The sequence below is a fragment of the Aythya fuligula genome, chromosome 11, assembly GCF_009819795.1.
Source record: "Aythya fuligula isolate bAytFul2 chromosome 11, bAytFul2.pri, whole genome shotgun sequence".
In the NCBI taxonomy this organism is placed as follows: domain Eukaryota; kingdom Metazoa; phylum Chordata; class Aves; order Anseriformes; family Anatidae; genus Aythya; species Aythya fuligula.
In genome coordinates, this window is record NC_045569.1 from 5,856,608 (window position 1) to 6,000,786 (window position 144,179).

The 144,179-nt window shown below is 38.1% G+C and overlaps 1 protein-coding gene across 3 annotated transcripts; it reads right to left on the bottom strand.

The window, feature by feature from the left end:
• Window positions 1-7,176: 7,176 nt before the first annotated feature.
• On the bottom strand, window positions 7,177-120,294 carry OTUD7A (OTU deubiquitinase 7A). 3 transcript variants are annotated; one of them, XM_032194657.1, is made up of 16 exons: window positions 120,121-120,294; window positions 72,903-72,975; window positions 71,396-71,500; window positions 58,801-58,937; window positions 47,154-47,313; window positions 43,098-43,252; window positions 32,993-33,175; window positions 29,508-29,726; window positions 22,323-22,424; window positions 20,672-20,799; window positions 19,308-19,420; window positions 17,189-17,316; window positions 15,475-15,624; window positions 10,943-11,057; window positions 10,639-10,723; window positions 7,177-8,717 (listed from the first exon to the last, which is right to left on the bottom strand). In XM_032194657.1, the coding sequence occupies exons 6-16, from the start codon at window positions 43,246-43,248 to the stop codon at window positions 7,287-7,289; spliced, it is 2,805 nt and encodes a 934-aa protein (XP_032050548.1). In that variant the 5' UTR covers window positions 43,249-43,252; window positions 47,154-47,313; window positions 58,801-58,937; window positions 71,396-71,500; window positions 72,903-72,975; window positions 120,121-120,294; the 3' UTR covers window positions 7,177-7,286. The 3 variants fall into 3 exon arrangements, with proteins under 3 accessions (XP_032050548.1, XP_032050546.1, XP_032050547.1); XM_032194655.1 differs by having other exon boundaries at window positions 7,177-8,720; XM_032194656.1 differs by lacking the exons at window positions 71,396-71,500; window positions 72,903-72,975 and having other exon boundaries at window positions 7,177-8,720.
• Window positions 120,295-144,179: the final 23,885 nt, after the last annotated feature.

Genomic DNA, 144,179 nt, shown 5'->3' on the forward strand with positions numbered 1-144,179 from the left:
CTTTTCTCTTCCCTTTTTTGAATTTCCTGCTTTAAAAAAAAAAAATCATTTGAAAGGGGAAAAGGAAAAATTAAATACACAGCTCTCACAGAGAAGCATCTTAGGCACTAAGTCTAGTTCTAACAGTGGATCACACTTTTGCAATTTCAGATGCTCCTGCCATTACAATAGCATTCACTTAATGAGAGAAGCAAACCTGCCATTGTTCTCTCCATTCCTCCCCAGTAGTGAGCTTCTGCATCAAAGTAAGAGGCTAGAGTAGATGCAGAGATGAACAGCAACACGTTTCTGTGCTTTCCCAGAATACAGGAAGATGTACATAGCTTCCAGTCTTCACAGGAAATAGTTTTTTGATAAAACAACTGTTTTCCCTTGTTTAGTACTTTGGTGCCATGGTTACTACACTACCCACCATTCGACTATTTTTACCCTTGTTGCTTTTTTTGACCAAGGTTTTCTGACACACTGACGGTTATCAACAAATTGTAATTTTTTTAAAATAAAAATGTCTTCAAAAATGACAGGTTATTTAGATGAGTATGCAGACCCTTATGCAGACTACAGCAGGCTAAAGTGTTTTACTCTCTTGGCTAAATGAGGAAGTGGGACGGAGGCTGCATCCAGTTAAGTGACTCTCAGTCCCCAGAGAGTCATAATTTTAAGGCTGTTTGGAACCCAGTGGCTTTTACCCATATTGTGTTTTCCACAGTGCAAAATGTGCATCAGCCATTTCAATTCACTTGGTACAGTACATGCATTCAGGTAATGGGAGAAAAAACAGCAATCAGAATAGCATATCTACTTCAGAAGGAAAAAAAAAAAGTAATCATGATATCCAAGAAAAAAAGGTTTATATCCCTCCCCTGCCCCAAATCAGTGGAATACCCTAGGCCTGTTATGAATGCAGTAGTTAAACGTACAATGATATGGTGTTTTGGTAGAAAGCAAGTCTCTCCATATTCAAGCAATCACCTTAAGAACAAGCCCAATTATTTGTTCATACATGGAAAATCGCTGAAGATGAAATGTAATTTCCATTGAGTGAATGGAAGAGTAGAATATTAAAGAAAAGCCCTGAATGTGTGTTGGAGTGATGCCCACTTGATTTTCTGAAACCAAGAGCGAGCTTGTGCTCCCACAGAAATTGCTGTTCAGTAACATTAAAACCTGTATGTCTGTCTATTCATTAGGAGAAACCTAGATGCAGAATCCTAACATTAGGCATCCAGATTTGACATTTTTGGTTGCAGTACATACCTTAATAGGAAATTCTTAAAACAAACAAACACCACCCCACCCACCCACGCCCAACAAATCAAATCATAGAAGTTATGGAATTTTAAAAGCTATACCGACTCCCACCTTAACATATACATTAGTTTGCAAAGTCTTTTTTTGCACACTTCACCATTAATCAATATGTACAGTACAAAAAAATATTTAGGAATGAAATCTGAACACTTTAATCTGCAGGGAGACAACACATTTGATATATATCAAGACACGATGTATCTGCCAATTAGAGGATGATATTTATATGATCTAGAGTGATTTTCTCCCTACACATGCTAGATGATTGCACTGATTATTAATTCTTGATATTCATTTGGAAGGTATAATAAATCCACCGTTCTTTTTTTCAGAAAAGGAAAATAATCCTAATTCAGTGGATTCAGGGTGTGTTATGAACGTCCCAAGTCAATTAATATCTGCGCAGAAATGTTTCATTTGGTAAGAAAACTTTCCAGATGAATGTTTATTCAGAAGCTGCTTATAAAAGTGGCTACTTGTAGGGACTGGAAAGAAGAGTGGAAGGAGACAGGGAGCAATAGTGTTGTACCAAAATATATAAAGAAAAATTTAAAGCTTTTCAATTAAAAAAAATTGTATATTCAACTCTCATTAGACATAGATGTGCACAACAGACAGAGCAGTTAGAAACAAGTACATTTTTACAAAGCTTTCTTTTCATGGTTAATTTCTACCAGCACTTTGGAAGGTAACCTACTAAAATGATGACCCTGTTTATAATAAAGGCGCAAAATATTGCTCTGTAGCATATTTTGAAAATAATATAAAAATAATTTCTATATTACAATTTAAACTTGGCTTGTAAAATTCCAACATAATACAGCCTTAAGTCTACAAACAGAACATACTTAGAAACACCTTTGTGGTTTTTTCCTCTCATTTATAACAATATAGTATTTTTAGTCATATACACTGGAAATTAATGTGCAAATTAAAATCAATATTAGTGCCTGTTATTGAAATAATTTAAGTTCTATGCTGTATACCATTTGGTGATCCTCTATGTAAGCTGCCATACCTTAAAAGAAATATGCTTCAGGTACACTGACAGAGACTTAAAATACATTAAGCTGAAAAGCCATCTACAATCAGCATCAGTTATTTTGCTTTACTGGACCTACGTTTATTTGAGATTATTGTGGTTTCTATCAACATACGGGTTTCTAACTGTGCAAAAACATTCCCAGTGTTATGAAGACCTTACTCCCGTACTAGCTCATACTCTATTCTCACATCCAGCTTTCAAGCTGTGCGTCTGTGAAGCACCTGGTTTAAGGCCCCCACTGCTGACAGCATTCTGTTCACAGATTTCAAAGGACAGCAGATTTCATCCAAGAGGCCTAAGGCATCCCCCTACACCTCAGGCAAAATTCTCATCGATTCTCTCACTGGAAGAGCAACAACTGGCAGCCTGAGGGGAACAAACACTGGCTAAAGGGCTCAGGCCTTGATCCCACAAACATTTATGGTAAGTTTCTTAACAGTTATGTTAAGTTTCTGAAAATGTGCAGTCTCCTTGACATCAGGAAGACTATTCATATTGGTGAAGTTGAGCACCAGTGTAATTGCTTGCAGAATCAGAGTTGGAGGGCAGTATTTTGTCAGATCCATGCTGTGCATTTTTTGATATCTACACATTCATCATCACAAGAGAAGTAGATTACCCTGAATATGCCTGTATGTACAAGGACTAATATTGCCTCAGCAGACTGCTTCGATCTGCAGTCAAATGGTGCACAAATCCACGTTAAGCATCTCTCCTCAACGCTTTCTGTATCAAGTACCACTGCTCATCTCATGAGTTTTGCAGTTTTAGAAAAGACGACTCTGAAGACTTCACTTGGCCTAGTTAGACTTATTAAGAAGTAAGCAACACAAAACCTTCCAAATATAGCATCTTTCTTTAACTGATTCTTCTTATGCTATCTTTGACTTGGGAAGAAAGGACCAAGTGCTAAAGAAAGCTGGGTCACGCATTATATTCCATTGCACTTATAAGGCTCAATGAACTATATTAGCAAAAGATTAATCAATCATTTTAAAATCCAAAACATCTTAAGTTGGTTTTGATAATCTATGCCACCTTCTTCTGAATGAGCTGCTTGTTAGCCACTTGCAAGTGATACCCACATCTGAAAAAATACTTGTAAAGTCTGGCAATATATTTATTAACTCTTTATAAAGCATTTTAAACGAAACTTTAATATAAAGTGTGATTGAAATATATTACATACTAGAAGCCTCCTCTGTTATGAGCAGACCTTTGTATCCAAGTTTAAGAACAAAGTAAAAAAAAAAAAAAAAAGTTTGCATAATAGATTTAAAGACTTTTTTAAAGTAGAAAAATTGCACACACACACACATTTGAAAAATTCCAGCTTCTTCCAACCTAAATATCTCCTAGTGATTTTGTATCTATTCTGGGAAGGAATAGCCTACCCAGGATTTAGTCTGTATTTTGGAATCTGGTAGTGTGTCAAGGAGAAAAAAAAAAAAAAAGCACACACAATTGCAAAAAGAAGCATGTGCATTGCAGCCACTTGAGCTAACAGAAGACATGAACAGGGGCTCCAAAACCAAAAGTGACTTCTGTACAGCTTGGGCAAATTGGTAACTAACAAGCTCTGAAAGGTAGAGGGGGTAGATCAGGCATGGAGATGTACTCACTGATATGCTTTCAACATAAGAAAAATTGACACAAAAGAACAGTCAAAGGTTAGCTATTTAGTGCAAGAACAAAATACATTTGAAGATTATGCTTTCTCACAGCCAGATAAGGAATGGCATGATTTCTTTCGAGGCTGGTGAATACAACTCACAAAGTTGGGAATTCTCTCTGAAAAAAACAGGTAGGAAATAGCTTTTGTAACTATAGTCTGCTTTTAATGGGACACTCCCTTCAGAAGGAAACTGTTTCTGTGTATCTGGACTGTTTAATTCCAAATATGGTGTCCCTGGTAGAAAACTGACACAAATAGAGATGCATCTGCTCAGAATTTAAAATAACAATAATAATCATCATCATCATTATCATCACAATAACTCTTGGGGGGAGAGGGGAAGAGAGGAAACAACTGAGGAAAAGACAGGTAAGATTTTAACTGAAAGAAGTTCTCAAAGCAAGCAGGAATATTAAGCAAACTTTTTATAAAGAGTTATCAAGAAAAGGACTCTGAGGAAACTGGCACAACTAAAAAGTGTTCTATCATTACATCATGTAATTATTTTTTTTTAAATGAGCAAACAGTAGTGGTTAATACTTATGGGAATATTTGAGTGACTAAGGACGAGAGTAAACGCTATCCTTTATAGAAAAGCCTATTGTTATTTGGAGGACCAATTAATTTCTCAAAATAATCTAACACAGTCACAATCTCTATTCAGTAATTTAGATGCGAGTCATAATCTAAATATTAGCCTTCTGCATACTTATTTGTTTTGGGAATATTACATCTTTAAAACATACTATAGAAACAACCCCTTTGACAAATGGGAACCAGCAAATTCTCATGGTAATTTCTTGGTTTTACATATGTGCTGTTATTTTTCTCCTCATTCAGAAAAGGATACAACTGACTCAGATACATGGGCTGGTGGAGTTTGCTGCTAATGTAATACTTCTTAAGCACAACTTCACACAGAAGCATTTCTCTGAGTATCAAATGCTACTGCTACTCTGACGGTCTAAGAATTCCTAAATACCCGAATAGTTCTTCATTTGATGTTTTATCCTGTCAATTTTATCCATCTCAGCAGCAAATACAATCAAATACGATGTTTGATTTAACATAATGTGACTTGCTTTAACATAATCTGAAATCACAGATTTCTTTGGCAATGAAAATTTGCATGTAATCACAACAGTTAACCAAAAAAGGACACTGTTTACCAGTGTTTACAACCAGAGACATAGGATTTAGAATCTGCTTACCTTAAGCAAAGAAGTCACATTGAGTTTTAACTTTTCATTAACCTCACCAAAATTGCCCTTTTATGTATGACTGCAAATTTAGTGACATCCAGTGTATGCTCACTATACTACAAGAAATATGGAGTACAGGTCTGGATTCATGGAACAGCTTTTAGGACTTCTTAGAAGTGGCTAGCAGACTTATTTTTAAAGCATTCTTCAAATCTCCCATCCAGCAGAAAACCTAAACATATGGTCAATTTTAAGCATATGCTCAGTTTCACAAATTTCTGTGGTACATTACCAAACACCTATGAGCTTTTCCTGAAAGCAAGTGAGCATCAATATTAGATTGTGCATCATCTTTCACAGACTACTTCACGCTTAGCTTCAAGACTAACTCACATTAACTGGACACAAGTCAAATGGCATCACCCATGCAAAGAATAAAAATTAGGGTACAGAAGGAAAGAATGAGAAATGATTCCTGGGAAAGAATCTCTTTTGTGCAGGCCAGAGAAGTGCTATTCCATAATGTGTAAGGTAAAGCTCATGTTCTGCACCTTTACTTGGCAGAGCAAGTAGTCTTGAAGGCAACACTTCACTTATTTGTGGAAAATGAGATCTTTCTCAAAAAAAAACCATAGGTAGACAGTAGATGAACCATTGCTTTCAAGTGTAACTTCTTATTATATTCTGTCAGTAGGCAGTAGAGGGGTGTAAAAACTGCATATGCTGTTATCAGGAAGACTTGCTAATTTCATACATCTACTTTAACAGTATTTCTGGTGTGTTTTACAGAAATGTTTCTATGAACAAAGTTGTATTTTCAAAGGGACTCCAAAAACTTACATAAATATTTGGTTTCAGACTTGTGCAAATCTGCACTAGGAGGATCATACTTGGAGGTACTTTATAGCCATCTTGGAGCCTCCTGGCAGATAAAGAACTCACTGCAGGAGACGACTAAAAAAATAGGGAGAGTCAAGTGTTGTCAACAAATGCTCAGAAGTAATTATGTCTGCAACAACTAACAAACAACGATGTTGGAAAAGGAATAAATAATGATTAACCTCATATAATGGTTAAGGGAATCCACTGATGCGATACATTTTTGGACAAGCAGTTCATTCAGCACTAAACTAATCCTAAATTTCCTAGCTAGCCATCAAATTTTTCAAACCTCATTTTTCTTATTTTAATATTTCTTCCAATTTTAATAACAATGAAAATAGAACTGAGATTCCAGTGCCCGAAACCATACTACGTGTAGGGTTTTTTTTGTTTGTTTTTTTGTTTTTTAGGAAGTGAAGTCTTGCAGGTCATAATGTATCTTTTATAAAACTTGTTTAAAAAATCAGTAGAAATAAAATTGGCTCAAATCTACTTTTTCATGGAAACATAGAAATAACTGGTAAGAACTTAAAATTAGGAAAAGCTACAGCCTTCATGAATTCAGACCTTTCACTTCCAGTTTCCTAGAATCGTTCCAGACTAAAATTTCAGACTAAAGTACAAACATTAGTAATAATGTAATATGCTGCCATGTTAAAAATGTGCATTATGCAAAACCCACTACTCTCCTGAAGGAAAAAAAAAAAAAATATATTAAAAATTTAACTTTTACTGAGGAAAAAAAATACTCTCATAATCACTATAGAATTTCAAATGTTTACAAGGCAGATACTACCCTACTGCAACACCACATCTCCAGTATTATGACTTTCCCCTATCATACTACTACCTGAGTGATGTCAGTGTAAATTCAGGCACCATTAGTAAATTTTTGACCAAACATATACACAGCACTGACAAAGAAGTAAACAACCCTTCAGCTTACCATTATATGTAAAAAAGACACTGACAAAATGGAAAATAATATATATATTTTTTTTATGATAAATTAATCCTATTATTTCCTCATTGCCCCGGAAAAGCGAAAAGCTAGACACTAATTTACTCATCAATCCTTTATTCTTTTTGTAAGGATTCCTTTTACTGCAATTCAACACTGTTTACTTTGTAAGTAAGAAAATGATAAAACTAAATAGTCACAGAAGAATCCTCAATGCCTGTGTCCCTTGCTTTCTCTCTCCCTGCGCTTCAACTCTTCTTTGTAGCAGTATGAACAGTAATTTTCAGTCTCAGGACGACCATAAAAGGAACAGTTATCCTTCTTACAGCGGTTCTGCTGGATGGGATATATTGGGCAAACTGTGCTTCTGCCTTGGTTTTTATCATTGTTCAACCAGGTCTGAGGAGCATCCTCATCAGCATATTCTAAGCAGTCTCTAATATCGCCGGTATTGAATCCATTTGTGTATGTCTGAGACTTGTGTTCAGTAGGCATGGCATAGCTCAGCGATTCCACTGTGTTCACCGTACGGATTCCAGATATCCGGGCTGGGCTGTAGCTCTGAGAAGACAGGGATCTGTTCTGCTGGGGGTACGTGGCACAGGTTTTTAAGGTGCCGACAACTGGCTTGTAGGTATCATCTTGGAAGCTCGATGGCTTGGAGTTGACATCATGCAGATGGATGACGCTTTGCCTTTGAACAGGTGGTGTATGGCTATAGTGGGCAGAGACTGGGATGGGGCCGCTTCTCTTAGCACCGTTACTAGGTGAAGAAAATGACCCAGGTGTGGGACTAGTGCGATCTTTAAATTTTAAAACCAGTTGAGTTGTATGGCTTTGAGGCAAGACAGGTGATGCCCTATCCTGAGGAGATGCTTCTAACTTCTCTTTTGAATATGCTTCTGGCTCCAGTTTCTTGGTAGAGGACCCATTCAGTGCAGCCTTCTTCTCAGCATCCTTTCTTTTCTGTTCCTGCTCTGCATTGAAACGCTCCTGTGCGCTGGTCAGGTAATAACCTATCATCTCCTCGTGGAACTGATGCCTATGGCTGGTCAAAAGAAGGCCAGCAAAAATAAACTTCCGTTCACCCTGCATGGCAGCTCTCAAAATATTGAGGCTGAGTTTCACATCAGTGCTGTACTTCCATGGGTCAGACTGCTTGTCGGAGAAAGATTTAGTGTTCATCTTCTCAATGGGTGAGTTGCTAGCTCTGTCAGTAGGAGATGGAGTGGTCTTTTCAGATGGAGAAGTGCTTGCAGACTGTCCAGATTCCTCTTTGCTCCCTTTTCGAGACTTAGACTTCTTCTCTTTGACTTTCTCTACGGTGTCACCATTTTTCCCATTTCCTGAATTTGCCCTGCTCATTTTACCATGCACCAGGCCTCCGAGACCACCCATATTCTTTTTCAGTTTAATTCCCAGGCTTTTACTGAGGCTTCCTATTTTATTGGCAACTGAATCCGTCCTGTTTTTGTCTTTATCTTTCCTCTGTTTGTCCTTTTCTTTTTCTTTACTGTTTTTGCCATTATTGCCGTTGGAATTACTACAGATGGAATCTCGGTCCGAGTCCATTGAGTCAGCCAGAGACTGAACATCTTCCCCAGCTGAAGCTGTAGGGGATTCTGGTTGAGCCAAAGGGGCCTGCTATGGAAAATTAACTATAATTAGGTACAGCAAAATCAGTTTCATATAAGGAGTCCATGCAAAAAAGACAAATCTAATATAGACTTTGACATTGATTTTAAAAGCCTACTTTTTAATTTACACACTGACATTTTAGACTGTTTCTTCACTTATTGTCTGTGGCTATCTATCTTGCTTGATCCTACAATCCTGGCTCATTTCAAGCACATTTGTAGAGTAGAGGTCAGTCAGCCAGGTGTTCTGTGAAAATCAGTGTCTGAATAACAGAGAGAGGCAAGTTAGTGCTCCTGTCCAGGGGTCTGCAGCTCAGCTTCCCTGGTTGCGTTGACTAGCTGAGCGGCTGACCAGTGTATAGAGCTCAGCCACTGCACTGGAAGCATCCTCAACGCTTGCTGCCTCTCAGCCAGGCGGGAGACAGCCTAGAAAGAAACTGCTACCACTGATGGGAAGGAAGCGAGGTTCTGCTGAAAGCTGTGAGGGGGATGCAGCACACAAACCTGTCTGCAGTAATATTTCAAAATTCACAATGTTCACAAAACAACTTACATAAATTAATGTTCAGGTTCCTGTGCATGAAAACTGAAGTTACAATGCCCCAGAGCTAAACAACTTGCCTAACATGTTAAATATTAAACTTAAGCAAATGGACTGAAGAATACAATGAGATATCTATTAGTTCTTTATCTATTTGTTCTTACTGGAAATACAATGCAGGTAAAACTGATGTAAGGAGCATGAGTTCCAAGTTACGTTTTAGGTAAGGTGATAAAGCATCTTCTTGAAAATGCAGTTACAAGGATCCTAAGAACTTTAAAATTTGGCTGCATTTATTTAGTCCTGCAAAATTTAGTCTTGCATTCAAACATCATGAAGCTATAATCTGCTGAAGTTAAGTTCAAAACATGCATACAAAACATAATGAAGTAGAATAGCTCTGGAGATGTATTTATTTCCACTACAGAAATGCGTACCTCTTGTCCCCAAGTGCTTAGATGTTGTTTCTCTAGAATCCCTGAGCACCTCGTCAACCAGCTGGGAGCAGAGCTGTCACTTGGCAAAGGTGGAAATGAATGCTGAAGTGACTTGCCCATGCTCGCATGGCAAATCCAAAGCAGGGAGAGGCAACCCCAGTCCCACAGGTTTCAGGTTCACAGCTTACAATTACAGGATCATTTTGCTTCTCCTTTTTCTGATGTGGTGGCTACCACATTAGGGTGAAACTGTAGAAAAATGGATTTTTTTCCCCTCCTGCAGCTTGTTAAATCCTGTCTCCTTTTGTGTTGTGTTCCTCCTTTCAAATACCATCTGTGTAGGCTGTCTAAATCACCTCCATCCTCTCCTAGCAACCTTTTGCCTCTAGACTAACCTCTCAATCTATTCAATGTAATTTGCAGAGAAATTTGCAGCTGACAAGGTGCCAGCTGGGCACAGTTCTAAAGCAGTTTTCTGAAAGAACCAGGCTCCAGTTCAGTGCCAGTCTGCGGCCTTTTGTCAGCCACTCTACACTGGGAGCTGTCCAGGAGTCCAAATCTGTTCTCAAAAACAAAAAAGACGAGGGACTGGTGACATAACAGTGGCACCAGGAGAGCAAGCCAAAGTTCTGAGAAAACTGGTGAGAGAATGATTGTTTTAAGGTTTTTCTGAACTGAAATAAATAAAAGAAAGATAAAGCTAGAAAATACACTTCAGAACAGAAATACGAGTTGCAAAAATGTACAAGTAACTGTTTTAAAAACAAAAACCTAGAAAAGCTGCAAGCCAGATGGCAGTGACAGCGTGCCACAAGTGACTTGTCTCTGCTGCTAGGACACTAGGTGGTTCTAGGCAGCTGGCCAGTCCATGCAGCCTACTCCACACAACACCCTACTGTACCTCGTTATCACTGATTTGGTTTAAATTAAGGAAAAGTTTACCTTACCCGTGTCTCAGATGGTATGCGTATCCATGTTACATTCATATAGCTGTGCAGAAGATTAAGCTTTGCCTCGAGAGACAGAATCAAACTAAGGATGAAAACAGAAGGGAACAAACAGTCAAAAACACCCCAAAAGAGAAAGCAATACTTCACAGGGAGAGGCCGCACTGCTCAGCGTAACAGCAGCCTCCCACGCAACCAGAAGACATGAACAAAGCCCTCTCTGTTAGCAGTTCTCTCAATACTTAGATCAGGTATGGCTCAAGACATTTTACTGCTTAATACTGAAGTTACAGAAAGGTCTTACTTGGCCAGTCTGGTGTTATCATTGTCATCTTTTCCCCACTCCCAGTCTTTCCCAGGATCAACCGCAAAGTGCAAAGGCAGTAGCTTGTGTTCAGAGTCAGTCAGGGGGATCACCGCTGAAGTAGAGAAGAAACAAGGATTGGAGGGGAAGGAACAAACAAAAGACTTAGCTGTGAAAAGCACTTACAAATAAGAAGGGTAAAGAAAAAGGCCAGAAACCAAATGTGCTGCAGAATTGTCTCATCTGTATTTAGATGCTTGTGTGATAAAGAGGGGAGGGAGGGGGTAATGCACTGATCGCTGCTTGCATGAAGGATAGTCACCAGTGGAGGAGGGGAGACCTCTGGGAGAACAACATTGCCATTTTGTAATGCACAATAAACATTTCCTGGAGACAGAACATCAGAAGAACAGTACAAAGCAATAAAATGTTGAAATATTCCGCCCGTCCTGCCTCTCACACAAACGCTCACACATGGTAATTATTTTGCCTTTTCAGGTTAGTACCGTTTGGTTTTCCACTGTCAAAGAATAAAGATAGCAGCATTATGTGAAAAAGCAAAAAGTAGTTACAGGGCTTTGGGACTCAAACTGTGAATTAGTGTAATTGAAGAGCAAAGATCAGCATATAGATGGGCTAAGAGGTCAGGTTAAGTCTTGTCTTGCGTGCGGTGTTAGGACCATTACCGCTGTTATATCCCAGCATTACTGTCTGGGTGTTTTAGCGCTTCTGTTCTCTTGCCTCTGCTAGAGCTCTCTGCCTTTTGACATATCTTAATGACTCTGCTTTATACTCAGCATGCAGGGACTGCAGGCTGGTTTTACAGAATGTCTATCATTCATCACCAATAAACTAAGAGAAAAGCACCATCAGCTTTAATTAAAGCCAGCAATTTGCTTCCATTTCATTAGAAAACACACCTAAAGCTGTTGAGGGACTGGGGTGGATCCTCAGCACAATGCAGGTCACTGCTGTTCCTCTGACAACCAATGAAGGAATTTAATTTTCTATACCATAGGCCTTAAGGACTTTGCCTGGGTAGTCATTCCAGTCAAGCCAAGCAGCAAAGAATCAGGGAGAAATCACCCAACAGCATGGCAGTGATTACTGAAAGTTTATTGCACTTACTGGTTATGTGTTGCTTACAGTATTTCCTGCATTTCAGAAAATACATGTTGTCAAAAACAAAGGCACAGTATTTTTGGTTAAGCATTGCTCCTCCCCTAGAAACATGCAGGAAATATAATCTGCATTTTTGATTAGCATGGTGAAGTCAGTATTAGATTCAGGCAGCTTCACAACAACTGCAGAAAATATGCTTATTTTTCATCTTCTCTGCAGGTTGGATAACGAAGCCAAAAACTCTGCAAGTGTCGGGGAAACGTTGCCCCCTACTGTTTATTGTAAGTAATTTCTGAAATATTTTCCCCCTATTAACTAACTGCAAATACAGTATAGAACAGCTGGAGATTCATCAACTACAGCTGCCCACGTTCCTTTAAGATGCGAGCACAGAAGTGAATATTGTAAGGGAATTCAGCTCCAAAGGAAACTTAATGGGAATAACAGAGTCCAACTCTACACAGTGCAAAATACACTGTAAAGCTCGCTGTCGAAGCACAAGAGCATAAAGGTAGAGCAGGGGTGGGAACTGAATCATTTTTATTAACACTTATTAGTGTAAATTTGAGGGCTTACCCTACTGCATTCAGTGCAGTTTTTGCAGCAAAAGGGGGTGGAATAACTGAGAACACAATTAACTGATGGTGTTTCTAAAGGAAATCGGATATTCTGCCAATTAAGTTAATTATACAGAGAGCAGGTACTGACTGGATTTACCAGTGACCTCACGATGCAATATATCTACCACCTAAAGGAAGAAGGCAACTTAGGAAAGCGCTGCATGGTAAGCTTACAGCCTGGCAGGGCCCTTCTGCTAGCACCTGGCCACATGGCTACAACCCAGGAGAGAACCAGAAGAGTGATCCTGGGGCAGGCAGAGGGGGCAAGCTCGGACCTAAGAACTGCCACAGAGTGTATTTGCCTCTTTGAAACAAAAGCCTTAGAAAGTCAATTTGATTTTCTTTTCTGACAGCATAACGCTAATTAGTTTTCATGTAGTTCAATAATTAATAATTTGCAGAAACAAATTTTAAAGGAATCCTTTTTAAAGCTAACTATTTCGAATAGCTAAATGATGCTAAAAATACACCTTTTAAAATGCTTACTGATAATAAATTTTATTAAAACCTTAATTTCTAAGTACAAAACAAAGCTTAGATGTGATTGCCTATAAAGTGTCACTATTACCTTATTTGCATGCACTATTGTCTTCCTGCAAAAGGTATATTCTAAAGTAATTTTGGAGTTTCAAAATTCTAAAATTTATAATTTTAAAGTCCTAGTGCTAACAGATGGAATATGTCAAAAGTAACAACGATTATTTCCTCCATGTCAGTTTGAAGACACACACCAAGGATTTTCATGCTATTCTTAAGTTTGGTGCATTGCCTTCCATGCTGTGAAGTCACAGGGTTTCCTAGCACTCATTTTCATTGGCATGAAAATGGCATTGTTTCTCTTCTTCATAAAAGAACACTAAGCATTTCTCAAAACCCTATAAAAGCAAAATGCTGATGCAGATGGTGAAGTACTGCTGTTAAAAACCACCGTCAGGACTCTCACGCTTGTTATTGCAACCTGGCAGTGGGGAGCTGTTTCACTGCTGGCTGGCTGACAAAGGGTGGGAGTGTAGGAGGCTCTATGTTCAATGAAGCAGTCTTAGGGGAAGCTAAGAACCAGTCTTTATTTTCCATAATCAAAACTATAAAACACCTGAATAAGCAGCCTGAATATGAATATAAAAGTATTTACAGGTTTTTGATCAGATGTTAAGAGTATAAATATTGTGACCCTAAGTTATGAATGACCGGGTTATCAGAGATGTACTTCCATTTAAGAAGTCATAGCTCTACACTCTCAGCTGCATTCTGGCAGGTCAAAATCTGGCCATGCACTGTGGCACCTGTGCCATCCTATTCTGACCCCTACTGCTGTGGCTCTCCCTTCCTCTATGCCAGAGCTGCCAAAATCTCTATGTTGGCAAGATACAAGAAATGGGCATTATTAGAGCATCCTTGTGCCAATCTATTTCCTGTCAGAGCATTTGAAGAACAACAGTAATGCTGTGTTAGCTGTTAGCAGTCTCTAACAGCAACAAGCTTTGCAGCTGAAAGCTAAAGCATTCCCTTCATCCCAGATTTAATACCAACTGCTTTGCTGCTCCACAGAATTGAAGCCTGTGTATTCAAGGCCCTGAAGTAAAAATGTGTAAAATCTGATCATACAAAACAAATATATTTTGAATCAACAGACCTCGTAATTAACTGCAATGAACTTATACATAAACAAAGCCAATATTTGATGTTACTTATGCTGTACTGGATATTCGGGAGCTTTTTCTCTCCCAGCACCTTTCCTTTATGAATATGAGTGCAGGAAAAGCACATAAAAATTTCTAACCACAAGAAGAATATTTAAAAGTATTTACAATATTTACTGCTAGTATTTGTGGGAGAAATCAAATACGTGACCTTGTTATCAAAGATCTTATTGTGTATCATTAACAGGAATATGTGGCTTGTAATACTGAATGTACCGCTGAATGCACTGAGCAGTAGCCTTCTTCACTGTCTTTTGTCAATCGCATCACTTAGAAGATGCCACAATAGCAAAAGGTTACTAAAACAGAGTGTTATAGTATAATTACTGTTTAATTTATAGTATAATTACTATAAGTATATTACTATAATTACTATTATGCTAATAATTTATATGTAGTTTTCCTAAGGTGTACCTAGCTAAAAGAACTCCTACTGCTGATAAAGATTATTATGGTATACAAGCTTGAGAAAAATAATTTAACATGTAATTGAAGAACACAAAAAAGGTAAGCACTATGATGCCTCTGAGCAAAGAAGCCCCTGCTTACATCCAACGGTGACAACAGTTTGAGTAAGCACACCTAAGTTAGCCTTAACCTAAATAGCCTGCATGCTAGCAACAATAATAATAATAAAAGAAAAGCCATTAGAACATTAAAGCAATCTGTGAAAGCATAAATAGGCAGTAATTGAAATAACTATAGCATGACCATAATGTTCCACAAACCCTGGCAGAGATGAGTTTTTTCCTTTGTTGTTACTTTTTTAAACAAGGACGTTTCTTATTTTGCACCTACATCAGGCCTTCACTGACAACACCTGACAGCAGCATTCAGTGACCAAACGCTCTGACTAGAAAAGCCATTAATATGGCCCAAATTGACTGTAGGTCTACTTTCTTGTGGACTTCCTTGTAGACAGTGATAGTTCAAGAAGTGAAGAGTTCTTGGCTCCCAGTTTAAACCACTTAGATTTAGACTTCTAATGATGTATCAATAAAATCTGGTAGACATTGCTTCCTGTCTGATAGACAAATACACTTACAGGTTGACGAAAGTACTTTGTGCATTGTGTTCAATACAAGCATACCTTGTTCTCTCTGTTGATCTTTTTGTTCCATGGAAACAAGAGCAGAGAAATGTGCCTGATCGTAGGCTAGAACAAGGGGTGAGCAATGACATCTGTTAGGTAGAACTTCAAGTGGCAAATAAATTCCTCCAAATGGTATAGGTGCAAATGCTGCAAAGAAAAATTAGATTATTATTATTATTATTTTAAACTATGTCAAAGAACAAACACTTAGTTTAATTGTATTGTGTAACAGTTGTAACAGTTGTGCTACATCATTTTCAGAGCTCCAGGAGAACAGCAGAGAAGTGGAGAAATCAATTTGGGAAATGGTCATAACAACGGGTATATTTCCAGACAGTTTTATCATGAAAATTTACTAAGAACAATAATGAAACCATTCTGCCTTCACATATGTTTTCTTTAATGCAATTGTTCACTAGGAAAGACATTACGGTCTTTTAACAAAATCTTAATGATTCTTAAGTGTTTGCTGCATTTCTAAGGGCAGCAAACTCCTTTGAAAGATTCCACACTTTGTTTTATATAATTATGGGAAGAAACAGCACATTTGGGCAAAAAAAGTCTCTCAACATGCCTGTTTCTAACCAATTATTTTTCCTTTTGCTGTGAAAATACGAACCCATATTGCTGAAGTATTTCCAAAGGGATTTTTTTTTTTTTTTTAAAGAAAAAATAGATGCAAACAACACACTGCTTTTTGTAAAGACTTTTTCTTTGAACAGGTCTGCTGTGTTCAAGCTTTGGGATGGTGAATAGTATTGTCTTTTAAGTAGTAATCTACATTTTAGCGAGTCTCCAAATTTGATGAGGTTATTAGTCTTTTGGAAAACCTATACTTTATACATACAAGAGTTAAACTGGGATAATTTGATCACCTGGTCCATGAGGCCAGCAATGAGAAGAACGTTGGGATTATTGTGACAATCAGATTGGGTCAAGTAGAAAAAACTGAGCGAGTGGAGAAAACTGGGATAAGAAAAATTATGAGAAAGTTAAGTAATAGTGATTGACTCTGTTACAGCAGATAGCAATCATACAACCATTACTTGTAGTTCAAAAGCCGAAGGAATCTGGGATTACTCAGCATTTTTCCATACAAGTAAATTTCTGTAAACTGTGTTTCTCATTCCCTTTTACTTAGGCAACATACTATCATCAATTAGTTCATGGTAAAAAGTGAAAGAGATCATTGCTGCTCTGCTCAGACAGCTGACCAAGTGGTTCCACATATGAATCTAACATTTGAATGCTCACATGTGTAAACTGAATAAAACATTCTGAAATATTTGAATGAGAGGGTGGCAAAGTTAGTTAAAAAAAAAAAAAAAAAAGATATACACATTCAAAATTCAAATTTTCCATATCAAATTAGATTAATTTATGCAGTTTTATGTGGAACCAAAATAACACAGCAAAATTAGAACCTTGTTAGCCTAGCCCAGTAAGAAATGTATTGTGTTCTGTAATTCCTTGGTTATGATGTTAATAGGAAGTAACTAGGATAAATGGATTTTCTGTGAGACTTATATAATTACCTTGCATTTTCTACTTTGATCTAACAGGTCAAATATTTTGCTCTTTCAGAAAAAGGCAGCAGCTACCATATAAATACTCAGATATGTTACATCTAGGTCCTTTATTGTGTGTGAAAGCTTATGACTACTTCAATTTACATAGGTGTATAAAGTTACAATGAAAAAAAAAATCTTACCTTCTCCCCCCGAGTCTCGTAACATTGTGTCTGCTACTACAACAATAGGTCTTCTTAAAATATGGGCTAAGACAAAAACGTGGAACTCTTCTAAGCTCTCATATACTGGATCTTCTGAGTTATCAACTCTGGAAGACACAGAATTGAAACGTTAGTGAACCAACACACTGGAAAAGCTATTTCCTCTGCCTTGTAATTTATATTCCTACTCTTCTGAAGCACGCATTCCAATTATTGAAACAGGTAACAGAAGAAATTGGAAAAGAAAAATATATTTTTGGAAATATAATAATAGCAACAGAAATAATGTTTTCACTTGCAGACTCCATACTAGTTTAGTAGTCATCAGAATTCATTATCTTCTGATATTGTTTGGTAGCCCAGCAGGAATAATAATTAAAAAAAAAAAAAAAAAGGTAATTCTTAAGCAAACTCCTGGTGTAAAGCTATTACCACCACAAAAAAAAAAAAAAAAAAAAAAGAACAACATCATTTCTTGTGACACCCTTGGCAGAGAGACTTTAAAATGGAAAAATAAGTGTGTTTCTAATTCTTCTAAACAAATACAGGTGTGTCACCTTGGCAATGTAAGAAATACTGATGTCAACCTGAGTAGGAAGAATGTAACTTAGAAAGTTGTGAGCAAAACTTTTTTCCCTTTATATTATTAGCAAAATATAGTTTGTTTGTTTTTAAGATGGGGAAGGTTTCCTGTCTAAATAGCTTGTGATTCATTTTGCTGTCAGCCTTCCCAATGGGATGAATTACACTTACCTTTAGACATCTGAAATGAAAAGTCTAAGCACTTCACCTTGAATACCTCTATAAATAATTTAAGAGGGTAAGCACATCTGGAAGTAGGATCGTTCCTTCCACCTAAGCACTTGCCCGAAGATGAGATGAAAATTTTCATTTTTCTTTACAGATTACAGAAGTAATCTAGATCAGTATGTAGGGAAGTGAGACAAGGCCAAGTGTTTTCACCACTGGCACTTTGTATTTCAGAAAACTCACTGAAGAATCAATACAGGTATCTTATACGGCAGGACTGTAGGGCATGAAAGTAAAACAGTAAGACAGCACTACAGAGAACCCCTAATTTTTTCTTAAGTTCACCTTCTAACGGGTCTGATCCAACTACTGCTGAATTAATGAGTCTTTCCCATTCTCTTCATCTAGCTAGCGCAGATACAGAGTACTCAGAAAGTAGAGAGGTAATATTTCATTGCAGATTAAAATAAATACCTTACTCAGTAGTATTACAAGGGTCTAAACAGTATTAATACTCAAGCAGCTTCACAGCGATCAAGTAATTTAAAACAAAGAGAAAAAAAGTGCTATTCTTGGAAGGAATTAAAAAATTGTCGTAAAATCTAATGAGGACAATTTGAGCACTTGAAAAGTCTTCCACCTTTGTTGTTTTTCTTTTCAAAGTTTTTACATATGGCGAAGTTTTTACATGGCAAAATAATGGAAATGCCTTTCCAAACCTAGTTCTCCAAGATAAGGGTATTAACTGGTAATATTTTTTAACTGACAATATAGTGTTTGTGTCCAACCAGCATAAATAGTCCTAAATTTCCAAGGTAGCCAAAAGGAATAGTTACCTGCTAAAAGAATTTGATAAAGTACACAGTATTTAAGAAAAAAAAGACTGAGCAATCCCAATTCTATCTGAAGCATTCTACTTCCCCTATAAAAACATAATGCATCCTAACATTTAACCTTTAGCTTTAGTACCAAAAATACTTGCTTTTCTTTCTGTAATTTTCAGGGTTAAGAGCACGTTGAAAGTAGAAGTGTGAGGAGTTACTTGGTAACTTGTCCCTGAGAAAGATCTCTCTAAAGATTTTCCATGTTTGAACCACAAAGCAAAAGAAGGACTTCTGGATGCAAATTACCCTCACATTAGCATGGCAACTATATGAGAAAATATATGAGAAAACTGAATCAAATTGCAAAAAATTCTAATGGAAGGTTTCAATAATGGCATTCTACCATGCCAAAAAAGCCCCAACCAGTTGAAAACGTGGTTTGATGCTCCTATAAGCATTGTTCATTTGTACTTTTCTCCTACTGTGAAGAAAAACGAAAAGATTTTGTCATACTCCAAACTTACCCACCACCAGTGCCTCCATTTTTGCTGAAATGTGTGCGAGGCTCACTTGATGCCAGCTTAAGCAGTTCATTCCACTCCCGTTCCCATTCTTCTTCTGTATACACTAAACCTGACTATGGGAGAGAACGAACACCATTTTACTGTTATGCTGGTACAAAGTCTAAGCAGAATTCCATAGTGGCATTTGCAACCAACTTTTTCAAGCTTTATACAGGTTACAACTTATTATCTTGGGCCATTAATTGTTCAACAATTCTATTCAGGCAGAAAGAACATTAACTTACTAAAAAATATCTAAGACACCAACTGTATACTGGATTACTTTTCAAGATGTGGATCTGATCCAGCTAACACGCTGCTGGTGATCCACTATTTGAGATGCGGTTACTTGTACCCATGTGAATTCTTTGTGACCACAGTTAGCATGCTTTACTGCCCATTTCGGGAGCCTTGCTTTCTTCTCCAATACAGGGCACTGCTAGGAAAGCTCTCCTTGGCAGACCAAGAAGTGCTTCTGTGCCCTTTGCTTTCACGTAGCCTGAAGTAGCTGAGTCAATGACAGCTCAGCTCTATTCTCAGTGACAGCTGCCCACAACAAGCAGGTTACAAACAAGTCACAAACAACCTGGGAGGGTTGTGGAGAGCCAGTGCTGCTGTATTCAGAGATGCCTTTATTCATATTTCCACAGAATGTATTAATTATTTTGTATAAGCTTCACTGAAAACAGATGGTGGTCCTCCTCTCTGCTTTCCAGAGAGCAAAGCAGCCCAGTAGCTCTCCATTAACATCGCATATAAGAAGAAAACAAATGCATAACAACTTTAACCTTAAAAAAAACCTTAACCAAATAGCAGTTCCCAAAAAATACATGGTGAAGTACAGCTTTTAATCAACAGTTAAGCCAAATCTACAGATGATTTTAATGTTATTTTATATATATATATACACACACACACACACACACACAAAATGGTTCATCACAGCTCTAGGAATGCTAGCTCATCACTCTGGGGAAATCTTTCTTAAATGAGGTTTACTTTTTCTTTCTTTCGCAGATTCACCCACTCATTATATAAAGCTTATGATAGCTAATTTATACATTGTATTTTACAGACTAAAATTTTCTACAGGTTCCAAACACGTCCTAGACCTTTGTAGGAACAAAACAGTTCATATTTATGCCCACAAACCTACAAACACATTTGCATTCTGATGCTCAAATTCTAAGTACAAATACATCTCTCTTCCCCCATGCAAAATAGAAATGCAAGGAATTTGATGGCAACTGAAACTTTCACACCATATTTCTTTTGTTTGTTTTATAGTAAATGATGTTAACAAGTTTGATTTCGACAGTACAGACCTCCTTATTTTGCTGGGTCTGTTGCCATCTCCATCTTCTTTTCAGTGCTTCCCTTTCAGCTCCACTTCTCATCATAGTGTAGAGTGCTTTCCGTAAAACAAGGTCCCGGTCATGAAATCCCCACATCCCTAAAGCAGCACAAGAAGGCACTCAGTTTTATACGAGCTACAGTGAAATAGCAATAGTAAGTACTAATACAATGAATATTGCCCTGTACGCAAAAGCAGCAGAGATTATACATTATTCAAAATTCTCCTTAGCAAATCATTCATTACTTTTAAAGTTTCCTTAACAAACCAGTCATTATAGATAATACAAGGAACAATAAGAGAAAATTCTAACAAAGTTTAAGCTTTGCTTAAGGAATGACCAAGAATTTGACTTGTTTCAGTATATGCTTACATGCAACTTAAACTTTGCTGCAAGGAATGGAATATTCAACACACGGGTCTGTTCTAGCTGTAGTTGCCCACAGAGCTTGCAGACACAAGAATGCTAATGACAACTGCAGGCACTTTTGTGCATCTCAGATGATGATTGTGACACCCTCAAGCATCCACTCTTACACAGCATGATGGCAAATTTCCTTTGGCTTCAACATCCAAATAACGAGGCAAACACTCTAGATGATTGGAAGTCTAAAAATACAACTGGCCAAAGACTTTCAGTCTTGTTTTAAGATAGTTCACGTATCTTCACATAATTGAGAGTAGTAACCTTGACTAAATAGCAGAGCTCTCACCAACATAGACAGTCATGTTTCAATTACCGTATTATCAGCTGCTGGCATTGAATATGCTTATTTCAGACCTCGGAAGTCAAAACACTCCTAACATTTGCTGTAAATAGTATGCAATTCCTCCTAGCTAAAAAATGGAGTAGGCAAAGATAAAAGGATCCCTGGAAACAACAATAGCTATTTTCCTACTACTACTTTCCAAAAGATCAGTCTCTTCAAATGATCAAAAACCCAGTGTTTTTGAAAAAGTCACCTTTTGGAGTTCTGCTGGCACAAGGTTTTAGCAACAAAAAACGTTTCCTCATAATAGATATGATATGGAAGGCACATCAAAGGCTCTTGGCTTCATAGGTTTTTATTTATTTGATAAAATTTGAAGAAAGGCTTCAAAGATCTTGTATTAATATTTAATTAATCAACCGGAAATTATTTTTAATTCACTTCAAACTGTTTTTCACAGAGTTAAGATCTCCAAGGAATTAACAGGGATAACTAGATATTGCATCCTTGAAGATAGCAAAACAACAGTTTAACAAAGTCAGAGGAGAACAAATACAATTCCTTGCTCACAAGGAGGACAATCCTGCTTAAGCACCTGGATTTTTCTGTTTCAGTGGTGTTAGGTTGGGCTATGTAAGGAAAATGCACATCACTGGTGTTTATGATAACATGTTTTTGATGATGTTCTAATTATACTTCTGATACTACCTCACGAAATTTATACCTCTATCCCTCAAGCATGCCTACAACAAACAGTTCTGTAAGCAAAATTTGAAAATTTGAAATTTTGCTCAAAAACCAAGCTATTAATTAAAGTCTTTGCATTCCATTTGTTTCAGAGTTTTTGCTAGGGATACAAAAAAGTGGTAAATATTTTATGGCAAGAGGTTCCATGTGCAGACTTTCCCTTACCTAAAGAGGCAGCATGCAAGAGGCAGTTCCCATCACCTGTTGTCGCCAAGGGAAGAAGACGTTTACAGCTTGTACACACTGTGGACCACCAATTTAATCGCCCTGAAAAGAACGCATCTGTTAAAATGGTGTAGTGGGTACTAACCCAGGATGCGCACAGGCATACAGTGATGATGTGTAATGTTGAAGGTTAACCGTGAACAGCCTTTCTGCCAAGTAAAATTAAATCTAATGTTAGAAGTACAAACAGAAAGATTAGAAATAAGAAGCACCTAAACCATAACTATTATTTAAATGTACTTGAAATAAGAAGAGAAACCTTTAATTAATTTGTATCTTCTGTTCCCATATGCTGCATTCACGGGTGGACTTCTAAGTTCATTGCATAAATACCCTTATTTCCCAGAAGTAATGAACATTAGCATCCTATATATAGGCTGTATTGCTGTAATAACATCTCAGAAGACAAAACTAGTATGTATGCGCTAATCAAAAAAACCATTGCTGTTAGGTAAGTGTATTAAGTAGATTGTTTCAGTCAGGTGAATTGTTCAAACAGATGATTCTCCTCCTTATTTGTCATAGAGTAAATCATGATTAGGCCTACAATCAACAGCTGCACATTACCAGAAAATTAAAATGAAACCAAATCCATAACTCAGTGTTTAGGAGAGCATGTAGCTTTACCCTTTGAGAACATTTAGAGAACCCCTTATGGATCATTGCTGTATGTAGCAAGCTTCACAGATTATAAAATATTGCAAAACAGACTGACTGAGGTCAGATATTTGATGTATCTAGATGAAGCAAATCAAGCCATGGAGAATATCAATGTCAAAGCCAAAACTAGAAGTCCATCATTCTTGGCACACAGATTGCCATATGGTAGTTTATTGGGGTATTAATGTCTGGGTGAAACATTCACGTGAATGTTTTTAACATAAAGAGAATGTGACTAATTATATGGCAACTTTGGGGATAAGGAGGAACAGATGATTAACAATGATTAGCATAGCTGGTATACTTCATAAGACTTTTGGAAAGGCTATAGGAAAGGCTATAGGTAATGTGCAATTGATACAATGAATAATGCAATAGGCAGCCCATGGTGACTCATTTCTTGCTAATACTCTTTGCAGACTTGTGCCTCCCCAATTCCTTTCCTCACAAGATGAGGATAGATATATTTGTACAGTAAGTCTTGCTTTTGAGGTTAAACCCCCAAAATAGAAATTGTAAGTACAAAGAAATAAGAAAAGTTTCCTCTGTTAATGTATTTTCATTACAAAATTATACTGAGGGTTATTTGTTACAGGAGGTTAATACTCATTCTGAAAAAAAAAAAAAAAGCCTAATGATATTTAATATGTGATTTTAAAGTACTCATCCTGACTACTAAACAAGATCTATGTCATTAAATTTCAATTAGTCAGTATAGGTTGATGGTTACTACACCATAAAGGTAAAATGCATAGCAAATCAGTAAAATAAGCACATTTGATAATCCTCATATGATTTTGGCAGCTAGTTTCTAAATGCCTGGCATCTCAGACTAGGCTTATTAAATTCTAAATTAAATATGCCTTAAGAAGCTTATTTAAAGTGCTATTGACAGCCTTTGGGGAAGATAAATCTTAAATAACAAGTTATCGTTTTAGCAACTCCTGTGTCTGCGGGCTGTGCAATAACAACTTACCACCTGTTTCTTGCAGAATGCTTTGGTGATATATTCAGTATTAAGTTAAACCAAGGTGCTGCTTAAAGTATTGTTACAAGACCTAAAACAGACAGACCCGAGGAGTTAGGGGAGTAATAAGTGGCATTGCTTTGGAGATTAACTAGCAGCTATTGGCAATAAATGATACAGCCTCATGTTTATACATGATTTTAATAGCTGAGGAGGTTTCTATAAAAGTTTTATGATTTCAAGCAGATGACGCAAAACAAATTTGCGGGCTTGTTTAATATCAAGAAGCTGATGGCTGGCTAAAAAAACACCAGAAAGTACATTGGATTATAGAAAAGGTGGTGCATTTTCATTTTTTCAAATCTAGTGGTCATAGTAGATACCTTTAGGGAAACAACAGGAATGTGGAGCTTAAATCAAAACTGGAAACAGTGGTGCCTCAGGCTTATTTCTCAATGCTCTGGTAAGACGGTATCAATAGACGATTTCTCACTCTCCCTCCCTTGTTGGTCTCCTACTTGATTTTGCTTCTTACTTGTTCACAAAAGCTATTTAATCTTAAAAAACACAGTTTCAAGAAACATCTCTTGTTTTACAGTAAAAACGCCATGAGAATTAATACAGCCACATTCTATAGCACATGAAGATTTGATCTTAATTGTACTGCAAAATTAAAAGTCCTCTCCAGGTCTATTACCTAGCAATAAACAATTGGAGACACACAAAATCACGATATTGCCCTTTCTTTGCAAGGCACTTACGACTTAATGCCAACAGAATCTAGTATCCCTGTAGCCAAAAAGATTGCCAACTTGTATTCTGATATTATCCTAGTCCTGCACTATGTACATGTATTACACATCACACTTCACATAATGCAAAGCATGTATTGGCTCTCCCTGGAGAGGAAGAGCACCACTCCCTTATTTGCAGGGCCCAACAAGAATCAAACATGCTGATATAGAAGCAGCTACACAGCATGTATTATATGCAAAGAAGGTAAGCTGTACCTTAGAGGAAGTTTTTTAAGCTTTGGAAGAAAATCACTACCTTAAAATCTAGGATCTGATGACTTCCAGGACAAGTTGCAAACATGAAAAGCTGCCCTATCACAAACCCACCACATCTATAGTCATGAATATGAACTAGCTTTTTCGACAGGTTGAAAGAGCTATAACTAGAAGAAAAGGAAATAAGAAACATTTCTCTGCCAGCTATTATGAAACACAGCTTTTGCCCAGGATGTTCCATGCTGGAGTATTATTAATAGACACTAGAAGGGTTTATGTGTTATTTCCATAAGCCTGCATATTTTATTACAAGTCACAGGTATATTGCTTCTTGTTCCAGGATTTACAGGAAGAAAAGCACCAAAAAGATTCTAGGCAGTTATATGACGTGAATGGCTCAAAAAGAAGGCAGTGGAGAACAGCAAATGCATGTCAAGCGTTAATACGGGCCAGGCTTGCTTTTAATATCAGCCCCTGCTGCCTTACATACTGGCATAAGGTAAGAATGCATGACGTCCTCTAAGCAAAACTCCATTAACAGTGTAAGCAAGAAAATAAAAATATGCAACAGAAGTTATTCTGCTTTTTGATTACCCCATAAAAATGCTCATACTGTGCTCCTTTCCCATCTACTAGGGCCAATTAAAAGTATTCATTGCCCCAGACATGCACAAGGTTGTAAGAACACACAAAAAACAAATTCAAAACAAACATTAGCTTAACATTGAAAACCTCTATAGAAATTCTGCAGAAATCCTTTGCTCCCTCTTCACTTTCTCCAGTCCATATTCTTAAAAACCTACTGTTCAACTAAATGTCTATAGAGACATTATTTATTATTATTTATTTATTTTTTTAGAATTAAAAACCGAAAAGTTACAAAGACTTAGTAAACAGCAATTTAATAAATCTCTCTTGCACAGGAAAAGGAAATCTGACAAACAACGAGCCCTCTCTCAAGCTCTGTATGACTGGGCATTCTGTTGGTCTCTTCTCAGAAATTCTACATTTCTGTATTCTACAGAAATAAAGTAGAAATTTCACAGAAGTAAAACTGAGCAATTAAGTAAGTGCTTCGCTTTTGCTGATGTGCAAACAACACAAAAGCTGCTGACCGGAATGGGAATCAAGTCATAAAATCTGATGGCACAGAAACATGAAATAAGTGTAAGCAGCTATGGATACTGGAGCTCTGTCCAGTCTTACTAGCTTTCTCCATCTGTTTTTCTGTGACGTTACTGCATTTCATCCTACTCTGTGATACAGTATTTGTCATTCATATGAGAACTGAATTACGTAAGTGTGTATTTCAAGCCTAGAAAGGAAATGAATACAGTTCTCTTGTAATTATAGTGGTTGCTATTCTAGCACCCTGCATAGACTGTGTGAAAATCTGCTAAAAATTCTGGGACAGACAAATATTTTTACAGCCTGAAAATACACCTCTTTTTTTTTTTTTTCTTCCCTTTTCTTTTCTCTTTTAAATCAAAGCTTAATTTTTAACAGTTTGAAATTAAGCACTTCCAGAACTTTGAGGTATTTGTTTCTGGGGAAGTAAAACCCAGGCAATATATTACTGTTTATTTTGACCACAGCTGTATTACATGCTTAGTAAAAAATAGTTTTCAAGTTCATACAGTTTAATATTTATAGTTACATTTCAGCACAGCAACAGAACTTTTTTTTCTGTTCAGTACAAACCCTGTGTTAGACCACTTATTGTAGCCATCCTGCTGCCTACATTATGGATTTCTGAACTTATCAGTACAGCAGTTTTGTGCTTTATCAGTACCTCCCATCCACCCTAGCAGCTTTCATAATCTGTTAGGCTACACATCAGCTGCTCACGGTGAACACATGTATGTAAAGGAAACCAACTTCCTGCAGCAAAATATTTGGAATTATGTGATTCCTTTCATGCAGACCTCATTTAAGATTATCACCACCCGAGCCATCCTCCATGAAAGAACTACCCTGACTGCTGCAACAGCATCCAGATCAGCCTGTACACACCCTGCTGCCTGGCCTCATTCCAGGCAATAACGACCAGCTGAGTTTCTATGATGCACAAAAGCCCCAAATGCTCTTACAAGTGCACTGTGAATCCTAATATATAAGAGAAAAGAATCAGAAAGCAATCATGTAAATAGTAAAGCATACACTGCAGTAGCTGAGAGTAGGTAAAGCATTCTGCCTTTACTGGATCTTTCCTTGCTAATCTGACACAGCATTAATGAGTAGAACAGGAGTTTTGCTCTGTTTCTGTACAGGTAGGAAGCAACCTGAACATCCTTTTACATATAGATACAATGGCAGCAAGTGCCTGAGCATCTAAAAAGAGAATATTAAACTTTTTTTTTTTTTTTTTTTTTTAAAATAGACGCCCCAGACTCATCTGGACACTTCAGACAAAATGTGCTAGTCTATTATTTTTGCTATGTTTTGTGAATAGTAAGCTACTCTGTGTTCCAAACAAAGCTCCTCCTTCTCTTGCCTAATCAGCTTTTTTTCCTCCTATTGAAATTCATGCCCTTAAACCAGAACAGAAGCACACACATCTCTTTTCCTTTAACAGTTATCTCCAGCCTTAGCTACTGAAGCTTCAAGAGTTCAAGTCCCATTTTCTTTATCATCTTCATCTCTCTTTTTTTTTTTTTTTTTTTTTTTTTTAAATAGATTTTGGCCCTTTGCTGGGAATGCACCTTATTCACAAATATTTTGATGTAAATAACCAAAGCATAGTCAAACTGGGCCCTCTGTTGGTAGGAGACAAAATGTCTCATTCTGAATATCTCATTAATTCATGTTCTTCATTTCAGACAGTATGTCTATAATAGGCATGAAATTAAAGGAAAAAATATTTGCATGTCTTAAATACAGACAAGTCAGTTGTTTACGTGAAGTCTTAAACTTTTTTTTTTTTTTTTTTTTTTAATATTCAATTCCTGTTTAACTAACTTGAACTGAAGAACCGTGTCCCAGAAGTTCTAATTTACTTGAATGAAATGCTCACACAAGTAAATTAAGTCCACAGAGGTTACAACAATACCTGTGATCAAAACTGCAAGCACAACAGTCAAAACAGCCTCCTCTTCAGCTTTCCAGAGGCTCTCGGAAAAAGACACCTTCACAATACAAATAGTACTGGGGGGACTCTCAAGCTTCACTCAGTGTACTAACCAGCGTCAGGAGCAAAACACTTGCTGATTTTCCCACTTTCATAATATTTTATAAATAGCCAACAGAAGGACTTCTGTAGTGTGAATCATAGTACTGCCCCAATTAAAGCAATGTGAAGAAATTAATAATTCATTCTAATTGTCAGAGAGATTTGAGAGGAATGCTCAGAGGCAGGGAATTCTCAGTAGTTTTCAGTGGTGTAATCTTATAAATGTGCCTGCTTTTCACCTGTTGCAGTGGTTTCGGACACAGGATCAGGAGATAAGACTGCTGCTCCCCACTTCCTTACCTGTCTTTTCTACATTAAATGCCTGATCTGCTTATGAAGAAAATCCTGGACAGCTGCATTTCAGAGTCTGATGTTTTGAGGCAAACCATCACTGACTACTGGCTGCAGACCAAAAACCTAACCCTCTCCTTTCTATCTCCTTTTGTTCTGTATTTGTAAAGTTTGTCCATTGTCCCATCTCCTAGCGTGCAAGCACTGGGATCTCAGTCCTACCGCACTTGCCCACATGATTTTTTGGACCAATGCATCTGTCCCTGTATCATCCAGTCCCTAAATTATATCACAAATCTCCATCCTCTGATCTGTGGTCTCTCTGCAAGTTCCACTCTTACAGGCTTAGATGCATTTAGTTACACCATTTTAAAAAGAGTCAATATTTCAGTGAATACACTGAACGTTCACTATATAGATGTGTTCATTTCATGGTTTGTTAATAAATTTTGTATTTCCTGGGGCACAGATAATATTAATTTTAACTACATTTTCTTCAAATCTTTCAAAATTACTTAAAACTTTACACTACTAATAAATCTGAATTAAAATCAGAATTTCACTTCTTTCACAGCAATAATGAAGTATTACTTTCACGATCTTCAGTTCCTTCTTACGGAACCAATAATATATGAAATGTATATTGAAAAATGTTTCTCAAGCTACAATAGAACTTGAAGATGTTTCCTTTGTTAGTCACTGCAATATAATTTCCTCACGAGCACTAGAAGCACCATCCCCCTTGACCACTCGCCTTTTTCTATTGCCTGACCTCCCCATCAATCCCTCCTTTCCCTCCTCCAACACCATCTTTGTTTTATTAAGCAGATTTGACAGTTTTCTTTAAAAAGCTTTAAGAGAAATAGAGGATCAGGGTATTTGTCATTTTGCAGAGCAGACTGATTTCTTTTAGTCTCTGACATTTATTTCCCATGTGGAACGCACAAACTCCAGAAATGAGGCATCATTAGGAACATCAAAGCAAATGTCAGATTGCCCGGCTGCTGACATCTGAAGTCCTTACCCACCTGCTTGCTCCAAAGCAACCATTGTAGCCTGTTCAATTAAGTCACGTTCAATGAAGCTTCTGAAATCTTCACTGTACACGCTAAGGTCTGGTAGCTGGAATGTGTAGATGGGCATCTCCAAAGGGAACTGTTCATTGCTGCACTCATTTGCTACATGTGATCGAGCAAGAGAGACTATGGCTGAGCTGGCGTGAGAAATGCCTCTGGAAAGCCGCTTCTCTGTAAAGAAACCAGAAGGATGATACAGCCTGTGAGACTACACTGAAAACCATTCAGCACCAAAAGTCTGGTGAATGCCTATTCATTTCACTTGGGAATGTATTCTGCTTCTTGTTTGTTTCTGTTTTGGGGTTATTTCACTATGGCAAAGGATTACTTAGTCATGATTACAAATCCCTATGGCATGTCTTCTAGCAAAATAGACAAAACAGTAAAAGTAAGGACATGAAAGATGACCACTTCTATTAAAAAAAAAAAAAAAAAAAAAAAAAAAAAGCTGGAAAGTTTTTGTTTGTTTGTTTTTTGTTTCCAAAGATGTATCAGGAGAAACATTTACTGGCAGATGGACAAAAATTTTAGAGTTCTAAGCATTATCTGATTGACTTGTGAATGTAAAATATAGCACTCTACAATCACTTCATATCAAGTGCCACGCTGTTTTAATCTCAGGACAGTCTATCTGAACACAAATTTTCCATCATTATACTGAACTTAAGGCAAACTCAGTTTTTAGGCATGTGTTTTGTGGTTGTTTTTTTTGTTTTGTTTTGTTTTAAATCCTGATCCAAGGAAAAATACACAGTTCAAAAAGAACAATGAAAATAACAAGTCTAGTATACAGGAATGATATTTTATCTAAAACACTCAATCTAATGTCTTATGATTTATTGAACTTCTTTACTGACATATGCCACATATGGAACAGCCAGTAACGGGTTGATAATGCAAAATAAGCATTGTAATGTCAAAGGGACAAAATACAACTATTGTGTTATTTTAGTTTACTGCATGTCCTCAGTTCAGGTACCAGCAAATGGGTAACAGAAAAACTCACGTACTACATTAACACTCTGCAAGTGTTTAAACCACAAATCATTCAGTTAAAACTGAGAAATATTTTTGAACATAGGAAAACTACAAACTTGTGACAAACTACAGACACACTGTACAGTCACAACAAGTAAAAGGTTTCAGATAGCAGTTTTAAAGGAAATTAGTTAAACTTCAGAAAGCAATTTCATTTTTTAAATAGACAAATTGTAACATTGCTCGGTTTTTCTGACAAACTGCCTACTACAACAGGTGGGGGTGAACGAGATTATGGTTTGATTTGAATTGGTCATTTAATTCTTATTTTACAAGACAAGATTAGCTGTAACATGTAGAATATTCCTCTACAAAAAAGAGTATTTCCAATTCTGCAATCAAGTGAAAGCATCATATTTTGCAAAATATTATATTGGTACCTGAGAGCAACAACTTTTTTTGTTGTGTGTGGGGTAATGCCTTCAGCAGGTTGTGTTAGCCGATAAGCATAAACTGATGACAATTCATTAAGGAGGAATAGTTGCCTTTCTTCCTTTTGTATTGTAAAGCTTCCATGGAACAGCTCTAATTCCATGAAAGCAGTTTAACTTTTGGATTAAGAAGTTTATTTAACAGTTACAATAAAAGCGGCTTATAAACTGCAAGATGCAAGCCTTTTCCTTCTTTTGCTACATGTTTTGGCCAACACCATGAAGCAGCCTTATTAAAGGATATTTATATTACTCTGTGTTCTCTGCAGGGACTGAAGCATTTCTGTTGATTGAGTCCACGTGCTGTCCTTACGCCAGCACATTTCCTTCATCACACAAGAACTCCACCCAGTTGTTCTGGGGTATCATTTCACAGTGATGCAGAAACCACTGCTAGAGCATTTCCTCAGATGCCCAGAGGAAGTTTCCCTCTGTTTAGTTTCTGGCCTGTACTCCTGTTTATATCTTTTAAAACTGAAATGAACATTTTGTACCCGCTTGGGATTTATGTTCATCAAATGCTACTGGTCTTCTCTCTCAGAAGTTTAACATTGAGCATAAAGTTTCTTTCTGCACCTGAGGAGTGGCACTCCTTAGAACCACAGTCCTGTTGCCTTTCTGTGCTTCAAAGAGACTGACCTCAGGCCTGCCAACAACTTGTACTCATTCTATCCATCCTTAACAGTGGAGATTAACCTAAACTGGTCCATCACAAGACCCTCCTTTCCCTTCACTGCTCCTCCCAGAACATCCTCCTCGCTCCAATTTCGGAGCTTTAGTCAGAGATGGCTCAATGATCATGAAGAAGTCATGAAGGACTTCAGTTATGCACCAAGGTGGTAGCAAATTTACTGTTAGTCCAGATGTTTAAAGCCAAGCTTACACCACACTGCCTACTACTGACACAAAAATTTCAAATAGACATTTCTGTGTAAGACTTGACAGTTAGATCCTAATGAGGATGGAAGCAAACAGCTTTATCAACTACAGTGTGCTACTCTTCCTCCCTCTATCTGTATTAACTCACACTTTTAGGAGTCATAAGAAGCACTGCAGCTCCTTTTCTACTGGTGGAAGTTTTCTATTTAAAATAAAGCTTTGATGATACTTGTAATAACTGATGCCATTTCCTGTTTAATAGGAGGCAAGAGCTGGGAGAAAAATGGAAGACTTTCTCTTCCTTCTAACGCCTGCATAGAAAGCCCTACTGAAATCACCAAGGTAGTGCTATTATGTCCCTACATGAGAAGCTGTCAGGCCTTTAGATTTACCTTAGTGCAAACTACAGTTCCTTGATAAAGTAGTATGAAAAAGAAATGCTTTCCAACAGTCTGAGCAAAATAGGGGTCTGCAATAAAACCTATAAAGGAACTGCATGCAAGAAAGTAAATTCCAATGCTTATCATGCTGTACTGGAAATCAACTGCTTGAGGTAGCTGACTCACTTTTCTTCTTAAGGTTTAAATTTCCTATTGGTGGCTTGAGTAGGGCTGTTCTTTCTTCTGGAAAACCATAAAGAACAAGAATTTAGAGCTGAAATTCATAGATTTCATACAGACTACTCACAATACTATGAAAAAGAATGCAAAGGTTGAAATGCCAATTTAAAAAATTATTATTATTATTATTAACCTTTCTTGGTCTCATGAAGCACAGAAAACTACATCCAGTAGTGGTCTTTGATACCCTCTTATTAATTCCCTTTATGCATACCACAGGACTGCTTAGGAACAATTAATTTTTGTATGAATCGCTCATTAAAGACGTAATTTGCAGAGCTGAGGAAAAGCTCATGACAAGCAAAATGTGGAACACAGGGTCCAGTAGCAGCACTGCAAAGCCCATCACAGTGACACAGCTCACAGCCTGAAGGACGATGACTTCCAGCTCCGCACAGACAAGCACAACTCACCAGCAGACAAGCTAGAAAGCTGCTTGCCCCCAGAAGCCCCCAAGAAGAGCTCTTACCTTGAGCAATGTCATCCTGCCTCTGCAGGCAGGGCCGCTCAGCCTTTGTCACCTGAGGGGGCTGCTCTGGCTCTGGCTGCTTGCAGTGCTTGCCCTCGTTAAACACCTGTGGCAGGTTGGCGGTGTGCACCTGCCGGAGCTGCTCATAGTCACTCAAAGCAGCTGTCAGGTCCCAGTTTTTGCCTGCAAACAGCAAGAAGACATTCTGCTCATGTCTGTATGTGACCAGGCTTGGAACCTGGAAACATCTCCCCATGCACGTAAAACATCAACTTCAACAGAGAAATCGTTCCCACGTAAAGCATCAGCAGGGAAAGAGGTTTCCTTGCATAAAAAATTTTATACCTGCTCCTCCCCAAACAAAAATGCAGTTGATAAACACCTTGAAAGTACACAACAAATGGGCAAAGATGTGAACCTTTATTTTCTATTTTATTTTTCTTATATCTTATATCCCATTGTGTTTTGTTTTGTTGTTTTTTTTTTGTATGTGTTCTTGTTTTGTTTTTATTATTTACCTCTACAGAACCTGCAGCCTTCTGCAGCCATCCACTGCTGCACGTTTGCTTCAATTTTTTGCAATGCTTCAGCATTTCCATTTGCAGGGGCTGATCAGACCTTATGCTTTTCTCCAGCGCCCTGACCACACTCAGACATACTGACCGTCTCTCAGTTGTGTCACATCCTTTTACATTCTTTACTGTTATTAAAAATTTCACATTCCAGAATAGATTTGTCTAAATCACTGAACAAACTAATAAAACCTCTGTGGAAGAGAATGAATTGTGTACAGACAACTCAGAAATTTAATTAAGCAGGATTTTAAACATTACCTTTTGCACAGATTTTTGATAAAACAATCCAACTAAATAACAGGGGTTGGTGAGGTGTTTTGTTTGTTTTTAGTTTCAAAGCTCTCTTGGAAAAGTTTGAGTGACCTCCTGGCAAGGTCCTGATTTCTTTCTGTCAGAAAATTTATTTCCATCTTACTCTGCATTTCAACAAGCTGATCAGCTTGAAAACTGAGATCTGAAAGAAAAGCACTAGGAACCTTGGAATTTTGCATTGCATTGGCTCAAGAATATCACCTACTGATTTTTTATTTTTTTTTTAGAACTCTCCTTCATAAAGTTAATAGAACTAGCATGACCCAGGCTTTGCAAGAGTGTTCACGGTGCTTAGACATCTTTATTCACCCTTATTTTTCTGCAATTAAAACTGGCCCAGAAATCAGGAATGGAGAAAGAGTGTCCAGTATTTTTTTTTAATTATTTATTTTTTTTACCTAGTCTTTCTTTAGTCAAGTCTTCAGCTCCATTGTGCTGTAAGGACAAAGAGACCTCTTAATGCTTTACATGAGTAATCCTTGCTTGCTCCGAGTTAAGCACATGCTTCATCAGATCACACCTGACAGGCTTTACTAACAAGGATCAGGCCCCCATTCGGCAGCCTACACTTGTTGCACTGTTACTAGATCTTATGTTTTTCAGGTGATAACATTCAGGTGGCAAGACCTGAGTGACATGCTGTTACTTAGGCTTTTTTTTCTTTTCTAAAATAGCATCATTTAGTGGCATTGCAACAGTTAATAAATTCATTTTCTTTCAATTCTTAAAAACAGTCATCAGAGAAGGAGAGGACACTCATCATTAATTAGTAGGAATAGCAAGCATGCAATTACAAAGCCACACCCACAGCTTTCAAATATCCTCCTACTCCAATATGTTAAAAAGAACATTTGAAAGGTCACCAGCAATTCTTGGTACAATGATAAACAACGTGCCAGAAAGGATGCAATCTGAGAAGGAAAGATCTAAATAGGAAGGACCGCAGTGAAGGCCAACCTGCAACAACACCAACACACATGCAGGACTTCAGCAAAGGAAATTTTAAAAAGGGCAGGAAATGCAGCCTAAAGTTAAACAGGACCAAAAACATATAAGAAAAGGGATGCGGAAGGGGAAGGGAGAGGTTAGAGATAATTAAACAAATTGTGTTGACAGTTCAAGAACTGCTAGTGCCTGTATCTAAGAAGCAAAAGCAATAAAAGCATCCAGTAAGAATGAATGTGAAACTTTCACAAAACAATGAGAGAAAGTGACTTGAAAAATTACAGACATTGTTTTTATGAAAATAAAAATGAGGTCTGTAGAAGCACAAAAAGACAACACTGCTGAACTAAGCTCTGAGGAAGAGAGAGCATTGTTTTTCATAATAACAAATATAAGAAATCAAAATTAGTATTTTAGTAAAATGGCAGTAAAACTAAAGTGAACACACCTGGGATTTATAACCATTCTAATTAAATACAGTATTTGCCCATCTACTTTACATTCAATGCCAGTTTTTTGTTGTAGTTAATGAAAAATCACATGTAAATGCAAGAGCATTTAGCAAACAAGACGATGATGACTGGAGAAATGGTACCAATAATGTAACATTTTTGCCAGCATTTCTTAAACATTTTACTGTCACTGTGCATATAATTTACTCATGAAGTTGAAAAAAAAATCACAATCCCAGTAATACTAACACTAATGCAAAGCCTCCCTGCTTACAGAACAGGGTTGAAGGCTGTGAACTGCCTTGCTAGCAGACAAATCCTGTTTTCAATGGCATCCTGATCAATTCAAAACCTCCTGCAGAGTCACTACTTTGTACCTCTCATAATCCCAAACATGCCATACTACGGTATGCAGAGGTGTTCTTGGAACAGCAGCTGTCCCACAAATGGGAAGTATCAGCTGTCAGGTGGGAGCAACAGCATCTCTTTTAGTCCGTGATTCTCAACCAGCATTTCACACGAGGCTGTTCTGTGGCTTGGTAGTAAAGCAATTAACAGGCACGTGAGCTTTCAGCAGGAATGAATGATTCATGCCGTCCTTCCCCTTATGGGGATACAAATGACCTGCACAGTCTGAGATGTTTACAAATAACCAGACATAAATCCAGTGTTTGGCAGGCAGTATAAAGTAGTTTTAAGTACAAAATGAAGGTTCTTATTTCATCAGTGTTTCTGGGCCATCCTTCAGCTTAGACTTTGAGGCAGTTAAGCATGTAAAAAGTAAAACTATTAATTTCTAAGTCGTTGTCCTCGTTCCAAGAAGGCAGGCAAGAATTCTTAGCTGAAAGTGTTGACTGCAAGGCTGAGAGGAGAAATGAGAGAATTCTACCTTAAGAGCTCCTCATGAGCAACGATAACGCCCAACGATGGACCAATATGTGGTCAACTACAGCAAGAGAGCAGTTTTTGTTCCTCGAGTTACATGGGTATTCTATTTCACAGGCGAATTCAAAAAGGCTGGAAGGCTGTGAACTGACTGAGCTCTCTAAAACACAGGAAACTCTTTAAAATTCTTCCTTTCCCTATCTGTCTCAACTTTGTCCTGTCTAGGTTTGATGTTAATTTCTGTGCTTGTATTACCCTGCATATTAAGGAAATGGAAAATGTTCACTCCTTTGACACAATGGGAATTAAAAGCTGAGCACTGCTAGTGTATTTTGCCACAGACAGGACTTCTCCCTGAGTACTTGTATACCTGGCTGTTTTGTGAGATGCTGCTGGGAGACAGGATTCATAATTGCCAATAATTATGAGATCTTCTATCTTATTTAGGACCAAAAGGCAAAATTACAACATTTATATAACAGGCAAGACTCGGGAGCCCTTACTTAAATGTCTCAGCTGAACCATGACCAACTTCCATCTTTTTAATGCACCGTATGTTTCCAGCTGCATGTACTGGTGAAGTTACAAGAGCTACACTGAACTAGAAGAGTTCTGGCATTTTACCTTCACAGTTTTCTAGGATTTTTTTCATAGGACTCTCTCTAGATATTGTGACTTTGGATTATAGGTACAAGAGGCAAAGTTATAAGTGATATAAAAACAAACAAAATGTAATTCCAGGAACCAAGAAGTGGCTACAGAATACACTAATACACCTTTCAACTGCAAAAGTTTTTACCTCTTCAGTTATTCCTAGCTCCTAGGAGCTCTTTTACCGGATAATAACGATTATTTATTAAACCCACAAGTCAAAAAAAATAATAAAAAAAAAAGATGAATAGATGAAAAGATGAATAAGCTAGAAAGGGTCAGAGAAATAGTAACCAATTTCTGTCCTTCCAGACTATTAACTGATTGTTAGTTTTCATTAACATAAAATGATCTTCATTTTGTGCCACTACACCAGTGGGCAATGATTAAAACTTCCCCCAACTTGACAGCCATTTAAGATGCGAAGTCCACCATTGCCTTCTTTCCCCCGTAAGGAAGTCTGTTCTGCTAATAAAGCAACCCACAAGGTCAGTTCAAATCCCGTCATTTCTTCCTATTTGGCATGATGCAGGTTAGCAGAAATACTAACAGGCACACTGTAAGAGGAATTTTAGATTAGCTGTATTCCTTCTGAGAAGCTTATATGCAAAATTAGGTTAATATTAGACCATAGGATTTAAAATGAAATTTAGGTTTGGTTCTCAAATAAAATAGTGCAGCAAAGGACATTTTGTTAACATTTTTCTCTTTTTCGGCTAAAATGCAAACTCACTCAAAGCTGAGCAGACAGCTGGAAATAACCATTTTGATCTCTGTGTAACAAGACATTGATAGCTGCTCAGCTTCCTCTTCCCTTTGCCAAGCCTCCACAAGAGACTTATAAAAGGAACCGTCTGAGGGAGAGAGAATAGGAGGCTATTTTGGGGGAGTTGGTTTTGTACAACCACATGACAGTACTGTAAATTCCTCTCTCCGTTAATTACACGCTTTTCTTTGAATTCTGCTGATATACACTGTTCTCTGAGGGAGACCATCTATCTACTGCATCTCTCAATTTCCATGGGGTCAGTATCCTTTACCACAGACATTTCTTGACTAGGAAGCCAATCTCCTGATTTCTGTTAGCTGAACTACACATTCATTACTTCAATTAAGCTCTACATAAAGCTGGAAATAAACACCAATTACTTTTATATATCTCTGTTACACTTCACCATTAAACAGTCAAGCAGAAAAACAAAGGTATAATCATTTATACAAATAAATGCTGAAAGTGATAATTTATATAAATGAATGAAAATATTTCTACAAGTAAAAGCACAGCTTTTTAGCTAAATATACTATTTTCGATGCAGTTTGGTATCTTTCTTATTTTATATTTAAATTTCACAAATCCCTCAGTTCCTGATAGTTGTCTATACTGTTGGCATTTTAACATACTTCCTCCTATGCCTTTTCCCTTATCCCTTAAAGAGCCCTCCACATTATCAAGAGATTGTTGCTGTGCACCTGCTGCTTCTGGAAGCTAACAATATGATAACTGATTTATTTGTGATCTTCAAGTTCCTCCACACCTACACAGAAGGTCAAAATACAGAAGGTCAACATTAGAGTTTTAGATCAGACAGCCATGAAAAATTCTCCAATTATTTTTGTTTTCATACATGTAGCAGCAAAAGGCAAGTGCATGCTCCCGGCTCAGTGGAAGTAAAAGACTATTTCAGATCATTGATTTCTCTTCTTTTCAACTCGAATCAGAAAGGAAAACAGGAAGTATGATACGTTTTTTTCCACAGACTTCTTATGTTTTTAAAAATCCGTTCTTATACCTAAGGTAAATCTCCTCATAGATCATCCCTATGCTGCAGCAGACACATTAAGAGAAAAAGCCGGCTATTGAATTCAGCAGTGAGTATCATTATTCTCACAGAATGCAACTACTAGTGCTTAAGCAGAATCATTTACGCTGATGTACATCAGGGCACAAGGAGCATACCTCTGAATGAAGTTACAGGCTCAGTACATGCTTTCGGTGATCAATCACTAAGCACTGAAAAATACAGTGGCGGAAAGGCAAGTTAGTACCAAAACCAGAGACCTGAAATTGTGGCATTGGTGACCGGTACAACCAAACAGCAAGAGAGGCAGAGTTCCCAAGTGCTGAAGATTGAGGGGACAGATTATTAACTAATCTAATGAAGACAGTGTAGGTCTTAATTACACAGAACATTTTCAGGCAGGTTGGCTGAATAAATCAGTTTTTGTTTGTGACATCCCCCCCAACTCCTACAGTCTTTGAAAGAATAGAGACAAAACCTCAGGTTCCTAGGAGATGTTTTTGATACAGAGTGATCTGCTTCAAGCCTGAGTCCTGAACTATCTCAATGTCTAATATCAGATCCAGTTTCCATGTCCTCAGAGTCAAATGCTACTCAGAGAGCTGAGCAACTGTCACAGTCATTCTACCTACTCGGTAATTTGCTGACATACGTGGTGCTCATATATTCTCCTCAAGCCACAGTTATTTATTATCTGGTACAGTCAGCAAATATTTTTTGGTGTCCTTCTATTTCCATAGGGATACATTAATTATCCTTTACTAGTCTCTTAATTATTAACATAAAAACATCAGGATTAATGATGTCTTGGAAATGCCATGAATTTGAAGACGCTTATCTGTAGATGGCCAGGCTCTCAAAAGTTATTTCCCATTGGGTATTTACTTCAAAGTCTCTATAAGACTAGAGAAGAAGGTACTAATTGCTGTCAAGCAAGCATACCCCCCCAAAGTCCTAAACAACTAGGAGGAATACTGCAAAGTCTTGTAATCATAACCAAGCTGACGGAACAGTGCTTCCAATTTTAGTAACTCAGCCATAATAGTAGCTAAGAGTTTTACCAGTGTTGATAAAAAGCTGTTCTTGTAACTGAAAAGAATGATGAAAGTAACCTGGCTGGTCCAGAAAACATGCTGAAAACACTTTCTCTTGTTGCAAGCCTTACCCTCTGAAAAGAATGGCAGCAATGCAGATCTGCAGTGCTTGATGTAAAGGTTCCCGAGGCATAAGGACAACTAGTTAATGCAAACCAGGGAAAGTCTCAGAAAGTATTTGCCAGTCCAGTTTCCTTATTTTTAACCAGTATGCTGTGAGGTTCCTACAGATTTTTGGTTTGCAGGTGATAGCCACGTCTAATGACCTTTTACTGATCCCTCTCTACAGAACTCACCTGTTTGCAAGAAAGTTTTAAAAAACCAAAGTGTTTTGGAATAGTCAAGCTACAGCATTTACAAATGAATCAAGTCATAAACTTTGCCACTGTTATATTGAACTTGGAAAAAGGCCTTATTGTTTTCAACATTTATACACAATTGAATTTTAAAAAACACTGAATTAATAATAACATATAGCTCTGTGACCTGTTAGAGTTTCTTAGGCAGAACTATGAAAAACAAACCCATTTTTTAATTTTAATGCGGCTTTTTTAAAGCTATTTTCAGATGCACATGGCAAAGTTCTCATACTTCGATTTTTTGTCTGTGAAATGAGAACTCCATTAAAGTTAAGCAAGTACACAGAATTCTAGAATTGCTAACTTTAGAATGTCACGGTGGGCACAGACTGACCACAAGCTTCCCGTGCAATCCCAAGGCAAACTTAGCCAAAGATACAAACAACAGCATATGTAATGTAATTGCAAAAAGGCAAACTTTGCTCTCTATGTAACACTAGAAAGGTATATACCCACAAAGCCAAAGCATTTCTTTCTATATTGCTTTGCATGACAGAGAAAATACAGAAACAGAAAGTGAAACTTGGAAATCCATGTTTAGCTTATCAAAATTAGATAGAAAAGAAACTTAATTACACCTTTATTATTGTTTTATGATACTAATAGCTGGCAAAAAGAGCTAGACACAAATTAGAACCAAGTCAAAGTTTATAAAAATATGAAAGGATTGAAAATATCTTATTCATCTCTCTAAATCTTCATTTCAAATTAAGAATGGACACTTCATGGAGAGTGTGTCAAATCCAACAAGCAGAATGTTTTGGTCAGACAACAAACTGTGCTCAACGCAAAGCTCAACCAAAATAAACTGCAGGGATCATACCAGATTGTCTACACAATAATGGAATTCAAAAAAAAAAATCCACAAAAGTCAAAGAAAGGACATGTTATTAGAAATGGCTCTGAAAAAGAAGTGAACCTTCCATAAGAAGCACAATTTGAACATTCAGTCTGAGCACTTAGTAAGAAGAGAATTTGTGAGCAGATCAGGAAGAGGGAAGGGCTATGCGGTCCTACTAAAACTTGTGATTATATGGAAATGAAGGTCTATACAAATAATCTTTCTTCACTTAAAGTTCTCTATTACAGATGTCTGAGGAATACAAATTACAGGCAAATCTTGAAACTTCTCAAAAATGTGTACACCTGTTTTCAAATTCTTAATTGAAGTTAGTTTTCTGACATCATAATTCCAAGACCAGGCGTAGGACATTTGCAATAGCTTTGTGCACCATCACACTGGAGGTTGCCCTTCTGAATATTTTTCATCTTTACGAAGCTATTTCATGGCTTTCAGCACTGCTCAGAGAGTCCATAGCACAGAGAACACAGGTGTGCATTTCAGAGCTCTGGAAGGAAGGTCTACAACATTGCCTGGACATGACTTTGAAGTCCTCCTGACCCCAGATCAGATGCAAACCTAACAGCTCCATGAGCACTCCACAAACTGAGCTACACAAGGTTGTGACATTATCTGCATTTTATCTGGGGAAAATATATGATTCTAGCGAAATATATGATTCTGTGATTCTAATGATATCACAGTAGCCACAGTACAGCAGCATGCCAGCAAGAGGCTGTTAACTTCACACTGCAACACCTGCACACCAGGACAGCTACTTGGGACAGTAACAGTGGTGTCAGCATGGCAGTCTCTTGTGTGTCCTTTTTAGACAAGTGAGAAACCACTGGATAAATTATTGACCCACAGAATGAGACATAGCCAGCGTTAACAGCTGTTACACCAAATGCATCCATAACTACATGTGAGAAAATGTTCCTGTGAGCACATTCTTGTCCAGAACTAGCAGCAAAGCATTTTACCTTGATATATTCCTGTGTAGGAGGAAATAATTAGCACTAAATACATACGCCTATTAGCCTGTTCAGAAAATTAAATTGCTCATTCGCTATTTCTTTGTTAATATGTATGGTGTGAATTTATTAATCTCCACAAATTGAAAGTACAACACAGAAAAATACAACTATGTATTTATTTGGACTCATTGTCCTTTATAGCAAGGAAAAGTAACACTTCTGAATCACCTCTAATACATAGAAACGCTTTTCAAATTTTGGCAATTTTCTATCAGCCCAATAACTGACAATGTGTCGTGATACTGCTGAGAAAAACTTCATGGTGTTCCCCACAAAGAACTTCTAGCATAAATACTATAAAGTGCTTTTGCAAAAAGTAAATATATACCCAAATGTTTACCCCCAAAGTCTGCTGTGGTTGTTCAGTAATTACTTTGATTTAGCATAAAATTTCTTGAAATATACTAAGTTAAAAATCTTTCAGAGAAAAAGTCCAATGTGCATTTACCTAGCCCACAGAACTGCATGACACAGACACCACCAAATCATTTCTAACTTCCCATCCTCACAATTTTGGCTAGCTCACATCAAAAGAAATGGAAAAAAAAAAGAAAAAAAGAAAAAAAAATCATTTAAAAATGCCTCCAAAATCAAAGATATTTTTCCACATTTAGAATTATAAACTTATACCAACTACAATAACATTACTAAGAACACTCAGTTATTTTTCTGATACAGCTTTTTAGATGTTTTCCAACCTAGGCATTTGACTCCCACACCAGTTCCAAACAGGCATGCGTATTAATCTGGGCCCCAAAAACATTTCTGGTTCCTTTCTCACTCTACACTAAGACCATCTCAGACTCAACTTGGCTGCTTTGCCTGGTGTGCCAAAACATTTACTGTACTTTTAGGCAGTTGGAAATTACAAAATTAAGCTACAGCCGCATTCCCTGGGTAGGATATCTTCATTTAACACATTACCATTAATATTTTTAAATTCTGCAGTCTAACACTAAGAATTTATTTTGTTAAGGCTTTTGCTGAAAACGCCTACTCTGATAAAATCTATAGTCAACTTATTAGGAGAGTTGGCTTAACTAACCAAAATACTAAGAAACGTCTGTTTCTAGAGGCTCGAGTTCTCTTTTTATTACTGGTTCTTGCTTTAAGAAAGCTGTGAAGATAGGAAATATTTGTGTCCTGAAAGCTTACCTTCCAGTAAGTCTCTTGCCAGACCCGGTTCTGCCCCTGTGGACCGAACAAAGTCTGACAGGACTGCATCCATATCAAGAGTCATGTGATCATCCAGGGATGCTGCCAGGCACGCAGCAGCAGCAGGACTCGCCGGTTGGCTAGAAGGCATCCATCTGCCATGGAGAAAAAGAAACAGAATTCGGGAATATATGCCAAATTGATGTAAATGACATTTTTCTTCTCTGCACCAAACAAAACTAATAAAAATGCTAAAACATTCAAGTTACTACATTAAAATAAACAGTATTTGTCATTCATCTCTGCCTTAGCATAGGAGCTGTTGATCACTTGCACTGTCTGCATGTTCTTCTGTTTCTGAACATTTCATATTTTTATTTTTTCTCATGTGCAGCTTCTAAGTAATTCTGCAACTCAAAGACTCCAATCCGGCAAAGCATAGGCATGGTTCATTCAAAACACAGAGATCATATCATTGCCTGTAAGGACAGAACTGTTCATATACTGAAGTTCAGCAAGCATTTAAATGTTTGACTAGTCTAGAGCTCTTTTTTGCCTTACTTACTAACATACATACAACAGAGTTCATTATCAGTTCTTTTATTTGTCTTGTCAATACCACTTCCATAATGCATAGTTTCCCCATTGCACTGTGTCTGGCTTGGATGCAGTTAATTTTCTTTACTAACTTCCAAATTTGTGACTAACATGGTGCTGATAGCACAGCAATATTCTGGGCATTGCTGAACAGCTCTTACACGGCATCACAGCTGTCTCTGTTTCCCACCCTGCCCACCCCAAGGCTGGGGGTATGCAGCCAGGACAGGTGCCCCCAGCTGACCAGAGGGATATTCCATACCCCGTAAATGTCATGCTCAGCGATAAAAGTGGAGGAGACTCTTTCCAAAGTAGCTGTTGCTTGGAGACTGGCTAGGCATCGGTCTGCTCGTGGGAGGCTTCGAGTGACAGTCTTTCCATTACTTGCTTTCCCCCCACCTCCTCTTTCCTTCATTTTAATTAAATTGCCTTTATCTTGATCCATGACTTCTTCCTCACTATTGCTCTTCCAATTTTCTCCCCCATCCTGCTGTGGGGTTAGGGACTGAGCAGCTGGTGGGTGCTCTGTTGCTGGCCAGGCTTAAACTCCAGGGCTTAATGACTGTTTCCTGCTTCTCCTCTTTACTGCGTTCTTTTCCTTACCTAGGAGACTTATAATAAAAGCAGTGGCCTCAAGTCTAATCTGGTATTTGGCCCTTGTATTGCTGCCATCCCAGTACTCAGGGAACCATCTCACAGAGACAACTAACAATTACACCTTTCTGCTCTTCTCCACAAGCTATTCTGTGGGGAAGCTGCAAGTGGATGGCAACTCCCCCTTCTCCTCCAGGGTTTCCTGCCTTGTTGCAATGGCCCTGCAGTTTCTCAGACTTCCCTCTGTAACCAGAATGCTCATACTATGCAGAAACGTTACAGCTGTCATCCAGGTGAGGGAATTACCACTTGGCTGCTCTGACACTGGGATACCAAGGCCCAATCACGAATGACAGGGCCATTAACAGCCAGCATCCTATCTAAGGGCTGGGGAATCAGCAGTAGGACCAGAAAAGGGACAACAATCTTCAGTCTCTGCAGACAGCTCCTGATGAGTGTGAAGGCAAAGTCTCCTCTCAAGGAAGACCTTGCCAACTAGCAAGGCAGATGGACCACAGCAGAGGAAGGTATCCAGCGTCTGAGGCAACTGGCAGCGCTGGAGGTGCTTTACAGCAACTGGGGCAACAACCAGTCCTCCAAGGAACCATAGGAAGTCCATGTCACAGAAGTTTGTATGGAACACGCTGACACCATCGGCCAGCCCCTAGTGCAGACACTGAGGTTCCACCTTGGTGCACGAGGCTGGCCTGCCAGCGCCAGTCAAACAGAAAGCCTTCCTCCCTGAACCTGTGCGCCTGCACCTACCCACAGCCACAAGGCAGAGATTTTGGAGCACCACCCAAAGAGATGACTTATGCTGAAGAGGACTCACTGTACAATAAGTTGTCAGAAAAAAAGAAACAATATGCTCATAACCAATGGATCCTGTTGTATTGTGAGAAACCACACAGACCAAGCTGAAGCGTTTAGTTAGTGCTTAGCTGCTGGCTGGGTCAACCCACCACACCCACTTTGTACTTTTGGATAAGGAATTCACTTTTTCTCCTGTTTCTTCCGAAATAATGCTCTCTTTCTCACGTGGCATCAGAAAACATTTTTCAGCTTCTGCAGCAGCTTTCATTTCAGAGCACTTCTTAAAAACCTCTCTTAGAAAGCGCAGCAGCAGCGCCTTTTCCATATAATATAATGACAACCACAGTAAGAGAAAGCTGCTCCCAATCCAATGGCTATGTTCCTGTTCACCAGTGCAAGTCAAATGGTTCTGCCCAGACTGACAGATCGAAGTCCTCTCCAAAGGTACTATGAGACTGAGCTCCTGTCACTTTCTGGGAAAAACAACAGCGTGACTTTTTGCAGAATTCCTGAATCATCATAATCAACTCTGCACCAGGCTAAGACCCAGCCTGTACAAACCATGACCTGTCAGTACCTTTCCACTTTTGTGCTGGATTCCCCTTGGCCCTAGTAAATCTCAGCAAGACTCCCACAAAATAACTGTTTTGGAATATGCTGTACATTGCTTTTTAAAAAGAAAAGCTTAAGTGTACATGTATAAAGGTGCCAAGTACAAACTATGTGACTGTCATACATAGTCAATCACAGGTAAGCAGCCTTCCTCAAGTTAATAAAGCTCAGTCAGGTAATTTTCAGGCCAACAGTTCTACAGAGTACAGCGAACACCGCAGCTGAGGATCAGGTATACATCTAGCCTTCTCTAGTGCAGTATCTTTATAGCTGAATCTTCAATGGAGAAATCATCTCCACAAAGCAAATCCACAAAAAATAAAGCACTATAAACTCTTGGTCCAACAGAGGCTGTGCTAGGAGAGGCAGAAAGGAAAGGCCTGGCAGGATTTCACTCTTCTTCTCCTGATTGATGCAATTAGAGTGCTAGTTAATGCAGTTAGGGTACACAAAGGTCTTTACTGCTTTTACCCAATATTTCTACCTAATGCAAGCCCCGACCCACCCGTCTATCCAGGGCTCTCTGAAGTTCTGAAGCAGTTGCTGTGTAATACCAGCTCAATCACAAGAAAAAAAAAAACGTTTTCCTGCTTCCTTGTCCAAGCAACAAGCCCCAAGGCCAAGTGATGCACTGTTTTAGCAGCTCGCTGCAAAAACCAGCACAGCACCAGTGCATCACTGTGCCAGGGGGCTACAGGGGCTCTGTGAGGAGAGGGGGGCTGCCCTGGGCCACACATAGCCAGCTGGAGCCAGCGCAGTAGCGACCCAGGGCTGGGCACAGCCGAGCCCAGCAGCCACACCGTGGTGCCTGTCTGCAAACGCTTTCCATCCAGTTAGACGGTTGGTTTTGGAAGGAAGAGGAGAAAGAACGAGAGAACGAGGTGATGTTTCTGTAACTTAGTAATTTTGCTTTATTGACAACCAATACTGTAGTTACTGTGCAATTTTCTCCTATGTTTACAAACAGTCTGGCAGGGGCAATCTTACTTACCAGGGTGCTCAGAACCACCTTCAGACCCATCAGGAAGCAGATAACTTCTTGCCTCAAGTGAAACATAACACAATGTTGGCATGGGAGCCTTTGTTGCCAAATCCAGGGCTAACAGAAACATCTACCCTATTGGAACTTGTACTTGCCTTTTTTTTTTTTTTTTTTTCCTGAAAAAAAGGGAACTCTAGCCTTCTAGGCAATGTTCTCTCCAAATAACAAATAAAAATTAAAGTGGTTGCTTCAAGAGCAACTGGCGCTAGACATGCTAGTAACACAACTGACATTCAAAACCAAGTTATGCTAAAGGTATCTCTGTACTTCTGCTCTGCCTGCATTGCTGTGGAAATAGTGCAAAGCAAAGCAAACAGGATCAAGTTAAATGATACATACTTAGGCAAAAGCATGGGCCTTACTTCCAAGCTTGTTATTCATTATTGGTCAAAGTTTACCTTTAAACATGAATTAGATATTTCCTGTTGACTCCTCCTCACAGGATTCCTCCTCAGCTGCAACTTTGCCAGGTGCCAAGGGTACAGATGAGCATGGAGGTTTCCTACCAGGAACAGATGATACTGGCGCTTGCTTGTAACACAGCTACAGAGAAATAAACTGTGGGAGAAAAAAAGTAAGCAGTTGATTTCGCAGTTCCCCAGAAGTAATGCAGTCCTTTCCTAGTCCATTTCCTACCGTCCATATGAACACGAGGGGATGTACAACTCCTCAGAGAGCATCTCCCTACCAAAGCTGCTCCCCCAGCCCGTGCTGTAATGAAACGGCGCAAGGGATTTGTGCATGCACGTGCAAAACCAGACTCCTCCGATGTTTAGTTTTGGTGACATTGCTCAAAAACAGCAAGTAACAGGACTTCTTTAAAGTACATCATATCAGTCCAATAGACCTCAAAGTACTGCAATGAGGGGGATATAGTTACCATTAGAACACTAACCTAGAGTGTCTTACAAACTGACAGGTCAAACATGACTAAGTCCTGTGATTCCTCACTTTGACCAGGGTAACAGCTGGCATACTAGCCAGTGTCCCAGCTGATGGTTGTTAACTTCTTCAGACAAGTTAATTACCTGACTATGGTCAAACTTAGACATTGGATCCCTTAGCAATTGCTTCTTTCTGCAAGTACGTACCCAGAAAAATATCCTTCCATCTCAGGGGGAAGGGGTCCTCACCATCCTCAGCCACGAGGACTGTGAAGTCCAACTAATTCAAGATGTCTAGGAAATGGTTATGTTTTTCACTAGCAAATCAGATTATACTGCTGTCAACTCTACCTATTTCACAGCTGGCTCTTACATTGGTACCTCTGTATGTTTTATACTTCTACTTCACACTTCTACATTTATGTAATTTATACTTTTATGCTAATTATACCATCGCATCATTACATTGGGGCTGCACTAGGAATAGCAGGGAAGGTGATCCTTTCCCTCTCTTCAGCCCTGGTGAGCGGCATCTGGAGTGCAGTGTCAATTTCTGGCTCCCCAATACAGGAAAGCCATGGACAGACTGTACCAAGTCCAGTGAACAAACTACACATCTGGATCACCATGAGACAAGAGAGACATTTCTAATAGTTAACAAAGCCAAAGCAGTAACAGAAGGAAGTCTAGAAATACAGAAAAGGCTACTCAAAACACAATGCTGGCACTTGAGCAGAGAGTATTACCTTAGCAGATCATGGCCAAATTTGGCATCAAAGCTTTGTAGCAACTGAAGCCCTTTCTCTGTTTCGATACAAATGCAGGACAATAATGCTGCTATTATTTGATATACAGTCTCATGCAGAGATCCCCTGTACTAAACTGAACCTTACATCTATGCAAAAAGACCACGAGAAATATGATCCAATGAATTTCCTTCCCAACTACAAGATAAATCGTAACCAGCATGATGAAAACATATGGATCAAGCTAAAAGAACCTGCTGCAGGTGAATGATATAAAGCATTAGCTAATTTCAGATACCATTCAGAAGTGGGTCAGTAGTATAATGACTATTGATTTAAAATGCACCAGCTGGGCACTCAAGGACAGTCCCTATGTGTGGAGGCCAGACCGCTCATAAATTTTGAAAAGCGCACATCAGTCTTTAGTCAGTTCATGAGTTGCCTCAATATCGCTTTTATTTCAATATTTTTAACATTAGAATTGAAAAGACATCCCTTTAACAGCTGAAAAGAGGACTGAGCTCCACACATCTATGACATCGACCAGCACCTCAGAATTACCTCATGGTTACATGCCCGCCAGAAGCCAGGCAGTAACCAGGCTGACAGAAGCACATCACTCTTCACCCATCCCAGCAAAGGTCATGTAAACTGCCCACGAAGATCTTTCCTACAGATGAAGCTCCTTCTCGTAATGTATATAGAAAACTGATTATATCTGTGCATTTACAGCTGATGGGATTGTGTGTAACAAAGCCAGAGACAGCACTTGCTGTTTTATTGAGAAACAACAATAAAAAATGAAATATTATGCAAGTACTATGATATAATGATAAATAGCTTTGCACTTCAAAAAAATCTGCCTTGTGTTAGGTGCTAAGGAACCACACCCGATGGAGACCTCCCAAATCCATGACAGTGTTGAGGAACAGTTTCTAGCTGAACACTCCTGTGCCTGTGCACTAACACTGCATGTCTCTAGGCCCTGAGTCCTCCAGCTGTGCTTAGAGCACCTGCACAAAAATATCTATGCTATTTAATTACCCCTGCTACTCATCAAACCTAAATTAACAGCACAACACGATTTAATAGTGTTGATTCAGACAGATTTGTCTGTAAGACGGGAGGGGGAATGCAGAAACATGTTAATGAATGCCGAAAACTGAGAACTGACCCACTGCTGATTACCTGAGGTAACACTGGCTCATCGGTTTGGGCTACTTCACAATGAAATAGGACATGCAGGGCTGTGCTGACTGGAACTGGACTCCTGCACAGTTTCCTGGCAAATTCAAAATTTCAGCACTGCTGAATTAAGTACATAAGAGACAACTAAAATTTCTGCTACACGTACAACTGAGGAGCAACCTGCTGTGGAAGCTCATTCCTCGCACATGGGCAACACCTCCCAAAGTCTTTACAACATTATAAACTGGATGCGGAAACTGGAAACTACTAAACCCATAAACAGCTCTACTAAAAATCAAATTAATTAAAACAAAGTCTCTAAATGTCAAATACTAGGCCTCCTAACTACAGCAATATTTTGCTGTACTAACTATACATACAAACTGCTCCTCTTTTTTATTTCATTCATCAGATGTTACCATTTCTAGTCACAATTAGCACAGAGGCAGGTGATCTGGCTGTTACTTGAACTACCACACCATGAAAAAAAAACTTTTACAAAAATCCAAACTATGCGCGCTCTACACTGAAAACAACCTTCAGAGTTGGTAGGTTCCTCCCTTTATAAATTTGAACTAGCCCTATTTTTATTTTTTTCCCCACCGGGAAGAGCTGTTTTCTTAGCTCTCTGGGATTTAAAGGAGGGAAAAATAAAAGTCTTTCAAAAATTACTCTCTTTGCCAGAAAAGTACTATTAGCTGTGAAAACACATCCAGATGGAATAGATTGCTAAGCAAGAAAAGGAAAGAAATTCCGAGGAAGCAGGTAGGCAGTGACTCAGTGCGAGCTGGGAGCTCAGCACCAGATGGCGACCAGGCTGGCTGTTCTCACCACATGCACCACCTCTCACCTGCAAAAGCACCACACCACCACCTTTGCTGCTGGTGGCTAGTTGAAGCAGCAATGCAACTTACACCTGAAATCCAACACACCCTTGGAGCAGATCTAACACACTTCCATGTTACACCACCTGTCAACAAGCAGCACTCCTCTCCGAGTATGTATGCACAGAGGCATACGTCTATGTTTGCTGTTTTCCTTTCACATGAGCCACATATGATAAACGAAGAGCACTCCATACTGAATAGAGATGGAAACTATTTGACCCTCAAAGCACAATGGAGACCTTGGCTTTCTCTCACTCTGTAGCCTAATTTCTTCCCTAAATAATTCCATACTTACACAATGCAAATATGAGAAGTAACGAAAGGGAAACATCTGTTGCATACTGTAAGAAAGAGCATTTTGAAAGGCTTTAAAGAAGAGGGACAGGTAGATCCTAAATGTTAAGATGGGTGAATAGGACTTGAAATCAAGTTAATGGAGTCCCATGCACATCTGATCTCTTCTTCCTCTTGAAGTACCTGTCTCTTAAAACAGCCACTCTTGGAAGTTCAGCCTTCATCTGAATCTAACTTTGACCTCTTCAAAATCAAAGAGCTTTATGCAGGTATACAATATAAAAATACTTTTTTTTTCCAAACAGGTGCAAACAAATAGGGCTAATTAATGAAACAAAATCAAGTATGTTGAAACAAAACCCATGCCTAAGGAATACAAAGAGCTGTTGAAACAGAGGCAAAGAAGTGAAAGGAAAGAGTTCAAGAATCGACAAACATTCAGAAAGACAATCACTAAACTGCAACTAAAATCTTCAAAGGGCGAAACAGGCATCTCCAGCAATATGCCTGAACTCAAATCTCTAGGAAGCCAGCAGAAATACACAGACTGCTTTAAGCCCATTCTGTCTGTCCCCATCCCCACCTCCCCCTCCTTTTTTCCCCATTTTTATTTCCCTCCAGTGTGACGGAGCAAAATACCCCATTAACATTACTCACTCCTCTCAGCTGGTCTGGCAACATGCAGGCTAAGTGCAGACCCCTTGTGTTGAATGTTCATGCTCCTTTGATTTTCGGTAGTTAAGTCAGAAAGACCCCATTAGTGCACAGCTCCAGACTTTGCAAGTAATTTTTCCTGACATGATGTATTTGATGTAGAATGTCATAATTCTACCACCTTGACAACATCACTAAATTGAACCAATGCACCAAATGAAGTCATTTTTATTAGTGAAACATCTAAATTCTTTGAATTAAGGTTTTGCAATTTTTCATTCTTTTCTGCATGTAAAACGTATTTACTTACAGTTTCACATGGACTTCTTTTTTTTTTTTTTTTTTCAGTAAGCCAGAGATATTTATTAGGTTATTACATTTCTAAAGCTGCTCCACTTTTCATTAGGTAACATTTTGCCAAACGTTCATATACGAAATAAAAGTTATTGAGCAAAAAACTGTAATTAACCGAATCCATTAGAGATTTGTTTAGAAGCAGAACACCAGCTTTAAGAGGGCTGGTATTTAATGTCAAAATACGTCTCTTAAGATTGTCTGGTATGAATAGCATGTGTATGTGAAAATAAATTGTTCAAAGTGTTTTTCAACCAAGGAAAAAGTGATTAACTGTAAAGATACAGGACCTGTTTGAAATATAGAAAGAAAAAAATCTGCCAAGAGCATCTGAAAGGAATTACACTGATTTATTTATTTGATTTCTTTTTTCAGCAATCAAAACACAATTTTTAAAGTAACGAACAGTGCAGTATGCCTACAGGAACACTGACCACATCCCAAACATGAAACATCTCCCTGTCCTTTACGTGGGTTAGCTTCAACACTATTTTACACAGACTCACTTCAATTCAGTAAACTTCTTGTAAGCAGCATAACACTTCAATCAGGCTTTTTTTTTTTTCTCCAGTGTTTCCTGAATAGCTGGGGACATTTATCTCTAAGCACACCATGTGTATACAGATATACACATAGGTAGAGGTAAACGTCCCCAGCTATACACATACACATAATGTATATGTGTATTTTATTTTGATATAGTCAGGTCTGCATCCAAGATGTACTTGGAAAAAATAAAAAAAATAAATACATACAAGCATGTTTCCATTTGGCAGTATCCAAAATAGAACTAAAAGGTAAAAATGAAAGACAGATGTTGGCAAAGCCTCTTCTGGAACACTAGAAGCAAGTTCAGTAACTCAGAAATCACTTCAAACTAAAGCAGATGAAATAAAAGGCTGCAGAGCATCAGAAGTTAAGCATTTCATCATAGGACAAGTGACCCAAAGAGCCTAGCTTGCAGATCCTAAGAAAACACAGTAGAGAACTGGGTAACTGTTCCTCATAAATGCATCAAAACACAGGAAAATACAGTCCAGAAATAAAGGCAGGGTCCCCAGTGACAGAAGTACTGGGAAGAAAATACTGAATTATTTTGTAAAAATAGGGCTACAGAAGTGCACATAAAGTACAACATAACATTCTGCAGTAATATGAAACCAGTCTGAAGAACTGGACAGTTTTTTGCAATCCTGTGGCCTATTTTTTTTTTGACATTTCTGAATAAACTAAGTTTCTGGGTAACCCTTTTAGGGGTTATTCTCAGAGGACCATGGATTAAGATGGTCCACATTCCAACATTAAAACAATTTCCAAAGGAGAAAAGCCTGTATTGAACCTTTTCCCTTGCTCTGGATAACTTCCACCTGAAAAATTATATAAGCAAGTTGCACCCATGTAGGAATTCGCTTACTTCTGCAATAGGTTACATACATATGGAACAGATATAGGTGTATATATACAAAGAGAATATAAGATTACGAGTGCGATTCTTCCTGAAAGAATTTACACTGGTGCAAAACAATACCTTAAATTTACAGCAGTATTTTATATGCCCTTGTCAAAGGTGGCAATGATTACACATGAAGAACTGGTGTAAGAAAAAAGTCTTTTCCCTAGTTAGATTTTTCTAACTAGCAAATGTGTAGCTTATATTAAAATATGGACTATACTGTAAATGTTTGTCTTCTATGTTTAAAATAGAGTATGTAATACAACATATCAATAAAAAGATGTGTGATCACTTGAACAATTTCAACTTCGTTGACAGGATGTTTTTTTCCCTCTGTAAAAATTTTATTGTCCCTTTTTTTAAAACAAAACAAAACAAAAAACATGCCTCTAGTAAAATATGCAAACACTACCTGTATGAATTCAGACATCTTAACTATGATGATGGCGATTATATTTATACACATACGTGCATATATATATAGATATCAGTACATAACCACATAGCTAAATTGTAAGCCCATTTATTTTTTTGGTTTGAAACAAGCATGGTAAATGTATAGAGGTCTCAGAGTTACCAGCTGACATAACAGTAACGTTATTCTCTATGTCTGCAATTCTCTACCTTCAAGAGGAACTTAAGGCAAGTCGACCTTATTTTCCAGAATAGGTGTCTTGTTTTCTTCCTTGTCAACAAGACTTCTATTAATTTCTTATAAGAAATGAAGAATTAATACATTTTCCAGGGATAAGAATAACTGCTCAAATGTTAGACTCTAGAATTTTAATAGAGATATTGGTTCAAGAAACCAGTCACTGAAGGAAAACTGCAGAATTCCCCAGGAGCCAAGCAACGTGCACGCAACAATAAAAACCCAGTTTTATAAAACTGTAACATTATGGTATAAACTAAAAATGTAACTTGAGTCACATTCATCTATACAAATCACTGTAGTAGTGTTTCAATCAACCACATAACCATGTGTTTTGCCTTTTTTTTTTTTTCCTTCCCCCTTTGGTTAATTAGTATTTGGCACTTTCCTTGGTCTTTTATTCAGGACACTGTTATGAGTTAAACAGAATCTACTAGAATAATCTCGCTATTGAAATGATCACACTAATCCATCTGAAAACTTCTGTTTCTAAAAAAGTTAATGATTTTGAATTAGTGTCACATTTGACAATTGCTCCATTGTTTTTTTCTTGTTTATTTAATCTGGAAGGTTTGAATTTGGCACTGTAAGATCTGTATTTGTTTAAACAGTAGTGGATGAATACCTCTGTATGAAAGCCCTTCATAAATTCACAACAGGCCCCTTAGTTCTTCTCTTCTTCTTGTATATGTATACTTACAGTTAAATTAATTTTAATGCTTGCAGAAAGAACAAGTTATTTTTCTTGCTCCTTTGAATTCAAATGGGTCAGCAATTTGACAACTACATTTAACAGGAATTTGCTGTTATCTGGGACTTCAAAGGGGTTTTTAGCTGTCAGTAAGAATCTAGTATTCAGACTGTTGCAAGCCATGTGTCATTTGCAGATGCATGTATTACCTAACCAATGCACTAGAGTGATTATCAGTACTGATGTATTATTATTTCTATAAAATATATCCTTGGACGAATCTACCATACTGATTATGTTAATTCAAAACTCTAACACCACAATACCGATTTCTCAGGAGGAAACTTCAGCAGTACATACTTTCCCAGAAAAAAAAAAAAAAATCTTAAGAAGTGTATATTTTTCACATATATTTGTCAAAAAGACTAAGAAGAGTTGGAAGTATAAATATGTAGAATAAAATACACTCAATCAGGAAGCATGATTTTTTTTTTTAACCAACTAGAAAGCTACCAGAAAGAAGAACTCAACTTCAGAGAAATTCCAAAGCAGAAGCTAGATAATGGGAAGTCCTATAGATTTCCAGCCTGACTAGCAACAGCTGAGCACAACATACTGCAATTCCCAAAATATAAAAGGAGAAATTATCTGAAATGGTACTTAACAGCATATCTAGCTATATGAAGAAAGGTGTACAAATCTGTAGTTCTTTTTTATTTTATTTATTTATGACCATCCAGTAACTGGAAGGAGGAAAATAAGCACATGGATTTTGGGCAAAATTTGTGTCAAACAGAAGGTGGCAGAGGAAAACCCTAACATCACAGTCTAATAAAACACACAGAAATGAATTCAGACATGTGAAGTTAGGTAGCTAGTGCTACTCTACATATCACACAGTAACTTCTGGGTTTCATCTGCTGCTCCACTTTTACCTTCACAGAGTCTCCAGTTTTAGCACAGAGATTAAATGCAGCTTTTAAGCTTACATTTAGAACATATCCTAAAAAATTAAATGTGCATGTATTTACATACACACACTTCTCTTTTATTGGAGGTGAAGTAGTTCTAAACTTTGCAGTCTGTTTAGTATGACTGGACCTGTTCTGCTCACAGAACTCCAGTGAAAGATGGTGTTCAGGAAATGCCTCTGCACAAACTACTATTTAACTACCATTTAAGCTATTCAGTATTTCTCCAAAATATTTCTGAAGGCCTCTGTACTGAGCTTGGAGGACCAGCTCCTCACCCGCAGACATGGTAGAAGAAACTATACCTGTTACATACATACATACATACATATATATATATATATATATATATAAACTGTGTGTATAGCTGTCTGCATGTGTATGTTGAAAAACTACTTGTCATTAATATTATGTATATGTTCTTATCATAAGATGCTTCAAGTCACAAAGACCTTCATTCAAATTAGCTGCACCTTACTGCATTCTGCTGTCAGAATGGCAAATCACTCCACTAAGAGACGATGTGTAATTGCATTATAAAGGGGACATATGGTCAACACTTAAATACTATCAGAACCACACAATTCTGAAAAACCTGTTTAAAACAAAACCAAACCAAACCAAAACAAACAAACAAACAAAAAAACACACTTTAAAACATTGCTGGATGGTTGAGATCCTGAGATGTAGCTGCAGTGATGAGTTAAAAGGCATTGGCTGGAATAGCCCAAATGGTAACAAATACCTAACATACAGTAATATGCATTAGACTTGAGAGCAAAGTCATATCTTTATAAATTAGTTACAAAAGGTTGATTCCAAAGACATGTAAGACGACAAGACAGCATTTAGTGACTAAGACAATTATCAGCAAATATCTTTTTTAAAATACCAGCGTTATAGGAATAAAAGGTGAAGAATGACAGAAAAAAAAAAAAAGCTCCAATAAGGCATTACTACTAAGGTTTTGTCTACACAATGCGACACAGGAAAATCAACCCAAATTAATTTAACTGGATTTGTCCAAGTCCATTAAATTCCTTTGCAAACATTTCCATCTGGGAATAAAAATGGGGCCTTAATTTGGTTTGGCTCATCTTGCCTTTGAAGTGGATTAAACTAAATTCACTAGAGGCCACTTTAATAATGAATGGGAGAGTGCACACAGACACTTGGTGGGATTTAAGCTGTCCTCCTTACATTCCTACATTTAGTTGACTTGCATCAATTCTCCTTGGTATCTTGTGTAGATGAGCCCTGAACCGATACATTTGACACAGAAGTGGAAAAATAGACAATGCAGGAAACTGTGCTGAAGAATCCTCAGTCAACACAATGACCCCCCCGTGGGAAGCAGCAAAGTACTATTATCCAAGAGAAGAGAAAGACTGTTCACTTTCAGAAATACTATTTAAAACATCTACTACTCGTTTATTTATTTGAATTCTTTGAAGCTACAGCTACTGATAAAGGACTCCACTAAATCATCATTTGAGAATTATTTAAGAATTAGAGGTTAGGACCTTATATTTTAGGCTAAGATAAAAGAATGTAGAAAAGAAAGACTGAAAAGATCATGCTGTGCTTAAAAGCTGTGGCACACTCCCACTGAAAAATCATCATTGAAAGCTAGAAACACTCAATACATTAAAGCACCAGACTCCCCTTAAACCACCGCCAGTCACTGACAGCAAGGGGCCCAAGAGGTGCTCTACCTGCACCGTGCCGCTGCTAACAGCCTGGCCAAAAGTACAGCACCAGCCCCACTCCAGATGCGCACACAGGGGAATTAATGCACCTGCTCAGGCAGTGTTACTGCCCCTCCATTCTGCAGGAACACTTTTACAATTTTTTCACAGAGCCTCAGAAGCATTTAGTAACACTACAGTGTTATAAATGTTATTGTCAGAGAGAAAAACCATCACAGATAAATGTTCATGGAAACAGGTCTAGAACTGAAATAAACCAACAAGCAGGAAACAGAACCTTTCCAGGTAAGGATCCTCCACATCCCTCCATCAGTATTTTTTCAGGATAGAACAACTACATTGCTGTAATGTTTTTGTATTCATGTACAGATAAAGGGCCTGAACATAAGACAGTTACGGCATCTCCCTTACTATACTCACAAGTCCTCACGATGTCCTAATTGTATTCTGTTAGAAGGCAGCAGTGCAAGAGATAAACGTAATGCCACTGATAAAAATGGAATGTCACTAAAACAGAGCTCCATTTTAAGTCAAATTCAAGTATCAATTATTCTTTTATATGAGAGTGATAAAGAAGTAGGAAGCACATTGCACTGCTGTAGAAATACAATTTGAGGCCTCTTATTAAATGCACAATTTCATTAAGTAACCTATACCTCTTCTACTAGAACACATCTCTACAGAATATAAGGAATTAGAACACTGTAGATTTTCTCCTCATTTTGATTTTTTCCGTTATTTTTGCCTTACACATTTTACCTGATGCTGCTACAAAAAAAAATACTGTTTTAAAATACTGAACGTATTCCTCTAGATTTAATCCTTCTTTCAGATAAAGAAGGTATGCTGGCCAAAGCTCTAACCGCACCATTTTCTCTAACATATAAATACTACATGCTCTGCAAATACTCTGCATGCATACAATTTACTTCAGTACGTGGGGTAAAAAAAAATAATTAAAAAAAAATGCAAGATACCCAAATAATCATTATTGGAAATAACATGCAGTTTCTTTAATTTTAGTTTTTATTTTTTAAGTTCACATTGCATTAAAAATGCAACACTTAGGCCTATAGGCACCATGAAATGCAAGCAGCTCAAAAACCAACACAATGAAAAACAGCACAAACACTTGCTGTTTCTTACATTTTGAGTTAAATAGCCCACTATTTCTACATTGTGAATTCTAAAATTGTCATAGCAACGTGAATCTGAGTCTTCATTTACAATGCAGATAATCTTTTTGATTGTGTTATTCATGCATAACCCCATATTGTCTGATTTGCTACATACTGCAGTAAACTTCTACTGGGGCTGCGGGGAGAGGAACAGACTACACAGGTATGACGCACTGGCATGCAGTGGTCAGGAAGTAGCTCAACCTCAACCTCTGCTTTACAGCAAGTTATTTCCTCCAATACTTTCATTTAAGAACAAACAGCTGCTGCTGAAAAGCCAGACTGCTAAGATTAGTTCTCTTGTTATGGCTGCTTGTTCTTGAGCCATAAATAGATACACAGCAGATTAGAGCTACCTTTAAGCAAGTTTTTCATTTGACTTACTTTGAACAGACTTTAAATAAGATTTCCTTGAGGCAAGTGTTGGATGGGTGTTATGCTGCTGGTTTTTGGTGATGAAAATAATCCATTTTTGCCACAGTACAAGGTATGAATAAGCAAAATTGTGTCTCCTGAGAAATCTGGAAGAAAAAAAAAAAAAAAGACAAGATATTAATCATTGCATTTATTCTGCACTATTTGAATGATACCTATCACTGTCAAGCACCAACTTTACTTTTGACACCAACAGCCTAATGGATACACTACTATCAATGCAGATAAATTACTGTGTGCAATAGTTTGCATTAAACAGATTGCTTGGACACAACCCAAAAAAATGAAGAAAAATATGAATTATGAATGTACAAAAATATCCTAATGGCTATGTATCCTACATGAAAATGGTAATTCTCACTTAAAAATTCCTCAGTTTATTTTATTAAGATTCAACGAATACAGCTTTGCAACTTTTTTTCCTCTTGTCTGTTGTATTTTTATGCATAGTGATCCAATAAACTGAAGAATGCTCCCCATATTACCACAATTTGGTCCGTGAGAAATATATAGAAATGTATACAGCATAAAATTATTAGCTATGAAAAGGTTCAGGCTGTAGAGTAACCTCATCTGCAATTATTTTTATGGGGACAAATTTAACTCATCTTAGTACATTTGTTTGGTGCCTGCAATAACTTCCACGGGAAGCTGACAAAGAAAACAAGGAAACACAGATTAAGGATGTTACATAAGTATTTCAAAAATCATCTGAGGCCAGATAACCATGTTCTTCATTAAGAATGAATGCTTATAATAATTTTCTCATTTTTTCCCTATTTCTGTCTAATATTGGGAAGTAATCACAGCCAAGGTGCTGAAGAAGCTTCCTCCACTCCGCCTCAGTTCTCTAAGACTCACATGTAATTTTTGCCCTAAACTCAAAAGGGACCTAATGATTCAATTCTTCTGAAACAGGACCAAAACACTTCCTACCATCTTCTCTGTAGCTTAGGACCAGCAGCACAGCTCTGAAAACCTCTTCCACTATCATTGTGTTGCACCTGGATGAGCACCTCCACACAAAGACTCAAGTGTGCAGTCCCTTCCATTAGTTTTGTTTCAAGCATGGGATTTGAAGTAGTTTTAGGAGAATACAAAAGCTACATTGCCTTGGTTCTTAGTTCTAGTGAGGCTAGGCTCATTTAGCCTAAGCTCTCTATTTAGAACAAGGCTTACCTACAGTTGCATTGCTGCCAGTTCTTTGCAAGGATAGAATTTAGTTCAAGCAACATGTGAAGGATACACAATGCATAATAATAATGAAGCAGTAATATTTAAGAAGTGTGATTGGTAACAGACCATCTGAAGAAAGATCTGTTTAGAGTAAGGATAGTCACCATCACTACTTAGGTCTTTCTTAAATAGAAATGACAAGTTTCAAAGAACTGATTAGTCTAGCTTGTGACCAACATCCACATGCAGCCACAGTTGCAGTGGATAGATAATCAAAAAAAAAGTCCCTGACAGTTTAAATTAATTTGTTTGAAGGACTGCTAGAACTGACAAAGTCATACCAGAGTTAACTTACAGAAGTACCTACAGAAAGTGGATTTGCAGTGCCATCTCTGACAACTAACTGTTTCCAGCAAAGCTTCAGGTTTTCTTCACTCTGGCCATTTCTTCAGCTAAAAATGCTGTTGAGGAACCAGCCTTGACAGGAAGAGGGAATGGAGTCTGCCACTGACAGGTGTCTGGCAGCATGTCTGGGTTAACTTTGGTGCCTCTGGTTTCAGTATGATCTGCTCTAAAACTGACTGAAACTTCCAGCTGGTGATTAGTAGCCTCTGGGGATGCTAGCAGTGTTAGTCCAGTTAGTATGAAGAGCATATGAAAGTTCTACACGGCTGTGAAATATTAGTATAGAAATTACTGGAGAACACAAGTGCTAAATATATATTTTTGAACCTTGTCAGCGACCTCTTACTCACAATGGGAAGAGGTGAAAACTTTCATCACTGAAGTACCAAAACAGCAAGCTTGGTCACTTCTAATTTTGTCATGTTATTAAATATTTCTTTTTTATATTATTATTATTTTAAAAAGGCAAAAGAAGTTCTGTACTATCATAATTCTGTTTTCTTTCACATTGTTTCTTCATGTTGCAACTTCTTCAGACTTAGGCCTATACATATACACAAACTATAAATTACACTCCATTATCAAGCAAAAATCCAGTAACGTGGCCATTGTGAAACTATCTAGTGTTGAAAATGGCTCTTCATCAACATTTTATGAATACATTAAATGCTCTGAACAGCAAGAAAATCGTTTTTTCATTTAGTCAAATCAATTTGGTAACATTCTAAGTTTTCTCTCACTGCAAGTAAGAAATAGCTACCTCTGCAGTCATAACAATTGTCAACCTCTGCCTTTTAAATTTTTACTGTAATTCAGACAATTTAAAAAGTAACAATAATCATAATTAACAGGACATTTAGGTTCACCAAGAAAAACTGGAAGCTGATGCATCAAGGAAAGTGTTACAAGGAAACACACAAAACAGTAAATAACAACAAAAAAAAAAAGCATTGGCAGCTAACAGATGGTCAAATTTGATTTAAAAAAGGTGCAGCCTAATTTTTTAGAGCTGTTGAGTATTTCTGAATAACTTAAACGGGATTAGTGGATATTCAGTGTCTCTAAGAAGTAGACCATTAGTTCTAATTGTCATTGTCATCATCACCTATTATTATGTACTATGAAAAGCAGGACACAGTTGGAGTTAAATATTAGTGTGTGAAACAGGAAATTTAGGAAGCCAGAAAAAAATGGAAATTGCTATTGATTGCAAAATAAGCCTGGAGGTGGGGTAACAAAAACCCTCCACCACACTGAATTTTAATGTCTATGGGCAACAGTTAAAGCAAATAATAAAGGTGCCTGTTTTGTTGCTGTTGTTTTTAACATATGTACCAAGCTCACATATAAAAACAGTGCCTGTAAACTTAAACAAAGAACCATCTCCCCTGAAAAAAAAATAGACTACTAGACAAAAAAGGAGGGGAAAATACAGAAGAATTTGCATTCCCCTTGAGCCTAGTCATCAAACCTGATGACAACGTCACTAAGGAATTAGAACTTGTTCTGCATAGCTTACTGCAAGCTTCAGCACACAAATATCTTTCAGTTCAATCTACTGCAAAATGAATTAGTTTTAAAAATATAGATATATATCTATATATATCTATATCTTTAAAATATATATCTTTAGATATATATCTATATCTTTAAAACTATCTTAAACGTTTGGCTCCTTTTTACATTAAAAAAGCCCTAGAAAATAAACTGGAATAGATCATCATGCCTTAAAAAAAAAAAAATCAAATCATTGAAGCTATCCACAGTGACATTCTCTTTCACACATTTTATTATTTTTTAAAGACATGGATCAAAACACGTGCTTAGCTGCTGAGCTGAAACTAAATGCATAGCAAAGCTGACTGGGAGTTGTTGCTGTTTATTTTTAGAAAAAAAGGTATTGTCACTTTGGATGATACGCACTGTCATTTCAACAGAAATTCTTCAAAGAAGCACAGCACAAAATTCTTCTTCCCGATTAGCAGGTCTGCTTATTCGGCAGAAAATCAAGGAAGAAAAAGAATTCCATGACTCCTGATTCATAATAAAAAGATGTGGAGGTGGAAAAGGGATGATTTCAAAGATTATCTATAATTACAGTTACAAGTCAAACAAAGTACAAACAGCTGAGAAGGGACAGTGGGGGGGGAAGAGAAAAGCTATTACACAAGGTGGGGAGTTGGTCCCACAATACAATACAGCAGGACTGTTTGTTACAGCAAATGCTCAAACAGGCAAGACTGTGGATCACATAGAAGAGGAAAAACAACATTTTGCTACAAACCATGCTCTTCCATCACCTTTAAAAAAGCAACTAATTGGGCTGATCAAAATGGTGGCTGAATGGATGACTGATCAGAGGACGAGAAGCAGAGAAACGGGATAGCTCGTTTCTCTGCTTCATTTCGCAAAAACCTGTTTGAAAAAAAATGTTTTTGTTGTGTATGTCAGTAAACTTTTTACTAAATCAGTCAGTTTGCCAGACAGTGATCATGTGCAATATTTCCTTATCTGAGTCAGCTGTTCTTTTATTTACAAATGCTTCGGAAAAAAACCTTTTGATTTTCACTCTGCTGAACCAGTCACTTAACTGCAAGTGTTCTCCATTTCATGACAGACAGAACAAGCTAATTTCTTGGAGCTGCAGTCAGTAGAGAGAAAAGCAAACCTATGGGCATTTCATAATGCTTTAAAATGTAAAAGGTACAGGCTGAATTTTATCTGGTTGGTAATAATTTGTTTTTTCAAGCACTAGCATCAAAGGAGAAATGGTACTGTCAGGAAAATAGGGATGTCACTACCATCAACTACTCACATGTTTAAACTTGGATCTGAACTAAGCTCATACCTCCAGTACTTGGCTTTTTTTTTTTTCTAAGTAATGATACAGAGATGTATCTAGTTATATGCAACATAATGCACACCAGGTAATATTTTCTTACATGCAACAGTGATGTTTTCTATGATTAGGAACTCTAAAGACAAGACCCTTCCAATACCATGAACTAAAAATATCACCTTCACAAACAGATTTGATCCAAAAGAGACTGAGCTGCAAAAAATTTCCCTGGCAACTTCCAACAGCCCTGAATCTGACCTGCGATTTTTTTTTTACACAGCCTATGTGATTGAATAGGCTGCATATACTCACATCTGTTTGATTAAATTAGACTGTCAGTCTCCTAAAGTAAAGCCATAGCCAAAAGGCCCAAAATTAGATAAACAACCTCCAGTAGGGGAGCTGAAAATCTGTCTCTATTTTCTCTGCAATTCAAATGATGGAATGGAAAGCTCTGTGAAGGATGCCCTCAAACAGAATGACATTCAGAGAATTTCTACTACAATTGCCATTGCTACTTACAGCAAAGCAGTCAACTTTCACATAACACCTTACCTCCTGGAGGCCAGACCCTGTTAGAACGTCACCACTGAAAGCTGACCAGGGAAGTCTTCCTGAGCAGCCAGACCTGTTCCAAACTACTTCATGAATTCACCAAGTGATGGAGTTCCTCACATTTTTCTCTGTCCTTTCTGTGAATACATCTATCCACTAAACACTAATGAGATGAAGACAGATGCATTTGTGCAAGCAACATCTTTGGTAAGGGCTTCACTTTCCATACAGAGATAAAAAATTAAGATTCTTAGTTAAGAAACCTGACTGAGGAAAGCCCCTGAACTACTAGAATAATACAACACTTGGCCTTCCTGTCATGGAAAATTAGTAGTAAAGTAATGTTCATAATGAAAGGATAGCAAGTAGGTCAATAGACTTTCACCCTGCCTTTGCTGAACACAGAGAAAATGCAGAGCATGTGTTGCTCTGGAGAGTGCTAATGGGGAGAGCAGCTAGGAACTGCAGTCGCTCTTCTTTTCGTCCTCTATCTGTATTTCAAACAGTCTGAAAAAACAGCACAGAGAAGTAAAGACGAAATTTGGTTTTTAGTTTTTACAGCACTTTTGCTCCCACCTCTAGGCTTCTCAACTTTCTCCTGGTCATGACTAGCCGACGTGTATCAAACAACACAACGTGAATTATTTGCTCTGAAGAGAGACAGTGAAGAGAAAGACCTAGCTTCAAACATCATTTGCAAATTGCTGCTTCTGTGAAGAAATAACAGCCAGTATTCTTGCAAAAGGACACTTAAAAAAAACACTTGTTGATTGTGGAAGATGAAACTCAAGTTCATTCTGAAAGCACCCCAGAAGCTGCAGTAAGAGGCACAAGTGTGATAGCAGCACAAAGTCAGTGACCTTCCGGGTTTACAAACAGCTCTAACTTTTCTGAGAAACACGAACCAGTTCTTAACACTGCAGGTGAGGATCTCTTCAGTTTTGACTGCACCCATCTATCTACCTTCAGTTAATAACACCACACAAATACTGGCAAGCTTTGAGGCACAGCTAATGTGAATTCACAGAATCAATTTGATATGTGCGAAACTTACTTGTAAAACCCTATCAGCTTCACAGGAAGTTTTTCCTGTGAGTAGCAAAAAGAAGGAAGCTTGCTTTTTTTTTTTTTTTTTAATTTTGTTTTTTTTTAAAAAAACATAATGTGTCCTTTACACCCTGAACTTCAGCCACCACCAGCACATCCCAGAGGCAGTCCAGAAACACGTGTGCATTTGACCAGCCAGACAACTGCTGTCAAAGAGCACAGAAATCAGCAAGGTTGTAATTTCCATCTTTCTTCTCCAGCAGTCACAGACTTTCACAAATTTTTAACTAATTAATTAGTTTACACAATTCTAACTATTTTTCAAATTGCACAATGGTTACAGGGAAACTGGGAACAACACATGGCCAGATGGGCAAAGTCTCATTTGTTACTAATCGAGGCTAAAAATGCTTTCCCCCTTTCATGACACTTCATACCAGTTCAAGGCTACATGCTTGTCAGTTTGCTAACATGACACTCTCCAATGACGTCTGAGTTCAAAACTTAATTTCCAGCCGAGCATAATCCTGATTTGCAGATCCTAAGAGCATAGTTGAAGGTTTACCCTTTCTTATCAAGTGATGGAAAAAGACACTGCAAGAATTTCAGAGCCCCTAGCCTCTGCCAGAGAAATCAATACACAAATGGAGATGTGAAGTTCTCCCAGGACAGTACACAGATGTAGATAAGGTGCTCCAGTTGCCCTCTGGAGTCTGCATTAGCTATTTTGGGTGCCTAGGTTATAGAAGATGGTTAAAGTCACATCATACAAATATTCTGTTATACATATTGCATAAAAAATGCAATCAATTTTATAACATGTTGGATCAATTCATAGACATTACAGAAATGACAGCATAGAATTTAAGTATCTATACCAACAATTCAATACTAACTATACATATTTTAGTGTGTCCTTATACCGCAAAACAAGGAGATCATTTCTGGGGGGCTTGTTTTTCTGTGCAGAAGTTATTTTATCACTTTGTGTCCCCTTAAAAAGCCAGCTGTTAGCCCTATTTATCAGCAACTGCAAGACAAATTGGAAATCTTGACTCACTGGCTCAAATACATGGCATGGAAATGAACAGGTACAGTGAATTTCTTTTCACCATAGCACAGTTTACTAAACCCATTAATCAATTATAATCCCAGTTTTCATTCCTGCTTTTTTAGAAGCTGACCTTTTAAAGAAGAAAGCTATTTTACATACAGCTTTGCTTGGCTCCAGCTTTCAAATACAATTCGTTTAGAGGCATATTGGGAATTCCCCCAGTGCTTGTCCTTCCTATACTGTAAACAACTTGATATAAGACAAAGTAAACGTACAGCCATCTACTTTATTTTTACTGAGTCTTACTGCCCTCACATGTGCTTCCAACCTTCATTAACTTCCAGAGCATTCCGGTTTCACCAGAAGTACTGGAGATAAGTCAGATCACATTGAAGAACACACGAGTGTCCCTCAGTATTTTACAGTTCTGTCATTGCCTACTGCAAAATCTGTTCTTGATAACCAGCTGCAGCGACTAGCAGAGCTTCACCCAGTAAGAGATAAAGAGAAGAGACAACTGGCTTCCTCTTGGGTGGTATCTGCATTGTCTTGTACCATCACAGTATCAAGCAATTCTAGCAGAAGCTTTAAAAAGCAATGAAAATTGATTGAAATGATTTCATTGTACAAATTAAAGTCTCTGTTAACTACAATTATTGAAAAAGAGTGCAAATTTTTATTTTCCGCATAAAAAGATCATTCCCCTCACAAAATAAAATACACCACCATAAAAAAATATCAGATGTCTTACGCAACTTTTCAACCAAGATATTCCAATAAAACATTCTTTTAATCCTTGTCTTTTTAATAACATAAATAAGGCATTTGCTAGTTTATTAAATCACCAGTGTGCAATTCATTTTTATGAAACAGCAACAGTAAATAACTTAACACAAATGGAACAATCACATCTCCCAGCCTCCAGTGAAACGATATATGGAACATAATTACATGCAGTACACATTTTGCAAAGGATGTTGACTCAGTTCCAAGCTTAGCAAAACGTGATCAGGAAATAGATGTCTGGAACTTAATTGCAGTGTTTGACCCTTTTCAGTCTCAAAGCCTACTACTTGCCAAACATCATTTCAGCCTATAAGAGCGTTAAAGATCCTCTACTCCCCTGTAAAGAATTAACTGTTCCATAGAGAGATTTTTTTAGAATGTCACTGGCCTAATTTACACTGAAACTTATTTTTGTTATTCAGAAGGATTTTATTCTCTGAATAATGTATGCAGAGATTTCTAACATCAATATGAAACCAACAGCATCTGCCTTTGCTGCTTGAAATCTATGGAGGTAATTCAGGAGGAAACATGAAAGGAGATGATTTACTCAAGAAAGAAAGTTACTCTCTGCCTTCTCTTTCCATGTATCAGTCGGCTACTTGTTCTAGCTATATAAACAATACCAACTTATCAATCCATACACCTTCTGTCCCCACACGTTAATGAAACAGAGACCAGGTATGAATAATTTTTGGTCCAATTTAACTGAAATTCTTTTTGTCCTCACAAAAGTAGTAGCTCACAAAGTATATTAATTTATAAGTAGTTGAATCTGACTGAACTTCAACATAGCTTGGGTTATAGTTAGGTTCTGCAGTGCTAAGAATTTATTACAGTGCCCTGCAGCATCTTAACAGATGACATTTTTATTTTGAACTGTTCTCATTTTAAAGGTTTAATAAATTAGAAATTTGGAGTTTCTAATTGCCTTATATAAAACTGTAATGCTTGCAGAAAGACAAAGACCGTATTTTCATCACCATTCCCTACATTATAACGTTATTACATGTGCTAACTGGCAGTTTTATTTTAACTTCTGATCTTTCCTTCGCTGTCTGAAGTGCAGTTCCACACTGACTACAAAGCTGTAGTTATTTAAATAATAAAAAATAATAATAGAAGGCCATGCTCCCATCATCCAGACTGCATGTGCTCCCTTCCCTACCTTACACTGGCATTGAAGCTTATCCGATTTCAAGGTAAACCAACTCAGGAAGCTATATTTGAAGAAACCTACACATAATTTAGGAAGATTTGTTGTCTTTGAGTTTAAATTGCAACAGTAGCTTGTCACATTTCTGACTACAGAGTAAGGTATAAAGTATTTTACTCTACTGCTAGTAATTAGAAGTATTTTATTTTCATGAGGGGTAAGTAAATGAGTCTAGCTCACACTGATGAAATAAATAACACAGCTCGTAAAGGCATATACCAGAGGTAAAGAGCATGAACTAAAACGCTTGTTTTCTACATTAGAAAAAGCAAAGTGATGTGTTTACACTGACAATATGTACCTCATACAATAACAATACTGTTGTTGTTATGTAACAAAATTGTCTCAGAATAGTTAGTTATAGAAATAACCAATCCAAATAGCAATTAAATCTCAAAATAATAGAGCATGGCCTGTAATTAAAACAGGCTTCTACTTCCACCCACATTAGGCAGAGCAGCCTGAGTATCCTCACAGAGCACTTAGTCTTTATTAATTGTATCTTAATGAGGATTCCTATGACAAATTCAATATTGAAATTCAAATAAGACAATCAAATGGTACATAGTTTTGAATTAGCCTAAAATTAATAGTAACTGCCAAATGATGAATTCAAGAGTAAGCTGCCTGTCGTGACAGGTAACGTGTTCAGTTAACTGCAAAACCAAAGAGAACATAGTGAAACAAAATACTTCGCTAAACATACTTCAACAGGAGCCAAGAAATTTAAATAAAATGGAATAACATGCATCTATTTTGCACTACAACCTGTATCAAATTCCATCAGAAAACTAAAAATCAGATTTGTTTTCTGATAACCACTTTCTCATTACCAGAAAGTTCTGGGATATTTCTTAAGCCCCAAAGAATGCAGTTTCTTTACAGCCTACACATGGTAGTTTGTTATGCTTTGGATGACACCATCACCAGCCCCTCAGGAGACAGCAGACTGCTGGGGCAGATGTGTAAAACAAATTAAAAGCTATCAGAACTTCCAATTCTTTGCAGAGGATAAGCATCAAAGCAGCCACGGTAGAGACTCACTCATTTTATGCAGGCCCTGGTGATCTCTATTTGACCACTATCACTAACAAGATTTGAGAATTTTCTGGAGTCACTGCCCCAAATAAAATAATTACTTTTAAAAGATTAAAGAAGCCATTAACATGGATGGACTTTGCCTCAGCAATGCAATCTGTTCAGTGCTGGTGATCTGGCAAGGGCAAATAAAATTAGTCTGAGAACCAAGGAGAAAGACCGAGACTGGTGAATGCTGAGTGCAGTGCCCAAGCCCACAAGGACTTTTGAGGTGACAAGAGTCCCAGATGGAAAGGTCTATAGGCAACACTTGCACACAGCATTTTCTTCACGATTGAACTGGATATTTATGAAATTCTCAGCAAGAATCCCAAAGGTTTTACTAAAACAATTCTTAACCCTCAACAAAACTGAGCTCCCACAGGAGATGGTGGAGTTCAGAAAAACTTCGTGTTGAGCTTAGCGGTAGCTCAGGAGCCTTAACATAGTTTGGCACATCAAGTCCCACTTCTGAAATGGAGAAGCACCTGAAGAATCTATATGCTCTAAGAAACATGCTTGAGTCCACTTGATATTAAATACAGCTTTTGTAATTTCTCAAGGAATGCTTGGGTCAAAATACAATCAAACCATTGCTTATATGAACACCTCTTGTGAAGGTGATAGCTCACAAATATCAAATTGATGGTTTTGCAACATATCCAATGCAACTTAGTAATTTAGTCATAAATACTGAATTATCTTTAAAAGTGCTGTAGTCTACTATAGAGATAGTTTGCATATTTCATGGAAGTTGGTCATAATAAAGGTATCTAATTTCACACCGACAAAGGTTAAGAAGACTGCCTTAAAGTTCTGAGAATCCATCCTACAATTTACAACTATATTTATTAAACAAATTATTAGTAATTAGTAAAAGAAGCAAATTAGTATTTACTTTTGTTTAAGTGAATCCCAAATGAACCCAAAACTGGGTACAAAGACAATGTACTTATAGAGTTCATTAGTTCCCATTGCCATGGAAAATGTTATTTACAGTGAATTTCAAACCCAAGGTTAGACTTAAATATTTGACTGAGACAAAATTGCACCAACACAGTTACATTTTCCACGCTGCAGTGCTATGAATCTTTGTTCTGTACAGACTTCTTGACAATCACAGTGAACAACGGCAGGAAATACACATTTTGCAGCAATGCAAAATCAACCTCTCCCAAGTATTTTGTTATACTGACATCCTTAAAATATCCTTAAAAAAAAAATATTTTTATGATCCAAAAATCATCAGGATTGATAGTAGTCAAAAAACAAGATCCACCCACTCCCAATCCCCAAGAAAACAAAATAATCTCACAACATGATTACTGGTGCACATTATGAAATTGTTATGGAACACTCCATATCAAATACAGTAACAAACCATTTAAAAAGAAAAGCCTCCTAAGTCACAAATACGCACAGAAGTCTTCTATATTTATATGAGAACACTATAAAATCTTGTTTATTTTAGTAAAGAGAAAGTAGACAAATTTAACATTTAAACTCTGTATGGCTTAGAAGACGTGGTTCCCCTAACAATATACATGTACATGCTGAAAGGCACTAGAAGAATATGCTTGCTGTAACTTCCTGTAGTCAAATTTAGTAAATGCAAGAATGCAGAATTTTTATTCAGTTCTCTTGCAACATTTGATTATATCCTCAATATCCTGCTTTACAAATTTTCAGAATGGGCAGGGGTCACCTAATAAGCCATTTTTCAAAGGCTCTTTTGGACAATACTTTACAAGCGTGGCCCCAGGAATCTGACTTATTGTACTTTTTGAACCTCTTGAATGACGGCTTAAGATTTTTTTCTTCAAGCAGTGGTCACCTATACAGTACACACATGTCTAAAAAAATTAGTGAGCTTAGTTAAGAATACACACGTACAGTGTGCAACTACTAGTATTTTAAAGGTGGAGCTGACGAATACATATTAGCTTTAAATATCATTAATTAATTTTGAGTCCCTGCAGATTATTACAGTTTTAGACGGTATTTAGTACCTAAAAACTTAAAGAATCATGTTACTTTGTAATCAGTTGTCAGCAGCATGTTCAAGACAGACACTGTGGTGTCAAATCAAGAATATATGCCATAGTTACACATATTTTTCTGTGTGTATGGTAGCAAGGAACTATTTTCAGCTCCATTTATTTTGCTGCTTTTGTTTATTGATAGTTCCCTCAAGCAGTTCTGTGGACCCAAAATGGCAGGGGAGGAAGAAGCAGTAGGAAAGAACTCAAGTCAGCGCTGCTGCCAAGGAAATATTATGTGCAACACAATTCCAGAGAAGTAGAAACATTCATATGAATTTTGGTTTAAATAACGCATTTAGCATCACTGAGAAACTCTGCAGCATAATCAAAGATAAAATGCAACTCACCATGGTAGCTTCTACTTGCCAAAATACCCTTCTTTCCTGCATGCCTTATCTCATTTTGGTCAAGCAAATGATGCAGGCAACCACACCAGTATTCCCACTTTCTTCCTAAAGAACGTACAAAGAAGTCAGCAAACAAATGGCAATTTACAGCAGCTGATAATCAGAAAAATAATGCTTATTTAACAAATGTATTGTTCACTTCCCTGTCCCTACCAAGGTTATTGCAATAGGAATCTTTCACTGTCGTCTTAAAATGGATTGCACCATTCTGGTACGACAAAATGAACTGCTATGAAATATAAAAGCAAAAAACTAAGCCCAAAACAGAGCTTCCACAGTGACAGGTCAAATCCTGCAGTAGTTTAACAGGACAATGATACGGATGGTTTAGGAACTTAATTAGCATCCAAGCTTTACAAAGCACAGATAAATTTAATGAGTACTACTACATCATCTGTCAGCTCTATGTTGCCACACGCAATAGGCATGCTGTTAGCTTATTAATAATTTTAGCTGGTTTCTTTGGTTGGCTACACTTAATTGGGTGAAGAACTAGCTGGATGGCAGTTCACAAAGAGTCATAGTAAATGCAGTTGAATCCAGCTTGTAGTGGGTCACCAGTAGCATTCCCCAAGGCTCAGTACTGGGCCAATTTTGCTCAACTTTTTTTTTATCAATGATATTGATCAGAGGATCAAGTGTATCCTCACTAACAGACGATATCAAGTTAGGCAGGCCTGACTCAAAACTAGTGTGACCAGCAGGACTAGGAAAGTAATTGTCCCCTTGTATATGGCACTGGTGAGAGCACACCTCAAGCACTGCATTCAGTTTTGGGCCCCTCATTACAAGGAGGATCTTGAGATGGCCAAATGTGTGGACAAAAGACCAACAAAGCTGATGAAGGGACTAAAAAATAAGACTTATGAAAATAAGACTTATGATAAACTGATGAAGGAAAAAGGGTTGTTTAGTCAGGAGAAAAAGAGGCTGAGGGGAGACTTCATTGCTCTCTATAACTACCTGAAAGGAAGTTGCAGCAAAGAGGGTGTCGGTATCTTTTCTCATTTGGAAAGTGATATGATACAAGGAAACAGTCAAGTTGCACCATAGGATTTTTAGATTGGACATTAAGAACTTCTTCACAGACACGGTGGCCAAGCATTAGAACAGGCTGTCCAGGAAGTGGTGGAGTCCCCATGCCTGGAGGTATTCAACAGATACGTGGACATGGCACCGAGGGATACCGTTTAGTGTTGTAGCTTGGTAGGTCAGGTTTATGGCCAGACTTGATCTTGAAAGTCTTTTCCAACCTAGATGATTCTATGACTCTAATTGTTGTCAATTATGAGGCAAATTAAATTCTTGTTTTCTTTGCAAGGCCCTTATGTTCAGCATTTCAAAACAACTAAATGCCAGATGCTAATTCAGGGGGTGGGAGGGATGTTTACAGCTACTCACAGGAATGAGGTAGACAAGCCTCTGTTTCTGTTTTTAGTATGTTTACCTATTTAGGAAGGCAGGAGGCAACTGTCCAGCTGATTTTACTTCTGATTTTGAAGCTCTGGAGTGTCATGTGCCTGTGAGAATAGACAGAAAACCAGAACATGTTTTACTGTCTTCAAAAGTAACACTGTAAAGTACTACTCTGCATCCATTTATTTTCCGCACTACTCACCCCAAATTCTCAATCTATACCACTATCATGAAGAAAGAATTTTTCTTTCTTTCTTTCTTTCTTCCAGCTTTGACCATTCCCAGGATAGTGAGAAGCCCTGCACTATGCCACTGTTAAGATCACAATAGTTTGTCCATCAAGAACTTCAGCCATAGCCCAATCCAATTTAGATTAAATTAAACTTTCATTAGCAAATAGAAACACAGAAAGGAAGCTTTCTGGAAGGAAATGTTGTCTGACCCCTGACACACATTAATATGGATGCAAGGATCTTAAAAGATAACTTGACAAACCCAAATGGTATATTGTAAGATTCAGATTGCTTTACCATTGCAGAGATATGTATATCATATGACAACATTTTAGGAATGCAGTCCCCTTTACTGTTTGGTTCAGAGAACCAAAGACACTGTACCTCCAAATCTAGTTTAGACATCTAATTTTCCTCTAGTTTGACTGTACGTTCCATGTTGATGACAGAATTGAATGAATTACAACAGCTGATCCAGTACATTTAGTCCCTTTCTACTCATGAAATATTAACCTGCAGATTGAGATTTACTGATTTTGTTCAAAATATTTTATGATTTAAAATAAACGAATAACAGAGCAGTTGAAGATTGGTCTGAAATGATCCGCAATATTAAACTATGAATTATAGACTGGAGTGGTTCAAAACACTCTATGATAATCTTTTGATTCCTGAACGCACATGTAAGCATGCTGCACTTTATCAAGCATTTTATCTTATTTACCATTTAAAGATAATGAAAATGATGGTTAGCAATACTCTGACCAAATACAATTATTTCTGATCCCTGACTTCTCTCTTAGGTACCACTAAACAAGGTCTTAAAACATTACATCTTGTGAAGTTTTTATGGCTATCATTCTTATATTTGCTTTCTCCCAAATCTTTGAATATTTTATTCCTCCTCCTAGTTAAAGCATATGACATTATCTTCTCTATATACATTTTTCTTAACTCCATATATGTATATATATTTACTCATATTTATAGAAGCAAATACACATTTGTTACATACATTTTTTAATTAAAAACGAGACTAACGAATTATTTTTCTTTCTCTACTCTCTCTATTTTTTTCCTGGTATATACATTGCCCCACAAATTTATTTCAATATAGCACACCTCCACTGGATATTTTGAAGCCATAAGACTCTGCCTGTTTTCCAGGTTCAGTAGAGTTTTTCACCAGTTTGCATGTGTCAACCACCTAACACACTTCAGGGACTATCGAAGGCCAAGTTTCCAGTAAAATCCACAAATACAGGAAAACAGCTTTGGTAACTTTACCAGGAGGAGGTAAGCAACCTCCATGTTCTTAGAGTATTGGGAAGTAGGAGCGCTCACACAATCTGACATTTAGGAGTGTAAAACAAATGTGTAACTCCATGCAGATAGGCCCTTACACCTGCATTTTTACAAATGCCTGTTGAAGTCCATAGAAAAGCTGTATCGACATTCTAAGATATTGCACCTTTGATTCCCAGCAGTACAAAACCAATCAAAAATGCCAAATTCATTAGGTTTTTAAGAGATAGTCCAGACAGTTCTTTCACTCTTGCTGAGGCCTTTGTTCCAGACCTCTCAATATGACTACCCAGACTCCAATTTCACTGTAGTGTTTACATTGTTATGTGCAGATCAAACAAGTACACACACTTATCTAAAATTCTCCTAGCTGAAGAATGGTGCTCCAGATCCCAAAGTTTGTCCGATTCCTTTCCACCAGCAACATTTCATTCACAACACACATCACCGTCACACACACGACCCATTGAGAACCAGTGGTGTGTCATTAATGCCGTCAGCAGAAACAATGAGAGCCCAAGCCCGCTGCACTGCTTGGATGCCCTCACATCCTGCCAAACTGCTTGACACTCAAAAAACTCAGTTAACGCTTCTAGAAAGAGCACATGTGGAAGTACCAGTTATAGTCCTGAGTTCTGCCCATGGAAGTGCCCATTTGTTCCTCTCAAGGGCCATTAAAAAGAGCCGGTTACATTGCACTTCAAATATAGCCAGAAGAAAGCTCCCTCTAGATAGCAAAAATGTGAGCTTAAAAACAACTACAAAAAAAGGAGTATGTAAGAGATTGTGAGAGAGAAAAATCTCTCCTGATATGTTTCCCTCCTGCTAAAACCATCCCTGGACACTTGCACGCATCCACTGGATGTAAGACAGGCTGGGGAAATGAGAGGAAACGCACTGGTCTCGTGTTCATCGGGCAAAACTCATGCAACAGCACAAACAATAGATAAGCAGTCACAAAAATCTTCCTTCAATGCACAGGACACAGCAAAAGCCATAGCTGTCTCTGATTGTGAACTACAGATTCTAATGAAGTTGTAATTGCAAATACAAATGATAAATTTGACCTCTGTATTCAATTCTACACTCAGTTACTTGATGAGCATGTCAAAATTATATACACATAATGCGAGAAAAACAAATGACACTAGATTCAAACTGAAGAAATCACTAGAGAGTCTTCATGGAAAGAACATCAAACATTTCCAGGAAGTTCCTATAAAGGTAATTAATGATTTCAAAATTACATGTCTTATTTATGCCATAACCAAGATGTTAAAATCTCTCCCTAATCATTAGAGAAGGTTTCAATGTTAGTAATACCTTGAAATTATTACAGTCAAGTTAAGTATTGTATGTTCTTGCATTTGATTATATGACCCCTAATACCAATACACTGGTTATATCACTGTCTAAGCTCTGATTTACTGCATATTTACAGTTTAAGCTCTTGGTAGCATGTGTCAATTTGGGGCGGCAGTTTGCCTCCTTGTATAAAGTTCTAATTTAAGACTGATAAAAGATCTCCACTATGGACATCACTGCTTGCTCTTAGCATCTGCAGTGACAGCTCAAGCAATCAGAAGTCACAGAAAACACAACTTCCCCCCTAAAGCGCACAGGAAAATCTTCTACACCTTCATGTCCTGCACGTGTTTACTTCCATCACTTGAATTTAACCATTGCAAGATGATAGCAAAGTTACAGCAAGTGCTGTTAGTCATTTCCAAATGCCTTTCAAATTTGACTTCGTGAAATGCCTAACACAAACATACCGGCTTGCCCCCTACTTTAACTAGTTGCTACATTAACAGATTTGCACCTAAATGAGAAGAGTTAGGCATTGCACAGCTAGAACCAGTTGTAGTGACAGAAAGGGTATGTGCAGCAGGGAGAGACTAGAAAACACGTTAACATTCCTCTAAAAGCCATAGCCATGTCATTTAATTAAATATTACCACCTATGTAGGTATTTGACAGCTTGTGAAACAGCTGAAGACATAGCTGAAAGCAAGGAAGAAAAAAATTCCTAGCTAAACTAGTCTGTACTGTCTCAAGAATTATGCTAAAATCCAGTAGCTTTAAAAGGCTGGATTCTTCTTTCTTCTCTATTGCTCTGCTTTGGGCTACTTAGTGCCATTCATTCCTTTCCACTCACACTGATGCTCATCTAAGTGGTTTGAGAGCCACTGGCTCACTCAGCCAACAGAAGTCCTCCTACTTTTCTTTTGTAGAAAACAATTTTGTGCTGGATGAATCAAATCACCAAAATGTCTGCAAAAACACCACAGCTGGTACAAAGTAGGCAGCACGAAGCAAGTGGGGTGAAGAATCTCTTCTCTTCGGTGCCAGTGACCTTCAGGATTAGCTCTTTTGTAGATCCACAGCTTCAGTGTGCTCCAATGCAGCTGGCTACAGGGCAGCCCACTGCAATTGCACCAAGGGCAAACAGCAAGGCTGCTCTGCAGAGCTGGTGCCCTGCTGGCCCTGGGGGAGCAGGCAGCTACGCTCGGATGTGGTGACAGCTGAAAAACCACTCTTGACCTTTAACAGTACAAAAGTAAGCTGGGGCTTAGGTCCAAGGGCCTTATGTGCATGCTGTACACAGCTTGTGTTTCAAAGAAATTTTTTAATGCACGTCTGCACATTTCTTAGCAATCATACAAATGCTGTGGAAATAGCAACAATCCTACCTGGCCTAGAAAACTGCTGCAACAACAGTGGATTCACACATCTCCCTTTTCATTACTACCCAAGGAATGTTTTACCAAGAGTAAGGAAAAAAAAAATCATTTGACTGCATAGGCACACATCATTAATCTGACTCTTGTGTTGTCAGAAATGCAGCCATATCATGTCTCTGTAAACAGGACTGAGAAACACCGGATCATAAAAATTGTGTGTTGTTTTTTTTTCCCCCAACACCGTGAACACCTACACTTTATTATATACATACTTAAACCACACAAACAAAAAAAAAAAAACCCCAACCCCATCATCAAATAAGTAACTTTTTTCTCTCTTGCCATTGCAAAGTCAAAATTCTCAAATTGGTTAAAAGGATTGTCTTGGAAGGTGAAAACAGCATGGAACTGAACTCAACTCCAAAAGTAGGTCTTGACTATGTAACATAATTATACACTTGTATTAAAATACAGTACAAAATAGGAACCACAGGACCTCCAATATGTGGAAAACGAATGGAAAAATAGAGCTACGTTTTATATTCAAATAGCCTAGCCTGATAATCACAAACAGCTCCTGTCCAACTTCATGAAGAACGTGTTTTAAACACAAAGGTGTCTCATTTCAGTTATTAGCTCAATAAAGGCTCATTCTGTAGCCTTGCTTTCATTAAAATAGTAAGCTTTGGGAAATAAAATGATGCCACATAGCCACACCTACAAAAGCACCAAGACAATTCCAATTTTATTCATTTTTCCCCTCAGTCAGCTAATTGTAGGATTTCCAATTTACTTTCTGAAACATTAATTTTGTGTTCTTATGTTATGAAAAATTAAACAAGAGCTACATAAAATGCTCAAGTACAGATTACTTGTGAACTAAAACATGAATTTGTGAAGAATACTGAGAGATTGAATACGATTTGCCATGATTTTGTCAGCATGTGAATTCACATTTTCTTACAAAGTCTCAAGAATTGCACTGTATCCTAAACCACAAATGTTAAACTATAACCTATTTTTTTCCTCCCTCACATTACTATTAATATAAAACATTAAAATTTTGTCAATAATACGAAGTCAGCAAATGCATCAATATATGTTTCAAAACAGTTATCATTAAAAAAAAATCAAGTTTTCATTTATCAAGTCCTGAAGTTACGAGTTTAAACCCATACAAATCTACTCACGTGATTACTTTTACGGCCTCCATTACATAGTTCACACAAAAGCAAGCAGCACCTCGTCACCAGCGTGGCAGTGTTTCTGAGATCTTTTAGAACACACAGGAAGAAATCCTAACTTCATTAAGGTCAGAGAGTTTTCTATGAACTTCATCTATAAATATCCTTTAAATACCACGACCTCTGTTAATAAGCAAGCAAAAATCTCAGGAGAAGATCAAACAATACCTCTCACCTTTAATCGATGCTAAAATTAACTGACTTTCACCTGTAGATTCTCTTTGTTGTGGTTAGGAAACATTATTCATATTATAACGTGTTTAAATTTGAAGTATTTATTTATATATGCTCATGCACGTGTGCACACATATATATAAATCTACCTCCCTTGTTCTTCATTATTGTTTCCCATGAGCCTCTCAGACTTTGGTACAAGAAGGTAGATCTTGAGCTGGTGCCAAATCACTAGTTATCTGACTAATCAACGTTCCTATTCACAATTCTTTTTGACATGGGGGCAAAGATGTTGTGGGCATACAATATGTTGCCTTTTACTGTCTTAAATAACATCCTTCATTCATTTCTAGTTGATAGAAGATGAAATGCATTTTAATTTCCAACTATTTTTAATTACCTGCAATAAGTTCCTGTGAGAAGTTGCTTACAAATTTTGTACACTTGCAAAAAGATCACAACAGTGGCTGAACAAAGCTGTATTACTAACTTTCTCTGAAAGCTATCAGCGAAGCAGTTTAGAAGCACATAGACACTGTAGTGATAGAGTACATTAGGAAAAGCTGTTGCGAGAGAGCTGTACAAACTTTAGCAAATAAACAGAATACATTTTAATTACAAACTGAGCTGCTCTCTCTTCCAAAAGAATACAAAATGCAAGCTATTCAAATTATTCTTTTGTACCCTGCAACAACCACACAGTTTGCTGACTTCATAGGAAAAACACTGCCACCACTTTACCCTTCTAGACTTATTTTCACAGAATCACAGAATCACAGAATTTTCTAGGTTGGAAGAGACCTCAAGGTCATCGAGTCCAACCTCCAACCTAACTCTAACAGCCCTCCACTAAACCATATCCCTAAGCTCTACATCTAAACGTCTTTTGAAGACTTCCAAGGATGGTGACTCCACCACTTCCCTGGGCAGCCTGTTCCAATGCCTCACAACCCTTTCAGTGAAGAAGTTCTTCCTAACATCCAGCCTAAAACTCCCCTGGCTCAACTTAAACCCATTCCCCCTCGTCCTGTCACCAGGCACGTGGGAGAACAGGCCAACCCCCACCTCGCTACAGCCTCCCTTGAGGTACCTAAAAAGAGCGATAAGGTCGCCCCTGAGCCTCCTCTTCTCCAGGCTGAACAAGCCCAGCTCCCTCAGCCGCTCCTCGTAGGACTTGTTCTCCAGGCCCCTCACCAGCTTCGTCGCCCTTCTCTGCACCCGCTCAAGCACCTCCATGTCCTTCTTGTAGCGAGGGGCCCAAAACTGAACACAGTACTCGAGGTGCGGCCTCACCAGAGCTGAGTACAGGGGGACGATCACCTCCCTAGCCCTGCTGGCCACACTGTTCCTAATACAAGCCAGGATGCCGTTGGCCTTCTTGGCCACCTGAGCACACTGCTGGCTCATATTCAGCCGACTGTCCACCATCACTCCCAGGTCCTTCTCTGCCTGGCAGCTTTCCAACCATTCCTCTCCCAGCCTGTAGCTCTGCTTGGGGTTATTGCGCCCCAGGTGCAGGACCCGGCACTTGGCCTTGTTAAACTTCATGCAGTTAATACTTCGATTCAATACTTCGATTTCACACAGACAGCTCCACTGTTACAAATAATAATGCAATTTCACTTTTAAAAGGGTTGTATTTTGTTCACAATACCACACACCTCTAGGTACCTGGCAAGCTCCAAAATACAGCTACTACGCTATATTTCAAAGTACCTGTTCAGGTGTGACAGGCCTTTTCTGGTCACTACTGGATGAGCAAAGTGCAACACGGAGCTAGAGCACACACTAGGTACTGCTGCCTGAAGACGCGCAGCATAAAACCTTGGTGATTTTGTTTCATCTCATAAGACCTGTATTTCTTTAAATCCCCCTTATCCTACCAAATAAAGCAGTTTTCTAGTTGCCACTCTCCCAATAATGCATGGTAAAAGACTCCGAGGTTTGTGAGAGCTTCTGTACCAACTAGGAACCTGGTACTGCTTTAGATAACCAGAGAAGCACCATTTCTCCACAGTCAGCTTCTTCAAACTGAGCATTTAGAAGAAAGGAGGCCTACAGTCTGGCTCATCAATACAGTATGGCTGAGCCAGGGTAATTTCAACTGACTGCATTCGGCAAAGCTCTGTGAGTTTTGCCCATCTGTGCTTCTTACCGGCAGCTTCCAGGGTGAGGGGTGGGTGGCAAAAGGAACAGAGAGCAGCACAGACACTGAGAGCTACAGAAGCCTGCGCCTTGCTAACCAAATCCTTCTGCATCGTGAAATGCCAGCCGAGCAGATCTGACCTCTGCACAAGAGAAGATGATTAAGGAAAAGGAAAAATGACTAGGGGAAATACTCCGTATGACTTAATGAGGTGGGGGAGGGAGAGAGAACATATTTTGAACCACAGACAATAACTCTCATCACTCAAAATATGTATGTGTAACTATAGCTTAGATGTCATTGAACATTTTCCAAAAAATAATTACTCAAAATCTGCTTGTTAGATGAAGACAAAAAAGAATTAAACCATCTTTCTTGTTTTTCAGAGATGTTCTAAGAGGAAAACATGATGATTATATGATGAGCTGTCGCTCAGCTACAGCCCACTCTGTTCTATTATTGCTCACTCCAGCTGCTTAAACATTCAGTCAGCTCAGCTACCTTTTATATTCATTACATGCAGAAATTCTCAGATGTCCCTTATCACACAGGGCAGTCCCTGCCCTCACAGTCCAACCCGATTTGCTCTCTTTTTGCTTTATTGGAATTTCAGATTGAATTGTCAAAGAGAATAGGAACCCTGTTTCCCTGTCATTTGAATTCCTGCACCACATACATTTTTCTCTGCCCTTCCTTTTGCTCTCTAGAAGACTGAGGTTATGCGGTACAGTTCACCATTTGCATATCAAAAGCAACAGCACTTTATGCAAAAAAGAAAAGCAACCAGTCTTCTGCTTTCAGAAAGAGCTTAAGACATGAAAAGCACTTCCTTCCTCTGAATCTTTAACTCCAAATTCAGGTGTAGCTTAGCCCATCAAGAGCCGTTCAGATAAATGTCTTAAAACTGAAGAAGCTCCCCCAGTGCCACTCTTACCTGACACTCACTTGCCAGAGATTGCTTTCTTTCCAAACCCATTTCCCCTAAAGCAAATAAAACTTCAGTCCTAAATCAATGAACAAAATTATGAAAGAGACTCAAAAACATTCAAAAATCATAAAGAAACGATTCTTGTTTATCTCTAGTTATGTACAACTTGTGCGAACGGCACTACCCCTCCTACTGAGGTATTTCAACACTTTTTTCAAGCTGGCCAGCATGATTTCAAAGGTGTCAGAATTTTTTATTAAAAAGAGCAGAATGACTCTCTGCTGTACCTTATACAGTCTAAGAAGAGAACAGAGATACAGAGCATTATTTCAGGTTTCTGTAACTTCTTACTAAGGTAGCAACTTTTCCCTAATTTTCTGTAGGAACGAGTCTTTTCTGAAGCAGAATGTCCAGCATCAACGTTAAGAACACGCACACAAGCTACTAATGCAGAATAGTTAGCACATAAACTTTAAGCTAACTGAATTTGTGATAATCCCCTTCATCAAGCTCCAAGAGACAGGCTGGATGCTATATTACTGTGTCCCATTTTTCTGAACAGGAGGCAGAAGATATTTAAGCACAAGCTATATAACCTTCAGAAGAAAGGTGGGACGAAGGATACCAGCTATTTGTCACCTTGTGAGGCACACTAACTGGCCATCTATATGTTTTTCCACTCATCTACACTATTCATCCCGTAGATGAATGCACAAAGGCTCTATAGGGTAAGAGAGGGATTCAGCCATGTCCCCTCTCCCCAGTAACAGGACTGATCCGTGACATCAATGTCAATGACTTCCCATCTAGAATCACACCTGGCCACCTACACAGCCTAGACAGAGCGGCAAGGGGCAAGCAGCAGAATGCATGACTCAGAGAAATACCAGCTGCTTACCACAGCCTCCCTGCTCTCAGTACCCACAGCAGTGGGTGGCATCTGAGCTGTCCTTGGCCCTGCCAAATCCCTCTTCAGTTACGTCCCACCATTACAAAAGTTGATGTGTTTCCAAACCCTACCAGGAAAATACACTGACCAGTTCACGCATAACCAGTTTCATAAAGCAGATTTGTCTGCTTCAGATGGTTTAAAAGAACAGTAGCTAGCAGACAATTCTTCTGCTCAAGAGAACCACGTTATATCGCAAGTACACTGGATCGCGTATTCATTTGAATCGTAGCGGCCAAACAAGCTAGTTTATCATTCCTGAGTCACCCAAAACCTTTCTTAAACCCTCAGAGATACCTGAAATATATCCTCATATGTTCTCAGTTAGCGTCAGATGATTTAATAAATTGTAGTGGATCAGAAACAAGAACCGGGCTTTAAAATGAGCCAGTCTCAGCAAACTACCTTCCATTTTTTATATATTTCTTTCTTACTACAAGTCTAAAGCACACAGTGTAAAGGCATGCTCATTTAACATCACAAAAAAAAATGTTTAGGAGTATGTTGATATTGTCATAGAAATCTTACTATTAATCCTTTTCCATTTTAAAACCCATTTTTATCAATTTCACAACCATTTCCTGTACCAGTGCTCTGCCTCCCATGAAGCCAACAGTCACCCGACTACATGTTCTCACAGAAGCAAGACGATAGAGGATCCATAAAAGATTGAGATCTCAAATGCAGAAATAATACTATTGTCACCATAGTCGGTAACCCTTAAGGGGTTACAACTCATTTGGGAGGCTATATTCCCTCTACTGCACTTTAGCTAATGAAAGTGAGAGCCTCCTACCAGTATTAGGTGAACTTTGCTGCTGAAGTCATACATCCTACGGTGAATAAATAGTTCTCTCCTTAACGGTTGCCAAATCAGACATGGAATTTCTTATGAAGTATTTGAAGAGAACTACAGTCATCTTTCTAAAAGGATCTGCTTTTGTGGATTCTCGATCTATCTTGATTCTTCCAAGACACTGCAAATCTCCTACATCCCACACAGCTGGAGGAGAGTCAGGTGTTAGAGCTCCTGGCTTCCCCACAGTTCGGTCTGACTGGACTTGCTCGTTCAGACCCCAGCCTAAGTCAAGTAACCATATTCAATACACTAATCCTACTCACTGGCCGTCTACACCGCATACAAATGAAACAATAGGAATTACCTATAAGACTTTATAAACTGTTAAGAGATAAAAAGTGCAAAGATAAATAGCAATCGACACTTGGCAAATACCAAGGTGATCTAAAGTAGCTTGGCTAACCTCCGACAGGCTCCAGGACTAGTCAAATTCAACCCAAAGCTGACTGGATATACGTGTGTTAGAAGTGAACATTTTTCACAGCTCTATTTGTCGTGAAGCACACAGCAGAAACTTAATATTCACCATTCAAACAGCATACACAAACCTCTTCAAAAAAGATCACAAGTCAGCTGTCAAAACAATCTTTTCTGTTCTGCACCATCCCCAACGCGGTCCTGCCTTGGCGTCTGCCTGCCTGATGTATTCAGAGGTTGTTGCTGGAGCCACTTCCTCTTGCCTGTCCTCTTTAACTAATGTCATTCAGAGGAATAAAATAAACTATTTCTGCAATAGCAGGAAGGCACATAGTGAACTCTGGAATACCAAATATACCGATTCACTTCATTCAGCGGACACAAATTTTACCCAGAGTACCTCGCTGTCACTGACTGACACAGAAACAGACCAAATAATTCAGCAGCCACACCTGCACCCGGAACAGTCTGTCTTGTTCAGGACTGAGGTCATCCGCAGAGCGGAGTTTTGCAGCGCAGCTGCGGTACTTTACATAAACGCAGAGCTTCCCTGGAAACTGGAGTGCCTGCTTCTTCCACCGCCACCTTCTTTTATTTTCATATACCTTTCCTATATACTTTGGGCAAATATATATTTCTGTCCCCAACTGTCTTCCATCAGCAGCTGTTTTTTCTAATTTGAGAATGAACCACAGCACAAAATCATTTCCTATCGGAAACAACATATCTGGCTGATGATTTCAGTAGGATATTAACATAAGGTTCTTGCCTGTTTTTATAGCATAAGAAATAAAAATGCAAAACACCTAACACCACTTTTTCAAAAGCCACCAAGACAGCTTTAAAGGAGCAGTACCTACCAGTACAGATAAGATGTGACACAGACCCATCTTTCATGCTTACACGGTTATACCCTTTTGGTGGCAAAGTGACCGGGGCTCGCACTCACTTCTCCATAATGCCAAGTTCCTCCTCCACCCCATCCCTTACACTGAACAAACTGCTTACAGCGATGAAGAATAGTCATCGCCATTATTCATGTGCTAGATGTGTACTTGCTTCACAATATCCTTACTGGTTTGCTTCTGCTGGAAGCATTACTCAGTACAGACCTCCTCAGTGCTTGCCAAATCCCACTCTGAATGTTTCCCAAGCTAAGCCCGGGGGGTATGAAATTCACATTTAATGTACAGGATAGCCAACCTTACCTCTGTTAAATGGAAGCTAAATTTTTTGCAACACAAATAAGCATTTAGTAGAGCCCAAGATAATATATATCCACATGTAATTAACCTACATCAAAACAGATCAAAGCCCTCATTTTGTGAATAGCTCTGTATGAGTGCACCTTTTTTTTTTTTTTTTTTTTTTTTTTTTTAAACCAGGTTGCTTAAACAAGTCATAAAAGATAAGTTGCAGGTATTTCAGTATCAGCCAGCGTAGGTATCCTAACTGAGCCAAACCCCCTCGCTGGAGGTAGCTGAGAACCCTGCTCCACCAAGCATTCTTAGTGAGACCCATTCAAATTCTCATATCAACTGACAGAATAAACACAAAGTCCAACAACAACAAAATAAATGCACATTTCAACACATCAAAATAATGTGGGACTTCCGTTCTTCTCTAACCAAGTTCCTGTGCATATGTAAAAGAGGATGAAGAAGTGAAGTTTTAAATTTCAACTACAGACTGTGTTACAAGCAGCATCAAAAGACGGAAACGTGTCTCTGCCCATTCAGCTGAATGTTACCTTGTCAACTGTTATTAAAATAAGCTTACTGAAACAAGTGGCAAAATCACTGCTGGCTTCAATAACAAAGAATCCACTCTGAAGAAAAAAAATACATATACAAATATATACACACATATATAAGGAAGGAGGTTGTTTTGCACATTTACTAAGTGAGCTTGTATTACATCAGCTTTTGCATCAAAGCTGGTAGCACAAAGAGGAAAGCAAAGCCTACTGTTTTGTGGGCTGATGTAATCAAGCTGAGCATCTTTGACTACTTGGCAGTGGAGGGCAATGACAGTTCTTCACCTGAACTCACACGCTTTGTGTTCTTTTCCTCTTGCTTGTACATCCTGACACATTAGGAGTCAGCCTGCATTCCAGCGGGACACGAAGCAACACTTGCCTCAAATCTCCCTCTCCCTCTCTTCTCCCTTCACCCCCCTCCATCTCTCAATGGTCCCAGCTATTGCAGGCAAAAATCAAAACTTATCAAAGTGGAAAGGAGGGGGAGAAGAAATCCTGGGAATTGAAAAAGGCACATCTAAACAATGATAAGTGGGTCATAAATTTGCACGCTGTTCAAAGAACAGCTTTATTTTAGGTGTAGCATAGCAGATATTTATCCATACACAGAGCTGACCTGGAATGATTATTACTGAAGGTGTCTGCCCAGTGCCATGGGGAGGTACTTCATTGGGACTCCAGCCCCATAAAGGGGCACGCTGCAGTTGAATTACATGCTCAAAGCTCTTAGCTTTCTATTCCACATCAGTCCATGCATGTATTTTATAAGGATTCTAAAAACTTATGTACGTAACTTCACTCTTCCATGTCCATTTCCCACCTGTAAAACGGGAATAGTGACACTAAGGTTCATAAAAAATGCAGATGTGGACTGAAGAGAAGTTGTATCACTTTCTGTACACATAACCCAGCCCTGGAATTCCTCCCAATCAAATCTTGCGTGTTTCATTCTCTTATCTGCAACACAAGATGTACACCACATCTACACTCTGCACTGAGTTCCTTTACACTAACAAGCACAAACATACTCTACTGCCTCTAAAAAGTTGTTTTTTGCAGTGCTCATTTGTACAGTGGAGCATCATTTGCAAGTGACTTTCATATTCTGCTGTCATGGGAAAAACATTTTTTCCACAAATTGAGTTCTTCCACAGCCTTATCATAAAGAAACACACTTCAACAGAAAACATTAAAGAACAGAAAATATTAAAGAAAATGTATTTACACAGGGAAAATACCATAAACTTCACTGACATAGCTAATCTATTACCAAGACCCACCAGCATACACACAGTGCGTGTTGTAAGAAGTTTTCCTAGTAGGAAGTTTCTCAAATCTGCCCTGCTGTAGAGCATAAACATACATCTGTACATTGGTTGTATCAAAATCCATCAAAAAGCCACCAAATAAGCCATGCTATTAACTGAAGAACCCCCCTCCACACCCCTCCATTTTTTCCCTTCATTCTGTAACCATTGGGATAAATTAATAAAGAGAAAATAGTGGTATGTTAGATTCTGATATTTCTAGATATTTATTTTTTTTTGCCTTCTTCACCAAAAGGCTTAAGGAAGATGTTACAAAGCATCTAATCTACACTAAAAGTACCTTGTGGTAGACTGGAAAAAATGAAACATCATGCTAGATTGTTATGTACATAAGATTATTGCAAATACTTTTTGTTCATCATCTCACGTATTCTTTGACTAGGTAAATACAATTTTTGTTAAAATGTAGTCAGTAAGAAAAATATGGTTCTATACAGCTGATTTACCTACTTCAATTCCTGAAACCAATGGCTTATATTTGCCAGCTGTCCTTTCCAATCATAAGAAACTGCACAATCCCACCCTCCACATCTGCTAGCATTTTTGAGCCACCAACAAACTAACATGCAAATAAATGAACAAACATCAATTACAAGTCAAATGCATCAATAAAACATACTATAAATCTCAAAAATAGACATGTTTTTAAGGACAGAAAGGTTATGTACATGTTAAAGTGCATATATATATGTTTATAATCTAGATGTAATATATGTATTATATCTATACCTATATGCCTTTATATTGTCTATATATTTATATAGCTATACCTACACATGTATTTATCTATAAATAGCACAGGTATTTTACCTAATATTGTTCACATTGCTGGGTTATTTTTTTTCCATTTGGGATAAGCTGCCAATTCAAAATACAGAACGTGATACACATCACTGTCATTAACCTTACTGTAAGCCACACAGAGACAAAATAATTTATTTACTAAAATTCTTCTTACTAGCAGAGTTCACAGGCACCTGAAAATGCAGAAATGTAGTATTTCAATCAACTTATCCACACACTTGCTCCATTCAGTCCCAACTGTTCTGCCAAAAGAGGAAAAAGGTTCCATAATTTTAGGGCAGGGAATGGGAAACTGCTTTACTAGAAATGGCCCTTGTTTCATTAATTTCTACAAGAAAATAAGATACATTAATCTAAAAAGCAACAACAACAAGAACTCTCTTAATTAAAAAAACTCATGATTATTCTCATTATTATTATTATTTTTTAAAGGTACCATATTGCTTCAGAAACTAGTAAGAATTAAGTCTTCTAAGGTCATTCCATATTATCTCCCAAGCCATTTTTCCCTAAACTTAACGATTCTTCTCTGATGTAGAGTCCCTGGCAAAAAGAAGTCCAATTACAACAGAAGATACACAGTTCTTTCTAGTTTTATGTCACATGCATTAAGCAGCATATAATAAAAATACAACTTAAAAAAATTACAATGAACCGTCAAATATATTGCAACGTAATAATGTTCAATTTCATTTAAAAAGCCTTCCAGCACCACTGACTTTCTTGGCTTTATTTAACCTGCAAGACCTTGAGAAATTATTAATGATTTTATGTATATACACACACACATATTTATTTAAAGACAAAGCATATCATGACAGAGGTGGAGATGACAAAAGGCAAGAATTTCTTACATGAAGTCACACCTTTCCCAGCTCTTCATAGCAATTCCGATGAATCTGCCAGATGTCCCCATGGCAGCATGGAGGAAGGTAACACACTCTGCCCAGGGTCTTGAACTTGATCCCATACAGCTTTGCTCCTTTTGCCAGCTGCACTCAAAACCTGAGTAATTACCACCAGGTGAACCAGTCATTCCCAGAAGAACTTTTCAAGTGCCTGAGTTTGTATCGATGAAGTCTTTCAAATTACAAGGTACACATTTCAAAATGCACTCACCTGGTGTATTGATAGACAAAGCAAGGAGCTAGGAACTGCTGCACAAGTCATAAATTACAGACCAAAAAACCTCTGAAGACTGGCAGACATTCAGACCAAAGTGATCCAAAAACACTAAGAAGTTGCAAATAAAATGTAATTTAAATCAGCTCACCTTTTCAACACAATTCTGCCAATAGCAGGAATCTATCATAAACTAAATTGGGTATGATGGCATGCAGTAACTTTAAAGATGAGCATCAAACCTTCTGCATTTCAGTTTGCTAAAGACTTCATTTTGCTTATCCTTTGTCTGAAATGCATAGTGGAAGCAAAACAGTTGGAAACTGTTGGATTATGAGCTGTTTACAAAGAACTTTAGGGTGCTTTGGGGAAGGGCTCAAAATCGAGTATGTACACAGAGTTACAGCATCACGGTCTGGCTGAGGTCGGCAGGGACCTCCGGGTCGCTCTAGCCCAACCCCTGCCCAAGCAGAGCAGTTTGCCCAGCTTACACACAAGCAGCAGACAAACCAAACCAAAACAAAACAAAAACACAGTATCACAAAGAACAAATCGCTGAAAGGGGACAGAAACCATAGTAGCTTTTTTTAGGTATAACATCTGCTTTTTTGTCAGAGGGACACGCAAACACTTGTACAAATGTGGAGAATGAAATAGTGTCTCTCTGCAGGGACTTTAAAATCTCTGGAGCACATATGACAAAAATCGATAAATTAAATGTTGCTTTTATTGGGTTTTAATTTACTTGAAACTTTAAAGCCTTTGTGTGCATTTTACCAATGAACAGAAAATAAAAAGACTCATCCTGCGTAGTATCATCTTCAGAAAATGTCAGGCAGTCAATACATAACCTGATCCTTTGGAAATTCTCGCTCTAGACAAATGTTTTCTGTTGCTGAAGCAGATATTAAGCAACATTTTCCCAGAAAGAATGAGCTTCTTGTTCAGATTGTCTCTATCTTACAAGAACATTTCTTACATGAAGTCACTTCTTCCTGGAGAAGGAGAAAAAAAAAAATCTTCATCTTTCATGAGAAATGTCTTGTATAAACGAGCTTTAGGGTTTTGCATACATCTGTCTAACATGGACTTTATAAATACTGTTAATGTCACAGTAAAAAGAAGACTAACTCTATGTTACACCTGAGACATCAAAAAGAACACACAAATCTCATTCCATTACCTTTTATAGGGGGGCAAAAATATAATGAATCATATTAGACAAGCAAAGACACTAAGCCACCAGCTCTCTGTTATAAACCTGAACACAGCAAGGAGAGACTGAAGAGACGTTTCAGGAGAATTTTTACAGAACTACCACCAGTTCTTTCCTAAAATATCTGCATGTCTGCAGTTGAGCAGAACAACACCTTAAAAATCTAACCCAAACCAAGATTTTTGCTAGGCAATAACTTCTTAAAGCCCAGATTAGGCTTAGCACAATTTCTGCTGAAGTGCATTAGTATGCTCCAGGCTTTTACCTTAAGTGCCATGGCTTTACTCCTCTCCAAGTGTTCTCGTTACCTTTTATGCTTTCCTTTGAAAAGTGGCATTCAAAGCAGATTAATCACAGAATATTTGACTATGAATGTGTAATGATGCTCTTTATTTTGTTGTGAAGCTTTTCATTTGACTCCATCGCTAAAAGCAGCAGTTTAAGAGCAGACATAAAGCAGAGGACTGGTGATGTCAATCAGTTACACGGTCATACAGGCTATGACACCGTAGAGACAGTATTCCTATGTTCATGTTGCTGCTCTCCCCATCGTAAGGATTATTCAGCATTCTGTCTTCAGAAAGAAAATACTTTTATGGGCTTTTAATTCCTAGTATTGAGAAAATATTCTTATATTCAAGTCCAATGCTAGCCATACAGAGAACAACTTACAAAAATATACCAAAATCAAAGCCACTGGAAAATCTCTGTCCTTTACATGACTGTATTTTCTAGATGTTACATAGCTGGAATTATTTTTAAAACCCTAGGCTTGTATACAAACCAGGTTCAGAGCTCAACAAGACAGGTGTAAAGAGCATCAGACTAACATATTGCTAACCAGTAGAATATGGTTAACAGAACTCCAACACACTTGGAGTTTAGAAGTGCCCAGCTTTGAACTTCCGCTGTAAAAAAAAATTTAAAAAAAATGTATATTGTTTTAAAGACCAGAATACAAATCATTAGAGTACAATAATAATAACAATGAAGTAATAGTTTTATTATCAGAAATTTAGTTTGGAACAGAATACACTGTTCCAGATAAGCTGGTGAGTTAGTGTTCCGTATCAGAGTACTTTTTAAAAGAAATTAATGTGCAGTTGGTCAAATTCATCTTTGACATAGCCTGCTGAGGTCACCCAGGTTTCATTACAGATAAATACGGTTCAGTAGGCTCAGCTCTTACTATTTACTTTAAAAATAAGCTAAAAAGTCAGGACTGAAGATCACATTTCAGTAAGTTCTTAGAGGTTTACAGTTGAGAAGCTGTCTAAGTGAAGACTGACAATCCACTCTAGCATATATACCTTTAGCATTTCCATACAGTTCTCAGTTTGCTGATTAGTTATTAGTTATTTAATGATTTTCAAATAAGAAACAGCAGAGAACTGTCTGGCAGCTGGATCAAGACATTTACCCTCAAGACAACAAATCCAGATAGCAAATACTTAACAACATAGATATTCATACTTGTAAAAGGCCAGAACGTACTCCATTTGTAATCCTGTCCCCCATGGACTGTTCCAAATGCACAGATAATTGGAGCCAAGTGGAACAGCTTGCAGACTCAGAACTACCTGAGCAATGCTTCTCTTGACCTTGCACGCACATGTCAGACCCAGCTGAGACTCTAAGCTCTCATACCTGAAATTACTGCAGTGCTACCCGCCTTGGACATGTCGTCTAGGAAAAATTGCTGATTAATTACTATGCTGTTAAGATAAAGCTGCTAATAAAGAAATGCATATACTGCAAGAAGTAATGCTGAACATTTAAGCAGAAAAGAATAGAAACAACAAAAATCAGAACGGAATTTCCCTCAAGCCAGCATTTCCTTCCTTTTGTTGGCTTACTGTACCACAGTAAAACAACAAAAAATAAGAATGGAGTTTCATCTAAACGGATAGTGAAGTCAGGTAACGTTAAGTTGTGCAGACTGCTTGAAAGCACATCAAATTTCACATGGAAGAGTCCTGCTGGAGTAGGGTTTTCAGTGATGATCTGAGCCAAATCCTTGAACTCTTTTTAAAAGATCTATGTTATGCCAATTATCTGGTTTATATACAAGTAAAACATATATATGCATTTTTATGATAATTTCTCAAATTCTCTTTCCATATGTTGTAGAATCTCTAAATTACTTATATCTCTTTAAAACAATGTTTAGTTATTGCAACAAATTTAAAAAGCTAGTATAAATCAAGTGAGAAAAGGGTCAAAAGATTTTCAGCAAGTCTGATGCAATGACGCTAGCAGCATGTGAAGGTTTCTGTGGATCAGAATAGCTGTCAGCTACTGTATGCCGTTTCCTAGCGTACTGGAATTTTCCCCTATTATCGTATCTACGCACTACGCCAGCAGACAGATGGTAGCAAGGTGCAAAATACGTAAGGGATATAGATCAGTTGCATGATAGGAAACTTGGATATTTTTCCATGGTATCCGGATTTATGTCAAGAATATAGTATCAACCACATCATTATTCTAGAGCTATTATTCTATTACTATGAGATCTTATGAAGAATATATATATACAAGCATGCATATACAAAGCAAATATATATCAGTATATTCCCATGTACTTTATATATGTGTGTGTACATATAAATGTATATATGTATAAAGAAAAAAGGAATTTTTCTTCTTTAGACTTTTTTCAATTACAGCCATAACTGGCCATCTTGAAAAAGGAAGGAGGAAAAACATAGGTAGTCAAACATATTTATAACATGCTAAGCAAAATGAAGAAAAAAGGGAAAAGGTCAAAAATAACCAGAGATGGACAGAGCAAAAGCTATTCGTCCTGTAATAGGCTTGCAGTGCTTGAAGGTTTCTATTGAGATGGACTGCTTGGAAGGACAGTACCTTATGATTCGTAACATGTATAAATTGACACTGTAAAACTTCCTTTGACTTTTTTTTTCTCCTCGTATTTTGCTGTATTTTTCTTGCAGCTGAGTCATTTCTGTTATTTTTTTTGGACAAGCAAAAACAATTTTTCATTCTATTTCAGTTTGTTCAGAAATTTACAAAGTTTTCAAAAAGGAAATTTCTTAACAGAAGTTTCTTCATCAAGTTCTTAAAAATGAAGGGGAAAAATTAAACCAGGCAATTTTAAAGACAGAGTTTCAGCCAGTTAAATTTGTTCTAACTACACTATCATTATTGAAATTGCAATTTTATCCACCTACAGATTTCAGAATAATATTTAAATCAATCACAGAAGTAGTTCAGAAAACAACAGTACAAACAATCACCTAGCTACTGCATAAGTCAAGCCAAAGAAGTTCATCTCTGCAACAAGTCTATGACTTTCATATGAGCTATGTAATTAATTTTAGGAAGACCATCTGCACTGATGGAAAACCCATCAGATTCCAGATAGTTAAGTAGACCTGCCACTGGAAATCTGGGGGAACTTGCTTCCAGTTTGCTTTATCTAGCTCCAACTTCCAAGTCTTAGGCCTCATAATACAGTCTTGTGCTAGACTTAACCATGTTCTTCTACTATCAGGAGCCTTTTTCTCTGTTCTGACAATTGCAGACCATAATTATATCTCCTTTTATCCCTCTTTTGCATAAAATAAACAGATTATTTTGAGCTTTGGAAAGCTTGTCTTGTAAGATCAGATAATAGCATTTCATTGTTTCTTCTCTTACCTCATACACATGCAGATCACTGTTCATACAGCACTGAAAACCTGCTCTAAAAAATAAATAAGAAAAAATGTGCTATTACATTTCCAAAATATGCTTTTACAGCCTGCTACAGTCATACCTGGGCTGCAAGTAGCCAACAGGATTATGGCTGGCGATACAGAACATCTGGGCACTCAGAACGATGATTGGTAGTCACGCCTGACAATCACTCCCATTTCTTTTTCCTTCTGATGCATTCAATGACAATTCACACACTGACAGCTGAAGACACCATTAAATGGAGTTGTATGAACATACAACTTGGCCTGTCTTAACCTGGAGACTGTCAGGCATGGTAATGGGTTTTTATTTTAAGACATTTTGTTCATCAGGAAGTAATTGATCCATCTGAGAGGAAGGCATAATTCCTTTCTTATTCATAGCAGGTAACCTGAGGCAGATATGACAACATTTTAGTTATAAATATGGACCTGTCCAACTATGCAGTATTATTCCTCATACTTGAGCAGCTCGTAAAGGGTCTGGGGCATCAGCATCCAGTGATCAAAATCATAAACTACTATCAATACAGCATATGCTGTCAAAAACAAGGTATCAAGTTTGATATAAAGCCTAAACATTTCCCAATGTATTCACAATTTAAAACATTTTAAACAATTTCACTTTGAATTTATTTAAAACCACCAAAGAATGAACCTGGCAAACTTTAAGTACAAAATTAATACTATATGCATTAGTTTCATCTGTCAGAATTATAATTTCTCACTCCCTTCAAAGATTCCCCATGGCATAAAGGAACCTACTATTTAAAAGCACATAATGCAAATGTGGATTGTTTTTAAGAAATTAAAAAAAAATAACAATTCATTGGTAAGTCAAAACCCCATGTCTGTAAGAGAATGAGTTTGCTGATTACACAAAGATTTTTTTTTATTTTTTTTTTTTAAAGCAGATGCTCATAGAAAATACTATGTAAAGATAGGAAGGAAACTTATGACACACAGCCTCACCACTTTCTGGTGCCATCACCTACTTCTGAAGGCTACAGAGTTGAAACAGCTCAGACAGCCTTCGCCAAGGAAGGGCATTCATTTCTGGAAGTAACATTTTAAATTAGCACCATAGACATGCTTCAGCATGATTCTGTAAGGGAGTTAAGGCTGTTCTATGATACTAATCACTGACATAAAATAAGATTAGCTCTTTAAATTGGCTGTGCAGGTTCATTAAGCTAATGGCTTTTAGTCATTTTCTACGACAAACTCTTCACAAGCTTTATTCCATGTTCGTATATCCATGCAACAGCACATCGTGAACTGGCTGCTCTGCACCTGTGGCTGAAGTTACCTCTACCTAACTTGTAACAAAGCACTTCCTTAAATGTGGAGGTAAGCAGAATACAACACACTTATTTTAGGAGAGGAGATACGTATTCATAGCAATTTACTTTCAGTAAAACTGGAATCATTTACACAAAGTATTCCACTAGAACTATGGAAAAATTCAGTGAACTTAGTTTGGTTTGCATTGATTTTTAGCTGTGCAGGCACCTGCCCCGTGTCTTCATTTTTCATTCTTCAAAGAATTCAGTGTTTCATAATACAGGCTCGTTATAAAATTTTGGTGACAGCAAACAGCAGTTTTTCAAAGTAGACCGACACAGAAACATAAAACAATTTTTCATTATCAATTAAGCTTTGAAACTAGATTAACTATTTTTCATCATGCTATTGCAAAAACAAACAACAAAACTTCATGAAAACCAGTATCTTGATGTTTAGTCCTCAAAATGGATTCTACCAAGCCCCTCCTAGTAAGACCCTTATTTAGAATGGCATGTATAACAGGTAACCCAATGGTAGACTGCAGTTAATGGATTTTTAAAGCCAAAAAGGATGTATATGTTCATTGGTGTGGCATATACCAGAGAATGAAATGGATCCTAGTATGGTTTTCCTCCCTGAAGTCAAAATGCAACAATAAAACCCTGTTTTGCTCCAGCTGTTGCCGTAGTCCTATCATAGCAGACATGCTCACATCCCACAAAATTGGTGCTCACCAGGAGTCCCTATCACAGCCTAACTAATTCAGCTCTGCTCAGTATCACCCAAACACACCCAACCAGCCAGCTTTGGTGGCTCTTCAGCAGCTAGAACACTGCAACTGATATCATGCTGGAAGCCTTTATGCCCTCAAGTAACTTCTGGAAGACATATTTCAACATCTTAGCTATCCCATTGATTTCCAGGATCTGTCAAGATCTTGGAGGAAAATCTGAAATCCTGAAACACAGGTTAAGTTTAATGATCACAGTACATGGAAGGAGTAATTTAAATTATTTTCCTTTAAATGAGAACTCTACCATGTGCTAAATATTTCTCAAATATGATTGTGAGGAAAAATGTGAGGTCTTTACATCTGATAAACCTTGCACAAATGTAAGGTTCCTCTCCCCACTAAGAATAAGTGGCCTGTGCAGCAAGAAGGCTGTGTAGATGTACACATACAATCATAGAAAGGGAATTAATAAGGAGACTTCTAGCTATTCCAATACCTAAACTGATCCTGTGTTCAAAACCTTGGAAATATACATCACTAGTTATTTCACTCCTCAACAGAAGCCTCTTTTAACTCAATCTCAGGAAGCAAACACATCAAAAAGCTGTTTAACTTTGATATTCCACAAAGCACTGCACTGTGCTACAGCAATTTTCTTTGCCATGTCCTAAGTTTTTTTATTGTTGTTGTTGTTTTTCCTCATTTAGAGAGATTAACTGCCAAAGTATGTTGTGAGTTTGAAGGTCTAAGAGAACACTAAAAAATCTAAAAATCTAAAATTCACAGTAAAATAACTAGAGAAACAAAAATCAAGTTGCTGCCTTGGTGAACCAAGTAATTTATATAGAACCAGTGAGAACTATATTGCCAGTCAGAGGAGTCAAATATTACTGGAAGATAAGCTGGCAAACCAAGTTACCTACATACAGTCCTAAAAGCCTCTTAACCTTTGCTCAATCCAGCAAATTATAAAGGAGACAGATAATCTTCCCGAGATACAGAAAACAAAAGCAAAGTGGAGAAGAAAATGCCAAGTTATATGACATAAGAAATAACACTATTATTTCTTGGAAAACCTCCACCCAAATCCTGGAAAGAGAAATAAATAGAAATATGTCTTGCAACACAACTGCTACTAAATCAACTTAATAAAACAAGCTAATAGCTACGTTTCACTAGGCAGTAAATTGCTAAATTCCTTTCCCCACTGAAGGATTGCATTTTTAAGTTTCCAAAGCTCGGAAGTTTTGCTTTTGTATTAGGTACATCGTCCGCTGACCACAGCTGTAGCTCAGCTTCTGGAGAGCAACAACTGCATGTGCAGATCCAGCAGTGGGAAGCTGCATGCGTTATTTCAACAACAGCTCCTGACCAAAGGCAAACCTTACTGCCAGACAGCAGGAACACTGTGGGAGCAGAACCTCTCCCCCTCTCTCTTCAGGAACTGCAATTTCTAGAGCGTTGCATCAATAGTTATTTGCCTCAGTATTAGAAAAAAACATCTTAGCTCATCAATCACAAACATATTCTCAGACACCCACAGCAAAACCACCCCCAAACACTAGGCAAAATGTATATATACACCAGGAAAAAAAAAATCTGGCAGATGAGCAGTCTTTTTAGCAAAGTAAATCCTTTACAATTATCAGATTTCTATACTATCTTTTGATTTAACTACCCAGTTACATGGATTGCTGTGCAGATACCACACAGAATTTACTGAACTTTCAGTCTCAAACTCCTAGCCTTAACAGTCATGCTGCAATATCATTCCTGTTTGAGTAACAAAATTCATTTAAAGATGAACTAGATAACATAGCAAGCAAGGACTTGCTTTTAAAACCTATGAGATTGTATAATTTACCATCTCCTTTTCTACCATACATTTACATGTCCAGATTAGAAGTATTCATCTCTCATTATTACAAATACATTATACAATTACTGTTGTATGGCAAACTTTCAGAATGCTCCAATACAAAATATCTTAGGTTCATTGTTTTGTATTTGCTTTAAGAGATTTTTCCACTTAGACATCTATCAAATTCAATTCTCACTCTAGCCTACAGAATTTTCAACTGTGAGCCTGAACTATCAGATTTCATCCCCCGTTACATGCAATCTCCTGTATCAAAGTTGACTATTTTTCCAGAAAGACACCTGAAACTCAGCAGTTCTTCCTAAAGTAAAGACACACAAGCAATTCAAAATCTTAAATGTTCTCAGTATTTAAAATTCTTTTAGATTATATGATCAGGCCTCCTGAAAAAGAATGAACTACTCAAATCCAATCTTTATGTATCCACCCAAAATATGAAATTAATAACAAACATACATAGTGACCTTTAGTTGATCTAGTCCTAATCAGCTAGCTACATAATCTATTTATTCTGTTATCTGGACTACAACACAAACAGGATATTCCCTCTGCCACCTAGCAGTTGTAGCCATGCATGGTGTTTCTAATCAGACAAAGTACGTGCTCCTTAAATAAATGGCTAAATCCAAACCATGCAGTTCAGCCTCCTCTGGACTTTCTTAAAGGTAGAAAAGTGAATTATTTCTGCCAGTTAAAAAGAAAATATTAATCGGAATTATGATAAACTAAAAGTTTTGTGAAAGCACAAGCCGAAACTGTCAACAACTCTACTGCTTCTCATACTCCGGAAGAAATGAAAATTATACCACTGATTGGGGGGAAAAAAAAGCTTTTATTCCTCATGAATTTTAATCTTGTTTTTCACTGTGCTACTTCTCTCAGGATTTGGGAAACGCATAGTGCTGGTGTTCATCAGAACATGCCTACAGGCCCACAGGCACGTTCTTACTTAGCTTTCATATTTGCCATACAAGACTGCTGCTTCGTTTTGGGGGCCTTGCCCAGGAGAAGGCTGATGAAACATCACATACTTTTATCTCTGTATTTCTTGCCTTAATGACTATGCAGAGTTGTTGTATGGTCTTTGACATGTACAATAAAAAAAGACTGTATTAGTAACAGAAATTTCTGAGAGAACTGGGACTCCTGAGCTGCTTTTTTATAGCTTCAGGGAGGTGGGGGATGACAGATTTTGCTGACATTTACTCTTGGATAGCATTGAAATGTGAAACTGAAATGGTTCATGAAATGTATGTTGCTTTCTTCACAGTATTGGAAAATAACTCTACTCTCTTCCCAAATTAAACATAAAAATAAAAGAACGCTTCATGATAGCTGCTTTCTGCAAAGCTTATATAAATTGTTTTTAGCCGTCACTGTCTGGCCCAAAGCTTAATTCCACTGAGCTGCTGAGAATAAAAGATGGTGATTAAAGGAATACAGTGCCACTTCAAACACTATTTTTGTCATGTATGAGGAACAATATCATAGATTAGCATCCTAATGTATTTTGGAATTTCAGTATGTGGCTGTGATATACCCCAACCCAGAAATCTGGCTAGTAGACCGTAGTGAGTGACATTGGTCTATAATAGTTAAAGATTACTGGTTTCATATAAAGCTGCATTCATCTGATTTTAACACTGTCCAGCACAGGACATGCTGGATCTGATTTCCAATGCTGAATTGCATTAACAGGTTGAATGTGCAATTGTGCTGAGCTAACAGGTAAAATTCAGTGTATCAAACACTATTTTCCCTTTCAAAACACACACATCTCATTCAGTCTCTTTCCTCTGGACACATGCAGTAACTTCTCCTTTTATTTAAATATGTTTTCTTGATCATGAAAACTGAAAGATTTACTGCATACTGCACCTTTTCCTTCATAATCCAAGCAACTATGGGAATCTATGTTAGCTGCAAACCTAAGCCAATGAGTAATTCTTCCTCACATAATTTCAAAATTTTATCAGCAGTAACACACATTAATATTATATTCCTAACTTTCATCAACCATGTTAGTTTTGATATAAAATTTCTTACACCTTACTTCTGTCAGACTGCTCGGGCTTCTGCCTCAAACTCCCTTCAGTAACATCCAGCTTGACACGTAGCTAATACACTGCTTCAGCGAAAGAGATTTAGCAGTTCAGCGTTACAACTTGGTTGTTCTGTGACTTTAATGGACCTTATACAGTGTCTCCTCAGAACACGTTGCAGAACATTGACCAATTTACTTGTAGCGCTGGGCAATGGTCATCACACAATAAATGTCAGTCACGACTTAGATTTCATAAGCAAGTTCCAAAACTATCTGAATGACTCATTTTGACACACAAAGTATTCAAGATTTTCTGACTTGAAAGAACATTTTATTTGGGAGAGTAACTTTTTTCAAGTTAAAATAATCATAATAAAACTTAAAAAAAAAAATCTCAGAACTAAAAAGAGAATTCTAGTGGGCTTTCAGGTGTACTTAAAATGTCACAGTCATATTTTCAATTTCCTATTTCCCCTATAAGCTTTATGTAATAATCCATTCTATGACTGAAAAATTTGGCAAAGCTAAATGAACAGATCACAATTAGTTTCATCTTCAGCAGCCAGTTGTAAATTTCTGATTATTAGAGAGGGAAATCTCTCCTTTCCTTATCTGATTCAGTTTTCAGTTTTAATAACTGAAACTGCAGCATAGGCATTTTCTGAAGCAAAAGTAGTGAAAAATGAATAAAATAAAGCTTTTAGAGAAGGCCTCAACACAGAGATAAGTGCTATTAATTTCAGTGGGTGGTATGCTTAGAGACATGACAATAATGTAAGCAGGGACAGAGTAAAGCTCTTGGGTTCCAGTCCAAATCTTTCAAACAGAATGCTCTAACGAGAGTCCAAAGTCTAAATTTAGGTGTCTAAAATTAAAACAGACCAACTATCTAAGGGGTCAACCTTCTGTGTCTTCCAGTTAATTTAAGATACAATATGGTTACTCAGTTGTATGAAAAAAACAGATCACTAATAGTTTACTCACATCCCAGTTTTAAGGGCACAGGTTTACCATATGGCCATTTCCTGACCTTCATCAGTTTTCCCCAAAGTTGAAAACTTGGCCTCAGAGACAAAGCTCCCTTTGTTCATAATATTCCTAATATCAAAAACCTTCTTTCAGAAAGAACTGGGCATGTTTATTCAGGTTACTCAAGTTTGAGTCTTAACCTTGGGCAATAACAGAACTGATAAACACATTAAGCAGCTCTTCGCTTTCAGTTTTTATAACAAACAAACAACAACAAAAAAATGACATATCTCCTATCCACTCCTTCATTCCCCCTTTAAGTTCTCTATTAAGTAAAGAATAAGGTAGAACTTCGAGTCAGTGTTAATCTTCCAAACATTCAGTAAACTACAACTGAGAATGACTGGAAGTTGTACAATTGCCACTGTTGGACCATGAAAAGATGGATTAATAGGATGTGGACATCTACAAAACATCCATTTCCAAATGGTTGAAAAGGATTCAATTATAATGCAGCACTACTTTTTTTTTTTTTTTTTTTTTTTTTTAACCCTCCTGTCAGTCTTATGAAAAATCTTTAACAGAACCACAGAATAGAGCGCTTTAACCTGCCTTTAGCCAGAGAGAATACAACAGACTCAGAGACAGATTACATAGATGCCATCCATGATTAGGTGAGAAATCTTTTGAGGACTTCATTTCTATTGCCATTTTGCTACACACTTCCAAACACAATCCACTGGCCCACGTGTGTCCTACCTGCCTGTGGAAGCTGTGGAGCTCCTACTTACCCTGGCTACAGCATCTGACTCTTCAGCTCCAGCTGAGGAGAGACGGGCTGTTAGCATTACATGCTCACACTTCAGTACCTGATGTATCAGTTAAGAAGGTGATTAGCATAATATCGTTTTACAGATATTCTTTATGAGGAAGGAAATGTTTTAATAATAAGAGCTCTTAGATAAGCCAATAACCACATAGCAACTCATCAGGAACCCCAAATTCCCCTTTCCCAACAAGAAACGTCACAGTTTTGTATACGACATTCTTTGTCTTGTAGAAACAACAGCTATCTGTGGCGGTTCAATCACTTCTTGCAGCTGTTAGGGTTTGTTTTTTTCATCCCATGAAACAAAACAAATGAACACATAAACAAAAATGAGAGTTCTGTCATCTGAATTGTCATTCCTTGTTGCTAATGGTCTTCTTACTAAACGTCATGTTCTCCTTTCTAAAAGGATACAAAATTTTCTGCTGTATTAACAAACATTCTGTAACATCGCCTTCTTGCTACTCAAGGAATTTCTTTCCCTCCCAGAAAAATAAAACTAGAGCAAGAACCCTTCTCCTATAAAAGCAACCTCAGCACCCTGTGCTTGTATTATGCAGAGGCCCTTCCTCATCACTTTACAGAAAAAGCAAGAGGTTTTACAAGGTGTGTAGTTATACCACAGTTACTTTCTTTGCCTTTCCATGATGACAGAAAGAAGCTTTTGTTGAAAATGTAAAATTACGGGGCTTGCTTTTCATTAGGGATTTTTGTAATGCACTAAATTATGAAAAAAAGTCTTGAACACATTCATCTCACCATTAGTGAGTAGCTACTGCAAATATATTCTCTCATTTTACGGAAGTAGTCTAGACAAGCTATTACAATATGCCACAGTTTTCAGATTGAACAGCAAATCAATAAAACGTTTTGGTACAGCTCTCACTTTCAGCTGGATGCTGACTTTATTTATTTCTAAGACCATACGTGAATCTTAGGCAAAAAGTCATTAGCACCAAAGAACTTATTAAAAAAGCCCTAGCATTTAGATGCTTCACCACAACCAAGATTCACTATGTACAAATAGCTGCTCAAGTTGCATCTTGCTAACAGTAACAAAAATGTTTATTTAAAATAATAAATGGTCTGTTGGTTGCTTGGCTGACTAGTAATCCACATCAAAAATATCCTATGTAAAAAATGGCTTGACATTTTGGTGAGAAACTAGAAGGTGATTATTGCACTCAGACACCAGAATACTGCAAGTGGTTCTATGCATACATTATGCTGCTGTGCAAACAAACCACAACAGAAATGAAACACCAATGGTATAACATCAGAACAAAACCAAGTGAAATCCAAGCCCACGGTGAAGGGCTTAAGAAGCCCTGCATCAAATCAGTCCCTAAAACCACCTCACCTCCCCAGTCTTCCCTGCCGGGAAGTCAGCTGAGCCAGAAGGAGGCCCTCACCGTGCGCTGCATCGCTGCATTCCCTGCTGCCAGCTTGGGGCAGGACAGACAGCTGGATTAGAGATAAGGGCCCATGGAAAACCTGACGCTGTACACTGGGGGCAGCAAGTTATCCTGTTCTTTATGTACATATGCACACGCAGGTAGGCACTTGTACATATAAACACTCTTGCACGTGTTTTGTTTCTTTCTTTCCTCTCCTAGAGGTGTATAACCATTTTGTAGCCAACATCCCTCTCTGCCCCAAGAAAAGGCTTGCCGTCTGGAGTAAGTGTTTAATTTTTGCATAAAGGGTGATATTCTACTTCTCTAAGGGTTCCTGTCCCCTTTTCTCTAATTGATTAAATTAAAAATAACAAAATATTAGGACATCTCTTTTGGTTCTGCCACAGAAATAGAGCATACTATTCTATGCTAGGAGACGTACCTTCCTGAATTTCCTTTCAGACCAGGCGGTGGAGGTGGATTTGATCAGTACTGCTGTAAGCACACATGTTGTGACTATTGCTTTAGTTTCAGCCAGCAGCACGGTTCTTGCAGTTAGTTGAAGAGTTCTCAATAAAATTTGATAGTCAGAAGCAGAAAGGATGCTAACCCGACAGAAGAAACTGCCACACTCCATACTGTTGTCTCTTGGGAACACTAGAGGTGGACAAAATTACTGCTTCAAATAAATCAGAAGAAACAAAAACTGCAAAACAGTGCAAGGAAAGACCAAGAGATGAATATCTGCTCCTTGAAGAGCCTATGGCATGAGAAAATGAAGAAGTTTCCTCATCTCTGAAGCTGTTACTCATATTCTAAATGTTTTCTTCCCTACATACCCTGAACTGCAGAAATAATAACCAGAGAAAGCAATGTTTTGTTTCTGCTAAGTTAATAAACCCATTAATATTTACTTCAAATATGCAAGCATTTTAACCATAGAAAAAAGTCTGAGTGCTAACAGAGAGATGTGTGACAAATGCTTTTGGACCTTGAACCCCCAGTTAGAGTAATGCCTTCTGTTTCTGTAGTCAGTTAGCTCCAGATGTGAGGCAACAGCCAGCTGTTGACTCTTCCCCACTGCAGCAATGGGACACCCTCATATTAACCACCTAGAAAGCACCAAAGAAATGGTCATCAACAGAAAGTTAGACAAAATGCTTAAAATAAATCCATATTCATAATGAAAACAAAGACATTTTCATGCTAATATTAGTCCACCCTCCTTTTAAAAATTTCACCTGTATGTTAATACACAACTAATCACACAGAAGACACCCTTATTGATTAAAGGACTGTACAGACATGATTTTTTTTTTTTTTTGTGCGCAGTATTGCAGCTTGTGAAAGTTCTCACATTATGTACGACCTCCAAATAGTGTAAACCCTGAAATTGTCACAAGATGTAAACTGGCAGTCAAACGCCGTCCCTCCCATTTCAGCACCAACTCATATTTAGATTCCTCCTCTGCAGAGTAATCTTATAAATTCAGTTCCTTTAAGAAAGGCACAGAAGATAGGTATCTGTTACCGAAGATCAGCGAGTACAAGGTAAACAAAGGTTTTCCTAATGACACCAAAACCAGCTTTCAGCATAAGTACATTAGTTATCATAAGCAAATGAATAGCTTAAACTGCAATTGCTAGCAAGCAGCATGTAACCGGGTCTGTGTTTTCATCTTTGGCTGAATGTCCAAAAGTGAACTTTCAAACTTCAACCAGAAACCTGGTACTTGCTGCAATCAATCTGTAGAGGTTGGCTGTAAATTTTGAAAATACCTGGAATAAACAGAATTGGCACATTACAAGTCCTTCAATAAATGCAGAGACAGAATCTGCAATAAAAGACTGATCACACCTTATGTTTCTGCACACTATTCAGATTAGGAAAAATAGGAGTTTGGATGCCAGAAAGAAGTGTTTTCAAAAAGTAGAAACAGAAAGAAAAAAAAAAAGGAGGGGGGGAGCTGCTAGGAGAGAAGAAGGCAAAAGATCCTGGAGAGGAGGCCCTGAAAGCAAGGGAAAATCCTAGCTATCATATCATAGATGCATGGAGGTCAGTGCATGCCAGGGGATGCCCAGGCCATGATGCCAAGACTGGTAACTACGAGGAGCTGCGGAACACAAAACAATGTGACTTTCTACCCTTCCTGAAGCTGCTGTGATCTCTCTGGTGGGAACAGAAGTCAAGACCTAGTAAATATAGTGCTGGCAGCAGAGTAGCTCAGTGAGTATGCAAAATGAATCAAGTATGGCAAAAGCTCAAGCCTCGTTGGTTCTTAAATAAACCTCAGGATACAGTTCCACTAGAGGCCATTTTTTGCTGTTTCACCTGTGAGAGCTGAATTAATTTCCTGCGTGTTCTCCTCCACATGCTGTCATCTACCTTACGAAGAGTTATCACCAATTTACAAAGTTTAAGCATGCTTTATTCATTATTTAACATAAAAACTAAGAAGAAAAAAAAAATCACACCTCAAAAAGATAGAAAACATTTATACAATTAAACTTCCTTTGTAACTGCAGGTCTCAAATAACTAGGGTTAAAATCATAAAAATGTTTTATTAGAAAACAGAAAAGATTCTTTCAGGAAAAAAAAAAATCATTTCATCCTGCTAGCTGCTACCTCATGGAAAAATACAGTCAACTCAAGTTGAAAATGAAACACTAATCTACAGTCCAAGTTCATAACAATAAAAAAGGTTCTGAATCCATGGAAGAGTAGCAAAAATTATTATTTTACTTCACAATTCCTATTTTATGTATCATGAAAGGAAGCAGGCAGAAGTATAAAAGGTTGGGCAAAAAAGAGCATTTTAGTCTCTTGGGAGTTCATTTTATGCTGTAATTGGTGAAAAGCCTCCCTAAAAAGGTTATAAATGCCATATTAATTTCATTAGGAAAGCTCCCATGGCATATTAATTTAGTTTCTGACACCGTTACTGCATCTTTTCAGATACGTGAAATCTTAGGAGGCAATTACCATGTAACAAATATATATATGTATATATATAACAAATAACAGTAAAGATCTGAGAAAGGCAACTATTTTAAACAGGTTGGCGATAATTCAGCTTGGAAGTATGCATGTTTATTAATACACTAACGCTCTTTTTTCATTAACAACACACTGACACAGCAAGAGATAGCAGGCTATGCTATTGAAATTATGTTATCCTCGAGGCCTTTGTATTTGCAAAGATTGCATGAGGAACTCTCAGAAGATTAATGACCTACTCCTTTATTTAAGGCAGATACTCATCTTTAGTGATTACATATAAACTCTGAAGCCAAGCATGAAATTTAACAACCGTCTTATCTTACGATGCTAAGACGGACTTTTTTTTTTTCCAAACACTTGCTACACTCAACACCGGAGGTAATTCTAGACACATAAAATAGTTTAAATGCCAATTTGTCAATTAGCATTAGCAGCTTCCTCATCCTGGCCTTCATTCTGTAATCAGACTTGCAGGCCTCTGAAGCTACCTGTGGTCTCATTAGTTAGAAGAAGCCAACAGGAGCTTTCTTTCATATGATAAATTTATGACATATATCTGTCAAAATAAACATTTAGATACTTGCAAATCTCTCACACTATTATCAAGTTTACAAATAGAGCATGTATTCTTTACTGCTACAGCTTTTCATGAATTCTAAAGCCTGCATACACTTAGCTGTTAATTGAGATGTCCTGAGCACAGCTATCATACAAAAACAATTATTTTGACCAAGTTTCAAACACATGCCATTCGTTCAGCCTCACTTAGTCATAAAAAAGGGAATAAAATAGAGAGCTTCTTTAAACCACAAAGATGCAACCTGTACAACACTGCTACTTTGTATTCATCCATGATACTCATCTAAGTAATGAATTAAGAATCTACAAATCAGGATCAAGTATATTGCTGACAGAGGGTGTTATAGTTCAACTAGACCTAGATGGTTTTTAAGTAGCAACTCCACCACCAAATTCTATAGCTAAGGACTTGCAGCCTAAGCATCCCTTCGTCAAAAAACAAAAACAAAAACACTCCACTGCAGCCAACAACAGATGCAAAGTCTCTGAAGAATGTACCCATTAATACCTAGAAGCTATATTATGGAATTAAAAAAAAAAAAAATGTTTTAAGGACATTCAGCCCTATTCCTGCTACTCCTGTGAACACTAACACACATTTTATTCTTTTATTCTTTGGGCAACTTCATTTAATATTGAGAGGTACGAAGCAAATATTTCAGATTTTTTTTTTGTTTGGTGCCTGATAGTTATTCACAAATAAGTGTAACCCTGTGACAAGCAAGAATAGTGTTCATCAGCCAACAAACATTGATAATTGTTCTACATTATTTTAGATCCACAGCAGCAAGAATGAAGTGTAACTGGTTGCCAATCAAGTATGTGTTCTGCAATGATTTTGAGGAAAATAAATAATTGAAAAGGGCATTGCTTTAGTACAGAAGGGAAGCTGGAAACAAATGTACAAAGCAAGATAGTTGTCACTAAAACAAAATAATTTTAAACCCATAAAAGTGTGCACACAGAAAAGAAAGGCATTCAATATTTCTGAGTACACGGGACTCTTAGTTAACCGTGGATGAAAATACAGCATGAAAGGTAGCTTCCTTCCATTGGATTTTCTTCTGCACAAAGTTAAAAGCAGAAACACTGCCAAATCACGTATGACCAAGTAGCCCTCTCCGACTAGGAACCTAGCAAACTGACCAGTATTCGTAAACGTTGATCGTTCTTATTGAAGCGTAATTATTATTGAATCACATACTGTTTATTTTAGGTTAAAAATTCAATTTATCATGACCATGTTTCAATCTAATCTGGTTTAAAAAAAAAAAAAAAAAAGGATAAAATTGCCTGCTTTTCAGGTTACCATCTGAGGTGACAAGAAGCACTGCCTTGCAACTTATGAACTGTCTCCAAAAATATTGTATTTCTTAACAGCAGTGTTTGCTCAAATGCTCTAAAATCAACAAACTTTTCTCACATATACGATTGCTATTGGTACAGAAAAAAAAAAAAAAAAAGCAGTAGAAGGAACACCTCAGAGACATGACATTATGAAACGTATTTGCCATGGCTTAGGAAGGACTATACAACTGCAAGTTTGGTTTTAAATAGACATGTCTAAGGGCTAGGAAACTGCTGATTTTCACAAAGTAAGGAAGAACACAGAGGATGAGGGTTTAGGGCTGAACTTCAGATTCACTTTTTTTCAAGTATAGGACCAGTTTTTGAATTGGAGTTTCACAGTTTAACTATTAATGAAGTTACGATTTTACATGGTGGTTTAATCATCAAAATGAGAAAAAAGCTTTTAAAAATCCCTTCACATGACCTTGAAGCCTAAATCCCATTCTAAGAAGTTATGTGGTTTTTACTGATATTAAAAATAATTCATTGTAGTCTCCTTCTCCCTCAAAAAAAAAAACCACCACTAGAATCATTTCAAGTATTGCCACACAAGACTTAAATGTTCTGCTGCAAAAACACTAATCAAAGATATACCAACCACTGTACACTTAAAGCACCGGTCTTTGTTACATTTGATGATCTTTATCAAATCCTGTGATATCTATGTATGTAAGAAGATACAGTCATGAAGAATTCATTCGTGAACTACGAGTAATATATCTATAAAAGAAATATGCTTATTCTTAACTATAATATGTTTCCTGTAAAACTGTGAAATCCTGCTACTAACTTCTGTAAATACAAGAAACCTTCATCTTATTTAACATGCACTATATGCAGTGACCCAATTTAACAGTGCAAGGCTTGAAGAAAAGAAGAGCTGTTAGATCTACAAATATATAACATCACTTCATTCCAGCCAAACAAGCAGGGGGAACATGCAGAAGCAACACAGAAGGAACACTGCATCTTATTAGCAGCTCTCTGCATCCGGTTATTTTATTAAACAGATGATAGGCTTTTAATTCCTGAGCAGCCAGAACACAACAACAACAACAACAAAAAACAAAACAACAACATATTTCTGGCAAACTACTGCAGGATTGGCAAAAGAGATTTCAAAAAGCTTCCTCAATGTTTTGAAAATGGCCTGAGCCAAAAAAAAAGTTTTATGAGTACTTTTTCTGTAACAGGACAGGGTTCATATGACCAACAAATACACCATCCCTATGTAAAACTGTATGAGGTTAAAAGCCTTCTAGAGGTTTTCAAATAATTATTTTCGCTATTCATCAGTAACTCATTCTTTCACAGCACGTGCCTGTAAATCTTCAGCTACTTTTTCAACAACCTCTTTCCTCTCTATCAAAAAGACAAGAAGCCCCTTATACCTATATACATGCATACAGTTCCATATAGAGAGCTATTGCATTTCGTTGGCTTTGTACCTTAAGCTGGAAAATCACATAAAGGTCATATTTTGCATAAACATCTGTATAGAAAGTTAAGACCTGCTTTGGTGTTTTACCTTCACAGCAAACCCCGATCTTCCTGCTGTATTTAAAGAAAAAATGGAACAGATGGTGTAGGGTGCTCAATATCTCAATTTATACAATTATAATTAACACCACATTAAATTTTTCATGGTAGGATGATATAACCACAAGCTACCAAAATTAGAGTTTCATTTATTAGAGATTTTTTCTCCTAGATCTCCAGATTTTACTGTACAGCATTGAAACAGCTGCAAAATAACCTCCTCTTAAGACTCTGGAATATACTGCATAGTACTGGTAGGGTACAAGTTCTAAAGAAACTTCATTTTTTTCTCACACTAAATATATGCTCCACATACACACCCAACAAAGGTATGGTTTGGGGATAACACAATGCCAGTAAATCACATCTATAAGGCAAACCACAATTCTATTTTGTCCCACTTTAAAAGTGAGTACATTGACATAGCATTGTTTCAAGCAGTGCAAAATAGATTTTCTCTATATATACATCACTCATGGCAAGTGTCTTAAAACATCCAGGACTTAATCTAAAGCTTCCTGACAGCAACAGATTTTTTTTTTTTCTTCTGCTAGATGCAAACAGAGTAACAGTACTAGTAGTGAACTAAATCCACTTGTTGGCCATTCGCTGCCTCAGCATTTCAACTCAGAATGTGTTTTCCTGGCACAACTATTCCCTCTGAGGTCACCCTCTGCCAAAGAGACTCAGCACTCCACAACTGAGAGGTTATTTTTTGACATTATACTACAAAAGGTCTGGGGGAAGCAAGTTGTTTGTTTCCTTATTTTAAAGCTCCAGACCTTTCTTCCACCTCTCCTCAAGGACTCTGGCAGCTTGACTCTCAGTGACCAGCTACAACCCCCAGTAATTTAAGTTTTAGGCACAATCTTTTCCACCTTCACCACAAAGTCTGATTTGTACAGGGAAACAGCTCATAGAACACATATATAAACAGAATCTTCATGCTGTTTTGTGTGTTAATGTATCTCCTGTACAATAATAATTGGAGTAAAAACAGCCATAGAGTCATTTCTACTGACCATGACGTACAGCGCGCAGAACAAAATTGTGTGCTCTTCAAAACTTTTCCTCACAGAAGTAAAGCATCTTTTTAGGGAGGGAAATCTTATTATGAAATCCAAAGAGTATTCCATTTCTTCCTTCAGTCTGTAAACGTGCATTTCATGACAGCCGATTGGCTTCACAGACGTCTTCTCTCATGAGAACATATCCCTCTGTTTGTAATGGATTGGAGAGTATTGTATATTAAGTGAGAGATGTGCAGACTGAAAGCTAACTGCTGAAGGAACCATTTCTCCCATTTTCATGTAAAGTATAGTTTAAGAGACAAAACTGGAAGAAGGGAAATGCTAATGGCCCTGTTCTCAAATTCTGTATCAAAGAAAGTGAAGCGATTATCAGCTAGATAAAATCATCTCATCAGCTACAGACACTTACAACTGAGATGCTCAGGCACAAGGATTCATTCCCTTGGTAGCAAAAGCCAATGATTTATATTTCCATGTTAATTGAGGTCTACACTTCACTAGTGCTCATAATAACTTATCTCAACCACCTGATTTGCTCTAGCACTGAGGGAGGGCAGCCAAGCTAGCAATCTTCAGCTGGATGCACATTCATCAGGCTTCCCCGTATGACTACATATTGCTTATCTGCTGAAACGAGCATATCATCTTTTTGCGGTCACAGGGCTACCAGGCCTGCAGATAAGCAATGCATCATATCAGCAAGGCACACGTGCCAGTAACTCACTGCCTTCAGAAAACACAAGGACAGCTTGCTTTAAAGAAGATTCCTCCATGTGCAGCGAGTAAGGAACAGTTTGTGCCATGTGTTTATAATCACAGACAGAGCAAGTTCAAACAGACTTGGACCCCATTGCAAAGCTATTGTCAGTTCTCCCAGGCGTAAGTCCTGAGGTGCAATTCCCAAACCACTCCTAGCCGCTGGTTGACCCCTCCTCCTTTGCCAACTACACATATTCTCCCTTGGAAGGTTAAAGAAACTGAGCAAAGTACTTGGGGATGGATTAGGCAATAGAAAAAGGCTATCTCCCTTTACAAAGATGATGTAGCCCAGAGAGAGACAACATAATAATGCTTCTTGTTTCAAACATGGCTCTAGGCTTTATGGTGCTACTCTGTCTTCTGCTCATGCTTTCATGTGTCCGAAGAAATCCCGAACAATACAGAATGAAAAAACTGTAAATTGCGTTGCCCAGGAAGTATTACAGACTTCTACAAGAAGAACTTCCCTTACTGAAAGACAAGGAGGAACGGTTTAAATTTCATAGAACATGTTTTTTCCCAGCCCTTAACTTGTTCCTTATTCTTGCCAAAAATAGGCATCCTTCTATTAATCCTGACTAAATTCCGCTTTGAGTATTTATGCCTATGCACTAATGTCTATCTATCTTTGCATTTCCTGCCTCAAACCGTAATACAATCCTTATGCTCAGTTTGGCATCTCAGGGCAGAGATACAAACACGATTAAACATAGAAGAATAAGACAGAAAAAGACAATCGGTAAAGTATGTCTGGAGTCTCCTGGATTAAGAGGATTTTATTTATATAAGACCAAACAACTTTTCCTATCTTATTTCAAACTCTGCCTCCAAATATTTAGCAATGAACAGGAAAGAGAAACTCTAGCATAGCACAAGCATGCATGAGAACTTCAATTATGAACAGAGAGATGTGAGGTTTGTATAGCTGAGGTGCTAGCATATTGCATCCATATACTGAAGCCTGGAGGAACCAACTGTCAATTGCTCAGGAACACACAGCTTCTAAAGGACCTGTCATTTCAAGTGATCCTCATTCAGTAAAAGTCATCCAGAAAAACATGGCCCAAAAATTCATTCCTTCATTCCGCTCTTTCAATACAAAAGAGACATCATATAAAGCAACATATCAGAATATCTTACTCCCCCTTCCCCCTCCAGGGACATCAAAATTTTACATAAGGGGCTGTGAGAATAACTCATAGGACTTGGAATCCTTGTGGCACACTGTCACTCAGACATTGAGCTTCCCCTAAATGACTTGGCATTGGTGTGATCTCCCATCATTTTGTTGCAAGTCTTGCTTTTTAAAATTATTGAAAAGTCAAAAATGAAACACTTATGGAGAAAAATCAGATATGATAAAGCATCTCAGCTGTTATTTATTTAAATTCCCAGTTTTCTAGTTAACCTCACAATCTGTCAAATTAAGACTCAGCTGGTCAATGACTGGGCATCCCAGTACTCATGATTCATGAAAAGCTTGCAACTTTTCAATGTCTTTTTTTTTTTTTTTTTTTAAAGCATCAACTTAAACTGCATATACTTTATCCATGTGAATTTATTTAACATTATCCTCATGGCCTCTGCTGAAGGACCACTACGTTATATATTACTTCTCTTAATTTGTGCTGAAGGGAAGTCCCTCTCCAGCTCTTTACTCAGCTGTACTTGTAGAACTGATGAGTGTACAATTTTGCTTGAATCTTTTCCACATGTTAACTTCATCTACATGTTGCATATTCTGACATTAACCATGTTGGAATTACATACATCTGCCTTTCCTTTATACTCTACCTGTCCTTTAATTCATCTGTATTTTTCCTGAGACAAAGATGTAATGAGTAATTTAGAGAGATACGGGAGGTGATTTCATTGTTTTATGCTTAATTACAGTTTGCCAAATCAATGCTCTCTTCACAGTAAAATCTTCTCCTCTTATTACCACAATGTTATTTAATACACCTTTATGTCCTCGTTTTCCCACATATTGACAAGGTAACAGCTCCAAAACCTAATACAGAAACTACTGGAATATTAAATACTCTCAGATGAGAGACAGGCAAGTTTCTGGTAAGCAGTGGTAAATCTGACAGTAAGTATTCCTGACCTTTCTACTTCCAACACTTCAGTCTGGATTCTGCTCTCACATAAGCATGTTATTCTGATTAGAGCACATGTGCTGTCTTACCTGTATCTAAGCACAACATTTGATAGCCTGCATTCCTTTCTACAGCTTGCCACTTACTACAGAGTGAATCTAACTAATCAGCTTGAGTTTACCACCATCAAGTATCCTCTAAACTGATCTGAGTGCTGACAGGGAAAACTATTTAACACATGACAGAAGCTCCTTGGCAGCACCTTAGAAACTCTGAAGGCAATATAAGCGTTTTCACAGAAGCTTAATGAGTATGTCTCACTAGATATATATCTGGCATCACTGCCTCCTGTCCTTGTTTAGAAATTTCCAATAGCATATAAGCACCTGATATAGTCACTCACGGGTAAGAGAGAAATGACTCATTCCAACCAAGAAACAGAATAACCCAAGCCAGGGACTGCTTCTGGTACTTTGTTTCTTGTAATAGACCTCAAAAGAGAAGGAAAAAGATGGTCAAGTAAAGATATTGTCCACTCTATGTTTTTACTTGGCATTCTTGTATTTAATACAAAGATAAACATAGAGTAAACATGTTATTAATTGATAGCTGGATGAGGCTTCCAAACTACATCTATAATTAAGAAATGGCTAATCATTCATCTCAAATTTTCTTACCATGTATGTGACTTAAAGCAAAAGATATGTCTTACATTTTAGAAATTATCTCACTGGAAGACTGAGATTGTACACAGCAGCACCTTTTGGCAAGTGGCAACTCAAAATTAGCACTTACCAGCAACCTTCCCTGCCTTGTTAAGCAGTTCTGAAAGATAGACAAAGTTTCTGTAGTCTTGGGCCTTGATGTATGCTAATCAGGACAATTTCTAAGTTCTGGGCCTTCCAGAGTAGCTTCCTATGACATCCTGAAATAAGATGAAGTTCATGATTTGCATAGTTCAAGATAGAAAAAACCCTTTACAATGTCACGTTCCAAAATTAAAGCTCTGTCGTTACTGTACTTGTAGCGCTACCATTCTTTGCTGAAAGAGTGTTTTTGAAGAAAATGATATGTACTGTACTGTTTAGAAAGTAATTACAGTAATAGAGAGTACAGTGACTTAAAAACAAAAATCAGTACTGCAAGAAAGGTTTCTACTCCAATGTCCTTGTTCCTGAGACTAGAAGGAGATGGTGGAATGACTGAATTGTCAGTCACTCATGCATTCAATATTTAGACAGGACCAATACAATAACCTTAGCCTGGTTTGCCATGTAACACAGAGCAAAGGAATTCATTCAATAATTTGCTCATCAGGAATATAAACAGCAGCAGAATTCCTGTTAAGATGCTGAAAAATAAAAGGCAGAAAAATGGAGATTTTTTTCATTCAGACTTCCTAATAGGCAATGATTATTTTACCAGTTTCTATGGTACTATCACCATGGCAGCTAGCCATTTTAATCAAAGGCATTAGAACATGTTTCTGATAACATCATAGCAATGGCTTAGAAATATATTGCATCTCCTGGCCATATGCAGCAGCAACAACTTTGTAAATTTCCATATGACAGAGGTCACTGAAGGCATCAGCAGTCATCAGGATTAGAAATGTGATATTTCAAGCATCTAATAATGAACAAGTTCTCAGTGTTCCTTTCTCTAATTCTAAAAACAATATTGGAAGTATAACCATTGTGACAGAAATGAGAATCAAAATTAATTCTTTCTCAGCTAGCTCACTTTCTACATGGGCTTTGTCCTTTCTTTGATTAACTAGTCAATACATATGATTACTCAGTAGATCCCAAGAGAATGCAAAAATGAAAAAAATTTACCACAGAGCACTGAGTAACTGCGAAATACTGACAGATAAAAATAGCTACTTTACTCTTGCATTAAAAAAAAAAAAATAAAAATCATATGCTGTTCTTTGTACAGGTTAGATGATATTAAAATGGTATCAAATCACTGCATACAAGATTGAAATCATGATCCAAGAGCATAACTCAGTGTTCTAACTGATGAAACTCTAAACTTACAATGGGAAATTTAATTAATGATATATTCAGTAAAATTAGCATTTGGCTGATATAATCATTCTGGTGAAAAAGAGAGGAAGCATTCAAAAATACTTTCAACAATAGAATTCTTCGTTTTCTACCTTAAATAATCAGTGCTGCACTTCAACATTTTAATGCAACTTTTCACCAGTTTCTTACAAGTACAGGACAACAACAGTGAGTAATGATTTTAGGATTCCGCTTCAAACTATCAAACAATTTAAATTTAGAAAGAGGAATGGACATCCTTGTACATATTCTGTAAAGCAACAAAAATAAGCAATGTATATATATGTAATCTTGTTCTGAAAGCTGACTGTATCCAAAAGGTCTGAGCCAAAGACATTACATTTAAAAATGACTAATTCTAAAACCAAGATATAATGCAGAAAGACTTGACTCTTATGAAGTACAAGCTAAAGGAAAGCAAATTTACATCAACATTTAATGCTGTACTCAACAATGTAGGCTGAAAGCAAACCTCAGCACTAAATACTAAACTATACTAAATACTAAACAGGACAATAAGCTGTCTAAAATACAGGGTTGGGCCAAACACGGAGAAAAAAAATAGTTTGAGGATAAAAAGCCAAGTGACCCTTTCCTAATTTCACCAGAATGAAACGACATGTGCAGAGTTGATATTTGACACTTCAATTATTCACATAGATGTACAGAAATTCACATAAGGAGACTGAATATTCTGCCAGCTAGGGCTGGAAAATAAAATTGTCCTTTATGAAACAAATAACAACCCACCACTTCTCCTATAAATTATATGAGAATTTTTCAAACTATCTTAAAGTTATTTTCTTGTCCTGAGGTTTCTTTTTCAAACTAAAAATGTATTTCAAAATGCTGAGGAAACTCTAAAATATTAAATGAATTTATAAACCCTTTAATTATAGCTAACAAGCATGTCCAACAAAGAATTATGTTACTGACTTCAAAAATAGACCTTGTTTATAGAACAATTGAAAAGACCGAATTGACACTATTTAGACATAAAACTGGGGTCTATAAAGTTTATAAGCTGAATTAAATATTCAACAATCTCTCTACTTCAAGCCTAAAGCTTTCCCAAGAGTCCATCCAAGAGATATTTAATAAGATAAGTACAGTAATGTCAATAACGTTTTGCAGCAAAACAATACAGCACAGAACTATGACTAAAAATCACTGGTATAAACACGTCCTAAAATAGACAGCATTGACCTCAAATAAAGGAAGAGCAAAACTCCAAAGTAAACTGAGAAAAAGACTTGAAATTAATCACAATTAGCTTTGTCTTTTCAAACTACCTCATCAAAAATACTCATTACACATTCAATCATGCTTCAAGAACAATGGAAAACAGAACTAACTGTACATCAAATCTCCTGTATCTCCAGGCCCTCCATGATCATCAATTTTCCTGTATTATTCCCTTGAGTCAGTATTTGGGAAAGGACAGCAAAATAAAAAGAAAATATGAAACAGAAAATATTTGATGGTGAAGTAGTGGTATTGTTACACTTACATGCACATACTAATTAATCTGCCTTTATAATAAAAAATTTAATTACTAGCAAGGAACTGCAAACAGTGCTGCCATCTTAACTGGGGACAACTTCCTCAGTTGTGTCACGCACTGTCTTTGCAAACCACGATAAAAAAAATACAAAAAGGTGCAGGTGGAACATCCATGCAACTTTATATCCCGCTTGAATGGGTAACTTCTACTTTTACATACAAGGCTCTACTGCTGAATTCTCAGATCACCTAGCCAGCCAGGTTAATCTCAAAGGTTTTGTCTATTGGGAAACACTGGTTAATTTGTTTCGGAAGGTCTGCATACCATTTACCTCTATGCTTGGTACAAACTCCATGAATGCATTTGTGTGCCTGTGCAGTGCATACTGGGGACACAGCAACAATAAATGAACTAGTAGACTAAAAGAATTTCAAGAAAAACCTTTTCCATTTCTTTCAGTCTTTAAATTAACGGCAGTTGCACTGGACATCTTAAGGGATTGCCACTTCCTTAATTATTTTATTTTATTTTTTGCTTAATATGAGTCCGAAGATATTTTATAAAATTCAAGTCAAAAGAAGATTCAGATTTCATGATGGTTTTGGGAAGGTAGAGTATATTAAGCTGAAGGAGACTTCATTGAATACAGTAAGATCTGAGGTCTAGATTACCTGGTAATAAATATTCTGCAAATTTTGTTAGTCCTTTCCCTCCTCCAACTCCGACTTTCCGCTCCAGCAATACTTAACTATGTGGGACTATCTTGCCAGAGCTGTTTTCTTCCTCCAAAAGCCGCAGAAGTTAGTGTCTCTTAAGGGAATAATGATATACATATTTTAAAATTATTACGTGTCTATGATGAAAACAAAATTTAAAATGTAGTAAAATATTATTTATTTTCCCCAACACAGACATGAAATCAAAGGACTCATATAAGACTCTTAAAGATGAAGACGTCACAGTGATTACATTTAAAACATAAAGTTTTAAACTATAATTTGATATTGTACGTATAGTCTTTTGGATAAGTAAAACATAGATTCTCTATTTTTTCTAGCAAGTACACGCAGGGCAATGATTAGCACAATGGTTGCATTGGTAAGATCTGAGTCAACATTCATATACCTGCCCACATACAGCTCTGCAAAAATCCTGACCTAGAGACCCATTCACCGAAAGTCTCTTTAGTCCCTGGCCTTTTTGCTCATTCTGCCAATGTGACTACACAGGACATCTGCCAGGGGCAAGGAAAGACGGAGAGGTAGGCTTACTAAGTACCTGCCCCACCTGCTCATTCCACACTTACTTGAAGCCTACAACATCAGCTGTTATCACCCTTATTTGAATTTATACAGGGAAATCAAGACCAAAATCTTCTAGATCCCATCTGCAAAAAAAATTACCCTTTTCAAGAATTGTTACTACATTGATTAATCATATTTTAAGTATATATACACATATGCACATATATATAAATGAAGTTACTAATCTATTATACATGATCCTTAAACAGCCTCAAACACTATATGTTATTTTATATATGAATTAAGCTGTCCTGAGAAGCTTCTTGTCAACTAGAAACATAAAAATATAGTGTCACAAAAGAACAAGATTCACAAAAAAAAAAAAAAAATCTATTCCGTGTCATGTCATCGTTGTTAATCTGTGCATTTTCATTTGGGTGCTATACTCCACACCACAACTGATGTTACAGCCTTATCAAAAGGCTATGGGTTATAGGATATAACAGAAGGCATCCCAAAGCAAGGCAGGTGTCAATATTCAGCTATACTTCACGCTCAAGTGGGAAAACTCCAGCGTGCCCTTGTGAGAGAAGCACATACACACCTGGGCAAAAGCTGGCCTTCATCCACAGGAGAAGGGAGTCCATTTAGACAACTCACATCAACAGCAGGAAATGGAGATGGATCCAGCCTCAACAGCTATCACGCTCATTATAACAACAGATTATAAAAACAAAACAGTATTTTTCCTACCAAGAGTATTTTCAATTCCAGACGCTCAATATAATTTCCTTTAAATCTGTGCCATAGTAACCTTTCCTAAAGTCAATGTCATCTGTAAGGACTGAGTTAAAATAAAATGTGGGCCAAATTTATCAGACATTAGTTTCCTTTGGATACAGACTTTAAAACACTGTTTCATCTTGTGTGTGATTTGAGCTGTGTATGTTGCGTCCAGCAGCATATTTTCAACCATTGCAGTGCAAAATACTTGCCCTGACCATCTGTTTCAAGAATTTGTCTGATATGGTGAAGGTCAAACTAAAAGCGTGAAAGGTTTCTTTCTGTTCACATCCAGATTTGTTTCTACATGCTAGACATTGTAACACTGACCAGGCCTGAGGAGAGAAGCCTCAGGAGTTTGTTAAAATACAACACCGTTAGCGTTGGCCAACGTAAAGGCGCATTTAAGGGACAACAGGAGACATAATTTCCCTCTTGCAGCGTGGATCTGTGTACGTCCACGTAGCCGCGAGCATTGTGGTGTGTGCATGGCAGTGACCAGCAGCGGGGAACTTACTGTAACAGAACTACAGCAGAAGTCGTCAACAATTTATTCTTTTATTTTCAGCACCGGCTCACGAGGGGTTCTGCACCGTTATTTCAGCTGGATAATAACGAGCTCCAGAAAGAGCTCAGAACAGGCGTGTTCCTACAACCTCCAGGGTGAGCGTAGGGGTAGACAGCTTTCAGAATGTAGCTTATGTAAGGTCGCGTGCCTCGCTGCGTTATGGTCGCTGTGCACATTGTCTCACCGCACCGTGTCACGCCCCGCAACTCCCCGGCACCGGCACCGGCCCAGACCCCCACAGATACCCCCCGGAGCTGCACCCCTCAGGGCAGCACCCGCACCACCGCCCCTCCAGCACCTCCCCGCCGCAGCCCGAGCCCCCAGAGCCCTGAGGGGAGGCTGAGGAGCCGACGCCTCCTGCCCGAGCGGGACCGGCCCGGCCGGGGGCTCCTGTGCCGAGATGAAGCCGCGGATGCAGAAGCGGAGCCGGGGCGAGAGCCTGCAATGCAGACAGCCTTCCCCGAGCCCGGCGGCGAGCTGGGGGGGCCGGGGCGGGGGCCGGGCCGGCAGCGCTGCCCGCCTCCCCCCTCCCCGCCCCAAGCCCGGCTTTGCCCTTAGCCGAGGGCACGCAGCGGCATCTCCTGCGGCCGGGGCGAGGCAAGGGCAGCGCTGCGGGCCGGGCCGGGCACACCTGGGCCACCTGCCGCTGCACCGCACCGCGGAGCGGAGGAGGAGGAGGAGGGCGAGGAGGGAGAAGCAAAGCCGCCCTTACCTGCCGCCGCTCCTCCCGCAAGCCCTGGCTAACCCAGCTCCATCTTCCTCCGGCCGGGGCGGCGGTGGGCGGAGGGGAGGGGGGGGGGGGGGATCTCCCAGCCGCTGCCGTCCCCCAGCTGCTGCCTTCCGTCAGCGCTGTCCCCCCGCCCGCGCTGCCCGGCGGAGCGGCCGCCCCTCGGCCGGCCCGCAGTGAGGCGGGGGGAGGCTGGGGGCGGGCCGCCGGAGCCGCCTCCTCCCATGCGGTGCCCGGCCGCAGGGCCCGCCCCGGCCCGCCCCAGCACGGCGCTGCGGCCTCGCCGCGACACCGGGGAAGGGGGAACGAGGGGCAAGGAGGGGCCCGGAGGGGCTCCGGGCTGTCCCCGGGCTGCGTTGGGCCCGGCGGCCGCGCTCCCGTGCCCTGTGCCGCGATGCTTCGCGTGGTTGCTGGAGGGATGGCGGCGGAGTTCACTTCAGCCTGCGGTGACTTCTCCCAGAGCCTGGTTGCTGCTCCTCCCCGGTGTCCGCAGGTGTACCCCACCTCACTCAGCTAGAGCTGCCAGCCCCGCACCAGCGCGGTCTTGCACTTCTACTGGAGATGAAAAGGGAAGAGGATAAGGGCTGCCACTGGACTCCGCCGAGCACTGCCCTGTCCCACTTCCCATCACAAAGAAAACCAGAAGCCTGCAAGACCACGGACTCGGGCAGAACACGTAGGACAGAAGGGAAAAATCACCAGTGCACAAGTGTCCATCAAGAGAAGCCTCCTACTTCAGAAGCACCAAGAATTCCCAACCACAGTTAGCCTACTGGAGTCGACGAACAAATCAGTGACAGAAAGAGCAGCACTGAATCTTCACCAAGTCACAAGATGTAAATGAAACACCATACAATGATTTGCGCTGACACAGCACATCTGGGGAGGTACATCTGGCGACATGTGTGAAGGCAGTTCGGTAGATAAGCATTTTCAGTCATAAGCTAATGAGGTTTGATGGTTAGGGAACAAAAACTGTTACTTATGTTCTAATTTTCTACTAGAACCCCAACATCAATTGAGAACATTGTTGAAAACTCTCCACAGAAATCCCCCCCTTACTTCTGAAAGCATTTCCTTTTGTAGCTGAGGAGGGCGTTGGAAAAGAAAATGTTAGGAAAACTTCCCAGCTGGTCTTACATCTAACCTTCTGCTGCAAATGCAGTGAGATACTAGCTTTTGTCATACGACTCATGACTGGCAAAAACAAACAAACAAAAACATAACAGTTCTCTCCAATATCACTTTAGGCCTTCATTGAGTGAACTCCTATCTTTTGCCTTTCCCTCCACTATTCACCTTAAAGGAATTCTTTACACTCATTGTTGAAGATTTCTAGGTGAGCAGAGTTCTCCACTGTGCTCTCAAGTTCCTTCCAAAAGCAAAACAGTCCTGAGCAGAACAGTTTATTGTTTTCTTCACCAACGTAAAGCCTAGCATTCTTTAAGTGCAAAAAGGAAAAATGTGAAATATTGAATATATGTATATGGAACATGGATAACAGACTCAAAAAGAATCAGTTACAAAAAGATACTGAAACAAAGTGGGGTTTTGTCTGAAGGTTCTAAGTTGGCCAACTGGTAACACAGAGTCAGAGATTCATTAAGATAATTGCTGTGAAAAACCAGTCAATTCTTTCTTTCAGGCAAAGCCAGACATAATCACAGCAGAAGTCTGAAGGGATTCGCTTGACTTCAGCAAATGAAAGGGTGCCTAAAAAGATGCAGGGAGAGGCTTTCCTAAAAAAAAAAAAAAAAAAAAAAAAAAGTATCTTCACAACTGATGTTTTGCACTCTTCATTAATCCTGGCAGCTGAGTGGCTGTCAGCATAACATGACTGTGTAAGTAGACAGGTTCCTGGGTTCCTGTCATGGTGAAAATGATCAGACTTCTCCCTGTCTGTTCACATAAAGCATTGCCACTGCACTGTGTTGTATCTCTTCACCTGTCTTGCATTGCCCTGGGTTAAAGGCAGAACTGATCATAAACTAAGCAAATTACTTTGAGCTTAAAAATATTCTGTCAAGATAAAGCTCATTAATGACTACTACCCAACCAAAATACTGCCGTAGGTGTTCCTGCCCTCTAAGGATGTAAGCAGGTATTTTCTTGTCTTTGTAGGTAGGTAAAAACAGAAGCAGAACATCTCTGCAAGCATGGTGACAATTCTTCTGTTCACTTAAAACTGACAAAAATATTCCAGTTAAAAGTAAGAAAGCATGAAAGAAGTCTGGCTCCTCACTTCCCTTTTCTGTTTTGTGTAGGAAAGGAAGATAAATCTGTGGGCCAAGGGTTCATCTCCAATGAAACATATACACATTGAAGGGAATTTGCAAACTTACCAAATTTGAAGGTAACAGGGAAACCTTTTGCATTCTAACTGGGCAGAGTAACCTTTGTGCTGCAAGCTAAGAAATAGTATTACTAATAATACAGATTTTTGTAAAAATATTGTCAAAAGAAAGCATGCTGCAATAGTAATTGAATAAGCATTCTACAGCATGGTTTGAATTCCAACAATTTAAGCTGTTACGCCTTGGGGGAGACAACGACACATATAAGTATGACAAACACAAATAAAGATCTACAAAAGGTATGCTACTAAAATATACTCATAAAACTGATTTAAGTCCACATAACCTCAGAAAAAGCGTTGAACTTTCCAGTTACGTACTGAAATTGAGCGTTTGGCTAATCCAAGACAGAGATAAGAACAAGATCACTGTGATTGGGTTAGATGAATCTAAGCAGAAATTAAAATCTGTGAGTGCTGAATTTTGTAATCCAAACATAAAGACATTGTCAGGTATGATTGACATTGTTATAACTTTTTGAAGTTGGTAACAAAGTACTACAAAAATGAAAACATTGCACAAAAGCAAACATACAAAGCAACAAAAAAATAATTTCTCTTGATGTTTTAACTCTCTTATGGCAAGCAGAAAGTCATTGTCAATATGAAGCTAACAGTCACAAAACACATTCATAGGGTTTGAGGTATACTGAAGTCACCATTAAGAGTTTGACTGCAGCATATGCAGACACATAAATTAGCTTTAATCTGGCTAATGCAGGAAGCCACAGTGGAAAAGCAATAGCCATACAATTTTACTTAAATGCTATGCTAAGAAAAGGTTCATTTTGTTAAGTTTAGTTCTCTTACCTTGCTTTGTTCTCTGCTTCAAGGCACAGTAGTTTCATCTTGCCTACATATCTTCGGGTCTCAAAATGCAGAGAGTTTCAGAGAAAAGGAGAGATACTTGTTTCCCCTTGTAGGATGTAGCTGAATGAGTCTCCAGGTTGCTTTTTCTCAGCAGGACTTTTTTATAGTGCAGCATTTTGCTTTCCCACAGTACTGCAAAAGTAACAGCAACCATATGTATGCAGACTGTATCCCACAGAGTCCTGTAATTCCCATTTTATAAATGCAGCAATTACACTGAGGTTAAATAATTTGAACAAGAAGAAATACATTACCAGGCTATGTAAAGACGACATGGAATTTAAGTGCAGGCCTGCTCCCGATTCTTAAGAAGTTCTTACCTTAAAACTTCAAAACATTAGTATTTAAATGTACATATGTCAATACCATTATCTACTATAAACATTTCAGGCAGTTGAAATAAGGACAGAGACTCAAGTGCATTATCATGACCTCTAATACATTTTGCTGCTGGTACTGACAGACAAAAAAGATCTCTGTCAGAGTTAGTGCAATCTGTCCAGAGTTTATAAAATAAAAATAAAAAACCTCAGTCAGTAAGGTATCAACCCCCTACTTCAGTTGCTTACTACCTATATCCATTATAAACATCGGCTGCATAAATCCATCAAGTCACACCCAGACCCCTAGCCTTTCTGGGGGGTTCTCAGCCTTCTCATGTCCTTCTTTCCTTCTCTGATACTATCTCTCACTGCCTTCCAGCACAAAGCTATTTATCATGAGAAACTAACACATATGGTAGCCATATACGATGTATACTGTCCTCTTTAATTTCAGTTCTACCATGAGTTGGACTCGATGATCCTCGTGGGTCCCTTCCAACTTGGAATATTCTTCTATTCACCCTCTCCATTCTGAGCTTGCAAAAAGTTAGTGATTCCAGGAGGAGCATGATGTGAGTTCTGGACAGAAAACAAAAAAGTGAAGATAAACTTGCATTGTTATTCCCAAAAATATAAGAACACAAAACTTTTATCCTTCTGGACCTTTTAAAAGAATTCTGGATAAACAACTTTGGCGGATGAAACTCTAATCGTTCCTCTCTCCTTTACAGTGAATGAGCAGAAAATTATCTTCTATGAGACTCCAGATACAGTGACTGTCTTTAATCTTTGCTGTTTTTGTTGTTTGTTTTTTAAATGCTTTGATGAATAGATTCATAGAAGTATAATGTGACATCTCTGACTTCATAAAGATGCCTAATATTTCAAACTTTCTAAGTACTCCCAGTCTAATCCTCAAAGTTCTACAAGAGAAAGCTTTTAGGTGACAAGTACATTTAAACAGCAGATAAATTCTACAAGCCAATCTGCAGTCCAAGCCATCCTTGAGAAGTTTATGAAGGGCACAAGAACCTGAAGCAGTTAAGTTTAATTAGCAGCTAAAGAACTAATATACCAAACTCTAACAAACTCCCAAGCCTCTAATCTTCACTGTAATTGTATGAAGAGCTAACAATAGATTACAGAATAAAAGAAGGCTGTATGTTTAAACTTTCTAATGAAACCCCACCACATACCCAATCATTTTTATTATTATTTTTTAAATATTTCCTCCAATTTCTCTGTATTGGTGCAATGTGCAGAATAACGCACAGTTCTGTCTCACATCTGATCACATAAACCTGTCCCAAAGAACATACTTCCAACAGAATGACCAAAACACAGAATTCATACAATTTAGTGGACAAAATGAACTGAAAAATTAAAAACTTTTGAATTCTTAACATGAAAGGTTTCCTGCACAACATTTGCTGTATGTACGACTCATTGAAAAATCTGCTGTTTCCTTCATCCACCACACTTACTCCTTCAGATTATCTACCTTTCTACAACTCACTAATTGCAGACGGTTCCTTAAGAGGTCACTGTCATCCTGAACCTAACAAGATATACATGACAAGAACTGTGGAATTGGGAATCTAAAAGAGATTGGTCTAGGATAGATATCCCATCTTTAGAGTAGAAATAAAGTTCTTTTATATGTCTTTTGTCTTCAATATGAAACATTCCCTTTACATTCCTACTTCAGAAAACATGGAAGTAGAGGCAAAGATATTAAAGGCAAGTTATATACTGCAACTTAGACTATATGCAATGGAAATATGAATTAGATTCCATCTAAAAAATGTCATTTAGGGAAAGCTAACTTAATTATGATCCATCTTGAATGTAAATGGTAATCCCAGCTTTTAGTGTTCTTATTACAGCTAATATCAGTCTGACAGATCATTACAGAGAATAGATATGATACGAATGGACAGACAAAACAGTTGCATTTTGCATACAAACATAAGGAGATGTTTATACTTATAGATCAATAGGAAGTTTTTAAGGAACTAGATTTGTCTAGTAAAGTAAGTGAACACATAGTCAGTTATCCGTAAGAAAAAACTTCAAGTCATCTCGAAAGTTTGCTACACAAGCAATAGCTCCTAATGATGTTTTGGTGATAGCTTTGTAGAACCTGGAAGATTTTCTAATTAAAAATCTCTTGTTTACTCCATTTGGACAAAAACAATTTAACATCTAGAATCCACAGAAGATTTCCTCAAAGATTTACGAAAATCCTCTAACTGTACATGTAAGCGTCATAAATGAAGTCATGCTCACAATTAATTAATAAAACAAATAAAACCACACACAGATGCCAGTTGAAAAGGCACAAATACATACCTGAGTTATGAATACCTTGGAAAATTTAACACTAACTATAAAGAGAGGAAATCACATTAAAAAAAAAAATAAATCTGTTCTTGAGTAACTGGAGCTAATAGTGCTTAAATTAGAGTTTCTGCTAAATTCTATGCTGCTTGAAGTGCATACACTGAAAGCCAGACCAGAACAGTGGGGCAGAGGGAAGGAAGTCGGTCTGCTTACCTCTCCTCCTGCTGACCTGTGACACTGGGACCCAGAAGAGGTTATTTGTTTCCTAGCTAATTTGGCTTTAAAGATTATTCTTACTATTAGACATCATTGAAATTAGCACTGCTTCTTGCCAGCCAACTGCTTTTATTAATTGTTACAAGCACATATTTTTCTATCAAGACAGCTGGGAAGTTTATTTCTCCTGTCATTACATCAGATTATTATTTTACAGTTACAGACAGATTGTTATCAGCCTTCAGAGGCTTTAAAAATAATACAATATGGTTCCTAGCACTCCTAAGCAGACTGAGAAATGCCACCCACACAATTAGCAATACTTTTTTTTCCCCCTCTAAGCACAGTGTGCAAGAAGATTTGTTCTACAGATGTTCTGGAGTTAATTCTACAGTAAAGAACTGGCACAGAACAGAATCACTAAGGCATGAAACTTCTGTACTGAAATATACAGAAAATCTGCAATGCTTTTGCCACTTACTGGAGAGAAATAGGATGACTTCAAATATCTCTCAGGATATCTAATTTAGGACACTTCACTAGTATGTTACTACAGCTATGCTTAACAAAATTATTGAGGTTAGGCATTACAGAATATTGCAAAACTATACCCTACTGGTGAAGAGCCTGGATGCATAACCACTCAGTGTTACTAAGACAGTTGCACATGCTCAATAGCTCTCTACTTACAGAGCTGTAAAGAGAAGCAAAATATCTCACTTCTAAATCACTATGGCATCTACAGAGGGTCTGGAAGTTGTTAGTGACAGACAGAGGGGACATGATTTTCCAATTAAAAAAAATAATCAATTTTAACAGCTGAAGAATCATCAGCATTATACCCAAGGGACACGGTAAATGTTCCTCATTTATAAATAAACAGGATTCCTAGAGGGAAAGCTTTTTGCTTTTTTGACTGTGACCATACTTTTGGCTGACATTTGAGTTGCTGTCAGATTAGTAGAGCAAATGTATTTATGTATTTACTATGTTCAGCTATGAGGCCCCCAAGTATAAGAAGGACATGGGGCTATTAGAGCAAGCCCAGAGGAGGGCCATGGGGATGATCACAGTAATGGCTTTAAACTGAAAGAGGGGAGATCTAGAGTAGATATAAGGAAGAAATTCTTTATTCTGATGGCGGTGAGGCACTGGAACAGGTACCTGCAGAGGTTTCTCACCACAGGATTTTGTAGCAAAGAGTTAAAGCACGCTCAGAAATAGATGTGTCTGAAGGCCTGAATGCCAAAAGACATGCACATGCATTCTGCCTTCCTGGCACATCTGACAGATCTTTAACATGGGCAGAATGTGACCATTTAGAAGCACTGCAGTCACATGGCAGAAGAGGGGCAGGGAAGAACCCAATACTGCACATTGTATGTAATATGAGTGGGTCAGTGGAGCAACAAAAAGGAAGGTACTTCTGAAAGAACCATGCAAGGAACAGCTGAGGAAGAGGGGACACCCGGAGCTTGTCCTATGTGGATCTGAGATAACTCTAGTGACTGAGAGTTACTAACTCATATGCCTTCAACAGTGATGAAATACTGCAGTCTTGTGTCATGTAAGCAGTAGCAACTTTTATACTAACTATAAAAAATTAAAAAGTGATTATAAAATATACATTTTTAATGTGATTTCCCCCATTAAATAACTTTGGCTTATCTTGTCACAAGAGAAGAAAATCCCTGGTTCAATTCTGTCTAGCTAGACTAGGAAGAACAGTGATACCAGCTTTGATTTTTCTATGAGAATTGCCCAGTTATCCTTTTGGATTCCTACTGCCTACTAAAGTATAGAAATCACACAGAATCACAGAATTTCTAGGTTGGAAGAGACCTCAAGATCATCGAGTCCAGCCTCTGACCTAACACTAACCAGTCCTCCGCTAAACCATATCCCTAAGCTCTACATCTAAACGTCTTTTAAAGACCTCCAGGGATGGTGACTCCACCACTTCCCTGGGCAGCCTGTTCCAATGCCTCATAACCCTTTCAGTGAAGAAGTTCTTCCTAACATCCAACCTAAAACTCCCCTAGCACAACTTAAGCCCATTCCCCCTCGTCCTGTCACCAGGCACGTGGGAGAACAGGCCAACCCCCACCTCGCTACAGCCTCCTTTAAGGTACCTGTAGAGAGCAATAAGGGCACCCCTGAGCCTTCTCTTTTGCAGGCTGAACAAGCCCAGCTCCCTCAGCTGCTCCTCGTAAACCTTGTTCTCCAGACCCCTCACCAGCTTTGTCGCCTTCTTGCTAAAGAATGATAAGAGATGTGATATTGACTAGATGAGAATTAATTTTCACTGTCAGTCACAACAGCTCTTTTTCCCATTCAAAATGGCAATAGCACTTGGATCATCAAATAGTTGAACTGCCTCTGTTAAACTTGAGGAACACACCATTGGTGAATATTATGAATGAACAGACATGGAAAAGATATGCAAAGGGAATGGACCATCATTTCACCATGCATGGTACATTTTGCATATATATTAATTGTACAGAACTATAATCCACATTTTGATACAGCATTTAGACATCTGTGGAGGGGTAATGATAGCACTTTTTTCCGGGATTACATTGCTGCAACACAAAAAGTACAGTGTGTTCCAATATGTGCATAACATAGGAAGAAAGTGCTCTTAATAACAAAATTGTTTTCTTCGGTTAAAACTTTATTATAAAAGATCACATGAATAGCTGAAAAGAGGCAGAAAAAAAAGTCTATGTACTCAAGAGCTCTACAATGATCCTCTGTGATGCTGGATTCTGCAGCTGAGTGTCCTCAAAACGAATTTGGGTACCATCAGACTTCTTATATTTTCACATGAAATTATACATGTATAATCTAAAACAAAACAAGATTAAGCCAACTTGCTCTGTCATCATCTGTGGTGCACACAGTCCCCAGTTACCTATTTCATGCAGTGTGATTGTCCACATCACCTTATCTTCTGCCTATTCTGGAAGTACGCCAAAAGTAGCTTTGTTTGCCCACTCCATTATTTAATCCAGTCCACAATAAATACAAAAGCAAGACTCATTTTCACCAATTTAAATAGGGAAAAATTATGCCAGCAAATGCTAAACATTTCACATTACAAATGTATTGTCTTGGCCCTACCTTCCTCATGTGCCAACACTTTTACCTACCATTACAGCCATCTGCTGGCTATCCTGCTAACTTGAGGCAAAGCACACCATCAAACTTGGCTCTGCCACATGGAATGGCACTTAGTGCATGCTCACTGTCAGAGGTGGCTGCAGTTCTGAGTGCAGTACAGGTTGAAGGGGCTAAGGTTACATGTCACAGTTTATTGGGGTAAAGACTCCTGCTTCCACATGCACACATCCAGATTTCTAGTGTGACTCCACGACAAGTAAGTTGCAGATGTTTAAAAAGGTTCCATCCCAGACCCTAAAATTCTACTGCCTTGCAGTAACTTTCTCTCAAGATGTTATCACAAAATCCCAGAACACACATGACACAACACTAACCAAGTATAACAATGTTCATGGTGACAATGCTGCAGTTGTGTTCCAAATATATCACTGTCACGTACACAGACCTGGAGATGCAGGTCATAGCTGACCACTTGGACACAATTATTTTCTGAGATCTTTCTTGTGCTACAAGTTACCATACAAAAGAATGGAAATAAATTAACTTACCGTGTACTTTGCCTTTCCTGAACTTGGTTTTTCTGGCTCTAGGACTCCTATCCATACTCCTCCGAGAATTATTAGCACATTGTTTGTAGCCTGAGAAGCATGAAACACCTGGCACAGGAGAAACAAATCAAACACACTTTACACAATATTCTAATACAATGGGTCACAGTCTGGGTGTGTGGGGAGGTCCAGGTGAAGGTTTTTGTTAGTTTGGCTTTCCAATTTAGCTGCTTAACCAGCCATCTCATCTGGATCTCCCAAGATAAATGGAGAAGCTAAATTTAACATTATTTCAGTCTAGCTTGTAATGATCTACTGGCCTTGCCAGGCAGTCTGTGTACAGAGTAAATCAACTTTGCACGGAGTATGGCACATTAAGATGTATTCAGTGAGTTGTTGCTTTGTTGCTAAGTTCTGTGTTTTGTTCACACCCTTCAAAATTAAACTACAATGTCTGAACAGGTGGCAAAATAAATTGCAAGTGTCTTTAGAGGAAAAAAAAAATCTAATTTAAAACAAAACAAAACCCAACCATCCATTTCTCCATTCCTACACTAGCCTTAAATATAAGAAGTACCTTCACAATAGAGTATCTGTCAACACTTGAGAACCCAGGTTCCTCACATGGTACTTTGCTGTAAATAAATACATACATAAAGAAAAAAGAGGAAAAAGTACCATTCAAAGTCATGCTAATTTGCCTCTACATTTACAAATGTTATAATATCAAAGGTGAATGTGTATGACGTTCTCATTTCTTTCTGGAATGGGTTAAAAGCTGTAGCCAAAATCTGTATTTGACCCTACTGCTTGTAGCTTGTAGTAAGTTAAAGAAGATCCTTCTAGGCACCTTTCAGGCCTCCACTGACGAGTCTAGACCATTCAGTAAGGCAAAAACTGATGGCTAAATAAAGTCTTTTTTTTTTTTTTTTTTTTTTTAAACCCATTTTTGATTTGAGTTTTCTTAAGGAGAAGTGGCCGTATCTTCCAGAAGTGGCCCAAAGGTTCTGATGATCACTGGCCCTTCTAAAGCAGTTTCACAACAACTCATCTTTGCTGAATGCTACACTTCTCTGTGACATCAAAATTAAAACCTGTCTGGGCATAAATACCGGTAACTGCTTCTATCATCCTTAATCTGTTTTACACATGCCATTTCACAGATAATGCTCCAGAAATCACAGAATAACAGAAAACTTTTGGTTGGAAGGAGAGCCTCTAGTCCCGTTTGTTGATCAAAGCAGATCTAACTTCGAAGATGCCATATGATAGCTTTGTTTTCTGCTAGTTGCCAGAGACCTTAAGGCAACTGAAGAATGTGCCCATAGCCACATTTTTCATTTCTTGCACGAACCCATGAAGAGAGATGCTTTACTTGGGAGTAATTCCTATGGAAGTTTAGAACACAAATTTAGGGGTGGGAAAAGGGCTTTATATACTCCTCCCTTCCCTCCTGACCTAAAACTTTCCCTGATGATAGCCATGGGTTCTGACTTGATTCCATCTTGGCCTCCAGCCAATGCTAAGAGAGAAAACTCTGCTCATCCAACTTTACCATTGACTTAGCGCATTTTGGCCTTGGTTGGGTCAGATGTTGCTCCTTGCTTTTCTTGGCTTAAGACGCTAGAAATCAGTGTAGCTGAGAATGAGCTCCAAGTGCTTGATTTTACCTCTACCCTTTGCTTCTTGTCAAAAAGTTGCAAAGAAATAAATGAATAGAATATTGCTAACAGGTCTTCAGGTTGTTTTCTTTGAAACCAGATGGCAATGGGGACCTTCAAATGAAACCACACTCACTTCCAAGGATGCCATGAACACCATGATCAAGACAGAATCAAAACCAGGAAGTACTCAAAGGAGGAGTACTTTGAGACAGGCATCCAAGGGGACACCCTGTCAAGAAAGAGTGGCTTACAGAGTATATTCTTTGGGATGGGAAATACAGCTACAAGCTTTCTCCATCCTGATGGGGAATGCAGTATCACAACATGGGAAGTTCCTCAAAAACTACATTACAAGTGTAGTTTATGGATAGATGAATTATCTACATGAATAAAACTTAAAAGGCTAGCCTGAGTCCCCTGCAATTTACTGATACTGAGAAGAGGAGAAAATTGGAATGACTGTAGAACACTTACAAGGCAATTATAAAGGTCAAAACCATATATTTCACCATCAGTTTTCAAGGGTATTATGTAACCCATCTGAAATCTCAAAGCAAAAGACTGCAGTGATGTTTTATCAAGTGTTGCCTTCTTTCCCTTAACAGTTACTAAGAGTGAGAGAGAAATCACACTTGCACAGAATGAGTTCTGACTCATTATATGAGGCTTTTTAGGAGTCAATGAAAGACTATTCACTTATTACAGCTCTACATCTCAAAAAATGCAACCTCCTGGGTATGCCAGCTGCACTGTTTTTCAACAGTCACCCTCTACTCTCACAGGGATCATCACCACTAGCTCGATCTCATTCATTTTACAAGCTTTCATTGAAAGCAGAACATTAGGAAGCAATAACATTTTATAACAATCTGTTGCCAACTCTCCACATTACGCTTTTCTATGTAACATGAGTTTACCTTTCTGAAAGAGAAAGATTGAACCTTCCATTAATAAATAACCTACCTCAAAATTATCAAACAAAATAGAGCCACCACCAAGACGTACTCGAGAAGAGAACAGATGCCGTAATTATCTGATCCCCTGTGAGCTTCCTATACAACACTTTCATTCTCTCTGTATCATCCCCATAAACCAGAAGCAGTGTTAATCTGTGAAGGGAGTTTGTTCTCTGGGGTTAATTATGAAGGTGTAAAACTTTTTACTTCTATTTAATTAATTATTTAATGAAAATAACACATTTTCATTACTATTCCAACCTGAAACAGATCCTAATAACGAACTTATTGCAGCATTTACAGTATTTCTATATATTTTTAAACAACTTCCTAATGAGACTTTCCAACTGTGGTAAGCCAAACATTTACTTCAGCAGGCCTCTGCAATCTGCAGACTGCTGAAACATATCAAAATAAACATTAGGCTTTTGTACACTGCAGATCTTTTTCTTTTTGACTACAGTGGAGATTCAAAGAGAAAATAAACCTCACTGATCTACATACACAGTATACAGTAAACCTACTGCCAAACCAAGGATAATGATTTCTAGAGTTGTACAGAAACTCAATTGCAATTGAAAAAACAATACTTTGGATATACATTGATATGAATCAGTGATCTTGAAAATTTAGTAAAGGAAGAAACACTAACTCAGAACACATTTAGGCTATTCCACAGTATTATCAAGGCTGGCCATCTCTTGGTGTCGACACCAGAGATGCACAGAACAAATCATGAAGATACCTTACCAAAGTGAGCATGAGTTTTAATGCAGATGATAAGTACCATATATATACATGTATATATATTTATGTGTGTGTGTGTGTATATATGTGTGTATATATATATATGTATATATATAACGATCATATATATATATATGATCGTTAGAAAGACATGACTATCCCTATTTCTTCTACTCCAATTGTATTCTTTCTTTCATTATTAACTGGTATAAGCTTCAGCCACCTGAAGCTAGCCATAAGAACATTAGCTCTTATTAGTTTATTTTACTTTGTTAATCCACTGTTTTCTCATGTGATTTTTTTTTTCCTGTCCAAAACACTTTGCATTATTCTTTGGCTCATTTTAATTTACTTTCCTGTAAATTTAGTTAAGAGTTAAAAAGTAAAGGAAATAACACAGATCACTCTAAGTCTCAATTCAATCATTTCTATTTAGTGATGTGCCTGCAGTCCCTCAGCATATACATTATTCTAGCTTGAAGTATGTTTCCCAACAGTTTTTGAAGCTGCTGGTATCTTGCACAGGCATTACCCAGCAAGAGAAAAAAAGTTTAGGAATAAAACTATTCATATATAGACAACTGGAGGGGAACCATCACTTCACGCCTACCCCAGTGTTCACAGTACCACATGCAAATACCTCTCAAGTCAAAAGCAGTATTTGTTAAGCGGTCAACAACATTACAGCTGAGGAGAGGAAGTTATTAACTGAGAAGGCAGTTCACATAGGCTGACTGATACCCAAGTCGTCTTTGTCCAGGATGCAGGGATGTCTAGGAAGTTTCATGCTCTCCAAGGGAAACAACCAGCACTTTGAACACGGGTGATCAGAACTGCAATTCTCTGCCAGGATCAAAGACTTCCATGAAGCAGAAAGAAGGAGAGTAAGAAGTAGAAGGGTGTTCTGCCAGTTAGGACTGCTTCAGGGACATGCTGTTCTGTAACGAGCCAGTAACTGCGTATTCGTCTGTGGGGGAGACTCCTGTGTCATCTCTAAGATGGTTCAGCTGAAAACACTAGGAAGGAAGTTATTATTAGCAAATAAGAAACAAAAGAGCTATTGTTATTGAACAGGAATATTTTAAAATGTACATGGCTTGTGAGTGTTCTCCCAGTGAAGGATTTTCATTCCTGCCTTTTTTCAGACCCAGATTTCAGCCAGTGTCAGTGTGAGCTGGCTCAGGAGCTGCCAGGTGCTCTACGTGCTATATCTGAGGAACCAAACCCCCTTCCCAGCCAACAGACTTACTTCAGACCTCCACATTTGCAGATATTTCAATAGAAGACCTTGTGCTCTGCTTCACATACATAGCATTTGATGAAGTAAACAAACACCCCATCTGCCTTCCTTGGAAAAGGGGGACTTTTCTGACCCAATACAGACATCCATTGGATAGCAGGCTAGTTTCTTAAGCACATGTTTTGCAAGAGAACAAACAACTGGCTAGAACAATTGCATTTGAAGAAAAATAGATGGAAGAGAGATCATCATCCAAAGGAAGTTACTATAAAATACTATTTTACCTCATTTTGCTCAGTCCAACTTTTCTGACAGACATTAGACAGCAACAGCTAAAAATACCGCAGGTTTTCCTACAGAAAACCCTACCAATACTGACTGCTATATCCAGTACTGCATGCTAATTTGATGATTCACATCTCTTAATTCACTTTAGTCTACTTTCTTTTCATGTTGAGGACCTGAAGTTTTGTACTTCCATTGCAGCCTGCTGCGTTTCCTCTCTCACATATCTAAGAACACACAGGATAGTGGGAGAAGTCCACGCTGGCTGTCACTAGCAACATTTGTGCTTTGTGATAGCAAGCTTTAAAAATTTAGTTTCTCTAGAGTTTAAGCAAAAGGAACACAGAGACAGGAACAATTCTCAGTAATACCACTCTGCTTGCCACAGGGTAGTAAGATTTAAGAAGGATGTATCTGGTTTCTTCTTTTCTCCTATGTCCTTCCCTAGAATGCTGAAGTCTGTGGAAACTGAAGAGGAATAGGCACTTTGTTCATTTTAAGCTGCGTTAAGCAGAATTAAAACAGAAATTCAAATCTACAACTCACAGTGTCAAGTATTTGCTTTTTGAGCTTCCTGCTCAAACACAATAATTACACTTACTACGGCCATGATTAAGGATGCTCAGGAAAGCATAAAGATAACCATACCGGTGTGTTTTCTCATTAATGTGTTTAAATCAAGTTATTTAAAGGTCAGACCCATTTATGTTGTCATGTGTTTTAGCAGACTGAACTCAACCTGGACAGAGAAAAGACATTTTCATAAACATTTGCATGTGCCTCAGGCTGGTTTGCAGTACTTGAACGTAGACATATGAACTCCAGCATGCAGACAGGCTTCCCACATAGCTAGTCTTTAAATAAATAAATAAATAAAATCCTAGAAATTCTGGTAATTCTTTCAGGACTAACAGTGCTAAATCAATTACTATGCAGAGTTACAGTTTTGAGAGATGGTGGGACCTAAAATTTACTCTCATGCTTGTTGATATTTCATTGCCATTTGGGGACTTACACCTACAACCATGCAAGTCTAGAGTTGTAACATGAACCCAGTTCTCATTCATCCAAATAAATGTGAGAAGGGAAAACTGAGCATATGATATACTACCGTATGGCATGTGTTCTTCAAAAGCAAAGCTAGTTGCTGTAGACACTATGACATTTATGAATATGGTACACTTCCTCCCGCAAGTCCTTAACTCAGTGATCTGTATCATACAGCCACCTACAGCAACCAGGTCACCAGAACAGAGATAAGAGCAGCATTTCTTCAGAGAAAATTGGTTTTTGTTTTGCAAAAGCTTGTGTACAATATAACTAGCTTCTGATGCTGAAATTAATTCCAGTCTCATTTCTTACTACAGTGGAACAAAAAAAAAAAAACCAGCTTAAATGCTGAAAATACCAGATAACTCTCAAGCTATATTTAACCACCATAAGTTTCACCTGTGAGGAAACACCACCACAAGCAGATGGTGTTGCTATGGGGTTGCCATCATTAGCAGAAACACACATTTCACTCTGAAATGGCAGCAATAAAGGACAAGAAAACTAGATTTATTATTGGGCATTTCTTGAAGCAAACCCACACCTATATTAAATCTTATTTTGCTTCATTCCTCCATTCAGTAACATAATTTTACTGTTAGGGTTGGTTCAATTCCTGAGAACTAAACAGAAACTGAATCCTGCTACCCAATTCTTGCTGAATTTTAGTAGTATTTGCACTCTTAACTTCTTTGTTCCTTTCCCTTGAAATCCCTGTGAAAGTGAATGCACAATTTGTGTTACTTCACCAAATCATTTAGGTAGCTGGGACCCTACAGAAAATACCTTGTCATGTTATTTCAGGAGCATGAATACCACTAGCCAGCTAATGTTTTTAGTCAATGTTATTTTAAAAAGCTAGTATGGAGTAATAATAATTTTTAAAGTTATGTAGGATGTAGGAGTATTCTAATTCATCCAAATAAGTTTAAATAGGTCTTCAAAGATGTTTACGATACATATTATTACTTGTCTTAGGAGCTGAACTTCACTAAAATGGAGATCATACTAAGGGAAGTGGTTGAGTCACTATCCTGAGGTCAACTGCATGAAGTTCAACAAGGCCAAGTGCCGGGTCCTGCACCTGGGGCGCAATAACCCCAAGCAGAGCTATAGGCTGGGAGAGGAATGGTTGGAGAGCTGCCAGGCAGAGAAGGACCTGGAAGTATTGGTGGATAGTCAGCTGAATATGAGCCAGCAGTGTGCTCAGGTGGCCAAGAAGGCCAACGGTATCCTGGCTTGTATCAGGAACAGTGTGACCAGCAGGGCTAGGGAGGTGATCATCCCCCTGTACTCAGCTCTGGTGAGGCCGCACCTTGAGTACTGTGTTCAGTTTTGGGCCCCTCGCTACAAGAAGGACATCGAGGTGCTTGACTGAGTCCAGAGAAGGGCGACAAAGCTGGTGAGGGGCCTGGAGAACAAGTCCTACGAGGAGCGGCTGGGGGAGCTGGGCTTGTTCAGCCTGGAGAAAGAGGAGGCTCAGGGGCGACCTTATCGCTCTCTACAGGTACTTAAAGGAGGCTGTAGCGAGGTGGGAGTTGGTCTGTTCTCCCACGTGCCTGGTAACAGGATGAGGGGGAATGGGCTAAAGTTGCACCAGGGGAGGTTTAGGTTGGATCTTAGGAAAAACTTCTTTACCGAAAGGGTTGTTAGACATTGGAACAGGCTGCCCAGGGAAGTGGTGGAGTCACCATCCCTGGAGGTCTTTAAAAGACGTTTAGATGTAGAGCTTAGGGATATGGTTTAGTGGGGACTGTTAGTGTTAGGTCGGAGGTTGGACTAGGTGATCTTAGAGGTCTCTTCCAACGTAGATGATTCTGTGATTCTGTGAAGAGAGAGGCATTGTCCTGGTACCAGGAATTATTTTAAAGTCTGACAGCTAGAAATTTTCCAAATAACAAGAGAATTTTCATTTGCTTAAGCACTCAGGCCAGTAACATTTCAAATTCTAAATTCATACGAAGATGGAACAAATATATAACTGTAGATAATATTCCATCAGCTGGTGAAATAATCATAATTCAAGAAACTATGAAATAATTATGCTATTACACTTCTGAGCTACTTCAGGGTTTAAAAAAGTGATTGGTTTAAAAAAGTGATTGGTCAAAATGATTCCATTTTGATCTTGCTTGTTCCTCACTCTTGTGCATGTAGGAAAATAAAAGCTGTAACCAGTCAATTTAGCAACACTTAAAAGAGGATTTCCATGAGACTAGTTCTAATGTGAAGGAAGGACTGTGATTATTACTTCCAAATTTCTCAGCGTATTAACACAACAACACACCTGCAGGAAAAGCCTTAAATTTCTTGAAATATTTGAACAAATGAGGGCATAAAAGAAAACTGTGACAAGTTAATGAACTTAATCATAAAAACACAAGCAAACATAGAAGTATCAATGTGAACCATCTTCCTCCCATAATACAGTGAAATACAAACATGAAAGGTCATGCATTACATTGGACTGAGGTAAGTGTGCCTTCTTCTTTACCAATAAATGTATACTTTAAGGAATCTTACTTCTCTCACTAAAGACACCACACACAAAAAAAAAGTCTTCAAAAACTTAAATTTTGATGTAGATATAGATATATACACATTGCTATTATGACTAGCCTGTTTTTTTTTGGTTGGTTGGTTGGTTGGTTTTGTTTTGTTTTTGTTTTTTTTTTTTATATGGAACAGAAGTTTCCATGCATTACAGCCTGAAAAATTTCTTTGTGGTTACCAAACATCTGTCACTAATAGCAAAGTAGATCCACTTTTCTTGTTGCAATACAAAGTAGCATAACCTTTGAAGCAGCTATTTCCCCCTTTTCAAGGTTATCTCCTTTATAAGGTGCAACTGATTCACGTATGCTGTTAACCTGAGAAAGCATTGTAACAAAACGTTTCCCTCTCAAGTAGAAATGACTTGGCTCCCTTTCTCAGCCTTACACAGCTGACATCCCTTAGCTGGAAGAAATGCTCACATCTCTAAGTGCTGGCCAAATTATTTCCAAATCTTCTTTCATGTTGTTTTGTGGATTTTTGAGAATGCCCATGTCCTGCTACCCTCAAAGTGAGCTGTAAAGGCATTTCATTTGCCTAACACCTGGCAGTGATCCTAAAGGTTTTATAATTCTATAAAACAAGTAGACGTACACTTTGCTGCATGTAAGTAGAACCTGCTTGCAAGATACAAACCCGATATTCTCCACACAGAAATCCTCTTACCATCTTTTCAAAACCGTAGGAATTGCAACAAAGCAGCACAATCACTAATTCCAGTAACATCACAGTGCTTAGCATGCAGGTGGCTTTCCAACATCCTCCAGATCGTTACCACTAAGAAATTAGCACCTGTAGCATTTTACCAAAAAAATAAGCATGTAAAAAGTTTCAAGCTACCTGCAGAAACAAAGTAATCCAGGAAAGTATTAATAATCTGAATTACATATTAGAACTGCAGTAATAAATTGTAAATAGCAAATTATTGTTATGATGATAAATCACCTCTTAGCATTCAGCTAGCAGTTGGTTTGTGAATCGTTTTTATAATTCTGTCAGCAGTGAAAGAAACAACACCATAAAAGAAAAAGCCTAACTACAGAAGCCAAGTTAATGAATGCATACAAATTGAGATTCCTCCCCACCCCTCTCAGGGGCAACATTTCCTGCTTTCACAAATTAAACATGAATCTTACTATTTTTAGTGCTTTTCTTAAAGTCTAAACTGCTGACATCATGTCTAAGAGTCTTAGTATTAATATTAAAAGATTTCCACCCCCTTGAATCTGAAATTTGAAAGTGGGAAACAAGGACACCCTACAGGCTGAAAAAAAATAATAGAATAGAATAGAATAGAATAGAATAGAATAGAATAGAATAGAAAAGAAAAGAAAAGAATAGAAAAGAAAAGAAAAGAAAAGAAAAGAAAAGAAAAGAAAAGAAAAGAAAAGAAAAGAAAAGAAAAAAAAAAAAAAAAAAAGAAAAGAAAAGAAAAGAAAAAAAAAAGAAAAGAAAAGAAAGAAAAGAAAAAAAAGAAAAGAAAAAAAAAAAAAAAGAAGAAAAGAAAAGAAAAGAAAAGAAAAAGAAAAGAATTCAGGGTGGATCGTTTTTGTGTTTGGTTTAATAAATTAGTAACTCATTATTTCTAAGCTGATTCCTTGAGTGGCAGGAGCCAGACAGCGTATTTACTCCTCATAACCGACTGTCCACTAGAATGTCACCTGAGCAGATGGAGACACATCAGCAATTTTACACAGAAGAAATACACAACATTACTTCACTGCTCTTTTTGTCCAGCAAATATTCTTACACTTCAGAATGTTAATCCAGCTTCTCTTAAAAGCCATACTAAAAGCCATTCTAAAGAGAATGCTTCACCTTTTGACCTATGAAGGAACATTATTTCATGCACAAAATTATTATTTTTTTCCCTGAAAAGCTAAGTCCTCTGCAACTATGAGCACACTGTGTGAGAAGATATAACTAAGAGCTGTGCTACCTGCAAAAGAGGTGTAAATGCATACAAAGCAGGAACATAACATTAGTCTTCTTTCAGGGCAAGATCAGGCTTTTACATTCTCCTTAAGACAGCTACTTGTTTGAAAGAGAAAGTTAAATATATTATTTGCCAATATATTGTTATAGGATTGGGCTGTGGTTTTTTTTTTAAAGCCACCACTAGATGGTGAAACAACTTCAGCAATTTGCAAACCTACATCACCTCTCCGAGCCCCTTCCTTCCCCTTGAGTCTACCCCTTCCCTGCCTCCAATAACACACACTCAGAGACATCAGGACAACACAAACCTGGAAAGCAAGCTTATCTCCTGTAATTAGGATTTGTCAAAATATCATTGTCAAAGTTGCCATTCTCTTCAACATCTTAATTTGTTTTACACAGGAGAGAACAATGAAATTACTCTGACTCGCTACAGCTCTGTATGACTGAGAGCTACAGGAGGAAGTGACTGGCCACTGCAGATCAGGGTGTCCAAAACACCCTGTGGACTTCTGAAGCCTAAATTCAGCTCCCTCTTCTGCTAGGCAGACCAACTCAGCAACACAAATGCAAGTCTCTTAACGTCACTGCACCTCATTTCTTGTCTGGAAGCAAAATTATAGTTGTTAGTACTTACAACCTTATATGGATGCTAGAAAGACAAGTACATTTAAAAGTTATGTCATATTCCAGAACTGTGAAGTAATTTAGTGTATTGTATATTGCACTGAGAGTCAAACAACAGCTTTCACTTTCCCTGGTCTCTTTTAAGGTACTTTTAGTACCTTAAAAAGATTCATTTTGCTTAGTTTTAGAAAGAATTATGACAACTTCCATAAGTCTTTTACCTGCTACTGCAAGAGATCAGACTCATGAGATGCTTCTACTGTGTGCCCACCTCTTCTTTTATGGCCTCTTATTTCATCCCTCGGAAGTATTTTGATGAAAGCCTGGTGGGACAGATGTTTTACAGTCCTGTTTTTGGCTGAGATAGAGTTAATTTCCTTCCTAGTGGCTGGTGTGGTGCTGCATTTGGATTCAGGATAAGAACAATGCTGATAGCACGCCAGCTGTTGCTGAGCAGCCTTGCACGGAGCCAAGACCTTTCCTGCTCCTGGTGCTGCCCTGCTAGTGAGGGGCCTGGGAGTGCCCCAGCAGCTGGGAGGGACAGACCCAGGACAGCTGACCCAAAGGGATGGCCCACAGCACGTGGTGTCCTGCTCTGCAACACAACAGGGGGAGCTGGCACTGCTCAGGGACAGGCTGGGCATCAGGCAGCAGGTGGTGGGCAATCGCATTGTGCATCACCTGCTTTGTGCATTTTTTTCCTTCTCTTCTCTTTCCTTTCTTTCCAATTAAACTGTCTTTATCTCAGCCCACAAGTTTTACTTGTTGTTACCCCTCTTCCCTCTCCTGTCCTGCTGTTGGGCAGGGAGCGAACCAATGGCTGTGTGGTGCTTAGCTGCCTGCTGGGTTAAACCATAATTGCAATGCAGCAATGATTCCTATTCATTAGTTGTGCCTATCCTGGTGGTCAAACATGGCTGGATTTTTATTTTTGTCATTTTTTTTTTTTAATATTTATCAAGAGTTCCAGGAACCACTTATTGCAAACTAAGTAAACTGATAAATAAAAGAACAAATCTTCTGCAGGGCTAAATGAACAGCCGAGGAAGTTCTGAGCTTATTTTGCTCACCACCAACAGAACCAGAAGCCTGAAGTGTATCTTACTGCAAAACACTTCTTTTTTTTTTTAAATGATCATCAGTAAACAGATCATAACCAAAGTTATGAGTAATGTGGATTTAAGCCTATATGAAAAAGGAAAGTGTTTGATAGGTAACATTGAAAATAAGTTGTGTAGACAAGGTAAATTTTTCTATCAGCTAGTAGACGTCAACAGACTATTTAATTAATCAGGTATTTGTGATAACACACAGAAAGCACACACCTTCATTTCACAGAGGAGAAGCCTCCACCCAGCCATAGCTACCCTTCACATGAACATTACAAAAAAAATGTTGAGTAACACACTTCTATGAAACAGACCAGGAACTGCTACAGGAACTATAAGGAAATCCCTAGAGCACATTCAACTGGGAGGAAGAACATAGTTAGAAAACAGGTTTCAAAGAAAGGAGACTGTGACTATTGCATTGACTTAGGACCTGAAACAAGACAACTGAGAAGACCCTTCCCACTCTGCATGCATTATGGCACCAAATTCCTCCAGGAGATAACAGGGCCTCCCTAAACCAAGCTAAAAAATGTCTCGAAGATATCATCAGGGGCTCACATGGGATGCAAGAGATTCAGGCCTGTGACCTCCACCACAGAAAAGAACATTCTCTGGATATACAAGGTGCATGTACCTGCTAAGCCTTTTACTACTCTGAACACGTTTACTCTGCTTCTGTAACTCAGTTAAGCCTAGAACTCTGCCAGACTGTCAGAGGAATACAGAACTGGCCACCTCAGAAAGGTAACAAAGGATTTACCAGGAATTAAGCTGCCCAAAAGGGATCGCAAGTGTGCCCTTTCCCCTGCACTGCACTAAGCAGAAGTGTCTAATAAAAATGTTAACAGCAGACACAAACACAGCTGCTATGCTATAGAACGAAAGACCAACAGTAGTCAAGCAGCTTGATTATCCTCAGGGACCTGAGGTTGAACTATATCTGCATTCCGAGCTAACACCAGAATGATATTACCATCAACAGTCTTGGTTTCAATACAGCCCGACCAAAAGAACATTTACTGGAAACAGTGTCAACGAATCTAGTTGTTATCCCATCATAAACCAAATCTGGGGTGACTCCTTGGGAATTGGTTTGGACTAGCTGTTCATCTGGTTAATTTCTCAGCGAATGGGAAGATCGTATTTATCAAGACCTTGCATGGAATCATTCAGTTAGAGCCAATTCCATTTTCATATACAACATAAATTATTTATACAATGGAGTAATGCAGCTATACAGATACTACATTATTCACTGTACAAAGTTGAGAAATAGCTGCAGCCTCTTTTCATTCACACTATGTCGTGAAGTAGAAAATAATCTCCTTTTCATTTAAGGATGATCAGGAAACAATGCAAATAAATATTGAGGGCACTCTATACTACAAGTCCTTTTTCTAGCATAGCAAGTGATCTATGTCACCACTATTGTATAAAGAATGGCCTATATCACTAAATCAAATAGCTGCTGGCCAACCCCTGTACCGAGAAGCAGTTTATCCTGAAAAGAACTATTATGCCACCTCCTTAGTCCATAAGCAGGGCTGATTTAATCACACAGCTTTTATACTGGCAAAATCATGTTTACACTGGAGGGTTTGCTAAGATGCAGATTTTGCCAGACCAAGCCTAGACTTAAGATCACATAAATGCAGTTGTTACCTATGTTGTTGACTTTCAGCAAGCTAAAGAACATACTACAGTTTATGAGATACCTCCTTGACTATCTTCATCCCAAAGTACTGCTAGGGCACTTTCCTCACACAGTACACTTCATTTCCTACAAGACAGAGGTGAAGCCATTTCAGCAAGATCTACTGAATAGGGTAATATAGGGTAATATAGCCTTATTGAAGGCACAGTTGCAGTTCCCTTTTGGTGCCAGACTGTTGCTTTCAAAATCAGCCTCCAGCCAGCAGATCTTTACCCCCAAACGCCCCACCATATGCAGGATGACACTTGTGGCCATTCTGGGCAGCAGCTGTGATTCAATCTTGCAACCTAGCACAAGCTGTACCAGAAAGCATTTCATGATCCCCCACTCCAGGTCAAACCACAATGACATGAAGCCTCCGGATCAAATGGAGACCACA

Coding starts and splice junctions, on each gene's coding strand:
- OTUD7A (XM_032194656.1), bottom strand. CDS start 43,248: ATGCCTTCTAGCCAACCGGCGAGTCCTGCTGCTGCTGCGTGCCTGGCA. Junction 15,625..17,188: donor ACGAGACTCGGGGGGAGAAG/GTAAGATTTTTT, acceptor TTTTCTTTGCAG/CATTTGCACCTATACCATTT. Junction 8,721..10,638: donor GCATACCATCTGAGACACGG/GTAAGGTAAACT, acceptor AATTTTCCATAG/CAGGCCCCTTTGGCTCAACC.